At 40.2% G+C, this 144,179-nt stretch overlaps 2 protein-coding genes and 1 pseudogene across 13 annotated transcripts; all 3 read left to right on the forward strand.

Moving 5' to 3' along the window:
* The first annotated feature begins 1,503 nt into the window (after positions 1-1,503).
* RHOG2 (RHOG family member 2) lies at positions 1,504-9,117 on the forward strand. 4 transcript variants are annotated; one of them, XM_005614256.4, is made up of 3 exons: positions 1,504-1,609; positions 5,392-5,492; positions 5,668-9,117. In XM_005614256.4, the coding sequence occupies exon 3, from the start codon at positions 5,683-5,685 to the stop codon at positions 6,256-6,258; it is 576 nt and encodes a 191-aa protein (XP_005614313.1). In that variant the 5' UTR covers positions 1,504-1,609; positions 5,392-5,492; positions 5,668-5,682; the 3' UTR covers positions 6,259-9,117. The 4 variants fall into 4 exon arrangements, 2 of the variants coding, with proteins under 2 accessions (XP_005614313.1, XP_005614312.1); XM_005614255.4 differs by having other exon boundaries at positions 1,505-1,609; positions 5,349-5,492; XR_011435119.1 differs by having other exon boundaries at positions 1,513-2,875; positions 5,349-5,492.
* Positions 9,118-12,880: 3,763 nt separating this feature from the next.
* On the forward strand, positions 12,881-84,598 carry TAF1 (TATA-box binding protein associated factor 1). Of its 9 annotated transcripts, none has more exons than XM_005614257.4 (39): positions 12,881-13,367; positions 14,406-14,520; positions 14,663-14,779; positions 18,849-18,968; positions 20,074-20,315; positions 20,709-20,927; positions 21,317-21,535; positions 21,897-22,104; positions 23,366-23,542; positions 23,918-24,045; positions 24,143-24,250; positions 24,380-24,553; positions 25,016-25,189; positions 25,420-25,524; positions 27,348-27,548; positions 27,709-27,850; positions 28,247-28,377; positions 29,584-29,664; positions 33,545-33,694; positions 33,891-34,010; positions 34,275-34,450; positions 35,062-35,240; positions 36,677-36,890; positions 37,368-37,533; positions 38,678-38,889; positions 41,510-41,618; positions 41,855-41,953; positions 42,258-42,435; positions 47,618-47,685; positions 49,014-49,136; positions 49,856-49,948; positions 50,030-50,114; positions 73,451-73,518; positions 73,850-73,966; positions 77,833-77,958; positions 78,758-78,859; positions 79,127-79,283; positions 79,896-80,073; positions 82,709-84,598. In XM_005614257.4, exons 1-39 carry the CDS (start codon positions 13,188-13,190, stop codon positions 82,929-82,931), a joined length of 5,784 nt encoding a protein of 1,927 aa, XP_005614314.1. In that variant the 5' UTR covers positions 12,881-13,187; the 3' UTR covers positions 82,932-84,598. The 9 variants fall into 9 exon arrangements, with proteins under 9 accessions (XP_005614314.1, XP_070114894.1, XP_003365857.1 ...); XM_070258793.1 differs by having other exon boundaries at positions 13,117-13,367; positions 36,680-36,890; XM_070258794.1 differs by having other exon boundaries at positions 13,144-13,367; positions 20,137-20,315.
* A 48,686-nt stretch (positions 84,599-133,284) lies between these two features.
* LOC100057112 (pleckstrin homology domain-containing family B member 2 pseudogene) lies at positions 133,285-133,883 on the forward strand (annotated as a pseudogene).
* The last annotated feature ends 10,296 nt before the right edge of the window (positions 133,884-144,179 follow it).

Here is a 144,179-nt window from a genome sequence, read left to right on the forward strand (position 1 = left end):
AACAAAAAAACCCTGATAAACTACAAGGAGAAATAGGGCCAATCCACAATTCTACTCAGAGATTTCAATACCCTTCTCTCAATAATTGATAGAACAAGTAGGCATAGAATCAGCAAGGATATAGTAGAAGTGAACAACACTATCAGCCAAAGTGACCTGGCTGACATTTATAAAACACGCCACTCACTAACAGCAAAATACACATTCTTTTCAAGTGCACTTGCAGTATTTACCAGGATGACCATATTCTAGGCCACAAAACAAGTCTCAATGAATTCAAAAGGATTCAAGTCATACAAAATATATTCTTTGCAAACGCGGGAATTAAATTACATATCAATAACAAACATCTCTGAGAAATCCTCAAACTAAGTAATCCGCTTGTAGATAATCTATGGGTCAAAGAAGAAACCAAAAGGGAAATTAGAAAATATTTTGAACTGAATGAAAATGAAACCACGCCGGATAACTTATGGCATTCTGCTAAAGCAGTAGTTGGGAGGTAATTTTTAAAAACACTTATATTTGAACAAAAGAAAGGTCTCAAAACAATGACTTCAGCTTTCACTTCAGTAAAAAGAAGAGCAAATAAAATTCAAAGTATAAGAACAAAAATAGTGAAGATCAAAGTGGAAATCAGTTAAATAGAAAACAAAAACAATAGAGAAAATCAGCAAACCCAGATTCTTGTAGGTCAATGTTCACTGCAGCATTATTCACAATAGTCAAAAGCTGTCAACAACCCAAATGTCCATCAGTAGATGAATGGTAGTTAGAAAGGGCAAATTCATGGAGACAGAATGTAGATTAGACGTTAGTTTCCAGGAAGTGTGGAAAGAGGGGAATGAGGAGTTATTGCTTAATGGGTACAGAGTTTCCGTTTGGGGTGATGAAAAAGTTTTGGAAATAGACAATGGTGATGGTTGCACAAGAGTGTGAATGTACTTAATGCCAATGAATTGTACACTTAAAAATGGTTAAAACGGCAAATTTTGTTATATATACTTACCACAATTTTAAAAATGAATAATGTAACATACCAGAACCCATTAAATTGTACAATTTAAATGAGTGAATTGTATGTGAATTTGTATCTAATAAAGCTGTTAAAAGAGTGCATACTGTATGACTCCATTTATATAAAACTCTAGAGAGTGCAAACTAATACACGGTGACAGAGAGCAACCCTAATTCGCTCACTGCCTCGTTTTCTTTTATCGCCTCCATTTTTCCTAACACTTTTCGGTTCCCTGACTCTCTCTTTATGTTAATATTGGTCTTAAGGAGAAAACAGGGGTCTGGGGAGAAAGGGGTGGCCTCACTTTGCCAAGGGAAAGGGGAGGCTTGGGGACTTCCGAAGCGAGTAACTAAGTAAGCCTCGATTACCCGAAGGTGTGGTTGAGCAGCCTGGGATTCGCAGCCAGCGACGCTGGCCCTAGAAGGACTCCACTTCCCAGGAGGTCTCGCGGCACCGAGCCGAGGCCCGTCCAATGACTGGGGGCCTCGGCCGCTGCCCGGATGTGGCGCCGACCCCGCCGAGCCCAGCGAGAGACGGCCGGGAGCTCCGCCGGCTGCGGTCGAACGGCGCTGGCGACGACCACCGTGCCCGGTAATCCTGACTCGGACCCTCCCGGCGGCCGCCGCCTCCGCTCTTTCTCAGCGAGTGTCCCCATCCCCGGCCGCTTGCCGCTCCTCGGGTGGGAGGGATTTGCGGTCGGCCGAGGTGTCTGTGCTTCGGGCAGGCTGAGCCAGCTCTTCCTCTGTGTGAAGCCGAGCTGGGGCACCTCTCTGTCCCAGGCTCACGTGTCCTTATGGAGCCGCAGAACCGACTACCCCGGCGGGGGGGGGGGGGGGGGGGGGGGTTGGCGGGAGTGAGGGAAGCGCCGAGCGGCCTTGCGGTGGCTGCCGCTGCGTCCCTAGGTGGACTCTCTGGTTGAGTTTCCAGGCGCAGGATAATCGCCGCGGGCTCCGGGTTGGGGAGCGCTCGCCTGGCCTCCTTCACGCCAGAGCACCCTGAAGTCGTCTTTGACTGGCCTTGAGCCAAAGAAGTCAGTCTTCAGTGTGAAAAAGCTTCCGCTTCCCACATGTAGTAAATAACTAACTTGTAGAAAGTAGTATATAAAAATGGGAGTCTTCTGCCGAATTGTTTTGGTTTCAGAAAGTTACGGAATGTTTTCAAGTGGATTAGACTCAGACTTGTGGGAAGAGTGAGACTTTGAGGAGAATGTGCTAGAAACGGTAATACTTGCAGTTGCATTCTGGACTGTTATTAGGCCTTTTATATTGTGTGTCCAACCTAGGAGAAAATCAGCTGCTGTGCAGAGTGTATATTTGTCAGAGGAGGTGGGAAGATTTAGATGAAACTAATTCCGAGGTTGAAAGTGAATGACTAACTGGGAAGGGAGCCTTCTGGGGTGCTGGTCTGTGCAGCTCCGGGCCTGTCCCAATTTCCAACCCTAGAGGCACACCTAAAGATCTCTGGGCTGCTCTGATGGCTGCTTCACGGTGCGACTGTGAGGCTTAAATAAGATGTGTGAAAGTACTTTGCACAATGCCTAGAACAGGCTCTCAGGTTTTGGTTGCCCTTTGCTTCCCCATAGCAACTTTTTTTCCCCTCTGAGCTATGTGTTACTGTGTATTATTGGTTGCCTTTAGTATAAGTCCTGCCTTTACCACAAGACTGTAATCTTCTAGCATTCTTTTTTGGTTTGTTTTTACCCTTTTTGAGTCCCTTCTAGCAGTGCATTGCCCATAGCAGTACCTGGGAGAGTATGGATAGTGGTGATGCTGAGGAGGGGAAAGCTGTGGGTGATCCGTAATGGGACAGCATCCTGCTGGATCCTGGAGCCGAGATAAACCAGCTTTTCTCATCTAGGTGATGAACAGAATATTTACCTTTCTCCTGTAACTCCTAGCCTTCTCTCAGAGCTCCCAACCTTTTGGAAAAGTATGGTTTTTATTTTTAGTATATTTTAACCGTTTTAAGTGTACAGTACAGTAGTGTTAACTATATGTACATTGTTGTGCAACAGACCTTTAGAAGTTTTTCATCTTGCAAAACTGAAACTCTATAACCATTAAACAACTCCCCATTACCCCTCCCCCAGCCCCTGGCAACCACCATTCTTCTTTCTGTTTCTATGAGTTTGACTATTCTAGATACCTCATATAAGTGGAATCATGTAGTATTTGGCTTTTTGTGACTGGCTTATTTCACTTAGCATAATGTCCTCAAGCTTCATCCATATTGTAGCATATGCAAAGATTCCCTTCTTTTTAAGGCTGAAACATATATATGTAATATTTTCTTTATCCATCCATCCATCAATAAACATTTAGATTGCTTCCACCTCTTGGCTGTTGTGAATAATGATGCAATGAACATGGGTGTGCAAATAATCTCTTTGAGATCCTGTTTTCAATTCTTTTGGATTTTTTTTAGTATTATTTTTAAACCTATAAACTATGGAGAATTTCAAACATACACACAAGTATTAAAAATAGTATAATGAACACATGGGCTGAATAAATGAGTCAGTTGTACAAAGCAGCCCCCCCAAAACACCTGGAACTTTTGTTGAACCCTCCCTCTCATGGAGAGTTTGCTACTGTGAGGATGTTTTGGGTTTTGTCTTGGACCTGGGATGTTCTAGCTGCACTTCACCATCTAGGCCCTCAGCCATCAGTGTGACTTCAGTTCCCATCTGCAGGCCATATATACAAGGAGGATTGGTAGATACAAACAAGTAGAAATTAGTGTAGATGCCTTTTCCCAGTTACAGAGATGAGGAGCTGAGCTTGGGGTGCAAAGTGGTCTTTGCGCCTAAGAGTTTTGCTCTGGTTCAGCATCCCCCTCAGATGCACTATTGTCCTGAAAGCAGTCACTTTGAGCAGAGATGTTGGACACTGGGTGATACCTAGAGAAGGCTGGGAACATGAGTCGTACAGGTAGTAATTGCCATAGGTATTCAGAGGAGAAAGAAATTAATCCCGACTGGGAAAGTGAAAGGCTGTTCTCAAGGAATGTCATGGTGAGTCTGCTCCATTTCCATTGGCCTTGTGTGTTTGATCCTTATGCCTATTCCTAATGGAAAAAATACAGAGCTAATGGTTAGTGAATACCCTGGGATGGTTGCCTACTAGAGCTGAATTCTGGTCTTGACTTTTAGCTCTGGGACCTGTGCTAACGAAGGCTTCTAGGTGGAATGCTTTGCTGGTCAGAATTGGCTTTGTGGGGAGAGAGCTACCCCTAGTGGGCCTGCGTGAAGCATTCTTGGAAGGCCAACTTTTCCTTACCCTGCCCCTGAATGAGGTGTTTTGTTTTGGTTTTGTCTGTGACATGGACCTAATGTAAACCTTAGCTAAGAGGACACCAGGATGGGGGATGTATCTATTCCCCTAAATTCCCAAAGTGGGAAACTAATTTATTCTCAATTGTTTTTTTTTTTTTTTTATAATCAAATACACACGACAGTTTATCCCCTTTCCTCCATGTTCTGGCACTTGAAGAAGTTAACGCTATCAGGATTGGGTCTGAATTGAGGGCAGTAGTTACGAAGCTAAAGAAAATGGAGTGCTGTGGGGCACTGATGGGGCAGGGCATTGACAGGGTGGTAATATGGGGTATAAACCTGGGAGCTCGTAGTAAACATGTTTCTGGGAGATCATCCATGTCATACCATTTACTCTCAAATACTTGATTCATGAAGAAATGGACGAGAGTATGGTGGTGTTATGACTGTAGTTTTACTCAGATTAGGTGAGAGGCGATGGGGCCCCTGGTTTGGCTAGCATTGTAATCACATCACAGAACTTTTGCCTTCCCCAGCAGTAGAATAGTAGAAGAAGAATTATTATTATGAAGGCACAGTAGCTTCTAACACTTAGTGAGTGCTTCCCATGTGGCAGGCACTAATAAGTACTACACATGCGTTCTTTCATTTAAGCCGCAGGTTAGAAACTTGCCCGAGTTCACAAAGCTTAGGCAAAGAGAGGACTGATTTTCGACTCCAGGCAGTCTGATTTCAGAGCCTGGACTCTCAACTACTTCTCTTTATGGCTGAGTCTCACTGGCCTGCCTTTCTCTCCAATGTTATGATGTTGCTGTTTTTCAGGAACAGAGGTCCCTTTGCTGAGTCTATAGCCACAGACCTGAAGTGAGAGCCATGTTTCTTTTGTTTCAACCTTGGGAATGTTCTTTCTATACCAATTTTTTTAATATTAGTTACCATTTATTCATGACCTACTCTATTTTAGCACCTTTGATACAGTATATTCAGACCTTATGACCACAATGTAACATAAATAACTATGTATACTGATGTTTTTTAATTTTTCTGTGCTCACAGCCCTTTTTGAAAATCTGATGGCAGCTTTGGATCTTCTTTCTAGAAAAATTCACTTATGCACATACACATAATATTGCACACAACTTCGGAAGTGGCTTCTAGGACCTACTGGAGCCTATCTTCTAGCAGTCCGTGGACTCCACGGTAAGAACTCTTGTCCTATACAACCTTTCCCAGCTGACTCTTCTATGGTGTTAAGGGGATGAGCAGTGGGGGTCTTACCTCCTCTCTTCTCCTCAGAGGGAAATGTTTATAAAGCTTAGGCTCCCTAAATTAACCAAGCATCTGTGAACATTCTTTCTTTCTCTCTTGTACATAGGACTCCAAGGGAAGAATGCAGACGATCAAATGTGTGGTTGTAGGAGATGGGGCTGTAGGTAAGACTTGCCTCCTCATCAGTTACACAACAAATGCCTTTCCTGAGGAGTATATCCCCACTGTCTTTGACAACTATAGCACCCAGACATCTGTGGATGGCCAAATCGTCAGCCTGAACCTGTGGGACACAGCTGGCCAAGAGGAGTATGACCGACTGCGAACGCTCTCCTACCCCCAGACCAATATCTTTGTCATTTGTTTTTCCATTGGCAACCCATCCTCTTACGCCAATGTGAGGCATAAGTGGCACCCAGAGGTCTCCCATCATTGCCCCAATGTTCCTGTTCTGCTGGTAGGCACCAAGAGGGACCTACGGAGTGACCTTGAGACAGTGAAGAAGCTAAAGGAACAGAGCCTAGTGCCCACAACGCCTCAGCAAGGCACTTCCCTGGCTAAGCAGGTGGGGGCTGTGAAGTATCTGGAATGTTCAGCCCTGATGCAGGATGGAGTACATGAGGTATTTTTGGAAGCTGTCCGGGCTGTGCTTTACCCTGCCACAAAGAAAAACACCAAGAAGTGTGTCCTGTTATAGCTTTTGGGGTGCTACTTGGGGACTGCACCTAAGGAGAATAAGGGCAGATTCTTCTGACAGCATTTAACAATGCCAGTATGAGCCATTTGTCTCTTCTCCTGGAAACCTTAGACTCCAGGTTATTCGGCTTTTGGAGGAACAAAAGCAAGCTAGTTTGTACAAGGCTACTTTGAAGTTTGGTCAGAACCTTTTGGAGGAAGTTTGAGTGTGAGGGTGTGGGTGTGGGTGTGCATGTGCGTGTGCAGGCATCTCCCTTGTGAAAGGGGTAAGAGGAGATACCACCAAGTGCTATTCTTTTCTGTCCTGGCCAGGCCACGACTAAACAGAGCAGCCTCGTACTGCTCTTTGTACGCTTTTGCTTGTCTGCTTTTAACTTTAATTTCAGCTTTCCTGGCTGTATCTGCCATTGAGCAAGTGCCTCACAGAAGGACAAGTTTCTCCAGTTTTCAGATCATTGTCTTAAATTTTCTGATATATTAATTTTTGAAAACTATATTATGTGTGATTCCTGGGTGTTCCCAATGTTGACACATTCTTCCCATTCTTGAGATGAGACATTTTTGCAAAAATGGTTAAGCAGTATTTTCCAAAGTTCTTTGAGATGGTAATAGATGTTCCTTAAAAGGGTTCTGTGGTCAAATAAGTCAGGAACCAGTGACTTAAATAAAGTTCAACAGGTTCCTCTACTGCAGGAATTTATAACTTTTAATAAGTATTCAACATTTCCCAAGCTTATTTCACTGAAATTTTTTTGGTCCCATGCCACACCTATTAACATCTCTGGAAACAGTTTCAGAGATGCTGGAATTTCAGAGAACTAGGAATTCCTGTGGAGGAGGCTGTGAAAAAAAAAAGCGTAACATGATCATGTGCTTTCTGATGTTTCCCTCTTCATGCCTTTGAGAGGAATGTTTAGCAGCCATGGCCTTCTTATTTGTTCCTCTTCCATCCTCAGGAGGTGGGTGTGGGACTTAGTCATGATAGTGCATTGGGTATGGGATCTGATGGTCAGATCTGCTATCAGATTCTGACAGCATTATGGGCCTGGTGATGTGGAATTAACAATCCCTCCAAAAAGCTATGTCTCTGAGGCTTCTGTGTGGCCCTTTTTTCTCCCTGTCACCTTTCACTTTAGGGAAAGACCACTGAAGGTTAACCCTCTAGATAAAACCAATCAAACAAAATGTCCTGCCAGTCATTGTCAGGGAGTTCTGTGATTGCCTCTGAGACTTCTCTTTTGCTGTCATTCCTCTGAGTCACTATGAAGGCTACCTTGCTCTCCTCCTGTTCCTCCCTCCTCTGTACATCTCCCTGTGTGTGTGTTCAGCCCTAGGTACCCCTTGAGTCTTTTAGTTGCTCCAAGAGAGCTGGAGTATGTTGGATCTCCAGGCGCTGGGGCTCTTGCCCTTGTGGGGAGTTTGCTGTAGCTGCTCAGCCTGCTCTGGGACACTAGGAGTCAGATTCCATATTCCGGTGTGCCAGCTTCTCCCGCTTCTCCCTAGTTGAGTTTTTTACCTTCTTCATTTAATATGGAAGGAAAACTTACTTCTCCACCTGGCAGACAGTGGTTGACAACTCCACCATGCACATATCCTCTCACCTTGCCAAAACAGCATTGGATTTTCAAGTGTTTGGGAAATGGAACTAAAAGGATCACATACTTCCGCCTGTGGTGGGTGAAGTGTCTGTCCTTTGCTCTGTGACAGTCTTGCTGTTGCTCTTTGACAAGATCTGATGAGAATAGCTTCAGGCTAACTGAACCTCCTGGATAGGGTTGCCAGATAAAATACAATAAGTTTTTACAAATAGTTTTTTAGTATAAGTATGTCCCATGCAATATTTGAGACATACTTATACTAGTAAATTATTTGCTGTTTTGAGGTGTCCTGTAATTTTATTTGCTATATCTGGCAACCCTACTCTTGGAGAATCTGGAACTTGGAAGTCAAGCAGATATCAAGTATTGATAGAAGATAAAAGGTTATATAGACTCTCTATTCTTCCTCCTTTACTTCTTTTTCCCTCACCGTGGAGTAAAGTGTTCTGTTTTTCCTTCATCACTGCACCCTCCACATCACACAGTACTTCGTTGGTATCTATTTCTACACTGTTGATTGTTTAAAGCTGTGGAGGATCCAGGATGGATAGTATGGTCCAGCATATGCCATCTATCTCAATTTCAATGTCTCGTGTCTATTTTCCGACATGTAACCCATGGCCTCCTGAGGGAGGTGGCAGGGATTCTGTATGAGTAGTGTGTTAACCGGAAGAGGGTGAGGGTGGCCCTCCTCAAGTAAGGCCCAGTAGCACTTTGGAAAGTGGGGCTGCTCCTCTGGTAGCATGGTGACTGTAGCAGTCAGCTGGCCTGTGGGCATGCATGCTCACTGCCCTTGTGTGGAGTCACTGAGTTTCCCACAGGCAGCCAAATGAAAGCACGCACTGCCCATGTGGATTCTGGTCTCGGGATGTTCTGATTGATGCTGCCTGGGGTGCTCACAAGGCTTCATGGTTGAAAGGGGCTAGAAACATAGCTGTCACCTGTGTCTCTGGGAATGTTTTGTTTAGCTACTGAAATCTTTTAAATTGGCTTTTAATTTAATAGTGCCTCCTGCTCCCCCCTTGCCTGGCAAATTCCAAAATGTAACTCTGGGTTTGGTTTTGGCAAATTCATGTCCTCTAATAAATGGAGGTGTGATCTACAAGTCTGAGAGAGTGGTTTTGTATTGGACTGATTTGATGGTCCTAGGCATACAGTGACATCTTGATTTTTATACTTAAAAGGAATTTGTATGAAGACTAACATGTTAATATCACTTTTAAATTATTCGTAATGAATGTTAATAAACTTTTCTGATTTTACTGGGTCTATTGCTTTCTAAAAATCAAAGCAATTCCTCACTCCCCCACCCTTTGTTTTGAATAGTTTCTAAACGCTTTTCAACTTGCAAAGGATGAAATAACTGTATTTGTCGTATTGCACATTGCACCTATGTGTAACTGTACTTATTTTCCTACATCAATCAGGGTAGAGAACTGTCTGCCCTGCTAACATTGATTCTCTAGTTCCTGCTCACCTCCCACCTATTCATCTCCAGGATTTAGCTTCATTTCCTGATTTTCACTAATGAGAGACCACTTCCCTGTAGGCGATTTTTTGACTTATTACATTATACTCAGTAAACCTTGATCAAGTTCCTATTGTGTTATAGGCATTACTGCACTAGGAGCTGGGGTTGTAAAGATAAGAAATATGTCATTTAATGTCCTTTGCTTCTTCCAGTTATCTCAGGAAAATATCCTTCCTCTGTTTGTTATAAAACTGAACTAATCCTGGCTGGTAATTGTATATAGTGCTGGTGCACTATTAAGTGCACTATTGAGGAAGCACAAAACCATGTTTGTTTTTTTTTTTAAACAGCTTTATTGAGGTATAATTTACATACCTTAAAATTCACCCACTTCAAGTATACAATTTAATGATTTTCAGTAAATTTACTAAGTCATGCAACCATCACCAAAATCCAGTTTTAAAACATTTCCATCACCCCAAAGAGATCCCTCATGCAGTTAATCCCTGTTCCCACCCCCAGCCCTAGGCAACCACTAATCTACTTTCTGTCTGTTCTGAACATTTCATACAAATGGAATCAAACAATATGTGATCATTTGGAACTTGCTTCCTTCACTTAGCATAATGTTTTCAAGGTTCATCCATTTTGTAGCACATATGGGCACTTTTTGTTGCTGAATAATATTCCATGGTATGGATATGCCATATTTTATCTACTCATAATTGAAGGACAACTGGATTGTTTCTACTTTTTGGCTTATTAATAATGCTGCTGTGAACCTTTGTGTACGAGGTTTTATGTGGACAAGTTTTCACTTTGCTTGGGTATATACCTAGGAGTGGAATTGCTGGGTCATATGACAGATTTATGCAAAACCACATTTTTGAGTCAAGAATGGCATCTTTAATATTTATAGAATCTGAAGTCACCTTCCACATTCTGCAAGCCTCCATCTACTTCTCATTGAACCTGCTTTTCCTCAAGCACAAACATCCAAGAGGCAATATAAGGGACATTAAAAAAACATTCCATTTTGCTTTTTTGTCTTAACTATTAGTATAGCAAGAGCATTCCACTAACTTCTCATTACCAAAGTGCAGCATTTCAGCTACTAAGCAGGTTTTGGCAGACCTTTGTCATCTGGCCTAGAAATGTTTAGCTACTGTTAAAATATTCCATGGGACATCCATGCAATCAAGTACTAAGCAGCCATAAAGAAAGAATGAGGAAGAGCACTATGAAGTGGTACAGTGTGATTTCCAGGCTGTATTATTAAGTGAAAAAAAGCAAGGTGAAAAGAGTACAGTCATGCGCCACATAATGACGTTTCAGTCGACGATGGACCACATATCCGACGGTGGTCCCATAAGATTAGTACTATATAGTTAGGTGTGTAGTAGGCTATGCCATCTAGGTTTGTGCAAGTACACTCTGTGATGCTCGCACAACAATGAAATCACCTAATGATGCGTTTCTCAGAGTGTATCCCCATTGTTAAGTGGCGCACTAATGTATATATGATATGCTACCTTTTATGTAATGAAAAAGGGGAAATAAGAATATATACACTCATTTGCTTATTTGCAAAAAGAAACATAGGAAGTACAAATATCGAATCATTATGTTGTACACCCCAAACTAATATAATGTCAATTATACTTCAATAAAAAAATAATAAACAGGAAGGATAAACTAGAAATTAATGAAAATAGTTACTTATAGGCAATGGGTGGGAATGGTATAGAGGGCATAGGCATAGGAGCAAGACTTCTTTGGGAATAGCTTTTTATATAGTTTGACTTTGAACCATGTAAAGGTTTACATATTTTAAAAATAAAATTATATTTTGAAAAAGGATAATAAAAGCCAATCCTAAAGTTGAATACAAATAGAAAACTCCAGAGGGGGGAAAAATGATTCAAGTAATTTTAAAACACAGTACACTGTATATCTTTAGCAGGATATATTCTAAGGACAGAAAACTGCGAAGAACTTCTGAACATTTCATACATTATTTCATTATTTAATAATAATAATAATAATTAATGAACATTTCATTCATTATTGTTGGTAGTGGTATTGGTCTTGTAATTCTGAAAATGGGTGTTGGCAACCAGAGTTCTTATTGTAAGATAAGCAAAATACAAACAGGAAGTTGGGAAAGGTGAGGAAGAACCCTGTGTTGGACTTAAATTGGAGGTATTAGTAGAAACTCTATTTATTTTAGCTCTCTTCACTGAAAGGGCCTATAAACAAAGATGCCCCGGTTTCTAAACACCATTCCCCAGTAAAAGGAACCAGGACTCCTTGGAGAAATGGCTTATATCAGGTCCGGGACAGGGAATGTACAGAGTAAGCCTAGAACATCTTGTGCCAAAAAAGCAAGGAGGTGCTCAAAAAATGGGATCATGTTGAAAGGACACAGGAGCCAGAGTGAAGTGGTTCTCACTGGACAAATATAGGACAGTTTGAGCATCAAAAAGGATAACGATGGTGCTAGATTATAAGACATTAAGATAAAAAATGCAAAAAAGGTAAGAAAAGGGAAAGTTCTTCTTTAGTAAGTCCAGTTAATAAATGTAGAAGGAATTTAAGAATTAGAAAAATCACTCTTTTGCACTCTCCCAATATAATTGATTCAGGCAAGGATCATCAATGGATGCTAAAACCATTAGGTGCAAGGGCAATGGGGAACAGAACATTCACACAATCTCAAAGTATCACCCCATAAACTATTTACTAATTACAAAAGGGAAAATGTGCCTTTGTGATGGAGAGATCTGGTGGTCACCATTTTTTTTCCCGAAGTGATCACGTTTAGCATCACCAATATTGGGACAATCTGACATTGTGCCTTCTGATGGCCAGTAAAATATCTAACCTGAATCAATTTGAAGAAACAATCAGACGAATTCAGAATATAGACTATTTTCAAGACAACTTGCCCGGATTCTTCCAAAAATGTAGTGTCATGCAACACAAAGAAAAAGGCTGCTGAATTCTGGATTAAAGATTAAAGGGAGGCAACCAAATTACATGAAGCTTGAGTAGATCCTGGATTGAAATGCAAAATGCTCCAATTAGGACAGTGGGGAAATTTAAATATGGGCTGTATGTTAAAGGATATTGAGTTAATGTTAATTTTTAAAAATGTGATAATGGTATTGTGGTTGTGGAGAAAAATGTGTATTTTTAGAGGTGAAGAATCACGCTATCTGCAACCCACTTTCAAATGGTTCAGAAACAAAAAACCTGGCAAAATGTTAACAATTGTGACCTCAGATGAAATGGCAGCTTATTTTACACATCTTTTACATTTCCCGAAATAAAATGGGGGGGGGGTCCATTTCTGTGGGGAAACGTCAATTCTAAACAACTAACTTGCAAAGGTATCTTCGGCACAGCACAGTTTACGGCCAGTCTCTCTTCGGGACCCAGCAGTGAAGCAGCAGATGAGCACAAGACGAGAAGGCCCAGTCCTAACCCTCACTTCCGTGTTACTGTGACGTGAAGACCCGCGGCTACCAGGACGTAGGCCACGTTACCCAGGCAGCTCTTTCTGATTGGAGGGGAAGCCGTCGCTCTTATGTGGCGCAATGAGAATGCTCGCGTGCCGAAAAGCGGAAGGGGGCGGGACCAAACATTTCTTTGACCAACCGCTTTCCGCATATCCAGCTCCCTGGACGCGTATGGTCCAATCAAAAGCCATTAGTAAAGTAGTGACGCCAAGTCTCCTTTCTCGTAGGACGGCCGGCCTTTCCGGTTATTTTTTTCTTTATTCCGCTTCCGGTAGGGGCTGATAGGGTCAAGGAGCTCTGTGAGTCACTTCTGGGCGACGAATGTTTTTATTTCCGGTGTATGGGACCAGACTGGGATTTGCTGCTGCCCACAGCCGCTGCCGGCACCGCAGCCGCCATCATGTCAGATACCGACAGCGATGAAGATTCTGGTGGAGGCGGCTCGTTTTCTTTAACCGGTTTCCTTTTCGGCAACATCAATGGAGCTGGGCAGCTGGAGGGGGAAAGCGTCTTGGATGATGTGAGGGGGTGGGCGTGGGGATAGGGCTGGGGGTGGTGCCGCTAAGGAGAGTAGGTGGAGCGAGGAGAGTAGAGGGTGCCTAGGAAGTGAAAATAGAGGGCGATGTGGCCATCCGTCTGGGAGGGAACAGTTCACGTAAGAGAAGAGGAAGCGAGAAGCGGAGACTGTCCTAGTAGATTGTCCTGTAACGTAGAGTGAGGGGACTCAGTTGTGGGCGAGGCTGGGGAGAAGAGAGGAGAACGGTGGGCAAGCCCCCGTAGGTCAGGGGCGCTGACGTGGGTGGCTTTGGAGGTAACGTTCTTCCTGACCAGGCAGTAGGAAAAATAGCAGCTTAACGTAGTGAAGTTGCTTTCAAACCGTTGCTATGAGAACCTTCTTGGAGATTCTTGAAACTGCCTGCTTGGCTGACCTGACATGGCTCTAGAGCAAGAGAGCTGGACAGAACCCACAACAAATCATGCGGTTTAGGCCCTAATTCCTAGAACAGTGAATGTTCAAACCATGCGGGGCAGACCCCTCTGGTCTCTGCACTTCTTAGGTGATTTTCCAAGTGTTCACTGGAATTCATGAAATTTCCTGTGCCCAACTGATACTCGCTACTTTCGTTTCGGCTTGTTTTTTCAAGGGGAAAATATTGACCAATATCCCTCCTCCCCTGCAGCACACACAAACACACACGAGAGAGCAAAAAAGTTCTGGCCTTGTCTTCTCTAATGTGAATGACCTCAGTTGTCTTAGCCTTTATTCAGAGAACCATTGGTCCGTTCATTTAGTCTTGGTGGTGGTTCTTTGAATAATCATACTACTTTAAAGTATGGTGATGAAATTGGACGTGATGTTAATAAAGATCTGATCATTGTGGAGTTTAGTGGAGCATAGTGCTTTATAGTTCTTGAATGTGATGCCTCTTTTAGGACACTACAGAGTCATTTTTCATATGGATTTATAGCTTTGTCATGGACCAGGGAAATAAGCCTTGTGGTGTGGGAAGCTTCGGTTTAGTTGTTACCTTCGACTCTGGTGCTGTCCCTTTTTCAGGAATGTAAGAAGCACTTGGCAGGCTTGGGGGCTTTGGGGCTGGGCAGCCTGATCACTGAACTCACGGCAAATGAAGAATTGACTGGGATTGACAGTGGCCTGGTAAATGATGAAGGTGAAGTCTGGGTCATGGGGAGTAAGGCGGGGGAGGAGGCTGGCCACTTACTCTACAAGTACTTTTCAGTGACAATTATCTAAGGGAGTGAGAGTTACTTGCTGTTTGTTAAGATCTCCTCCTTCCCCTTTTTTATTTATAGGATGGATCAGGAGTACAGAAGATGCTGTGGACTATTCAGACATCAATGAGGTGGCAGAAGATGAAAGCCGAAGATACCAGCAGACATTGGGGAGCTTGCAGCCCCTTTGCCGTTCAGGTGATTCTTTGGTGTCATTGATAGAGCATTCCAGTGCACTTGCTTGCTTGTAGTCGTTTGTTTCTGTGCACGCTTTTTGCCATTGTTCCTGCTCTCTATGCCTTTGCTCTGCTTCTCTCCCTCTGTCATCTCAGTTCCAAGTAGCTGCTATCCTCTTGTGTTCTGGGGCATGTTACCATACTCAGACTTTTATTCCTCATAGTGGTAGTGCCACATTCTTGGTGAACGCCAAGTAAGGATGATAATGCTTTCCTCTGTATCTTCTGGTATTTGAGTAGCCACAGGGTTCATGACACTGTTTTAGATTCTGTTTAAACTCAATCTTTTCCCTCAAGGAACTGGTTGTTCAAGAAGGATTAAGTATACACTGTCAGGTGTAAAGGAGCACATGTATTTATTGGTTCAGTTTCTGTAAGTCACTCACCACCTGTATGCTGACACAGTGCACTTAATGCTTGCTCACAACATGGGTTTTTCTGCCTGGTGTAAGGTGCTACATTACAGAATCAGAATGTCAGAGCTGGAAGGGATCTTAGTGATTATTTATTTGTAACCTCATCATAGATGAAGAAACTTGAACTTTAGAGAACTTTAATAAAATGTGGAACTTATCAAAAGTTCTACGCTTACCTAGTGGCAGACCTTGACTAATTCAGCTACTCAGTTCATAAGACATTGATTGAGCACCCATTATGTGCTATAAACTGTGATAGACAATATGGTACAAAGATAATAAAATCCATTTTCTGATCTTGAGGAGCTCAGTTCCGTGGTCTGGAACCTAGAGCTACTGGTCGTAGTCTATTCTTTCCACTGCCCTACACTCCGTCTCACTGTTTGAGACTTTTATATGAAGTTGCTCATTGTTTATTCTTTGTCCACCTCTTTGAATTAGATTTCAGGCTGCTGAGAAATGTAGATAAAACCTTGGTAAATAGTTGCACTTAATTTCTTTGGGGACAGTTAATGAATTTGAGTGCTTATAGATAAAGAGAATTAACTGCACCACATACACAAGAAATGACCCAGAAAAATAGAAGATATGGGCCTTACCTTCAGGGATATTGTCATCATTTGGGGAAGATGGGCTAAATGAATGCAAAGCATAATTATTCATAAGAAGAAGACATAAACTAGCTACAAGCTCATGTTTCTGTACAGAGTGTTATATTTAGTTTTGAGGGGCTGCCAGAATAAGTAAGTCAAATAGCGTAACTGTTATTTTTGAGCACCCTGACTTAGGCTAAGGGGGAGGTGGTAGCAGCTCTGAGTTTTAGGGGATGCTGTATTTTTCAGATTTGGGTTTGTTGTCTTGGCTAGGGATGGTAAAGAAGAGGATGGGCGGGGGTTTCCTAGTTGGATTTTATGAGCTGACCTCCTGGAAAGGGAGGACGCCGCATTTGATAGAATCTCAGTACTCTGGCATGCTCATTTCCATGTTTTCTTGTCTTCTGAGGGTGCCTTCATCCATGCCCTTGGCTGCTGCTTCCCTGGCATTGGCCCCTTCACATGACTTGATTTATAAGGGTGCTTCTTTGGAATAATTGGAAGTGGGTGGAGGTCAATTTAGAAAAGGCTTCATGGAGGTGAAATTTGAGCAAAATTTTGAAAGATAAAGTTTGATGGAAAGGAAGCAGCAGGGCATTTTGATTTGGAAACATGGCTTGTATAAAGGTTTGGAGATAGAAATAAACGAGTAGTGTGGGGGGAATTGGCCAGCAGGTTTTCTTGAAAGGTGTAGGAAACATACTGACAAATAGCAAGAACCAAGGCTAGAACAATTTGACAGCGCCGTTATGTATGCATTTCTTGAGATTTGATGCCATTAAAGATTGTAAAGCAACATGGATTGTTGAGTAAGAGGCAGGGTGGTCTGATGAAAATAAAATGGACTTTGGAGTCAGAATGTCATAGGTTCAAATCCCATCTCCATATTTAGTTTGACCCTGGGAAAGTTGCTCAGTCTCTGAGACTTGGATTTCTCATTTGTAGTAATCTCTCTGTTTTCTTGTCTGCAATAAAGTTGATAATACCTACCTCATTAATAGGGCTTTTGTGAGAATTTAAGTTCATTAACATGTGGTGTGAAAGCACCTGTAATTACAGCGTCACGATAGGTGCGACTAAATGTTAGTCACCTTTCCTTCCTAAATAAAAATGAAAAGTGATACTTGTTGCTTTGGAGTTTGATTAGAAAAAGAGTAAAGGGGCAGACTAACTTGGAGACTGTTCTTGCAGGCTAGATATAAAGTTATCAAGCTCTGGAGTAGGGTGACAATTGAGGAACATGATAGGCAGGGTCAAACTTGGGAGTTGCTGATAAAGCATCAGTAGGACTTGGTGACTAAGGAAATGTGTTGGAAAGAGTATGGGCTTTGTTGTTAAACCAGGCTTGAATTCTGACTTTGTCGCTTAAAACTGTATGACCCTGAGTAAGTCACTTAACTTGTGTATCTCAAAAGAATTCCCACTTTGCAGCGTTATTGAGAGGATTATAGGTAAACTAGCTACAAATACCTGGCACACAGTGGGAGCTCAGTAATTGGAAGTTGTCATAATGACTGCTATTAATGATTGATTGGAAAAGATGTGTTGGGGGGCCAGCCTGGTGGCACAGTGGTTAAGTTTGCACGTTCCACTTTGGGAGCCTGGGGTTCGCCAGTTCGGATCCCAGGTGCGGACATGGCACCACTTGTCTAAGCCATGCTGTGGTAGGCATCCCACATAAAATAGAGGAAGATGGGCACGGAGGTTAGCTCAGGGCGAGTCTTCCTCAGCAAAAAAAAGAGGAGGATCGGTGGCAGATGTTAGCTCAGGGCTAATCTTCCTCAAAGAAAAAAATGTCTTGGGGGATGACAGATTGATGAAGACAACAGAAGACTAAAGTCATAAGCTGGGAAAATGAGGATGGAGGTGCTATTGATAGTAACAAGGGAATTTAAAAGTGGTGAAGGATATTTCAGTGTAGTATGAGATGCAGTTGTTGAATATCTAAGTGGAAAGATTCTTCTTCTTCGTTTTTTTTTGCTGAGGAAGATTCACCCTGAGCTAACATCTGTGCCAGTCTTCCTCTGTTTTGTATGTGGGTTGCTGCCACAGCATGGCCGCCAATGAGTGGTGTAGGTCCACGCCCTGGGAACCAAACCTGGGCTGCCAAAGTGGAGTATGCCAAACTTAACTGCTAGGTCAGGGGCTGGTCCCTGAGTGGAGAGATTCTTTAGGTAGTGAACATGCAGTGTGATTACAGAGGGGGTGAGTCAGAGCAAGACATATAGATTTGGGTTTAATCTGGATAAAGGTGATTCTTCAGAAAGAGAATGGAAAGTGCATAGAAGAAGAAAAGCAGAGTGTTCAGAACCAGGTATTGAGTGATGCCAGTGGTTAAAGGGCAGTGAAAAGAATAACAGACTGCAGAAGATAGATAGAAAAAATGTGTCAAAGACTTGGGAGGTGAGAAGAGGGAAAGTCCAGTCTTAAAGGAAACTGACAGAGAAAGAAGAATGTTAAATGCAGTTATGAGATTGAGCAGGGTGAAAATAAAAAACAAAATTTGATCAGGAGAAGGAGCAAAGGCTTTAAATAGTTCTTGGGAGATACCTAAATTCCTGTATGAGGTATGCATGGTGTTGCAGCATTTGGCAATATGATGATGTCGTCTCTTTCTAAAGACAGAAGCTATGTGTTCGTTTTTTTTTTTTAAAGATTGGCACCTGAGCCTACATCTGTTGCTAATCTTCTTTCTTCTTCCTTCTCCCCAAAGCTCCCCAGTACATAGTTGTATATTCTAGTTGTAGCTCCTTCTGGCTCTGCTGTATGGGATGCTGCCTCAGCATGGCTTGATGAGCGGTGCTAGGTTTGTGCCCAGGATCTGAACCAGCCAAACCCTGGGCCTCCAAAGCAGAGCGCGCAAACTTAACCACTCGGCCATGGGGCCGGCCACCTCCTGTGCCTTCTTAAGGGATCTGCATAGTGCTTCATGTGGTGCTTTAAATTCTTGAGTGACAGGGGAGCTCAAGGCTATAGTGTAACATTCTCAATATTGAGGGGATCACCTTCTTGGTTTTATTAGATTATGATGAAGATGACTATGATGCTGATTGTGAAGACATTGATTGCAAGTTGATGCCTCCTCCACCTCCACCCCCAGGACCAATGAAGAAGGATAAGGACCAGGATGCTATTACCGGTGGTAAGTAGAGACTGTCTACTTTTGTCTAAGGAGGAAGGTCCATTCATAAGTCCAGGCTTTTGGCATGCACATAGGGGGCTATTAAAATTAAGCTGCTAGGAAAGGATACAGCTTCCAGAAGTGGTTCACACAATTTTCAAATTTCAATATTAAAGAGAAGTTTTACTTTTAAAACATTTGGCAACAGTATTTTAACATGAGCTCAAGAAAAAGTAGTTTAAGTCAGTGGTTCTCAAATCTGGCTGCCCATCAGAATCACCTTAAGTCTTTTAAAAAAATACAGATTTCCTATGCTTACCCCTAGAGAGTCTTGATTCAGAAGATCTGGGGTAGAGCCCAGGAATTTCAGAGAGTTCCCCCACGTAATTTCTGATGCAACTGATCTGCGTATTGATATTTGGAAACTCCCTGTTTAGATGATTCTCTTTAAAAGAAATGATTAAATGAGGACGGCACCCTGGAATGGATATAAATCATATAGAGCTAACTACCAGGTCCAGAGATTTCAAAGGCAGAGTCTAAAGTGGTCATCTCACCTATTGCTACGTTGGCAACAGTAGTAACCCTGCCCTAGACTAGAAGATTGGGGAAGAGCAGTGTCTTTGATCGCCTGTATTTTGAGGCTTATGTTAACCTAATATTCCTCCTGTTAGAGTTTTAAGCCATTTCCTTTTTAGTCTGCAGGCTAAATAGCATCTGTTAACTTTATGTCGTAGATCTTTTTTTGTGCTAAATAATTTTGTTATTATCCTATGGGCTTAGAAAATTCTCCAGCTTATGGGTCCCCAACTGGTATAAAAATGCTATATAATTTTGCTATTGGTCACATTCCTTTAACCTAATATACTTACAGAAAGTAGTAAATGTAGTAATAGTGTTTGTTTTCTCTCATCACAACCCTAGGGTACCAGGTACAAGGTGAGTTGGGGATGGTGGGAGATACTGTGTTGGAATGAATTTTCTGGGTTGCATATTAGTAATCTGGGTGCTTGGAACTATATCCCCTGCCATTGAGCCATGCGTATAGCCTAGAGTGGGTGTTGGCTGAATTTGAGGAAATATGCTCACAGTTACATGCCAAAGGGGTTTCTCTTCCTTGTTGCAGTGTCTGAGGATGGAGAAGGCATCATCTTGCCCTCCATCATTGCCCCTTCCTCTTTGGCCTCAGAGAAAGTGGACTTCAGTAGTTCCTCTGACTCAGAATCTGAGATGGGACCTCAGGAAGCAACACAGGCAGACTCGGAGGATGGAAAGCTGACCCTACCATTGGCTGGGATTATGCAGCATGATGCCACCAAGCTGTTGCCAAGTGTCACAGAACTTTTCCCAGAATTTCGGCCTGGGAAGGTACTTGCTGTGGAGAATGCCCACGTTGCAAACCACTGACCTCTTCTGAATACTGAGTTCTGTTGTCCAGATGCTGAATATAGATTGGATAAGATCTAAAGGTTTCCTTATTTAGTGACATTGTGTTAGTTTTTTCTTAAGTTGGATGCATTGATAGTACATGTGATTTATATAGTTCTCATTAGAAATTCTTTGTTTTCTTAAAAAAACTAGTCCAAATTATTAAGGGGCACTTCTTTACTTTCTTGGTAGATGTTATAAATACAAGTTTAGCACTCCTTGGTCTGTACCCCATAACTGAGTAGACCCCTCACAGGAGTTTCCAGACCCAGATGCTGCTGTTTTCCTATCTGACATTGAGTCTGTGACATAGTAACATGTTCTGTGTTCTAGGTGTTACGCTTCCTCCGTCTTTTTGGACCAGGGAAGAATGTCCCATCTGTTTGGCGGAGTGCTCGGAGAAAGAGGAAAAAGAAGCACCGTGAGCTGATACAGGAAGAGCAGGCCCAGGAGGTGGAGTGCTCAGTAGAATCAGAAGTCAACCAGAAGTCTTTGTGGAACTACGACTACGCTCCACCACCACCTCCAGAACAGTGTCTCTCTGATGATGAAGTAGGCAAAATAGAGACCTGGGATTAAGACCAAATGAGTTCTCTCTATCTTGTTTCTGAATTGGAAATAACACCTTAGCAGGCAAAGTTCTGTGCTGATTATCAATGAGTAATCTTGAGTTCAGTCCCAGTGGTTGTCCCTTCCCTATTGTAATAGAAAAGTATTAGGGGCAGGCAGATGGTGATACGCACACTGGTGAATAAGAGTTGAACTTGAACATGGCACAGTGTGCCATGATATACCTCCATTGTTTACATTCTAACTCCAGTCCTGGTCAAGAATCATCCTTATTGTTCCTCTAAGTTCTCCTGCCCGTTAACAACCTGTAGTCTTAGGACATCTGGGATCAGGAAGTCCTCCTCCCCTTCTACTTTTTTGTTCTGTTACAGATCACAATGATGGCTCCCATGGAGTCCAAGTTTTCCCAGTCAACTGGAGATATAGATAAAGTAACAGATACCAAACCAAGAGTGGCTGAGTGGCGTTATGGGCCTGCCCAACTGTGGTATGATATGCTGGGTGTCCCTGAAGATGGCAGTGGGTTTGACTATGGCTTCAAACTGAGAAAGATGGAACATGAACCTGTGATAAAATGTAGAATGATAGAGGTAAGCAACACTGGTATGTAAGAAAGGAATCAGTGTGCCCAGGGCCCTATCAATTTTACTTCCTTTTCAATTGGGGAGATATTGGGTAGGGTTTCTTTGGTGCAAGATTTAGGTGTCTAGACCTTTTGCTTGGTATGGCATATCACCCTGGCAACTAGGCCCCATTACAACGATTCTGTTTGTGGAATGAGTGCTGTGCCAGACTAGGAGTGGGAGGAGGCAGATAGTCCTCTCTTAGCAAGTTCTTCTCTTGAGTCAAGGACTGCATTTGATGTATCTGATAGATCTGATATGGGATTTGGAGTGGGAACTTTGACCATTGACCATTCAGGGATTTGTTGTTCCTTCCCTACTTCCACAGGACTTTAGGAAACTTGAAGAAAACATTGGCACTGATCTTCTGGCTGATGAAAACTTTCTGATGGTGACACAGCTGCATTGGGAGGATGATATCATCTGGGATGGGGAGGATGTCAAACACAAAGGGACAAAACCTCAGCGTGCAAGCCTGGCAGGCTGGCTTCCTTCCAGTATGACTAGGAATGCCATGGCTTACAATGTTCAGCAAGGTGTGCTTCCGTGCTAGCTGTGTTCTGCACACTGCCCTTCTCCATCATCCTAAGTGGGCTTAGCTGTAATCTTTTCTGCTGCTAAGGAACAGTGAAATGTTTTGAGTCTGAGCCCTGATTCTAGTCTGTGGTGAATTTTTTTTACGTTCTTAACGAACTAGGATGGACTCTGATTTCTCAGTAGAAAAATGTGAAAACCACTTTGAAGTTAAAGATCTTTCTGAACTATAACAATGCTTTATCTTGATGGTCTATTTTTGTTTCCAAAGCCCCTTTGTATTTATCATTCTAGAATTTGCTCTTTGTCTCCTTAAATATGCAGAAGAGAAAAAAAGGTATGCCATGCTTAATGTAGGAAACTTTGAAAATACAGTACAGTGTCAAAAATCACTCGTAATCCTACTATTCAGAGATTATCAACTATTAACTTTTTGCTGTATTTTGTTTTTGGTTTTCTGTCTTCTGTGTATGTATGTAGTTGAGTTCATTTTTATAGGTACAGTTTTGTATACTGTGCTTTTCACTTAACATAAATATTCTATGTCATTCAAAGTTCATAAAAAATGTTTAATGACACTAGAAACTCATTCTAAATGGAAAAAAACAAGTATAAAGTGGCATATGTGATATCCTGTTTGTGTAAGTGAAAAAAAAACACCATACAAACATAGAAAGCTGACTAAAAGGAAATATACTGTGAGATTCACAGTGGTGATTTCTGGTTTGTAACATCACAAGCAGCTTCAGTTTTCTTCTTTGTACCTTTCTGTATTTTCCAAATTTTCCTCAGGATTTTCTGGATTACTTTTACAATTTGGAGGAAAAACAAAAATGTCTTATTTTTTAAATCTAAGAAATGATTTTTTCCTTTCTCCTTCCATTCTATCTAAACACTTTATTGTTACATAGTATTGTTACATGGATGTTTTCATGATTTACCAATAATTATAGTTTTTTTAATGTATTTTACTACCATTTATTGTTAGCATGTTTTACCATATCATTTATTACCATACTTTATTTAATGAGTCACTTATTAAACATTTGGGCATTTACATTTTCACTATTATAAAAAACATTGAACATTTTTATGTGCAACATTTTTTTAAAGTGAGAAATACACTGTGTCTGCTAGGATCCTTTCCAGTAGCCACATGACTGGCTCTACTGACATTTCCTCCTTTTCCCTTTGCTAGAATCACGATCGAGAGGGGCATAAAGGTTTTGTCTGTTGTTGAGTGTTTCCTCCTGTTTTGACTAGGTTTTGCAGCCACCCTGGATGATGACAAGCCTTGGTACTCCATTTTTCCCATTGACAATGAGGAGCTGGTATATGGACGCTGGGAGGACAATATCATTTGGGATGCTCAGGCCATGCCCCACCTGTTGGAGCCTCCTGTTTTGACACTTGATCCCAATGATGAGAACCTCATTTTGGGTATGGTACTGGCAGAGGCCAGTGTTCCTTCTCCATAATTGACAGTTAGCTTGCTGCTAATGTCAAGGGGCAGGGAAAGCAGAAGGGCTGGGAAGGTTAAGGGTAGAAGCTTCTAGGTAGCAGTTTGAGAGAGCAAAGTTGTGGCTGTCAGTTTCTGCTATTTGTCTATTATTTTGGGAAAACTCACAATGTAGCAGTGTTGGAAAGTTGTACCTTTGAGATGTCAGGAGTGTAATTTGTTTGGTTAGAGTGAATCACAGACTAGAAGTGGTCTGGAGTAGGATGAGAGATCTGGTTAGGAACTGCAAAGGTATCAGTAGGAAAGGTCAATCTTCAAGGATAGCAACTCCAGGGTGACTTTTGTTTGATCCTCAGAAATTCCTGATGAGAAGGAAGAGGCCACTTCTAACTCCCCCTCCAAGGAGAGTAAGAAGGAATCATCTCTGAAGAAGAGTCGAATTCTCTTAGGGAAAACAGGCGTCATTAAGGAGGAACCACAGCAGGTATGTGAAGGGAAAAGGCACTTGGTGTTTAGAAGAACAAAGAAAGGTAATGGAGAAGGGTAGTCTGACTAAGGTTTATTTCATGACTTCTCATTAGAACATGTCTCAGCCAGAAGTGAAAGATCCATGGAATCTCTCCAATGATGAATATTACTACCCCAAACAACAGGGTCTTCGAGGCACCTTTGGAGGAAATATTATCCAGGTAAAAAATAGCATTTTTTTCTGTGGCGGGTGGGAACCACTGCTTTGTTCTGATGGAGGATATGGGTAAATCTTTCCTAGCTAGGCTGGAGTTAGTATTTAATTTGAAGTCTTGTATTTCCTGTCTTAGCACTCAATTCCTGCTGTGGAATTACGGCAGCCCTTCTTTCCCACCCACATGGGGCCCATCAAACTCCGGCAGTTCCATCGCCCACCTCTGAAGAAGTACTCTTTTGGCGCGCTGTCTCAGCCAGGTCCCCACTCAGTCCAACCCTTGCTAAAGCACATCAAAAAGAAGGCTAAGGTATGATTGAATCCTGGTTAGAAAAACAGCTATAAAAGACTTTGGAGTACAAATTGGGGAAATGGACTGGAGATTAGATGATATTAGGGAATTATTTCCTCAGATGTGATAGAATGTTACTGTGGTTGTTTAGGAGAATGTCCTTATTCTTAGGAGATGCTTGGGGAAATACTGAAGGATGAAGTGTCATGATGACTGTAACTTTCAAAACTGGTTCAGCAAAATCTTTAGAGAGATAGTTACAGATAAAGCAAATATGGCAAAATATAAATAGTTCCATCTAGGTGGTGGGATAATAAGTGTTCATAGTTTCAACTTTACTATATGTTTGAACATTTTTGCAATGAAATTAAAAAAGGGAAGGTAAAATCATTTTTGGTGTCATTGTCTCAGATGAACAGCGTTAGAGTGTGTAGTTAATTGTCTTATCAAAGCTGGACTGTATTCTCTTGTTCGAGGCAGATGAGAGAACAAGAGAGGCAAGCTTCGGGTGGTGGAGAGATGTTTTTTATGCGCACACCTCAGGACCTTACAGGCAAAGATGGAGATCTTATTCTTGCAGAATACAGTGAGGAAAATGGACCATTAATGATGCAGGTTGGCATGGCAACAAAGATAAAAAACTACTATAAGCGGGTGAGTCTCTGCTCAGAAAATATTTGTTATTAATAGAGCTATAGTTAGATATCTAGCAATAATCTGTGAACGTGTATTGTCTTTTTTATACCATAAATTTCTTGGAGGAAAGGAATGGTATTTTTTTTCTAGTTGGTAATATTAGTAAAATGCCATATTCGTGGAATATTTTATGTAGCCTTATTGATTATATTTTGTGATAGTAACTGAGTCTGCTGTGTTCATTATAGAAACCTGGAAAAGATCCCGGAGCCCCAGATTGTAAATATGGAGAAACTGTTTACTGCCATACGTCTCCTTTCCTGGGCTCTCTCCATCCTGGCCAATTACTGCAGGTGAGGAAGTCTTTCCTATTCTAACTCTTTCCTAGGGAAGTTGACAGATGAGGAGGTGGTCAGCGCAGAAAGAACCAGTTCTAGTTGACTGAGATACTATTCATAACGTCAAGTATGGGGAACGTCAATATAATCCAAAAAAATTTTGTTTCGTCTTTTTATTAAAACTGGCTCCTGCAGGCTGGCCCTGTGGCGGAGTGGTTAAGTTTGTGCGCTCTGCTTCGGCGGCCCAGGGTTTCACTGGTTCTAATCCTGGGCGCGGATATGGCACTGCTCATCAAGCCATGCTGAGGAGGCTTCCCACATGCCACAACTAGAAGGACCCACAACCAAAAATACACAACTATGTACCAGGGGGCTTTGGGGAGAAAAAGGAAAATAAAATCTTAAAAAAAAAAAAAGCATGGCTCCTAAATATGTTATTTGTAAGCTAAATTTAAAATAGTGTTTTGAAAATACACCCTGGTAAGATGTCCAGAAACATCTGGGTGGCATAGGGAAGTCAACCTAGGATTAATAATATACAGTAGTTAATTTATGAATATTTAATTTGTATGTGTAAAATTGGTATGTTTTGATTATATTAGCCGTGGTCATTTTGAGTATTGAACCACACCTGAACCATGCCATTTACAGTCTCCAGTCATAGCGAAGTGGTTTTTTTCCCCCTCTTTGTTCTGAAGGGTGTAGAGAGGCCCTGTGGTAATCTGGCTTTTACATACTTTGTTAAGGGGAAGAGTAGAGGTCCACGAAGGATGTGAGGAAATCTCTAGCACACTCCTACTTTGTTTTTTCCTTCCACTTCATTTCTCTTGGCAATCTTAACCATTTTCCCTGATCTTGTACCTAGTTTATTCCATTATCACTGTTGCTTACTCTCCTAAAGCATCGGCAAAGTTCATTTTTTTCTTTATCCTTAATGTCTGTAGACCATTTCCCACCAGATTTTGAGTATCATCTTTATGTTGTTCCTGGCATTCTTCTCGTAACTTTCTGTTGAGATTTTTCTACCAATCCAGCTTCTTTTTTTGTGGCTGCTTTTGTTGTCTCTTAAAGATCCTTTTTTATCTGCTCCCGTAATTCTTTCTCTCTCTACATTCCGCATTAGAATTTCTCTCTACATTCTACATTAGAATTTTCTTTCCACACCCTTATATTGAAGATGCTCCCTCTTTCTATCCACTTTTCTGATTTTCTGAGAAGTCTTTCCTTGGAATCACAGGCTTCTTGTGACAGTTGATCCCCATCTGACTGCTGCTTAAACAAGCTCAAATGTTTCTGTCCTGTGGGTTTAGTCTGTCTTCTCCAGCGCACCTCCTACTTCGTTAGTTGTTTTTGTTGTTTAATTTTTTATTAATTTATCTAACAAATGTTTTGGTCTTACCTATATCAGGGGCTATGCTGGGTCCAGGGTAGTAGCATAGTACTTGTTAGTTTATAAAGTGATTTTCATATATAATCTTCATAACAATCCTGTGAGGTATAGGCCTTTTAAGTATCTCCGTTTCATAGATGAGGAAAATTAAGCTCAGTGATATTAAGTAGCTTATCTAACGTCATACAATGGGTAGCAGAGCCAGTGTCATCTGAATCCACATCCTGTAGTTTCTCCACTACTGACTGTTAAAGATAGCCAGTGGGCAAACAATTATCTGTCTAATCCCGTTTGATATTCCATATTATAATTTGTTTCTATTACTGGGTTGATCTTAGATGGCACAATGGGGATGGAGAGCAGACAGGCTCGATTTTCCTTTCTTATTAGTTGTCTAAATTTCCTAGGGCTTCTCTGTATATAATTTTTGTGTTTTTACTTTTGTTAGGCGTTTGAGAACAACCTTTTTCGTGCCCCAATTTATCTTCATAAGATGCCAGAAACCGACTTCCTTATCATTCGAACAAGACAAGGGTACTATATTCGAGAATTAGTGGATATTTTTGTGGTTGGTCAGCAGTGCCCCTTGTTTGAAGTTCCTGGACCCAACTCCAAAAGGGCCAACACACATATTCGAGACTTTCTCCAGGTAAGAATGGGAGAATGGGGAGTGGGAGAGGATACACGTAAAAGGGTATATGGATTTGGGGGCACATCAGGAAAGATCAAACATAGGGGCTTAGCAGGGGAAGGGGCCTGGTGAGGACTTTTTACTTTGCCAAATAAAAAACATTTGATTTGTTGGGCAGGTTTTTATTTACCGCCTCTTCTGGAAGAGCAAAGATCGGCCACGGCGGATCCGAATGGAAGATATAAAAAAAGCCTTTCCCTCCCATTCGGAAAGCAGCATTCGGAAGAGGCTAAAGCTCTGCGCTGACTTCAAACGCACAGGTCGTCAGTTGTGACTGATTATCTGTCCTCTCTGCCTCTTTCCAAGAAAGGAGTTATGGCTTTCAGTTAAAGGATACGCATCCAGCCAATAAAATAAAAATAGAAGTTGATAGTCATCAAAAAGAGGGGGTAGCAGCTCTTCTAATTATGGAGGCTCTGATTGCTTTCTGATTTTGCCTACCAGGAGAACCAGTGTGATTGTGAAATGTCTTATATGAGATGAAGGACACCTAGCAGTAGGGGTTTTCTTGGCAAGACAGTCAGGCTAACTGTGGCCAGGCCTGATACTTTCTAGGACATTGCCTGATTCAGTCTTTGTTTGCTCTCCTTGTTGCTGTCAGTGAAAGGGCCTTTGAAATTCAAAACGATCTCATTCTCTCTGTGTGTCTTTTCTAGGGATGGACTCAAACTGGTGGGTGCTGAAGTCTGATTTTCGTTTACCGACTGAAGAGGAGATCAGAGCTATGGTGTCTCCAGAGCAGTGTTGTGCCTACTATAGCATGATAGCTGCAGAGCAGCGATTGAAGGTGAACACCTTCCTCTTAGGCACTGCTGATGCCTTTGGGGTTTTTTTCAGAGAGACGAGGATAAAGACTGTCTTCACTGGCTTAGAAATGACGGTTACGGCCGGCCCAGTGGTGCAGCAGTTAAATGCGCACGTTCCACTTTGGCGGCCCAGGGTTTGCCGGTTCAGATCCCGGGTGCAGACGTGGCACCGCTTGGCAAGCCACGCTGTGGTAGGCATCGCACATACAGTAGAGGAAGATGGGCACGGATGTTAGCTCAGGCCAGTCTTCCTTAGCAAAAAAGAGGAGGATTGGCAGCAGTTAGCTCAGGGCTAATCTTCCTCAAAAAAAAAAAAAGAAATCATGGTTACTAGATTATTACCAATTATTTAAAAATTCAGGGCTGGCCCCATGGCCGAGTGGTTAAGTTTGCACGCTCTGCTTCGGAGGCCCAGGGTTTCACTGGTTCCGATCCTGGGTGCCGACATGGTACCGGCTCATCAGGCCATGCTGGGGCGGCATCCCACATAGCAGAGCCAGAAAGACCTACAATTAGAATATACAACTACGTACCAGGGGGCTTTGGGGAGAAGAAGATAAAAAAGAAGGTTGGCAACAGATGTAGCTCAAGTGCCAATCTTTAAAAAAAAAAAATTCAAACTATATGAGGTACTCTGTGTACATCAGTTCTGGGTAAAACTGCAGTGTAGCTAAATCTCAGTGGGACGGCTTAATGAGAGACTTAGGCGTATTGGTTTACTTTGAAAATGGTTGCTCGTCCATCTACGTAGTGACTTGAATCTCTGTTCTTTACAAGACAGACATGTAAGCAGGGAAAGTACTTCTCAGTTGTTTTCCATAGTGTTCCAGGTGGTCAGAGATGATGCTGGTGCTGGACATGTGGTTTAGGTAGGGAAGATCTAGCTGGGGTGGGATAGCACAACTCTGTCCCACTGAGGTAGTGAGTCTGAGTTAATGAGCATCTCTATTTAGCTTCCTTATGGGCCTTTGCTACCTCTGTGTCAGCTGGTAAGTTCCTTGAAATGTGGTAATGTATCTTCTGATAGCCTAAGGATATAGAATGGTGATAGATACAGCAAAGATTTTACAGAATCCATTCTCTGTGCAAAATGTGCTTTGATATTCTGTCCTTGGTATTCAGTGAAACTTGGACTTTTTGTTTTCCAACTTATTGATTGATTGATGCATGAATTTGTTCTTTTCCAGGATGCTGGCTATGGTGAGAAGTCCTTTTTTGCTCCAGAAGAAGAAAATGAGGAAGATTTCCAGATGAAGATTGATGATGAGGTAAGGCTTTACGCTAATTTTTATGAGTACATCCCATTTATCCTTTTTTTATAAAAGCTTTATTGAGATATGATTCACATACACTAAATAGCACATATTTAAAGTACACTATGTTTTGATGTATGTTTATACCTGTGAAATCCTCACGACAAGATATTGAGTGTATCTGTCACCCCCAAAAGTTTCTTTGTGTCCCTTTGAAATCTCTTTCTCCTGCCTACTCCCTTTTCTCCACCCTCCTTGTCCCTTGACAACCACTGATCTGGTTTTCTGTCACGATAGATTAGTTTGCATTTTCTAGAATTTTAGATAAATGGAATCATACAGTATATATTCTTTCTTTTTTTTAATTATGGTAAAATATACATAACATAAAATTTACCATCTTAACCTTTAAGTGTACAGTTCAGTAGTATTAAGTACATTCACATCGTTGTACAGCCAATCTCCAGAACTCTTTTCATCTTGCAAAACTGAAATTCTATACCCATTAAATAGTAACTCCCCATTGCCCTCTCCCCCAGCCCCTGGCAACCACCATTCTACTTTCTGTTTCTATGAATTTGACTACTCTAGGTACTTCACCTTAGTGGAATCAAACAGTATTTGTTTTTATGTGACTGGTTTGTTTCATCTAGCATAATATCCTCAAGGTTTATCCATGTTGTAGCATGTGTTAGACTTTCCTTCCTTTTTAAGGCTGAATAATTTGTATGTGTACACCACATTTTGTTTATCCCTTCATCCATTGATGGACATTTGTGTTGCTTCCACCTCCTGGCTATTGTGAGTAGTGCTGTTATGAACTTGGGTGTGCAAATACCTCTTCCAGACCCTGCTTTCAGTTCTTTTGCATGCATATCCAGAAGTGGGATTGCTGGATCATATAGTAGTTCTATTTGTAGTGTTTTCAGGAACTTCCATACTGTTTTCCAAAGCAGGTGTCATTCTATATTCCTATCAACTGTGTAATAAGAGTTCCAGTTTCTCCACGTTCTTGCCAACACTTATTTTTTGATATATGTTATGCAAATATTGTCTCCCATTCCATAGATTGCCTTTTCACTCTGTTGTGTCCTTTGATGCAGAGAAGTTTTTAATTTTGATGTGGTCTAATTTATCTAATTTTACTTTTGTTGCTTGTGCTTTTGGTTCCATATCCAAGAAATTGTTGCCAAATCCAGTGTGATGAAGCTTTTCAACTATGTTTCCTTCTAACGGTTTTATATTTTTAGTTCTTACATTAGGTCTTTGATCTGTTTTGAGTAATTTTTGTATACGATGTAAGGTAAAGGTACAACTGCATTATTTTACATGTGGATATTCTGTTTTCCCAGCACCATTTGTTGAAAATATGTATTCTTTCTTGTCTGTCTTCTTTCACTCTATAATTATGTTCTGATTCATCCAAGTTCTTGTGTGTATTGATAGTTTGTTCTTTTTTATTGCTGCATAGTATTCCATAGTATGGGTACCACAGTTTGTTAACTAATCGCCTGTCAAAGGACATTTTGGTTGTTCCCAATTTGGGGCTATTATGAATAAAGCTGCTATGAACGTTCATGTATAAATCTTTGCATGGACATATGTTTCCTTTTTTTCTTGGGTAAATACCTAGAAATGGAATTCCTGGTCATATGGTAATTCTACATTTAACCTTTGGAGGAACTGCCAGAGTGTTTTCCACAGTGGCTGCACCATTTTACATTCTTACCAGCAATGTGTGAGGGTTCCAGTTTCTCCACATTCTTGTCAACACTTAGTATTTTCCATTTTTTTCTTTTATTTGTTATTATAGCCCTCCTACTGGATGTGAAGTGGTCTCTCATTACAGTTTTAATTTCCGTTTCCCTAGTGGCTAAGGATGTTGAGTGTCTTTTCATGTGCTTATTTATTATCCAGATGTCTTCTTTGGTCAAGTATCTGTTCATCTCTTTTGCTCATTTTTATTTTTAATAAGTTGCTTTTTTTTCTTATTACTGAGTTTTGAGAATTCTTTCTGTGTTCTAGGTCCGAGTACTTTATCAAGTATGTGATTTGCAAAGATTTTCTCCCAGTCTGTGTCTTATCTTTCAGTTGTCTTAACATTGTTTTATGAAGAACAGAAGTCCAACTAGTCAGTCTTCTCTGTTGCTTGTGGTTTTGGTATTGTATCTAAGAAATTTTTATCTAGCTCAAAGTCAGGAAGATTTTCTCTTATGTTTTTTCTAAAACTTTTATTGTTTTAGATCTTACGTTTAGATCCATTTTGAGTTAATGTTTGTATAGGGTACAAGGTATAGATTAGGGTTCCTTTTTTGCATATGAATGTACAGTTCTAGCACCGTTTGTTAAAAAGTTGCATGATCTTTTGAAACAAAAATTTGATCATATCATTCTCTTGCCCAAAGACTTCCTTTTTGGGTCCTCATTTCTTTTAGGAAGAAGTTCTTAATGTGATTTACCAGGCTCTATGTGATTTGGGTCTTGTAAATACCTCTAATCTCCTCTCATCTACTGTCACTGCCCATCTTGTACTCTAAGCTTCAAACATACTAAAGTTCATTCAGTTCACTAAATTGTTTTCTGTTGAAAGAAATCTCAGAGGTTTGCAACTGCTATTCCCTCTGCCTAGAATATTTTCTCTTCACTCCTCTACCATCTGACCTTCATCTACAAGTTATAATCTCTTAGAAGCTTTTTCTGACTCTTGCCCTCACTCCTGCCCTTTATTCAGGTTGGATCATCTTCCTTTCTTTATGTACATATAGCACTTTCTACTTTCCTGTCATGGCACTCATCATGTACTATTGAATTTGGTTGGTTACTTCTCTTTCCCTCGCTGACATGAAATCCATGAGAAAGTAGTGCCTGGCATATGGTAGATACTCAGTAAATATTTGTTAGATGAGTGACTGATTATAAATGAGGTCAGATGGAGTAAGTAAAGAAGCATTGTTGTACTATTCTTTTAAGGTTGAAGTGAAAAATGAGTGGATGTCTAATAATTTCAGAAATTAAGGATTCTGTTGAATGGCCTTCAAGAATGAGTGTTAAATAGAGTATTGGTCACTTTCTAGCTAATCATGTACACTCTTGACTGGTCTGTGTGGACAAGCGCATTCCCTTTGTCTTAATGCCCTGATTATTTTGTGAGGTCTGTAAGCACTATTCAGGGTTCCAGGAGAGGACAGGCCTTTTTGACCAAACCAGTGGCAGGGGTAGAGTGGACTTTGGTTTTGTGTTGCTGGGATTGGGGCCAGTGCTTTATAAAGCATGCTTATCATCTAATTATGAGAATATATAGGCCATTCTAAAGAAGCCATTTGAGCAACTGGACAATCAAATGTCATCAGTCCAACTTACCTCCTTGAGCATCATGAGAGTGGGGGCAACATTGTCTTTGAAAACTCTCAGTGAAGCCCAAGGGACACCACTGTTGCACATATTTTTTTTTTTTTGAGGAAGATTAGCCCTGAGCTAATATCTGCCACCAATCCTCCTCTTTTTGCTGAGGAAGACTGGCCCTGAGCTAACATCCATGCCCATCTTCCTCCACTTTATATGTGGGACGCCTGCCACACCATGGCTTGCCAAGCGGTGCCATGTCCACACCCGGGATCCAAACCAGCGAACCCTGGGCCACCAAAGCGCAACGTGCACACTTAACCGCCGTGCCACCAGGCCGGCCCCTTGACCTCTATTTAATATCATGATTTAAGTACCACAAGAAAGAAGAACATCAAGCTGAGTACTGGGCAACTTTATGTAACTATTGGTCTTTGTGTACAGTTTAATAAAGCATCAAATTTTCCATCATTGTAGTTATTCCAACCTTCTAAGTATGGCTAGATAGAGCAAATGTTTCCCACAGCCCTTAGAATCTTCTCCTCTACCTCAGGTTCGCACTGCTCCTTGGAACACCACAAGGGCTTTCATTGCTGCCATGAAGGGCAAGTGTCTCCTAGAGGTGACTGGGGTGGCAGATCCCACAGGGTGTGGTGAAGGATTCTCCTATGTGAAGATTCCAAACAAACCAACACAGCAGAAGGTAAGACTGTCTGAATTTCTAGAAAGCGAAAATCCAAGGAGGAAGAAATGGAGATTGAGGAGTGATCCGAGATGAATGGGGCAGAGGATCTGGAAAGCAGTTAAGTTGACAGGATGACTTAGATGCCTACTATAAGGAGTTCAACTTGTTAGGTTTCTTACCTGTTTTGTTTTGTTTTGTTTTGTTTTTGAGGTAGGATGATAAGGAGCCTCAGCCAGTGAAGAAGACAGTGACAGGAACAGATGCAGACCTCCGTCGCCTTTCTCTGAAAAATGCCAAGCAGCTTCTGCGTAAATTTGGTGTGCCTGAGGAAGAGGTGGGTGTGACAGAGGAAAACTTCGAGGTTCGAGGAGCTTGTAGTGAGAGGGAAAAGCTAGGAGGCAGACATAAGGAACTATCTAGAGAATTTTGTGGTATAAGTTGTATTAGACTGGATCTCGGAGACTTCTCAGTAGTTAGCTTTCCATTTAACCTGCTTTGAGTGAGTTTTTTTTGTCTGACTCTCTAGCTGTGTGCCTTGGTTTCTCCTGTGAAATCCCTGCATGATTTGTGTATATGTGTGTGTACCTCTCTCTTTCAGATTAAAAAGTTGTCCCGCTGGGAAGTGATCGATGTGGTACGCACAATGTCAACAGAACAGGCCCGTTCTGGAGAGGGCCCCATGAGTAAATTTGCCCGTGGATCAAGGTTTTCTGTGGCTGAGCATCAAGAGCGTTACAAAGAGGAATGTCAGCGCATCTTTGACCTACAGAACAAGTGTGTTGTTTTAGTGCTGCAGAAAGTCTAAGCTAGAAAGGGGAGGGGTTGCAGACACTAGTCTATAATGAAGAGGAGACCACCTAACAATTTAGCTAGATGGTCAGGCATCTGAGATTTCAGGGTGGTATTCATAATGCTGCTAGAGTGCCTTCTCCCTTCAAGAACTTGGCAAAGGTTTTAAATGGCATGAAGTTCTAGGTTTGAGCTCTAGGTTCCCTGGCAACTTTTGTGGCCTTCTTGGGCCTAGCAGCTATCGCAAAGGTGATAGGGGACAGATAGGATTTTTTCTAAAGGCTCAGTGATGAGAGGAAAGTAATGTCCTATTAAAAATGACCAGTGTGCTAATTTGTTTCTCAAGCTTTCTCCAGGAATTCTGAAAGAGTTGCTGTACTATTTCATATTTCAAACTTGCCTTGCTGACTAAATGTCTAGGAAAACTTTGTAAAGCTTTTCTGTCAAGGGCCGCATGTCCTATTGGATTTTGAGTTTTCCTTTTTAAGATTGATTTCCCAATTTCCTACTTTTGCCTAAAACTGTATTTCTTCAGGTCTTTCTACACTTTCCTGTTTCCCCTCATCTTAATTTAACGTGATTTTTTCTCTTTTAAGGGTTTTGTCCTCAACCGAAGTCTTATCAACTGACACAGACAGCAGCTCAGCTGAAGACAGTGACTTTGAAGAAATGGGAAAGAACATTGAGAACATGTTGCAGAATAAGAAAACCAGCTCTCAGCTATCACGTGAACGGGAGGAGCAGGAGCGGAAGGAACTACAGCGGATGCTACTGGGTGAGGGTAGTGGCTTCACAGACAGACAGACAAGAAAGAGGAAGATCGAAAAAGTATAAATAACTGAACACTAATAACTGAGGCAAAGCTGGAGGCAGAAGTAAGGGATGAGTGTAGAAAAGTCTGTAGGTGAGGTAGAGAGATTACTGCAAACTGGACTCTAGGTTTGTCCGTGGGACACAAATTGAAGAGATGCTGCCAATCCATTACAGTCTCTGATGTATCAGGCCTGACTGAGCCAGGGCTCTCAGTGCTGTACATCAAGTGAGCTTTCTGGGCATTTGTCCTACAGGGTAAGAGTGTTTAATACAGAATCCATGGATGAATTTGGGGGGTTGTTCTTGAACCCTCTGAAATCACATGTAAATTCTGTTCAGATGTGCCTTTTCTGAGGAGAAGATCATGGCTTTCAGAAGATTCTCAAGGGTGTCTTAGACCTTAGAAAGTGAAAAATTACCAACCAAAAATTGCAGAAGTTGAGGGTGGGGATGATAAAGGCCTGAACTGGTTTAGGATATGGACATTGAGAATGAAAAGAGGAGAAAAGTCAAGGTGACCTTAAGATTTCGCTCTGGGCTTGCTAGAAAGATGGTGGTACCATTGGTTAAAGTAGTACATGTCAGAGAAAGGAGCAGGTTTAAGAAGGGAAGGTGTAATGTGTGGAGTTCGAGGTCCCCATGATACTTTCCAGCATAGACGTCAGGCAGGCAGTTGGAAACTTGGATGTGGATACTGAAAGAGAGGATAAGGCTGAAGATGAAGATTTAAATGACTATTCTCACTCATAATAGTCTTTCCTTTGTTTTCTCCTCTCTGTGAAAGCTTTGCGTAATTTTCTTGTTCTGACCGTTTTGTAAAGATGTCATAAAGCCTTTCCCCCAGTGTGGTCCTGGACCAGCAGTGTCTGTATCACATGGGAGCTTGTTAGAAATGCAGAATCTCAGACCTCACTCCAAACCTACTGAATTAGAGTCTGTATTTTAACGAGATCCTCAGTTGATTCCTCTTCATTCATATTAAAGTTTGAGAAGCATACTCTAGGCCTTAAGACTGGACGTTTTCTGTGGTGCCATTTTTTCCCTTGGGTGCTTTTTTTTAATGTGATCATCAACTACTTCCTGCTTGCACTTTCCTCTTGCACTGTTGTTCAGAGGAATCAGAATACAGCTATTGCTCTTCTCTCCCCTAGAACAAACATATAGTTCTTTGAGATCCTTTCAGAACTTTTTGTACTTAAAAAATGGGAACATTGGCAGTGGTCAAATGAAGTCAGGAAAGGACAAAGCAGTGTGTTCTTGGGGCTGGTGGTGACTTTGGTGCTTTCTGTAGAACCATAGTTTTGTGGTATGTTGAGCTTCGAGGTCTCCACTCAACCCCAAGAAAATGGCCATTTAGGTGGTAGGGGGAATGTGTGGAAATCTTTTTCTGCCTTGCAGCAGCAGGTTCCGCAGCATCAGGAAACAATCACAGAGATGATGACACAGCTTCTGTGACTAGCCTTAATTCTTCTGCCACTGGCCGTTGTCTCAAGATTTATCGCACATTTCGAGACGAAGAGGGGAAAGAGTATGTTCGCTGTGAGACGGTCCGAAAGCCAGCTGTCATTGATGCCTATGTGCGCATACGGACCACAAAGGATGAGGAATTCATGTGAGTTTGACTCACCACTTAGCCAGTGTGATAAGGAGAATGATGATAATACTGGGGAATAAGAGTGAGGGCAGGTGTTTGAGTTTTAGTGACAGGGTTTTGCACAGTTGGCCCTGGAAGTCTATGTTAATTGGGAACCATCTTGCTTTTAGATCTTTGGGTTTTAACAGAGCCAAATCACAGGGAGAATTCCAAATTTGCGGCAAAATAAAGGCATGTTTTCGGTTCCATCTGGGTCCTTTGTATTTCAGTTGGTTGGTTGGCAAAAATCCCAGGGATAACTCAGGACTTCTCATTCTGAGAGAGACCTCTCTGCAAAGGGGAGGCTAATGAGTGGGGGTGATGGGAATACCAGGTAGCCCCTTTTCTTTCAGTCTGAATGGATTACTTGAGTTCTCAGATGTTTAGCTATTGGGACAGTCTTGGTTTAAGTTTGCTTATGGTCCTATGATATTTTTTTTCCCCTCTGTTATTCAGTCGAAAATTTGCCCTTTTTGATGAACAGCATCGAGAAGAGATGCGAAAAGAACGGCGGAGGATTCAGGAGCAACTGAGGCGGCTTAAACGGAACCAGGAGAAGGAGAAGCTTAAGGGTCCTCCTGAGAAGAAGCCCAAAAAAATGAAGGAGCGTCCTGACCTAAAAGTCAGTATAACAAAGCAAAGGAAGAAAGCATACCTTCTCCCTTAGCTTTTAGCATCCTCCCTTACTGGGAATTAGGGCAGTATTGTGGAAAGCTAGTTTGAAGTGATGTGGCTATTTGGGTGGTATCAGCGCTAGTGTGACTACCGACAACACCCCAGCTAATCTGGTATCACTGGGTATCATTTTATACTTTATTAGAAATATTTTTCTAGGGGTTGAGATAGGTTTGGTGGATTTTTTTACATGTGCATTTATGTACATATATACGTATACACACATACATCTTGCTTTTAAATTCTATATATTAAAAGAAACAACAGAAAAAAACATACTGTACAGGTTGCTTTTTATAACTTAGGTAGGATTGCAGATATTACTGTGCAATATAACTGTAATGTGCACTGTAAAATGAGGCAGCTTTGGAATAGTGGAAAGAGCCATGGACTTGGAAACAAGATCTGGCTTCAGGTTTTGGTTCTGCCATTTAATAGCTCTATGACCTAAACCTCTCCAAACCTGTTTTCTATAAAATGATACCTGTCACACAGTGGTGTTGTCTTAAGTGATAGAATGCATGGGAAGCACTTGATAAACTATAAAGTTCTCAACAAATGTAAACTGCTGTTAACATGTACTGAGGTGGATGTTTTACTGTTCCTTTCTTGTATATGATATTATATACATAAGATACAGTATTGACCCCATTTTACAAATGAATCTGAAGGCAGCTGCAACACTGAGATGTAGACTTGGTATTATTGAGCCTTTTTCTTGGAGCTGGGAATATGTTTGTGCCAGCTGCCTCTGCTGCTGGATGCAGCCTTGGTCTTCCAATGGCCTTTCTCCTGTGTATTTAATATTTTTGTAGTTTACAAGTTAAATTGGGAATGGAAATCCTCTCCCTTTTCTTCCTCACTTGATTTTTAAAGAAATGTTCAGTCTCTGAATTTCATTTTATTTTTCATGTGTAATTTCCATAACGTGCTTCTGTCTAGTGGCTTTTGGTTGAAAGGTGTATAACAATTCTGTTAGAACAAGAGTTCTGAGCTTGCCTTTGTTTCTCTCTTGCCTTGTATGTCTTTCTTAAAGCTAACATCATGCAGCCTGCTTGCTTTTGACATATTGGTACTTTTTCCTTTTGCAGCTGAAATGTGGGGCTTGTGGTGCCATTGGGCACATGAGGACAAACAAATTCTGCCCCCTCTATTATCAAACAAATGCTCCACCTTCCAACCCTGTTGCCATGACAGAAGAGCAGGAGGAGGAGTTGGAAAAGACAGTCATTCATAATGATAATGAAGAACTTATCAAGGTTGAAGGGACCAAGATTGTCTTGGGGAAACAGCTAATTGAGAGGTAAGGGATAACAGACAGAAAGTGCTGCAGGAGAGATCTGTGAGAGGTTGGTGATATTGATAACGTGGTTGGGGTAGATGTGATGTGTTCTCTGAACTGGAACTAAGGGCATAGGAACTTTGATGGATTTTCCTCAGTAATTGTTACAAGGAATGAAAATTACAGTAATGAGTAAAGCACTCATTAAGCTCCACCACTTGCCCTTGGGCATGCTACCTAACTTTTCTTATTTACAACTTAACTAACTTTCCTTATTTACAAAATAAAATCACCCTTACAGGGCAGTTATGAAGAAAAGCTAAAGAGACTAAAGCATGTTGTCCACTGCCTGGCATATGGTAGATATTCTTCCTGTTCTACTTCCAGGCACTGGTAATATTTGTAAGGTCCCTGATCTGAGTGTTCTGATAAGGCACTGTCTGAAAGGATTAAGGAGACACGCAGTGTGCTTATATCTACCTGTCTCTTGCCCTCAGAGAATTTAATAGATAATCAAGTGGAGAAGTTTTTAAATTAAAAAAAAAATTTCCCCTAAGTTTTTAGTTTGAAAACTGCCAACCTACAGAAAAGTTGAAAGAATAATACAATATACTGTTCCTCTGAATTCACCAACTGTTAACATTTGTCACATTTGTTTCATCTTTATATATCTAAAACTTTTTCTTTTCAGCTAACCATCTGGATATAAGTTGCAGGCACCATGACGTTTCGCTCATAAATTCTTTAGCACACATCTCCTAAGAATAAGGATATAACAACATGATACTATTATTGTACCTAAGAAAATTAACATTAATTCAGTAGTATCTAATAATCAATCCTTATTCAAATTTCTCCCGTTGTCTCAATGTTCTTTATTGCCTGCCCCCCCGCCCCCAATTTGGGATTCAATCCCAGTTCAAACGTTAAGTATTTTGAGTGTCTCTTAATCTAGGACTATTCTCCCCACCTTTTTTGTTTTTCATGACATTGAATTTTTTAAAGAGTCCAAGCCAATTGTGTCATAAAATATTCTGCATTCTGGAATAGTCTGATTGTTTTCTCATTGATTATATTCAGATTAAATGTCTTCAGCAAGATTACTACGTAGGTGTTACTGTGTACTAGGTACACCACATCAGGAAGCACATAATGTCAGGCTTTCTCCCTGTTTGGTTATGAAGTGGTGATCCCCAGATCCCTCTATATTAAAAGTGTTTTTCCCTTTGTAATTAATATGTGGATGAGTATCTTGTTCCCTAACAGTCTTTCTCTCAATAGTTTTAGCATCTGTTGATGATAATTGCCTAACTCAGTTATTACGTTAAGGGTTGCAAAACAGTTTCTGATTCTAGCATTCTTTCTACATTAACTGGTATTCTATAAAGAAGAGCTTCCTCTCCCTTTTTGTATGAGTATTACCATGGATTCTTAAATTCTTTCCTTTGTAAAGTTAATGTATTACAGTTCGTTAGCATCATTATTTATTTTGATGCCCGTGTTGTCCCAAATTTGACTCCTTCAGGCCAGAAACTGTGTGCTTTTGAAATGACCCTATAAATCTTTGAGAACTTTTTTGCTTTCTGGCACAGGATGTTTCAGGTTCTCCTGGAAATTTCCCTGTCCCAGACCTAGAATCAGCCATTTCTCCAAGGAACCTGGTTCCTTTTATTGGGGAATGATATTAGAAACCACGATCTAGATGTTAGGTAGACTCATTGCCACTGAGATGTCATTGCTTCTAGGCTCTTAGTGTATAGAACTAGGAAATATACATGCGTTGTAAATCACAACTTCATATCGATACCTCCAATTCAAATTGTATCTACAGGTTCTTCCTCATCTTCCCCCATTTCATATTTGTATCCTTTCTCTGGTTCCCAGCATCAATATATTTTTTCATTTGCTCTGTCCTATGATATGTACAAAATAGTTTGAGAATTACAATAACAATACCACTGCCAACAACAAACCTATGAAGTAGATTCAAAGTGTTTTCTGTAGTTTGTTGTCCTTGGACTACATGCCATTGAAGTTGTACAGTCAGGGTATTATATTTAAAATATATTTGAGTTCTTTTTTGTGTGTAATTTTTAATCAATTTGATATACAGTTATATTCATTTGTTTCTGTTTCTATTAAGTTTTGGGTTCTTTTTTCCATCCTTGTTGATTTAATTTATCAGTATCTATAATAGTCATGCTTTGAAGCACATTAGAAAAGGAAAATGTAGTATGTTGATCTCCTACAGTGGGAGGGAAGAAAGTGGATGGGCTTTTAATGATTGAGGGAAACTCGAACTAGTTTTTCTTTTCAAACCAGTTTTTAATTTCTTCCTTGTTTTCATTCTGAATAAGTTTCCTAGCCCTTTAGCCCTAAGATAGAATGTTGGAGCTAGAACGATTCTTGAAATTCCTTTAGCCTAGTTCCCTTATCTTCCAAATAGGAAACAGGTGAAATTGTGCTTTGCCTAGTTCTTTATTAATTTGGAGATCCTGTGAGGCCTTGCCTGATCTGAGCCTTAGAATGTGGGTGTCTGGCCTTTGGTTTGGCTTTTTCCTCCCCAGGCTCATGCTCAGTTGCTTTTTTTCTGAGGACTAGAAATAGGGACTTCATGCTATGAAACTGTTATTGATTGCAGTGCAGATGAGGTTCGCAGAAAATCTCTGGTTCTCAAGTTCCCTAAACAGCAACTTCCTCCTAAGAAGAAACGACGAGTTGGAACCACTGTTCACTGTGACTATTTGAATGTGAGTATCTGCATTGGTTCTTTCTGACCAGATGGGGTTCTCATTGATTCTCTCCCAGGCCTCTAATCCACAGCTCTGACACGGCCTTAGAGTCTCCCTTTGGCCTTGCCCTGAAAATTGTGTATACTGTTCATTACAAAATTAAATAAGTATATGTTTAATATATTTAGCTAGCTAGAAAGTATTATTTGTTTATTTTATCTAAAGAAGCATTTTGATTTCTTGTTTCTCCTTAGAGACCTCATAAGTCCATCCACCGGCGTCGGACAGACCCCATGGTGACATTGTCATCCATCTTGGAGTCTATCATCAATGACATGAGAGATCTTCCAAATGTGAGTTTATTGCATTCATATCTACAGTAGGGATGGCAAGGCCCTTTGTTCTGTCTGTGATTTCAGAGAGAAGGCAGTAGAGTATAGTCCTAGGTACCTGGAACTCCTAATTCTTTGGGATGTAGTTTTTTGGGTTTTTTTTTTTTAGCAGCTTAGTAGAGGAAACCGTCAGCCCTGTTCCATCTAGAAAGATTCCTTTGAGAGTTGATGGCCAGGTAGAGAGTTAAGATGTAAGAGAGTCTTCAGGAATTGGCTCCGGCAAGTGTTCTTTGCTCATGGATGGTGCTGGCTCTTATTTGCACAGACATACCCTTTCCACACTCCAGTCAATGCGAAGGTTGTAAAGGACTACTACAAAATCATCACTCGACCAATGGACTTACAAACACTCCGTGAAAATGTGCGTAAACGCCTCTACCCATCTCGGGAAGAGTTCAGAGAGCATTTGGAGCTAATTGTGAAGAATAGCGCAACCTACAATGGTAAGAATCACCTGTTCCTTGACTGCAAAGGTCACTTTCAGATCTTTCTTTGTCCTTTACTAGTCGTAAATTCAGATTAGATTGGACTGACTGAAAGGACCTGCAATATATTAGGGCATTTTGGGGTTTTGAAAATCGGGTAGTAAACATTTTAGTCATTTAATAAATATTGCTTCTTTTTATTAGCACTTTTTAATGTATCCTCTAGAGAATTTGGAGTCTGTCTGTTGAAATGAAACAGTTGCATGGGGAGCAGTGGGAGGAAGAAGTGGGTCTAGGGAAATGGAAGGGAGAGGCATTTGATGTGGATGGAACCTGTGTACCGTATGTGCCTGTTATGACCGTATTTGCTGTATGTGAATCTTTGATTTGATCTACAAATCTGTTATATGTCTACTTTGCTCAAAAGCTGCAAAGGCAAGGAGGAAGAAATCTGTTTTCTGAGTCTTGAAGAGGGGGAAACAATACAGCTTCTGCATGTAAAGGATGAAGTTTTCTGGTTTCCCGTTGTATCCTGAGCACATATAAGTGTAGAGCTTAAGAGTACAGACAGAGTATGAATCATGGCTCTGCCACTTATTAATTGCGTTGCCTTAGACAAGTTATTCACCCTCATGTAGCCTCTTTAGTTTTCTCATCTGTAAACGTGGGACAATAGTAGTACCTAGGTTTTAAGACCTTTCATAAACAGGCCTGACCCATTTATCTAGTCTCATCTCCAATGACTGCCTCCCATACCTACTATAGACTTCTGCCACACTCAGCGTTATATTTCACTAACTATCCTATGCTGTTTCTTCATGTCTTTGCACAGTCTTTGCCCTCTGTCTGGAATACCCTTTCTTCCCTTTCAGTGGTGAATTGCCATTCATATTTCCAGACCAACTCATATCATCCCTTCATGAAAACTTATTCAAATTCCCTAAAATATCCATTTTTCGATTCTCTGTGCCCCCCCAGCACAATTAAGTCAAGTTTTATAGCTCTTACTGTGTTTATATATAATTATTTATATATCTGATTCTCCCACCACTTTGTGACCTCCTAGAGAGATTCTCTCTTATTCATCTCTGTATTCCCAGGGCCTAGGAGAGTGCTGGGCACATTCAAGGGAAGAATAAGTTTGTTAGGCCCAACTGTCATTCAAGTTGCAAAGCTAAATACTTAAACAAAAATCAGATTGGAGGGGGAATTGGGAAGATAAGAGTTGACTTTGAAATTATAGAGCTTAAGATACCTGTGGGTCATTTAGGTGGAGATATTAGTAAAAAATTGGAAATTTAAAAGTTGTGACTTTCTCACAGCCTTACATCCCCTTCTACCTCAATCTTCTTTTTCATACCTGACTGCTGATGATAGTACTCATAGTACTACCAGCCAGCCCTGGTGGTCTGGTGTTTAAGATTCGGTGCTCTCACTGCCACAGCACAGATTTATTTCCTGGTCAGGGAACCACCCCACCTGTGTGTTGGTTGTCATACTGTGGCAGCTGTATGTTGCTGTGATGCTGAAAGCTATGCCACCAGTATTTCAAATACCAGCAGGGTCACCCATGCTGGACAGGTTTCAGTGGAGCTTCCAGACTAAGTCAGACTGGGAAAAAGATCTAGCTATCCACTTCCAAAAAAATTCACCGTGAAGACTCTGTGAATAGCAGTGGAGCATCGTCTCATATAGCACCGGAAGGTGAGATGACAGTGCAAAAAAGACCAGGCAGGGTTCTGCTCTGCTGTACACAGGGTCGCTAGGAGTCGAAATCGACTCCACAGCACTAACAACAAAGTAATACTACCAGTGGCACCAAGTGCTTTACTTGCATTAGTTTCTTCATTTCACCATAAGAAATCTCTGAAATGGGTACTATTGTAATCCTCATTTTATAGAGGAACAGACAGGTAAATCACACTGCTAAAGAGTGGCAGAGATGTGAATCCAGGTATAGCTAGCTGCAGAGCTTGTGCTCTTAACCACCATACTCCATATACTCTTCTCCACTTGTTCTCTTCTCCTTCACACCTCTCAGAACCCCACAGTTGCCTTCTGCAGGACCTTTAGCAACCTCCTAATTGCTGGATCATGTGGCCGCATTTCAGAAGTATCTTTTATTTGAACAGCTTTATTGAGATATAATTCTCATACCATACAATTCACTCATTTAAAGTGGTCAGTTTAATGTGTATTATCCATGTTATAACATGTATCAATACTTCATCCTTTTTTATTACCACATAATATTCCATTGTATAAACATACTCCATTTTTAAAATCTGTTCATCAGTTTATGGACATCTGGGTTTTTTGTACTTTTTGGCTAATATAAATAATGCTGCTGTGAACATTTGTATGCAGCCTTTGTGTGGACATTTGTTTTCATTTCTCTTCGATATATACCTGTGAGTGGAATTGCTGGTAACACGTGGTAACTCTGTATTTAACTTTTTGAAGAACTGCCAAACCGTTTTCCAGAGCAACTGCACCATTTTACAATCCCACCAACAATGTGTAAGGGTTCCAATTTCTCCACATCTTTGTCAACACTGTTATTGTCCATCTTTTTTTATTCTAGCCATCCTAGTGAATGTGAAGTGGTATCTTATTCTGCTTTTGATTTGAACTTCCCTAATGACTAATGATGTAGAGCATCTTTTTTCCCTCCAGTTTTATTGATATAATTGACATACATCACTGTAGAAGTTTAAAGCGTACAGTGTAATGGTTTGACTTACATATATTGTGAAATGATGACTGCAGTAAGTTTAGTTAGCATCTGTCATCTCATATGGATACGATGAAAAGAAAAAGCGCAAAATAAAGTTTTTTTCCTCCTTGTTCTCGTGATGAGAACTCTTAGAATTTACTTTCTTAACAACTTTCATGTATACCATACAGCAGTGTTAACTATAGTCCTTGTGTTGTATATTACATCCCTAGTACTTATTTATCCTATCGCTGGAAGTTTGTTCCTTTTGACCACCTTCCTCCATTTCCGCCTTTCCCCACCCTTTGCCTCTGGTAACCACAAATATAATCTCTTTTTCTATGAGATTGATTTTTTCCCCCAGATTCCACATATAAGTGTGATCATACAGTATTTGTCTTTGACGTTGAGCATCTTTGCATGTGCTTAGAAGTGTCTTTCTCGAACTTTAGTGTATTTGGCACTACTGACCACTTGTTTCTCCTCGATGCTCTCATCTCCCTTTTCCAGGAATACTTTCTCTAATCACTTTCTACCTTTTTCATTCTCCTGACTTCAGCTACTATGTATCCATTGATATCACTTTCTCCAACACATACCTCTCTTCTGAGCTCCATACTCATGTTTCCAGTTGCTGTGAAACATGTCCATTTTTCAGTGCCCTACTGGTAACTCTTTACCTGATTGTCTTTTTAGATGATGATATTACCATCCATCTAGTTGTCGACCTAGAAATATTAGTCATCGTTGATTCTCCCCTTTTCCCCCACACTCATGGTTCACTAAGTCCCATAAATTGTATCTTCTAAATTTTGCTGGAACACGTCCCCTTCCTTTCAGTTTCTATTGCTACTATCTTAGTTGAAGCCCTCGTCATCTCTTGTTTGATGTGTTACAACAGCTTCCAGACTTTCCCTCTGCTGTTTGCCTTAATTCTTCACTCTATTGACAGGGTATTTTTTTCTAAAACACAAATTTGAAAAATTACTCTCCAGCATAAAATCTTCGGGGGCTTTCTATTGCCTGTGAGACCTTTGTAACATGGCCCCTCCTGCCTCTCCAAGTTCCATTCATTTCCTTTTTCTCCTCCACACATACCTGTATTCCACTTCTTCCAAACTACTTATGGTTCCTGTTGTGAAGTGTGCTGCTTCATGTTTCTGTGAATTTGCTTACTTCTGTGTCTTTGCATACTTTTTTCTCCCTCTGGAATGTCTTTCTACCCTATTGTCTACCTGATGGACTTCTACTCTTCATTAATGACACTGCTCAAATGTCAGTCACAACAAGCCTTCCCTACTCCTCCCCTGTACACAGATTTAATTGTTGTAAAACAGCTCACAACATATTTCATAAATAACCCCTCCATATTTCGTAGCAACCAGTACATTCCTCTATTGTGCTTTTCTTAACTCAACTTTTAAAATTTTATTATGGAAATTGTTAGGCATATACAGAAGTAGAGAGAAGAGTAAATAAACCTCAGTGCACCTATTCACCCAGTTCAGCAATTACCAGCACATGGCTGATCTTGTTTATAGTTTAGTCTGCATTTCCAGACATCGTATCATTTCGTCCAGGGATACTTGAAGCACTTATGCTCTGTCTTGCAGTGATTTATTTTCATGTCCTTCTCTTTGACAAAACCAAGAACTGTCTAAGATAGGAACTGTGTCTATTTTCCCTTTATTCTCATCATTGAATACAGCACAGGCAGTCATTAAACATTTGTTGAATGAATAAGTGAATGCTAAATTAATTAGTAGTTGAGACTAGAACTGAGGTTTAGACTCTGGGGAACACTTATAGAAAAGAATAGACAGAGGAAGATAATGAAGCAAAGGGTACTGAAGAGAAATAGAATTACTGTCTAGATGAAAATGTTTTAACTATCCCTATGATGAGCTTAAATTAAGGCAGCCATAGCAGAGAGTGTAGGAGAGAGTTCGAGGATTTTCTGGAGCTCTCTTATGGATTTTAGGGAAACTAAAGCGATAGTCTGAGGTGGAATAGAGCTTCTTTTATGACAAAGGCTTTGTATTAGCTGTATGTTGGGAGGACATCACAAACCGTAAGTTCTACAAACAAAATTATAGTCATAAGTTTTATATGCTAAGTATGGAAAGATTATAAATCATGCATTGATCTCCTCAGCCATCCTTAAACAAATTATCGTTCCCCATCCATAGTCTCATTTTCAAGGTATTCAAGGCAGCAGTATAACAGTAGTGTTACCATGTGTAGATATACACAAATAAGGAAGAGAGCTAAAATTAGTTGATTGAACCATATTCTGTATCTGCTATGTGTTAGGCACTGAAAAATGAAGATAAGACTGGTATGTTTGTGTAACCCAGCAGTTAGGCTGGTGCCTGGCACATATTTAGGTGCTTAAGTAAACGTGTTAAAAGTCTGGAGGGGTGTTGGCAGCTCTTGGCTCCCATTTGTAATGGTCCCATCTCTTATTGTTCCTCTGTAATTTAGGGCCAAAGCACTCATTGACCCAGATCTCTCAATCCATGCTGGATCTCTGTGATGAAAAACTCAAAGAGGTAAGACATTTAAAATAAGAGAACAGGGGCTAGCCCCGTGGCGGAGTGGTTAAGTTCGTGCGCTCCGCTACAGGCGGCCCAGTGTTTCGTTGGTTCGAATCCTGGGCGCGGACATGGCACTGCTCATCAAACCACGCTGAGGCAGCGTCCCACAGCTAGAAGGACCCACAACGAAGAATATACAACTATGTACTGGGGGGCTTTGGGGAGAAAAAGGAAAAAAAAATAAAATCTTTAATAAAAAATAAGAGAACAACAGTGGAATTTGAAAGTGGCAGGTAGCAGGGTTGAGAAAGTAGGGAATGTAACAGAAGGAATGTGGGAGTAGCAGATCTTTGGTATGTTAGAGTCTGGAAGGGAGCTTAGGAATCATATAGTCCAGTCCATTCCTTTTGTAGATAGAAAAACTGAGGTCCATGGAAGAAAATGACTTGCTCTGGGCATCATGACTGAATAGTAGAGCTAGGATTAAAATCTAGAACCCACACAACTCTTTAGAAAGGGCCAAGGAAAGTGACTTCCCAAGAAGTCAGCTGGAGCTAAGAGATTGTGTTTTGGCAGGGAGGAATTTTAACTTTTAAAAAGATAATCTATATTCCATCCTCTCACCAAAAAAAAAAAAAAAAAGACACTTTATAAGCTTAGAAAAATACGAGTATGATAATAATGTTAATATTGAGGTAAACAGATCATAAAGGAGGATAACCAGTGACCAGTAAACATGAAAAGATTGTCAACTTGATTGATAATTGGAGAAATGCAGATTTAAACCATGATTAGATACCACTACATAGCCACCAGAAAGGCTAAAATTTAAAAAGACTTAAAAAAAAAAAAAACCCACTGACAACACTAAGTGTTGGTGAGGATATGGAGCAGTTGGAACACAAATTTCTTCCTAGTACAGTCTGAAATGAATTTATTGCATTAGATTTCCCTTACACAAAAGTCGCTAATCAGCAATAATGTGTTCCGTGTTTTTAGCCATAGTTTTACAGCAAAAATAGTGTGTAATATTAAAACCTAACTCGGTGAAGATGTTTTTGTTCTGGGAGCTAAGTTCTTGATGCCCAGGGATGTATATTTTTGGTGATCTACAAGAATAGAAGATAGAATACCTAAAGGAGTGGTTGGTACCTCCCTTTTCATCCTTTTACTGGAATATCATTTCTCTTATCTGACCTTTTTGCCTGGAACTGAATAATTGACAATTCAGTTAGACTTTTTGGGGTGAGGGCAATAGACAACTGAACCTTAAATTATCCTTAATTTTCTTTGGTGATCACACCTCAGGGAAACTTCTACCTTTCCTTTTTGTTTCATGTCAGAAAGAAGACAAATTGGCACGTTTGGAGAAAGCCATCAACCCCTTGCTGGATGATGATGACCAAGTGGCATTTTCTTTCATTCTGGATAACATTGTCACCCAGAAAATGATGGCAGTTCCAGATGTGAGTGATCTCTATGCTAAATCTTGTGAGATGGTGTAGGGGAAATGACAGGATGATAGGCTGCACATGTGTATGTATGTTGGGGAGTCTGGAGGGGTGGTGTTTGTCAAGTCAAACTGGTGTATAATTTTAACAACCGACCTTTTAGCTTTATGAGTGTGTTATCATTGAAATCAAAGAGGCCAGGAATTTGTGGATATAAAAGGGTGTTTTCTTGTTGTTGGCATTCGGTATTTGAATGCTCCTGAACAGCCCGGGACAGAAATTAGGATGCCAGCTAATGGGAAGCTTTAGATTTAGAGGTGCTTCTTGACAAATGACAGTATGATAATTACTCAGTGTTTGTTTTCTTTTGTTTCATTTTTTGTCTTTTGCAACTTTATGGCAGGGCTACCATGTTGATTCTCTGTATCATTTGTTGTATTGATCCTCCCTAGGAATTCTGAACTGAGTTTCCTTTTGTGTTGTAGGCATGTGTTGTGTATGTGTAATGCTATAAAACTTCTGCATGGGACTAGGGAATAAGAAATTTTAATTGTGAATATAGGGCAGGAGTTCTCACCTTATCAGGGCATAGGAACCCTTAAAGGAATCCATGAACCTCTTAAATTATATGTAAAGTTTTGTGTGGTGATGTGTCTTTGTGACCCAATGAAGGTTGAGAATCTCTGGGGTAAAGAATGGTTTCCATTTAATTTCTCATGCTTTCTTTTTACTAGTCTTGGCCATTTCATCACCCAGTTAATAAGAAGTTTGTTCCAGATTATTACAAAGTGATCGTCAGTCCAATGGATTTAGAGACTATACGTAAGGTAAGTGATTTGATCTAAAGTGTCCTTTTGGAATCAAGTAACTTTGTACATGTATCTAAGTCCCTGATTCTTTAATCACAGAATATCTCCAAGCACAAGTATCAGAGTCGAGAGAGCTTTCTAGATGATGTCAACCTCATTCTGGCCAACAGTGTTAAGTACAATGGTGGGTATTTCTCCTTTCTTTTCTCTTTTTCCATCAATCTATCCATCCAACATTAGTTGGCATTGTTAAAATTTAAGTGCGTAAAGCAGCCTTGAGCAGTGATAGCAGAATCAGTCAAGTGACTTGCTCTGCTGCCTTTTTTTTTAAGCAGGCACATATTTTAGTGTGTGTTTTGTAAAGTTTGCTAATAGCTTTTAATGATGAAAAAGCAGTACACATTTATTTTTTAAACTTTGCAAAGCACAGGGAAATGAGATGAAAATAAAAATCAAATGGATATTACTTTAGGCTTTGAGCCATCACTGCTTTCCATGAGATGTGGAAACTCACCTATGACCCAGGCCCTTAGGTGGAGCTTAGGCAAATGTGTGGCTATAGACCACAGTGAGCTTCCTCAGAGCATGGAGTTTTTTCTCAGTGCATGAACTTGTTGAATAATATATGCCAGGTTCTGTACTAGCTACTTAATCTACTGATGGGAAAGACATAGTCACCATCCTCACGTAATTCACAATCCAGTTGTTGGAGAGAGACAGTTAAAATGCAGCTTGACAAGGGCTGTATTAGAAGGATGTACAAAGTGCACTGGAGGAGAAGGAGTACCTTCACGTAAGAGTTAGGGAAGGCTTCACAAACAAGCTAATAAAGTTCAGTTTTGAATGACTCACTTGTTAAGTACCCATTGATTAAGTACCTAACATGTGCTGGTGCTGAGAAATGCTACAAATATAAAATTAGATATGGTCCCTGCTCCTGAATTGGTTGTAGTTTAGTTGGGGGAATGGAAAAGAAAAATTAGGGAACTTAAATATTACAGTAGATACATGCATGGAGTGCCAGAGGAACATGGAAACAGGATGTCTAAATCACAGTGGGATAAGAGGAAGCTTTCTGGAAGAGAGTTTTCTTACCCTGAGTTCTAAAGGGTCAGTGGAGTTTGCTAGGCAAAGAATGTGGAGGAGAAAACGTTCTAGACAGACAGAACAGCAATATGTAAGGACAGTGAGGCCTGAAATTACATTATAGACTTAAGAAAGAAGTTGTTGAGGTTTCAGTTAAGTGTCCACGTTGGTGAATGACTGGTTATGTGTAGAGAGGCAGATAGGAGTCAAATTATAGAGGGCCTTGTGTGCTGTATGCCATAGTTAAGAGTTTGCTTTATCCTAAGTGGGAAGGCATTGAAGGAATTAAGCAGCAAACTGACAATCCCATGTAACTCCTTAAGCAAAAGAGAAGGAGCTAAGGGCATTTGAGAGAATTGCCTAGCATACTGAGGTCTCACCTAAAACTCCACATGATTTTATGACTTTTCTCCCACAATATTCAGCAGCCCAAGTAGTATGGCTGTGAGTTTGCCAGGTAGAAGGGACAGAGAATTGGAGGGAGGAAGTGAAGGAGGAGACAACCAGAAAGACAGATGAGGAAATGGACATTCTGGACAGAGAGAACAGAATGTTCAATATCATGGAGGAATGAAAGAATAGAGCAAGTTCAGGGAACTACACTTGATTAGAACCTATATATTTCATTAAGGGGAATGATAGGAGATGAGTCTCCCGTTTTTATTCTATCTGGGTTGGATTAAAAGAATCTGCTTTCTCCCTTGTGCTCTTCATATTGTTCATGGGAAATTAGAGAGTGGAAATGCTCTTTGTCAGGTTACGTATCTCTCCATTATTATCTCCTGAAAATACCTAAAGCTAATCAGCCAGAATTCTGGTAATAGAAATGTTGGTAGGTTCACAGATACCTAAAAATAATTATAACAAGTGATAAGCAAGAGTGTTACAGAAAGGCTGCTTGACCTGGTGATGGCCAGCTTAAGATGTAGGGGAGATTTATGAGGAGCTTGTGTAAGGCAATAAGAAATACCAGAAGATGCTAATTGAAAAATTAGCACAGGGTAGATGGACAAATCACAGAAGACAAAAATTAAATAGCTAATGAACATGAATATTCAGTTGCACCTAGTAATCAAAGAAATGCAAATTGAAAAACAAAGGTACCATTTTTTCACCTATTAGATGAGCTTAATTTATTTTTTTTTCTCTTGGCTGGGAAAGATTCACCCTGAGCTAATGTGTTGCCAATCTTCCCCTCTCTCTTTTCTTTTTCCCTCCCCAAAGCCCCAGTACATAGTTGGATATTCTAGTTTTAAGTCCTTCTAGATCATCTCTGTGAGCTGCTGCCATAGCATGGCTACTGACAGATGGGTAGTGTGGTTCCATGCCCAGGAACCAAACCCAGGCCACCAAAGTGGAGCATGCTGGACTTTAACCAATAGGCCATCAGGGCTGGCTCTCAATTTTTTTTTTAATAAAAGTATTCAATGCTAGTGAGGCAGGTGCTCTCGCATATTGCTGTTGGCAGTATAAAATTATAAGATATTTCTGGGAAGCTCTTTGGCAGCATTGAGAGACTTAAAAACAGTTAAGCGAACAGACATTACAGTCAGGTAGACTTGAATTTGAATATTGGCCCCACCGTTTAATAGCAATGCGACTTTGGGCGAGTAACCTAGCCTCTGCTTTCCCATCTGTAAAATGGGAATAATAATAGTATCCTCCTCAGAGGGCTTTTGTGAGGATTAAATAAAATAACGCATGTAAGTGCTTAACACATGGTAAGGTAATCTATCCTGAGCAGAGATGTAGACAGAGATGTTCATGATGATGTTATTTATATTAATGAGAAATAATCTGAATGGTTAATGTAAACGGAATGATTAGTTATTGTGCCATCTGTATGATGGATTATTATGCAAAGATTGAAAGCCCTTTTTTTAAAAACTAGTGACGTAAACGTTCACAATGTTAAGTGAAAAGCAGAACAAAAAACTGTTTATTTTAACTTAGTTATACTTATTTTAAAAAGCTGTGTATACATAGAAAAAGACTAGAGAGAAACACATCAACGTGATTTTAGTGGTTATTTCTGAGATGTTGGGTTAGGATTGTGTTCATTTTCATCTTTTGTATGTTTTCCAAGTTTTCTACTGGTATGGAAGGCAGAAAACTCTTCCTACAGGAAGTGACTTTTGAGATGAATTTTGAACGGTGATGATTATAGTATCTAATTCTCTATTGAGCACCGGCTGTGCCAAGCACATAGTTGAGTGGAGAAGAGTGAGGAAGAAGTTCCAGGCAGAGAGCACAAACGCAGAAGTAGATGAGAGTGCCTTGGATAGGGAAGTGCAAATAGCTGATTTTGGCTAGGGTGCAGAGTGAGAAATAGTTTTGGTGCTAAGAGATGAGTTTTGTTTGTTTGTTTGTTTTTTCTTTTTATTAAGATTATGATAGTTTACAACCTTGTGAAATTTTAGTTGTACATTATCGTCAGTCATGTTGTAGGTGCACCACTTCACCCTTTGTGCCCTCCCCCCACTGCCCCTTTCCCCTGGTAACCACCAATCAGTTTTCTTTGTCTATATGTTAACTTTCACCTATGAGTGGAGTCATACAGAGTTCGTCTTTCTCTATCTGGCTTATTTCACATAACGTAATTCCCTCAAGGTCCATCCATGTTGTTGTGAATGGGACAATTTTGTCCTTTTTTATGGCTGAGTAGTATTCCATTGTATATATATACCATGTCTTCTTTATCCAATCATGAGTTGATGGGCACTTAGGTTGCTTCCACATCTTGGCTATTGTAAATAATGCTGCGATGAACATAGGGGTGCATGGGACTTTTGGAATTGCTGATTTCAAGTTCTTAGGATAGATACCCAGTAGTGGGATGGCTGGGTCATAAGAGATGATTTTTTAAAGGTAAATGGGGCCAAATCATGAAAGGCCTAGTATGTAACACTTAAAGGCTTACCTTTAAAAGGAGAGAGGGCCATTTCAGGTATTTTAGTAAGATCATTCTGGAAGCTGTCCGAAGAATAGATAGGAGGGGAATGAGATGTGGAAACCAGTAAAGAAACTTTTGACAACAGTCTCAGTTAAAAATACTGAGGGCTTGAACTAAGGCAAGTAGCAATAAGAATGGAAAGATAGGGACAGATTGTAGAGATATTGAGGAAGTAGAATTGATATCTTCATAAATGGTTGGAAGTTGGGGGTGTGGCTAAAGGACACAGAATTCAAGCTGATGCCAAGTACTTGTATGCTCTTAGTGAAAACATAAATTGGTACATACTTTTTAGAGGACTATGGATGTTTGTTCCCTTTGACTAAGCAATTTCATCTCTAAGGAATACTCCACACAAGTTTGTAAAGGCATAAGTACAAATATACACGTTTGTAATTGCAACATTGTAATCACAGAAACATGGGAACATTCTGAATATCCAACAATAGGAAATTGGTTAAATAAATTATAGTACATCTATATGATGGGATACTATTTAGCTATCAAAATGGTAGATTAGCTAACAAGTAAGGTATATTTGTATATATGCTGATTCAAAATATATCTGAGATATATTGTTGAAAACTAGATTACTCAACAGTATATACAGAAGGGGTTGCAAATTCAGATCCTGTAGAGGCCAGACAGGTAACGTGAATGAGTGAAATGGTCTCAGTTGGGATTGATGAACTGGAGAGCACATACCCCATCGAAAGGGGTCCGTCACTTTTTAGCCCAGTTGTTGCCATAGAGTAGAATTACTAAAGGGAGCGATAGAGGATAATTTTTACTTTATACTTGTTTGTACTTAGGTGTTTGAATTCTTTTTAATTGAGCACACAATACTTTTGTAATTAAAAAAAAGAAATTTTTTTTTTTAAGATTTTATTTTTCATTTTTCTCCCAAAGGCCCCCGGTACATAGTTGTGTATTTTTAGTTGTGGGTCCTTCTAGTTGTGGCATGTGGGATGCCGCCTCAACGTGGCCTGACAAGCAGTGCCATGTTTGCGCCCAGGATTCGAACCAGTGAAACCCTGGGCCGCAGCGGAGCGCACGAACTTAACCACTCGGCCACGGAGACGGCCCAAGAAATTTTTTTTTTATTTGAGTTCATAATAGTTTACAGCATTGTGAAATTTCACTTGTACATTCTTTCTTGTCTGTCACCACAGAGGTGCTCCCCTTCTCCCCCTGTGCCCACCCCCCACCCCCTTCACCTGGTAACCACTGAACTCTTCTTTGTCCCTGTGCTTGTTTATATTCCACGTATGAGTGAAATTATCTGGTGTTTGTCTTTCTCAGTCTGGCTTATTTTGCTAAGCATAATTCCCTCCAGGTCCTTCCATGTTGTTGCAAATGGGGTGAATTTGTCCCTTTTTTCTGGCTGAATAGTATTCCATTGTATGTATATACCACATCTTCTTTATCCAATCATCAGTCGATGGGCACTTGGATAGTTTCCATGTCTTGGCTATTGTGAATAGTGCTGCAGTGAACATAGGAGTGCATATGTTACTTTGGATTGTTGATTTCAAGTTGTTTAGATACCCAGTAGTGGGATATATGAGTCATATGGTATTTCTATTTTTAGTTTTTTGAGGAATCTCCATACTGTTTTCCATAGTGGCTGCACCAGTTTGCATTCCCACCAGCAGTGTTTGAGGGTTCCCTTCTCTCCACACCCTCTCCAACATTTGTTATGTTTAGTCTTAGTGATTATAGCCATTTTAACAGGTGTAAAGTGGTATCTTAGTGTAGTTTTGATTTGCATTTCCCTGATAATTAGTGATGTTGAACATCTTTTCATGTGTTTATTGGCCATCTGTATGTCTTCTTTAGAAAAATGTCTCTTGATATCCTCTGCCAATTTTTTTATCAGGCTGTTTGTTTTTTTTGTTGTTCAGTTATGTGAGTTCCTTATGTGTTAGGGAGATTAACCTCTTATTGGATATATGATTTGCAAAAATTTTCTCCCAATTGGTGGGTTGTCTTTTGGTTTTGATCCTAGTTTCTGTTGCCTTGTAGAAGCTCTTTAGTCTGATGAAGTCCCACTTGTTTATTTTTTCTTTTGTTTCCCTTGTCTAAGACATGGTATTGGAAAAGATCCTTTTAAGTTTGATGTCAAAGAGTGTACTACCTATATTATCTTCCAGAAGTTTTATGGTTTCAGGACTTATCTTCAAGTCTTTGATCCATTTTGAGTGTGAGATAATGATCTACTTTCATTCCTTTGCATGTGGCTGTCCAGTTTTCCCAGCACCATTTATTGAAGAGACTGTCTTTTCTCCATTGTATGTTCTTGGCACCTTTGTTGAAAATTAGCTGTCCATATATGTGCAGTTTTATTTCTGGGCTTTCAGTTCTCTTCCATTGATCTGTGTGTCTGTTTTTGTACCAGTACCATACTGTTTTGATTACTATGGCTTGGTAGTACATTTTGAAGTCAGGGATTGTGGTGCCTCCAGCTTTGTTCTTCTTTCTCAGGATTGCTTTAGCAATTCGGGGTCTTTGGTTGCCCCATATGAATTTTAGGATTCTTTGCTCTGTTTCCGTGAAGAATGTCATTGGGATTCTGATTGGGATTGCATTGAATCTGTAGAATGCTTTGGGTAGTATGGACATTTTAACTACATTTATTCTTCCAATCCATGTGCATGGAATCTCTTTCCATTTCTTTATGTCGTCATCTATTTCTTTCAATAATGTCTTACAGTTTTCATTGTATAAGTCCTTCACCTCCTTGGTTAAATTTATTCCTAGGTACTTTATTCTTTTAGTTGTGATTGTAAATGGAATTGTATTCTTGAGTTCCCTTTCTGTGAGTTTGTTATTAGAGTATAGAAAAGCAACTGATTTTTGTAAGTTGATTTTGCACCCCGCAACTTTACCATAGTTGTTAATTATTTCTAACAGTTTTCTGATGGATTCTTTAGGGTTTTCTATATATAAGATCATGTCGTCTGCAGACAGTGAGAGTTTCACTTCTTCACTCCCTATTTGGATTCTTTTTATTCCTTTCTCTTGCCTAAGTGCTCTGGCCAAAACCTCCAGTACTATGGTGAATAAGAGTGGCGATAGTGGGCCTCCTTGTCTTGTTCCTGTTATCACAGGGATGCCATTCAGATTTTCCCCATTGAGTATGATGTTGGCTGTGGGTTTGTCATATATGGCCTTTATTATGTTGAGGTAATTTCCTTCTATCCCCGTTTTGTTAAGAGTTTTTATCATAAATGCTGTTGGATCATGTCAAATGCTTTCTCTGCATCTGTTGAGATGATCATGTGGTTTTTAGTCCTCGCTCTGTTAATGTAATGTAATCACACTGATTGATTTGCAGGTGTTGAACCATCCCTGTGTCCCTGGTTTAAATCCCACTTGAGCATGATGTGTGATCCTTTTGATGTATTACTGTATTTGGGTTGCCAATATTTTGTTGAGGATTTTTGCATCTATGTTCATCAGCGATATTGGCCTGTAGTTATCCTTTTGTGTGTTGTCCTTGTCAGGCTTTGGTATCAGTGTGATGTTAGCCTCATAGAATGTGTTAGGAAGTGCTCCATCTTCCCTAAATTTTTGGAATAGCTTGAGAAGGATAGGTATTAAATCCTCTCCGAAAGTTTGGTAGAATTCCCCAGGGAAGCCATCTGGTCCTGACTTTTATTCTTTGGGAGGCTTTTGATTACTGTAAGAAATTTTCGTTTTTGGAAGGATGGATAAATCAGATGACATCCAGAATTCTGACTTGGGCAACTGGTGGTACCATTGACTGATATAGAAGTAGTTTGGAGAAAAAGTGGTAGGGTTCACTTGGGTGTGTTGTGCTGGGGTAGAACATCCAAGTGAAGGCTTTTAGTAGATAGTTAGCTATATACAGGTCCAAAGCTCAGAAGAGAAGTCTATACTGTAAATATGGATATTTTTTTCAAATCATTGTATAAAAATATAAGTAGATGAGCTCAAATAGGGAGTAGGGTACATTCCTTGAACCCCCTGATGCTGTATGTACAATACAGTTGTATGTTTTTCTGGGTAGAAAGATCATAGCTTTATCAGATTATCAAAGTTGTATATGACCCAAAAAAGTTAGGAACCACTGTTTCATTAAGAGAGAATGTAGAATGAGAATAAACAGCGAATTCCAACATCTAAGGGATCAGATGGAGTATACTGAGGAGGGACTAGAATGGAAGAAGGAAAACCGGAAGAGAGTAATATCCTGGAAACCAAGAGAAGAGGAAAGTGGCCAGCAGGTCAAGTACTACAGAGAAGACTAAAGAATGGTTATTAGAAGAGCTTCTTTCAGTGAAGTGGTAGAATCAAAAGCCCGACTCCCGAGGATATGAATGGGAAGTAAGAAAGCGGAGACTGACATTTGCCTGTGAAGGGAAGAAGGAAGACTAACCAATATGTTGAAGGTGATGAGGGCAGTTGGACAGAGGAGACCCTTGTATAGGTGAAGGAGAAGAAAGTTAAGGACATGAGATGAGGTCCCTATGGAGGCGGGAAAATAGACATTGAGACAGAGTTTCTGCCCGGTTGCCTCTTATTTTCTTTGTAAAGTAGGAAATTGGTCTTTTGCTAAGAGTGGGTGAGGTGGTAGGACAGGGAATTTTAAGAGAAAGAAATGTAGATAAGAGTTTGAATTATCTGTTGTAGGAAATTTGAAAAGGAACTTACTAGGGACATTTCAAAACTGTTGAGCTGCCTCTGAGGGTCCAACTGAAGTTGGAGACCATTAGTTTTTATAGCAGCATCCATTAGCACAGTTGTATAATGTTATTTGTCACTGCTCATCAAACCAAGTTAGGGAATTGAGAAGGCAGATAATAGAATTGATTCAGGACTGGGATTTTGTTTTCTGGATGTGTTGGAAGGATCAGGATTGAAGGTGTTAGCAAGAAAAAAAAGGTTGAAGTTTGAGCTTCTCAACCTTTGTCACCAAAGGACCCTTTATAGCAGAAAACTGTTGACTACGTAGTCTCTAGTTTTGGGGGGTATCCCAAAGCAGCTGTACAAAAAGCTTGACATTTGTTTGGCAATTTGTGTTTTATCTTTAAAATTTACACTAATTTTGCATTAGGCTTATGTTTGTACTTTAACATAATTTAAATTTCTTACCGAATTACTTTATATGCCCCCCAACCTCCATCTTCAAGTAAAATTGCTGATGAAGGGAGATATAACACAATAATCCTATAGCTCACTTTAGTATACTGCTACACATTACCTTAGTTTCCAAAGCATGGGGGCTGATGAAGGAAGAAACTAAAGCCAGGGGAGGCTTGATAGGTTGGAAGACCGGAATTAATGGGCCTGTTAGTTTCCTTGAGGTCAGAGAGAGAATGAAGAAACTGGACAGATACAAGACTGATAAGAAAGTAGGATGTTGGAATTGAAACTTTCAGAGGTGAAGCAGTTTTCAGTCAAGACAACATGTTGGATATAAGCATGCATATGTTTGGCTGGAGTGGAGGTGCAAACCATTGGCATGAAGATTTGCAAAGGTTTTGGATGGTTAGTTCATGTGAACACTAGGGTAACCCACCATGGTAGGGAGGGATTTGGAGCCAAGAGGAAGATTGTGCCAGGTGTGTAAGTCCTTGGAGAATGTGAATGGGTTAATGATGGTGAGAAAAGGTGAAGAGCAGAGATCTCAAACTCCAGTGGCCTACAGGGACCAGGCAAGTAATGTAAATGAGTGAAGTGGGCTAGATGTGGATTGTGGTAAACTGGAAGAATATATATTCCATCTAAAGGGATATGTACTTTATTTCATCTGCTCGTTGTCCTAAGGAAATGAGTATCCAGTATTGCTAGATATCTTAATTTTTCAAGAGAAGCTGAAAATCTGGATTTTTTGTGTGTGACATTTCCCAATTTTTACATATTTGTAAATAGTTTTAAAAAATTATTTTAACTCTGTGAGGCAAATAAAAACATCTATCTGCAGGCCAAATCTGGCTCCGAGACAGCTGGATTTCGACCTCTAGCATAGTAGAGAACAAGCCTCAAAGTAGGGGAGGGATTTTTTTTCCCAAGGGGAAGTAAATAATTTGGTAGCAGCGGTGGACAGCCTAGAAGGCTGACGCCCCCCTGCCCATTAACCAGTGGATGAGAGTATAAGAAGCTTGTGAATTGGGCTGTAAGGATTAGTGGTGTCATGTGGTTTGAAGTGTGACATCTTTTGTACTAAAAGGACATCTGTCATGGAGGTGAAGGCACATAAGAGATGTTTCCTGCTATCGGGTACTATACACAGAGTAACTTGTTTAAATGGCCAGATACGAACCTGCCTATTTTTACTTAACAGTGACAAAATCCATGTGGAATCTATTCCCTACTTTAAATTTTTGTTTCAAAGAATTTTACTAACCAAAATTAGTAGAATGGTATCTCTAGTTAACATTATTTTGACTCTTTCCATTCAAATCCTTCACACATAATGTCACACTGCATGTAAGCACATTTCCATAGCATTTTATATACCTTCATTGACTTATCCTGTATTATCACATATGGAGCCCATGAGCTATATTGTATATAGCTAGAGTGCTTAGCACTGAGGTTAGGGTCATTAGGCAACCAGTGGAAGACCAGTAGCATTCCATGTGAAACTGCACCCGGAAGGATGCAGTACATATCAGGACTCAAGTCTTGTGTTTACATGGTAGTGACAATAAAGTTCAAGTCCTTATGCCTTCCAGCTATCACATAGGTACTGAATCTGTCTCAGAGCCTCTGATCACATTCAAATAACATTCGAAAAGAACATTAATAATCAGGGAAACCCAAAACTTGGGATTGGCGCTATTTGCATTTGTCTCAAAAGGCACACAACATTCCATGTCAGTGAGAGAGTCATACAGATAAAGAAATCCTTTCTGAAAAACAACACACACTTTTTGCCAGTCTTAACAAAGCCACACGGTCATGAGTAGTTGGCAGAGGCCTTAATACTTAATGTTTGATTAGATTTGAAATGAATTGCATAGTCTGTACCAATAGGTGATGCCGAACATTTATTAATGCTGAGCATTTATGCGAGCATTTATTCATGCTGAGATCTCTCTTCCCCAAGAATTTCCTAGCAAGTTCCTCCTCCATTGCTCTTCAAACCAAAAATTAACTCTAAGAAGAAGCCATCTTCAGGATGGACCTGGCACAGGTAGATCATGTGTCATAACACCTGAGAGCCTGAAGTTTTAGAATGCTCAGTGGAACCCTACAATCTAGATTAGATATAAAATAAATTTACCAAAAAAAGAGTCTCCTGGAAAGAAGGTTTTTCCCACTTTTAACTCCCAACCCTGTGTGAGCTCTGATAGTTGTTCTGCTTATATGGGACCCTTTGTGGAGTCTCATCCTATACATGTGCAGCTTAGTATTCAGCCAGAGACTCAAGGGAATCTCTGCACGTTTTCAGTTATTTTTCTGTGGAGCTCCCTCGTTTCCAGTTCTGCCCTGCAATTTCTAGCTCTTAGCCTCCTCAAACTCCAATGCCTGACTCTATAGCTTAGTGAGACTGCAGTGCTTTGCTTGGCTTCAGCAGAAAGCCAAGGACAATTGTAGGGCTCAGTTCCTTTATTTCCAACTGAAGTTGGTCAGTGTTTGAAAACAGTTGTTTCATAGGTTTTTTCCAGTTTTCTGGTTACACTGGGAAGACTAGTTCAATAGCAGTTACTCCATCATGCCCAGAAGGTCTTCTAATTTATAGTGTTTTCTGACAGAGAAACTTCCTTTTTGTGTAGTTATGTTTACCAGTCTTTTCCTTCATGGTTTCTGTCTCTGGTATAATTCTTTAAAAGGCCCTCTCTACCCCCAAGATTCTAACTTGTCCCCAAATACATAAATAAGTAGTATTGAAATCTTATTTAATTTGTTTGGAGGAGTGTATATCTTTATAATATTACATTTCTCCATCTAGGAGCTTATGTTTCTTCATTTATTTACATTTTCTTTTATGTCCCTCAATAAGACTTCTAGTGTTCATCGTATAATTTCTAGGCATCTTTTGTTCACTTTATTCCTATATATTTTATGATTTTTGTTGCTATTGGGCATCTGTTTTTTTGTTGTTGAGTTTATTCCTAGGTAACTTAAAAATTTTGCTGCTATTGTACATGTGCTCTTTTTTTCCCCTAACTAGTTATTAATTCTAAAGGTTTCAGTCAGTTTGAAGAATGTGAATAGGTGATTCACTATTGTTCATAGGTTAATATAATGCTTAAAGTATTTCCATATACTAGTTTCCAAGTCTGTCCTATGAGACTACTCTGTAAGTTTGTCCATTAATAAATAATAAGGTCCTTTTTTTTCTGTTAATTATTCTTCTTAGATTGAAGCCAAGATGTAAATATTCCCATATAAAGGTTAAGTCTCTCACATCATTGAAGAGAATAAAATCTCCCTCAGTCCTGCTTCAGCCTCTTGTTGCCATCCTTTCTCTTTCTCTTCACAGCCAGACTTTGTTGTTTGTGTGTTTTTATTGTGGTAAAATAGACACAATATAAAAATTTGCCTTTTTAACCATTTTTAAGTGTACAATTCATTGGCATTAAGTACGTTCACAATGTCGTGCCACCATCGCCACTATCCATTTCCAGAACTTTTTCATTGTTCCAAACAGAAACACTGACATTCTCCCATTCTCCCAGCCCCTAGTAACCTCTGCTCTACTTTCTGTCTATGAATTTGCCTCTTGTAGGTACTTCGTATAAGTGGAATCATACAGTACATAGTATATTTGTCCTTTTGTATCTGGCTTATTTCACTTAGCATAATGTTTTCAAGGTTCATCCATATTGTGGCATGGATAAGAATTTCTTTATGAGTATGTAACACCTCTCTCCTATTCTTTGCCTGCCATTTATGCCTCACTTAGCTTTAATCTGGCTTCTACCCTCATAGGCAAGTGAACAGGATCACATAATTGCCAGATATACTGGGCACTTTTCAGTCCTTATCTTGACCTCACCCCAGTATTTGATGTCATTGACCATCTCTTCCTTGAAACTGTATTATGTTTGGCTTCATAACAACTTTCAGTTCTTATTTTCCTCCTACCGCTTAGACCATTCCTTTTCAATTTCCTTTACTCTTTACGGGGTTCTTCTGCCTATTCCTATAACTTCAACTGCTACCTCTTTCCTGATGACTCTCAACTCTATTCTGGGCAAAGATCTATATCCCCAACCACCTGTTGAACGTTTTCTCTTGGATGTCCCAGTGGAACTTCAAACATGCCTCAAATGGAACGTTCTTATATCCTTCTCTATTCCAACTTTCTTCCTCTGTCCTTTACTCCACTCACTCCTTTACTATTTCCAATCTGGGTTTAATGGGGCACTGACATCACCCATTAGCTACATCTAGAAACCTCAGAGTTATTTTTGATTCTTTCCCTTAAATAAATCCCCAACTTCCAGTATATCCTAGGGGCCAGCCCCGTGGCTGAGTGTTTAAGTTAGCGCGCTCCACTTCGGCAGCCTGGGGTTTCGCCAGTTCGGATCCTGGGCGCGGACATGGCACCGCTCATCAGGCCACATTGAGGTGGCGTCCCACACAGCACAACCAGAGGCACTCACAACTAGAATATACAACTATGTACTGGGGGGCTTTGGGGAGAAAAATTTAAAAAAAAAGAAGATTGGCAATAGTTGTTAGCTAAGGTGCCAATCTTTAAAAAAAAAAAAATCTTCCAATATATCACTAAAGCCCTCATATTTTGCCTAGATTATTACAATAAATAGTCACCTGGCCAATATCCCAGCCTCTAGACTTACCTCTCTCTCTCTCTCTTTTTTTTTAAGAAGATTGGCACCTGAGCTAAGAACTGTTGCCAATCTTTTTTTTTTCCTTTCTGCTTTTTCTCCCCAAATTCCCCAAGTACATAGTTGTATATTTTAGTGTGGGTCCTTCTAGTTGTGGCACGTGGGACGCCGCCTCACCGTGGCCTGATGAGTGGTGCCATGTCCGTGCCCAGGATCCAAACCAGCGAGACCCCGGGCTGCCGAAGTGGAGCACGTGAACTTAACCACTCAGCCACGGGGCCGGCCCCTAGACTTACCTCTTTTCAACCTGTCATTCACATTCCTGTCAGATAGATCTCTTTTTTAAAAAATAAAAAAATAATTCATACTTCTTATAGAAAGGTCACAAGGTCAAGTTAGAAATATATAAACTCAAAAATTAAAGCTTCTACCTACCTTCCCACCCCTATCTCCCATAGTTTCATTCCCCAGAGGTAACAGTTTGGTGTTACTTCCATACTTTTTTCTCTACTTGCACAAAACATGTTTAATAATTATACATAAATAGTTTTTAAAATTTTTTCTTTTTTAACAAAAATTGCCATTTTTATAGATAATTATTCTGTAATTTTCTCTCTTTGCTCTTGAATATATCCTGATCCTCTTTTTAAAACTTGTGCTTTGAAATTATTACAGACTCAAGAAATTACAAAAATAGTACAGAATCCTGTATACCCTTCACCAGCTTCCTTCAATGGTGACATCTTACATAACTGTGGTTCAATATCAAAACCAGGAAATTGAGGGCTGGCCCTGTGGCATAGTGGTTAAGTTTGTGCACTCTGCTTCAGCGGCCCAGGGTTTGCTGGTTCGGGTCCCAGGCACGGACCTGCACACCACTCATCAAGCCATGCTGTGGCAGGCGTCCCACATATAAAGTAGAGGAAGATGGGCAGGGATGTTAGTTCAGGGCTAGTCTTCCCCAGCAAAAAAAAAAGGAGGCTTGGTGGCAGATGTTAGCTCAGGGCTAATCTTCCTCAAAAAAAAAAAAAAGAAATTGATGTTGATACATTACCATTAACTGGATTACAGACCTTACTCAGTTTGCACCTTTTAAAAAAAATCTATATTCATTTGTGTGTGTGTCCATGTATAGTTTTATGCAGTTTTATGCCATCATGTAACCACCACCACAATCAAGATGTAGAACTGCTCTATCACCACAGAACTCCCTCATGCTCCTTCTTTGTATCCGCATCCCCCCCCCACATGCACCCACCACTATCCTTGTTCCCTGGCAACCACTTATCTGTTCTCCATGCCTGTAGTTTTGACATTTGAGCGTGTTATATATAGAATAATACAGTATTTTTGAGATTGACTTCTTTCACTGAGCATAATTCTCTTGAGATCCATCCAAATTGTTAAAAGTATCAATTAATAATTAATAATTAATTTTTTTAAAGATTGGCACCTTAGCTAACAACTGTTGCCAATCTTCTTTTTTTTTATTCTTCTCCCCAAAACCCCCCAGTACATAGTTGAGTAGTGTTCCATTGTACCAGAGTTTGCGCAACCATTCACTCATCGAAGAACATTCAGGTTTTCAGTATTTTGCTATTATGAATAAAGCTGCTGTGAACATTTGTGTACGTGGTTTTGTGTGAATATAAATTTTCATTTCTCTGGGCTAATGCCCAAGAGTATGATGGTAAACATATGTTTAGTTTTATAAAAAACTACCATAGTCTTTTCCAGAGTGCCTGTACCATTCTATATTCCCACCAACAGTGTGTAAAATTGTAGCTGTTCTTTATTGGATTGTTGATTTACTTTGCATTTGTCTAATGGCTATTGATGTTAAACATCTTTCCACGTGCTTATTTGCCCTCCATATATTTTCTTTGGTGAAGTGTCTCTTTCTTTGCCCCAGTTTTAATTGCATTGTTTTCTTATTATTAATGAGTTTTGAGGGTTCTTTATATTCTAGGTGTGCATCCTTTATTAGATATATGATTTACAAAGATGTTCTCCCAGTCTGTATCTTGACTTTTCAGTCTCTTGATGGTATCTTTGGAAGAGCAGAAATGTTTAATTTTGATGAAGTCCAACTTGTCAATTTTCGCTTTTATGGATTGTGCTTCTGGTATATCTCTACAAAGTATTTGTTTTCTCTTATATTTTCTTCTAAAAGTTTATAGTTTTAGTGTTTTATGTTTAAATCTATGATCCATTTTGAGTTCATTTTTGTACAGTGTGAGGTTTGTGTTGAGGCTCTTTTTTTGCCTAGGATGTCCAGTGTTCCGTTATCATTTGTTGAGAAGACTATCCCTACTCCATTGAATTGCTTTGAGCACCTTTGTCAAAAATCAGTTGATTGTGTGGGTCTATTTCTCGGTTTATTTTGGTCCATGAATCTATGTATCTATCCCTCTGCACACTACTGTGATTACTGTAGCTCTGTAGTAAGTCTTATCAGGTAGAGTGATTCCCCTCACTTTATTCTTTTTCTAAATTGTTTTCTTATTCTTTTGCCTTTCCACATAAATTTTAGAGGAATCGTGTTTATGTCTACAAAACAGTGTTGTCAGTATTTTGATAAGAATTGAGTTAAAAGTAAGTTTGGGGAGAATTAACGTCTTACTGATCCTGTTCTGTTGTTAGTACATATAGATCTCTGTCATTCTTTTAAATGTATTCCATAGCATAGATATGTGTACCATAATTTATTTAACCATTCCCCTCTTGGGCATTTAAAGTATTTCTATAATGTTGGCTTGCAAGCAGCTTTTCACTGTTTTTGTATTTCATTGATATCATTGCACATTTGTGGGAATATTTGCATAGGAAGTTTTGATAGATGTTCTGAAATTGTATTCCGAAAGGTTGTATCTGTTTATAGTAAAAATAACAGTGAGGGAGAATGCCTGTTTTCCTACAGTGTCTCCAACACTGGGAATTATCAGTGCTTAAAACTCCTTGCCGATTGGGCTGGCCCCGTGGCCAAGTAAAGTTCGCGCTCTGCTTCGGCAGCCCAGGATTTCACCGGTTCAGATCCTGGGCGCGGACATGGTACCACTCATCAGGCCATCCTGAGGCGGGTCCCACATGCCACAACTAGAAAGACCCACAACTAAAAAATGTACAACTATGTACTGGGGGGATTTGGGGAGAAAAAGCAGAAGAAAACAAAACCTTTGCCAATCAAATTATTTCTGTAAAATTCAAGTGTATAACTTAAACCAGAATTTTCCATCATAAAAAATTATGTGCGCACTTAAGAAAATCAAACCATACAGAATTGTATAAAGTGAAAAGGAAAAATCTCTGTGTCCTTCCCCTCCTCCCATCCCATTCTCTCGAGCAGCCAGTGTCAGGTTTGGTGTGAAGCATTCTGGACCTTTTTCTATACATACCGTATACTTTTTCTTTTTGGACAAATGATATCATATATTTACATTCTGTTCTACACTTTTTTTTTTTACTTGACAATATGTTATGGACAATTTTTCATTCTTATAAGTATGTGATCTTTAAGTAAAATCTGTTCATATATGACTGAAAAGGGCAGGAGAGTTAAAAGTCATTATGAATGTTTCTGAAAAAATGTCTAGGTTAGATTTCCACTTTGTTTTTAAAAATACTGTGGCTGAAGTAGAGGGAGATTGCCCAGTGGTAATTGTCATTTGACATTTCATTTCTATGAGAATACTGCTTTGTTGTTCAAGAATTCAATTTCTGCTTAAATTTGATAGAGAATAAACATATGATGTCCATAACCCTACTAGCCCTCTTCTCTTATGTACTGTATTGAGCTAGTAGCCAGTGATATAGCAATCTGGTATAAGGCAGCATCTCACCAAAAGTCCCATGCTTGTGGTGAGTGAGATAGTATAATATGCCAGTAAACAAATATGCACCAGAAAATATTAAGGGTATGACAAAGTCCACATTTAAAAAAATATCATTTGGGAAAATAAAGATTTTTATTTATTAAAAGAAAAAGGAGATACAGAACCTAAGTGCCCATCAACTGATGATTGGATAAAGAAGATATGGTGTGTATGTATACAATGGAATACTACTCAGCTGTGAAAAAGGACAAAATAGTCCCATTTACAACAACATGGATGGACCTTGAGGGTATTATGTTAAGTGAAATAAACCAGATGGAGAAAGACGAACTCTGTATGACTCCACTTACAGGTGAAGTTAAACATGTAGACAAAGAGAACTGATTGGTCGTTACCAGGGGAAAGGGGGCGTGGGGGGTGGGCACAAAGGGTGAAGTGGTGCACCTACAACATGACTGACAATAATGTACAACTGAAATTTCACGAGGTTGTAAACTATCATAATCTGAATAAAAAGTAAAAGAAAAAAAAGAGATACAGAAAAATAGGCTTGCTTTCAGCCCTAGAATTTCTGTAATGTATTTTCAAGGCAACTTGGTGGTGCCAGGAGAAACAAAAGAAAACCCTACCATGAGGGATATAAATCTGTTAACTTCTCTCATGTTTATTCTATATAAGCTATTGTAGTTGGTATCATGTAGAGTGGCCTAAGAGTATAGAAAGAAAAATGGGCACAGGGAGACTTAGTGGCCTGAATCAAATAAGTGATTGCTGTAAGCTCCATGAAGGCGGGAACCATGTCTATATTATATTCCTAGTGCTTATGATAGTAGACACTCAGTAAATGTCTGTTGAATGAACTAATGGCCAAAGATAAAGGTGCAATACCAGGAAAGAGGGGAGAGTGGTGCTGTGGAAGCCACAGGATTAGAGAATTTCAAGGAAGAAAAAGTGAATGTCTGTTGCAAATATAAAATAGGGCTTCTAAGGGGCCGGCCTGGTGGCGCAGTGGTTAAGTTCAGGCACGTTCTGCTTCGGCGGCCTGGGGTTCACTGGTTCGGATCCTGGGTGCAGACCTACGCACTACTTGTCAAGCCACGCTCTGGCAGGTGTCCCACATATAAAGTAGAGGAAGATGGGCACGGATGTTAGCTCAGGGCCAGTCTTCCTCAGCAAAAAGAAGAGGATTGGTGGCAGATGTTAGCTCGGCTAATCTCCTTCAAAAAAACAAACGAAACAGGGCTTCTAATATCAAGTCTGAAAGCTGCTCACTGGATTTGGCAGTTAGCGTATCACTGTTGACTTGATGAGAACATTTTCAGTGAAGTTCTTTAACACTGCCTCACTCTCAGAGACAGCTGATACTTTCTCTACAGTCCCCTGGTACTTTGTGCATTATTGAAGTTATGAGTTTGTGTGTCTGTGACCATGAAGGGCATCAAGGACAAGGACCTGTCTCTTGTTTTCTTTTTTGTTTGTTCTGCTTTGTTTTTTATTTTTTATCTTTGTATTACCAGAGCCTGGCACTGTACCTGGCTTATAGTAAGTGCTTAAAAATGAAGAGTCAAGCCCAATTATAAATTTTATTCTATGAAAAAGGTGTTTTGAAGTGTCTATATTGTTATTTTTCTAATTGTTGTACAGATATGAGATGAGTGTATTTAGCCAAGGCTATGTATATATATTTTTTTAAGTTGCTAAATGGAATGTTTTCATTTGGGAAAAAAAGAAGCATTTTCAGGTTCTTTGGGGCTTTGCATCAGGTGAGTCCTGAATGTAAATCCTCCCCTTGCCCAGTGAGATTTGTTACCCCATTTCCCTCTGGATAGTTTCTGTCTGCTTGAGTTTCTAGTCCAGATTCTGAATGAGGTTCTGTTACTCTGGTTTGAGAGATCAAACCTCTTATCTTGGAAACTCAGCATCTTAATTTGCATTTGATCTGCATTCTACATAATGTAAAGAACCTAGCTACAGTCTGAAAGATTAGATTCACTTCTCTTTTTACCCTTTCTGGACGAGTTTGAGATAAATATCTAAAAATTGGGAAAGCCCAAGCTCATCTCTTTGGGATCTGTGGATTATGCATAGTTGAATCTAATAATTCTAATTTCTTTAGGAATTAGCTGTGCAGATTTTTTCCTTTCTTTTTTTTCTCTTTTTAAATCTGGCACTGATTTTTTAAAAAAACTTTCTACTGCTACTGAGATTCTATTTTATTTTTTAATTTTAATGGTTCACATTAACACATGCACATCCCCCTACACAGTTCGCTGTCAAGATAATAATTTATGCTTGTTTTGGCGGAGCACTCATTTTTTTAGGAGGAAGGTTATTTTTAGTATTTGTGGAAAGGTTCTCAAAGGAAATGTGATCTTAGAATAAGTGATCACAAACCTCCTCCTCTCCTTGGTTGTTTAAGGACTGCTCACCAACGTGAGTGATATTTTCCTCTGAAACTTTTTAGATAGCAGTAATACTTATTTTCCCTAAATTAACTTAGAAATGACAAAAAGAAGTTTCCTAATTTGGGTGGAATATCAACTTTCCAAAGCTGTCATTGAAATTACCACTATTTAAGGACATCTGGATTTGAATTAGATGTGATATTCTGTAGTCTGCTGCCAGTCCTTTTTTAGAATGAGGCAAAGTATAAATAAATATATTTCTTTGACAAGATATTTGCAGTTGCTTTGCCATGATTTTATGAGGAGAGAGAGAAAAAGCAAAATATATTCAGAAAAACATTCTTTTTTGTAAGTGGGTAGCTTATTCTCCCATAGGGCCCAGTGATAATTCACAGATGGCTTTATCTTTCATATTCATTAATGTGTCATTCTGGAAATTACTTTATAAATTAATTCTGACTTTCTGTATAGTAATCCTTTAGGGACTGGGAAATTGGACTTCAGTTTCTCCTTACTCTTTTTTCCCACACAATAGCCCCAGCACCTTAATTATTCCCACAGAGGCCCTGTCATCTTTGTATGTCTCTTCACCGGACTCCTCTTTGCTTCCTAAGCTGTGAAACCTGAAGCTGATCTTCTTAACTTCTAGTAAGCTCCTGATTGCTGCAAAATATAGAGCAATATTTTTAGCTTTATGGAGGTGGTTATGGACCCTTTTGAGAGTCTGATGAAAAACCACGGATCTTTTACCCCCCAAAAATGTATATTACATGCAGAGTTTTGTTTGAAGTTTCAGGAGGTTCGTGGATCTCTCATTACCACTCCATTCAAGAATCCCTGGGATAGGTAGGGATAAGAAAACATCTGGGTATTTTGTTCCTTTTTTGGTGGTGTTAACAGTGGTTTTACAGCTCCACCACCATCTTGCATCAAAAATACTTTAATACTACTTTGCATATAGTAGAGTAATAAATAGCTGAAACCCTTGTAACTCTTGAGAGCATGGACTGTCAAACCTGAAAAGAGACACAAAGAGACACAGCTAGGAATCAAAATACATAGACAAGTGTGTCAGCTATGTAAATAATTGTATTTTTTTATGTTCTGGGGGTATTATTAGTGGGAAGTATAATTATCTCCTTAGTTGTGTGTTGCAAAGAAAATGGGAAGGGAAGAGGTCCCATCTTCAAAATAGTTTAAGGTAAGAGAGAAACTCCGCAAATGTATAAAACTCATTTTTCCCTGTATTATAAATGAGAGCATTGAGATGTTGAAGGGTTGGTTTGTGTTTAGGTTTCAAAACCGAAGTAAAGTAAGGGCTGAATTTTTAATCTGTAGGCTGGAATTGTAACCGTGAGGCAGGTCCCTGTAGCTAGAAGAGCCAGTATTCTGTAAGACACTAATGTCATACCAGCTCGGAGAAGGAAGCCTATAACCTGTATGCAGCCTGTTTTCTCCAGCTTCATGCAGTCTGTCTCCATCAGTATTTTGAGGACCAACCTACTGGTGGCCCTAGGAGATCAGAACTCTAGAAACTTGAGCTGCAGTCTTCTTATTACTCAAGCTATCCTTGATTGTGAGCCAGCTCTAGCTGTCTTTGTATGTGTCCTGAATATCTTGATGGTTGACTTAGTTTTCTTTCTGGCTTATTTGTGTTTGGCACAGTCAGTTTGTGAGAGGACACAGCTTTATTTTATATCTTTTAAAAAAAATAGATGGCCTATACTTGTGAGAGGTTTTAACTGGAAGAGATTTCTTTGTTCATGTAACAGCTTGTGTTATTACAAGCTAGGAGAGTAGGTATGGCATAAAAGCTTCACGTGCACATTTGGTGTATTTTTATCCTTTACATCCTGATAAACAGTAGCTTTAATTGAGGGATCACCTCCTCTGTGAAGCCTTTCCTTATTCCTCTTTTCCTCTTACCTCCCAGAATTGGCCACTTGCCCCTCTGTGCCTCTGCTTCACCCTGTCTGTATTTTTTTCATTGCATTGTATTACCCTATTTGTTTATAGTCTATCTCACTGTACTAGACTATAAGCTTCTTGAGGATATGGTGTATATCTTACTCATTTCAGCATATAATGCCTAGCACATAGAAGGTACTCAAGAATGTTTTATGAATGAATGGTTGAATGAACAGCATATTAAAGAATATCATAAAGCACTTAAGGCAAGGATTAAAAACTCAGATGCCTTCAAAGTACAGGCATAAATGAGTTAAGCAAATCTGCCAGGGACTATGGTAACCTGGAGAACACATGCCTTATCTAAAAGGGACCCCTGCTACTCAGCTCCAGCTATTGGTACCTTCGGGGAATGCTGACCCTGTGTTGCCACATCTTTTAATTTTTTAAGAGAAGCCAGACATTTGGGGTTCTATATAAAATACCTCGGTTGTTAAATGTCAACTAATTAATATATTTTTTAAACTTTTTATTGAGGTATAATTCACATACAAAAAAGTGTATATATTATGGGTGTACAGCTCATCCATTCTTGTAAACTGAACTGATTTTTATGTGGGCCAAACAAAACTGGATTGACCTGCAAGTCACCAGTTTGCAGCTGGTGACAAAGGCCATATAGGGAACTGTATGGTTAAGAATCATCTAGTAGTAAAAGTATCTTAAAGAGACACATCAGCCAAATGCAATATGTGGACTTTATTTGGATTATGATTCAAATAAATCAAATGTAAGAGAACATGTATGAAACAGTTGGGGAAATTTGAATGTTGACTGGCTATTTAATAATATTAAAGGATTATTGCTAATTATTTTAGATGTAATATAGTTGGTTGGTTTGGTTGTTTTTTTTATAGACTTTATTTTTTAGAGCAGTTTAGAGCAAAATTGAGTGGAAGTTACAGAGAGTTTCCATATACCATGTGCCCGTATGCATGCATAGCCTCCCCCATTATCAATATCCCTCACCAGAGTGGTAAATTTGTTAGAATTGATGAACCTGAATTGACACATCATTATTACCCAAAGCACATAGTTTACCGCAGGGTAACAACTCTTGGTGTTGTGTTGTACATTCTATGAGTTTAGACAAATGTATAATGACATGTATCCATCATTATAGTATCATACATAGTTATTTTTTAAAAGAGTCTTTAAAGATACATACTGGACAATTTATGGATGAAATGAAATGAAGCTGGAGTTTGCTTCAAAATAATTACGGAGGAGTGTAAAAGTTGAGGTTTAAATGAAACAAGATTGACCGTGTGTTGGTAATCGTTGAAGCTGGGTAATGGATATATGGGAGTTCATTATATTAATATGTGTCTATTTTTGTATATGTTTGAAAATTTTCACCTCTAAAAGTAGAGCAAGAGTCCAAGTTAAAGCTGAAGCATGATTTTGTGGGTCTAGGAAAATGCAACACCCCTGCTGGTGACAGAATGTAAATTTCTGGAACTGACGTTTGCAAAGGTAATGGTATTTTCTTTTTTCATTTATAGGGCCTGAGAGTCAGTATACTAAGACTGCCCAGGAGATTGTGAATGTCTGTTACCAGACGTTGACTGAGGTAGGTGGTAAAGAGGAGGTCCCCTTGGGATCTAGCTTTCTGAAATCCCTTTGTTTTGGGTGAGAAGGCCTTCCCTGCCTCTCCTGTTTTAAAATGTACCATCTCACCCTCCACCCTCAGCCCGCATCCCTTATTTCCTTTCCTGCTTTATTTCCTACCTAGCACTAAATGTTTCTAACAAACTATTAATTATTTATTTCAATTATTATATGTGTCCTGCCACTAGAATAGAAGCTTCGTGAAGACAGGCATTTTTATCGTTGTTTACTTTTGTATCCCCAGTGCTTAAAACACATGTTGAATGACTTCACTAATTTTCTTTATTTCTCAGTATGATGAGCATTTGACTCAACTTGAGAAGGATATTTGTACAGCTAAGGAAGCAGCTTTGGAGGAAGCAGAATTAGAAAGCTTGGACCCAATGACCCCAGGGCCTTACACACCTCAGGTAAGTCTGAGGACTAGGAACCTCTTTTTACAGTTTTCTTATTGGTTTGGGAAATTGGGAGCATGTTAACAGATGTATTTACTGAGATACCCTTCTTCTCTGTCCTTCCTCTTTATATGCTTTTCGTGTGCTTTCTTGTCTTCTCAAAGGCTAAGGTGAGTGAGGGCCATGGGTCTTGGTGGCCTTGTTGAATCCAGAAGAGGCAGGTGTGGGATGAATGAGTGGGGTGGGGTGTTAGTTGTTTAGGCAGTATTTAGGAATACCAGGTTTTTGACTGATAGGGCCAGAGGCATCCTCTTGAGGCCTTGGAGCTCCCTTACCCATGAATTGGGGCTCTAGGAATCCCTGGAGTATAGACTTCTCCATTATAGACATGGGCCACATTGTTCCTGTGCCCTGTAGATGGCCTGACTCCTCGTCTCAGAGGTATCTCAGTGTAGCTCAGGTGTCACCCATTTTCCTCGATTGATTCCCCCTCCTCGTAAATGAAGACAGGTAATATTTATAATGTTCTTAAATTCACATGTCAAAAGACTAGAGAGCAGGATTAATAAGAAATTTTTAGTCTTTCTGACCCTCGAATATACTAAGAGGATATTTCATCTATGCTAAACTCTTAGAGGGCTGGCATATTTGAAGAATAGGACTTACCAGTCTGTGTTGGAGGCACAATGGTAAAGTGGAAAGTACGTGACGTTGGCATAAAACAGGCAATAGGCCCGGGTTTGAATCTTAGCTCTGCCTCTCTTGCTTTGTGAACTTGGGAAGTAACTTAACCTCTCTAACTCAGTTTCTTTTTCTCTAAAATGAACTTGTCAAGATTGTTGTAAACATTAAATGAGTTCATTTGCCTGGCACATAGTAGACATTTAGTAAGTGTTTGTTTCCTTATTTGTATGAAAGTTGTCTACAAAGTCCTCAGGGGCCCTTTCAAATTTAACCAAATATTTTGGTGTAAAATTCTCCCAATTCCAACTGGAAAACGTTTTCATTCTACTCAGGTGTCACTCTGAACTAAATGCAGCCTCTGTGATCTCTGTTGGCCTGTTGCCGTCTGTCTTGTTCATGCCCTCTCCCTATCTATCTTTTACTCTCTTTCACCCCAGAACCTAGGTTACTGAGGGGCCAAGTATAAAGAACCCTAAGATACTTCTTCCAGGCCCAGAACAAGGAAAGGCTCTTGGAGTATGTGGGCAGATTGGGTCAAGGGGGCTTGGGTGAATGATGTTGCCCAGGAAGGCCCTATTTGCTAATAGGCCCACAGCTTCCACAAGGCCCTTTCTGGTAAGTTAAAACCTAGGTTTTAGCCATCCTACACCAGGAGAATCTAGCCACTGAGTGGCACGTGGTTTGCTCTAGTCTATGACAGCCTAAGCGTGGTGCAATGGTGAGTCAAAGCCTTAGACCCAAAAGTCATCTTCCTTTCTTCCCTACCCCTCCGACACCATCTCAAAGGGCTGAGGAAAACCTGGCAACTGTGCTCCCTCTTGAGCAGTAGCTGTTTGGTGCAGTTAGAGGGTTTCCTAGACATTTCCAGAAGAGCAAGATGTAGAGTAGTGCCTCTTCGTTATTCCACTTCACCCTCTCATTGTTGTCTTCCCTCACATATACGCATTTTAAAATAGTAAGCCCAATTCATTACCTCTTAACTTGCGGAAGATGCACATGAGTGATTGTCCTTACTCATTACTACTCTTAAGCTCATTGTTATTAAAGAGTGTTTGCGTAAGTTTAACTTGTCATAATATGGTTCTGGTTGTATAGAAACACAGCAGTAATCACACTTTACTTCCAACTCTAAATGGTGCTGCAGTAGTCCCCGCTTATCTGCAGGGGATACGTTCCAAGACCCCTGGTGGGTGCCTGGAACTGCAGATAGTACTGAACCCTATATATACTATGCTTTTTCCTATACTAAGCTTTTATCACACAGAGTGGCCATAACTTTTGCAGTTTGAGGTGCAACAGCAAAATTAGCACAAATTTCTTTTTCATCGTCCCAATTTCACAGATAGAAGATTTCTTCTTACTGTAGATCTCTTAGCAACCTCAGCCTACGATTTTTTTCTTTCCTTATTAAGTCGAGAACTTTCACATTTTCACTTAAAGGAGGCACCATAAGGCTTCTCTTTGGCATATCTGAATTGCCAGCATCACTACTCTTGCACTTTGGGGCCACTGTTAAGTAAAATAAGGGTTACTTGAACACAAACTCTGTGATACCGTGACAGTTGATCTGATAACCAAGATGGCTACTAAGTGACTAATGAGCGGATAGTGTACACACTGTGGATCCGCTGGACAAAGGGATGATCCATGTCCCAGGTGGGAGGGAGCGGGACAGCAGGAGATTTCATCACGCTACTCAGAATGGCATACAATTTAAAACTTATGAATTGTTTATTTCTGGAGTTTTCCTTTTAGTATTTTCAGACTACGATTGACCATGAGTAACTGAAACTGCAGAAAACGAAACTGCGGATAAGTGGGGACTACTGTCCTCAATGTATTTTCACTTAACAATTTCCACCTAGCTTATATTGCATCATACATTCAGCTTATCACTTTAGCCAAAACTGCTCACTTTCCAGTTTCCCACATGGCCTTTTATTCCCTGATTTTCACTTCTCTAGTTTCAAAACTAGTTTATCTGCTCAGTAAAGCTTTGATTTGTTTTGCCTCTCTTTCTCCAAAACCCTCTTCTTAATTAGCCTTGCTTGTTTGTTTTAAAAAAAAATAAAAAGTAACACGTGGATTTTTTGTTGGTGAAAGTAACATGTTCATTGTGAAAAATTGGAAAATATAAAGAAGAAATAAGTTACTTAAAATCAAGTCCACCACTCAGAAAGAACCAACCGCTGTGAACATTTTGGTGTTTCTTTCAAATCTGTGAGATTTGTGTGTGTGTATGCGTGCATTTATAGATGCACTTTTAAAGTGAAATTGGTCAGTATGATTTTGTCGTTTTCACTTCACATTATGAACATTTCATTTCATTAAAGAGTCTGAAAAACATGATTTTTTAATAGTTACATCATAATTCTGCCCTTAGCCGGCTTTTTAGAGAACTCTTTCCTCCTTCTCCAGCATGTTCTTTATTAGTCCCTCCTGCCCTCCTGTCACTGAACAGTCCATTTGCTAAATCCTTACTCTCTTTAGGAGAGGGAAGAGGGAAGGGATCTATAATTTATTGACTACCAGGCATTGAGTAAGGAGCTTACACATATCTCTTAATTCTCCCAACAACCTTGTGAGGTGGACATTATCATCCATGTTTTACAGTTGAGGAAACCAAGGCTTAGAGAGACTAAGTAATTTGTTAAAGTTACTCAACTAGCAAGTGGTGGAGCTAGGACTCAAACCCAGGGCAGTTTACTCCAAAGCCCATGGTTTTTCACCACACCATTTTGCCTCATAGCATCCTCTGATGAGTTCATAAGCTGTTAAGCCATTCCATGCTCTTGTTGGAATTGAAATTCTTTTATTCCATTTCCTATTAGATGTCTCTAAACCAAATAATCAAAATAGCACTGCTGTGAAGCCCTGGGCCTAAACACAATAAGACAAGGCTTAGAAGAGTTAGGTTATTGACCAGAAAAGCTGTTAGGACGTAGAGTTGTCCCATAGCTTTGATACTTTTCTGCTTCAGGCTTCTGATCATATGCATCAGATGCCTCTCTGCTAGAATAAACAACATTTATAAGATACTGAAAAACCTGTCCGTAAAGCTGTGTCAAACTGTGTTTTCTCTTTAAATGGATTGCTCTGCATGACCTTTTTCTGCAGTGAATGCGCTAAAAGGGAGTTCTCTGTATTTCTTACTCCCTTTCCTAAATAGAAGCTAAGTTATGTGATTTGTGCCACAGCCTCCTGATTTGTATGATACCAACACATCCCTCAGTATGTCTCGAGATGCCTCTGTATTTCAAGATGAGAGCAATATGTCTGTCCTGGATATTCCCACTGCCACTCCAGAAAAGCAGGTGGCACAGGTAGGAGGGTTTGTTTTCTCTTTGTGAGATTGGTGGCATGCTTTGAGGTGGGAAGTGGGGAAGTGGTGGTGTGATATAGGACATGTGTCAAGGATAATTGGACCCCGTGGCCCTGGGAATGAAGGCTTAGAAATATGATTTCAAGGTGGGATGGTGACAGGTCACATGACTGGCATTGTCTTGTGTCTGTCCCCATGGGCAGAGTCAGGCTCAGCAGAACTTCAGGGAAGGCACAGTGTGCAAAGTGTATGAGGCCATCAGAGCAACCTGACAGGTGACTAGAAAGACCAACTGCATTCAGAGACAGAGTTCAAAAAAATTGCCCTGCTGCTTTGCTGTATGTATGTTAGACTCTAAATTAAAATTATTTATAAAATAAAAGTTTTTAATTAGCCTTTTTTAGAGGTATCAGAAGGTACTCCTGATTTGAAGCCAGAAATCCTATCAGCTGACCTCAGTCGGGGTTCCACTGGAAAGTGCAAAACTCAGGAGGGTTTTTCTATCCTAAAGAGTCGAACACAAGCTAAGGAAAGCTTGGGTTAGAAAGGAAGAGTCTCCTTGTGATGCTACAGGAAGAGTAGACCAAGGACCTTCCTGTTCTTTGTTTTTTCCCCTACCCATGATTTCCAAAGAATGAATGGGGAAAAATGCACATGCTTTGAGCTGTGTAAACAGCGCCCACCAGCTGTGGAGTTGGCTGGGCTATCAGGGAGGAGCATCCGTCCTGGGTAAGAGCCTTTGGTTAACTCCTCCTACAGGCACGTCCCTCAATGATGTGCTATTTGTGTTCCTTACTCAGATGCGGCAGGGCCGAGGTAGGCTGGGCGAGGAAGACTCTGATGTAGATATTGAAGGGTATGATGATGAGGAGGAGGATGGGAAACCTAAGACTCCAGCCCCAGTGAGTATGCTTACAGAAAGCTTATGGTTACATTATACCCTTATGTGATAGGAGCCCGAGCAGTACAGGGCAGACCAAATCCCAAGGCAATATCAGAGGGCCTCCATAGTGAGGCCCAATCTGACTTTAATCATTAAACCAGCAAAATGACTCTATCTACCAAAATTACTTAACTTCTTGTGAGGCAGCAAGTGGGGGGCTAGTGGTGGCTTCTGATCTCTTACTTGATCTACTGATGGGATTTTGACCCCAACTGGTCTTATTTAGGAAGGTGAAGATGCAGATGGTGATCTTGCAGACGAAGAGGAAGGAACTGTGCAACAGCCTCAAGCAAGTGTCCTGTATGAGGATTTGCTTATGTCTGAAGGAGAAGATGATGAGGAAGATGCTGGGAGTGATGAAGAAGGAGATAATCCTTTCTCTGGTAAGCCTTGCTTCTTTGCTTCTGTTCCTATGTAACTCACCATAGCACCCTCAGGACTAGATAGGAAGCTCTTGGCTGTGTATGCTGTTACCAGAAGCTCCTGTTTTATTGGAGTCCCATTAACCAACCTCAGAGTACTGAGCACTCACTCATAGGATGATCAAATTCAGTAGCCTTAGAGGAAGTGAAGAAATAGAACACAGGAGGTGCAAAAGATAACAGTGGAAAAGGTAATGCCCAGGTAGCAGCTGTGATTTGAATACTTGAGAAAGATGAGAAAGAAGTATTATATGTGGCAATAGGAAAGGAAAATTAACAAAAAAGATCCTCCTTTGGGATGTTCTGTAGATTGATGGCAGTGACAGGGAAAAAGTACAGGAGGAGATGATAGGAAAAAAAGCAAATAGATTGGACTGAGATGGAAAAAGGAAGTAGTTATTGTATTCAGTTTCCATACTACAGCTCTCACCAGTGTTGACCCAAGGCACCCCTCTGAGGTGAGGAGTCCAGGCAAGGTGCCTGTGTAGATGTGTGAGAGTAACTAGCTTTGGAAGACCCAGCCGAAGATGTTAACTCTGTCAAGCTTATCACAGGATTTGTCTCTTTTCACAGCTATCCAGCTGAGTGAAAGCGGAAGTGACTCTGATGTGGGATCTGGTGGGATAAGACCCAAACAGCCCCGCATGCTTCAGGAGAACACAAGGATGGGCATGGAAAATGAAGAAAGCATGATGTCCTATGAGGGAGACGGTGGGGAGGCTTCTCATGGTTTGGAGGATAGCAACATCAGGTAATCGGCAGCAACATGCTACAGGGCTGTGGCATCAGTGCCCAGCTATGATGTCAGAGGGCCCAGCATCAGATTACTTTCATCCATCAAACATTTCCTGAGCACCTACTAGGGCCAGGCACTGTGCTAGGCCCTTGGGGGTACAGAGGAGCAAGACATATCCTGCCTTTGAGGAGCTCACAGTCTAGTGGAAGAGACTGATACAAATAAAGTCATTACAAATACAGTGTGATAAGTGCTATAGCATAAGTTAAGTACAAAGTGCCAAGTCACCACTGAGGAGGGAGTGTCTCTCACTCTGCTTGGAGTAATCAGGGAAAGTTTCACAGACAAGGGAACATTTGAACTGGGCCTTACAGGATGAATAGGAGTCTACTAAGTGTATAAGTGGCAGCAGGTGAGGAGATCCTTAGAGATGGAATAATATGTTCAAAGGCACACAAATATAACAAAGTATGTTCCAGAGCAAAGGGGGCTTGTTGGGAGTTGTGGCTCCAGAAGTAGCAAGGGATTATATTGTATAGGACCTTAAATGGCATGTGAAAACATTTGGATTTCGGGTAATGGGAATCATCACTTTTAAGGAAAAGGAAGTAACATCAGATTTGCATGTTAAATAATTCTAGGGCAATGATAAGGGTCTCAACTGAGACCTGTTAGGACTGGGGGAAAAGGAAGGGACATACTCAAGAGCTATTTAGACAGTAGATCAATTGGATTTAGGGGGTAAGGAGATCAGATACATAATGAGTGGGAACACCAGGATAGAAAAGAAGAAGAACAGGTGTTAGATGGAATAGGAAAGGAGGAAAAAAAAACGAATTTGTCTTTGGACATGTTGGATTTAAGGTACATATGTTACATCTAGCCAAAGGTATCCAGTAAGCAGTTAGACTCTTTATTTATTCATTCAGCAAATATTTATCACAAGTACAAAAGCAACTAAGGTATGGTCCCTTCCTTCAAGGAGTTCAGTCTAGTGGAAACCTAAAACAGGTATACAGATGATCATGAAAAGTGCTGTGATGGGCAGGCACTAGATTTTTCTGGGAGTTGGGTAGGAGTGGGGTAGGGGAGCTGGTTAGAGAAGGAAACTGAGCTGAGTCATAATAGGAATTAGCTAGATGAAGAAGAAGGCAAAGGCACTCGAGAGAGCAGGAACAATGTGTATGAAATCACAGAGGCATGAAACGCTTCTCGAGAATGCAAGTTCAGTGTGGCTGGAGCTTTTGATCCGTGATCCATGTGATAGAGACAATTTAAAGAGGTAGGTAAGGACCAAATCATGAAGGGCCTGAAAGTTTGGGCAGACATTGAATGAGAGTAGTGTGATCAGATTGACAGTTTGGAAAGGTTGTCCTGTGCCCCAAAAGAAAAATGGGCAAAAGACATGAGTTAACAATTCACAAAAGAAATGCAAATGGCCAATAAATATATGGAAAAATAACTTCCCTAAGAATCAAACAAATGCCATTTTTTACCTATAAGATCAACACAGATGAAAATGAGTGATAATGCCCAGTGTTCGAAAAGGTGATTCTCAAACAACTGGTGGTAATGTAAATTGATAAAATGGGGTGGGTGAGAGAGGTATAGCAACTTATTATCATAAATCGAAAACTTAAAAATGTGCATTCCCCTTGGCCCCAAAATTCCATGTCTAGGAAATTATTCTATGGGAAAAATAAAACACCTTCATCAAGATGTTTGTACAAGGATGTTTATCACAGCATTGTTTCTAATAGTGGGAAAATCGGAGATAGTTTAAATGTCCTAGTGAGAGACTGTTAAATAAATCATGTTACAGCCGTACAATGGAATACCATGCAGCTATTAAAATGATGCTATAGATGTATGTTTATTGACATGGAAAGTTGTTATAATCATTAGTGAAAAAAGCAGATTCCTGAAAGAGTATGTAGAGTATTCCAATTTTGTAAATAAAAAATGTTTAAGCATCTAAGTGAAGTGCATAGAAAAAAATTTGGAAGGTCATATATCAAGATTATCTCTGGGTGGTGGAGTTATTGGTGATTTTTTTCTTTTTTTCTGATGTATACTTTTTTTTTTACCAGTGAACGTGCATTACTTGTGTGATTTTTTTTAAAGTAAAATTAAGAATAAACAAACAAACAAAAAATAAAGAGCACTCTGGCAGAAGTGTGAAGAATTAATTGGAGGAGAGCAAGACTGGAGGCATGAAGACTGATTTCGGTGGTGCAGGCCTGAGATAACAAAGGACTGAGCCAAGGCAGGCAGAGTAGGGATGGAAAGGAAGGGAGAGAGACAAGATATATTGAAGAGGATCTTCAGGACTGTTGACTAATTGGCTGTGTAGACGAGTGATGCTGTAAGTGGTAGCTGAAACCATGAGGCTGTCAGAGCATTTATGGTCTGTGTGTTGTTCAGGTATAGGAGAGTTTCTTTTCATTCAGGTTCTTGTGTATATGAAGTTGGCAAGTTGACGTTTTCGAACAGGATCATTTTTCTCTCAGGGATGTGTAGAACAGTCCAGAACCAGTCATTAGTGTCCAGGGGAGGTGAGATGGGCTGATCCCTTGGTGGTACCGAGAATGGGACTGGTCAGCTAGAGGATGGTGCCCGAGCTTGAGAGATGACATATTTCTCTTCTCAGTTATGGGAGCTATGAGGAGCCTGATCCCAAGTCGAACACCCAAGACACAAGCTTCAGCAGCATCGGTGGGTATGAGGTATCAGAGGAGGAAGAAGATGAGGAGGAGGAAGAGCAGCGCTCTGGGCCGAGCGTACTAAGCCAGGTCCACCTGTCAGAGGACGAGGAGGACAGTGAGGATTTCCACTCGATTGGTGGGGACAGTGACTTGGACTCTGATGAATGAGGCTTCCTTTGGGCCTGCTTGGTCAGCCTTCCCTGTTCTCCAGCCTAGGTGGTTCACCTTTCCCCAATTTGTTTATATTTGTACAGTGTCTGATCTTTAAGTCACCAGATTAATTAACACCTTAGCCTTTAAAAAATAGCAAGTAAATGACAAATCGCCTCTCCTGATCTTCCTGGGGCAGTGTCACCCTTTGATTTAAAACCAAGCAACCCCCTTCCCCCTACCACTAACAAAAAGAGCAGTCTCCTCCTTCTCCAGTACCTTCCTTTAACTCTATTTATTGCTCTTAGTATCATTTTTCCCTGGGGCAGGAGGAGAAATTATGAAAGGACTAATAACTTTATGTCCTCTTGATGTATTAGAAATTTTCCAAGCATGGTATCATCTCAGTTTTCTAATTTGCAGGCTGGAACAGGTGACAGCCCCCATGCTGGGACAGAGAATTGAGTTCTGGTGGACTCTGTGCCATGCTAAAAACAAACGTATTGGACAAACTGCCCGTTATTTATTATTTATTTAATTATACAATGCCTTGTTCCTAAATGGATTTGAGGCAAATGACTATAAATCTTTGAAACAGCCTATATATCAGAAATGATATGTTGCCATGTAAATGTGTTCTGTCCCTGCCCCCCAGGGGAAATGGTAGGAAAATGGTAAGTTCCTTAGGGCAAAGACTGTGTCTTCCGTTTCTTTTCATGCTTAGGATATGGTTCTGTGCGTAATAGGTACTCGAGAAATGTTCCTAGAATCATAAAATCCTCAACAGATTTGTTATTGAGCATCTGCTCCATGATAAGCACTCTATCAAATCCTTGGGATGCAAAGGTAAATGAGACACATTACTTTTACCCAAAGAGCTCACCATCAAGTTGGGGGAGGGGAAGTGGAATTCAAAACATGTTAATGAATTATTACAGTACTGTGAGATAAGTGCAATTAAGAAGCTAGAAATAAAGTATAGGGGGAAATAGAGGAGTGATCATGTCTGAAAAAGTCAGGAAAGTCTTCCTAGAGGTAATTTTTAAGCTGATTGTTGAAGAATTAGTAGGAGCTTGCCAGATGGAAAAGTCCAGGCAGAGTATAACATGAAGCGAAAGGCCAAAGTCTAGCAATGGCAGAGTGTGTTCCTAGTTTGTTTGTTTGTTTGTTTGTACCTGCCTTGTTCCAGAAAGGATTTAAGGTGGTTTATGTTCCAGTCCTTTAATGCTGGAATGACTAGAGATGAGACTGAAAGATGGGCAGGAGGCATATTATCAAGAGCTCTGAGTTTGATGCTAATGAATGTGTGTTTCATATTACGGGAAATGAGGAGCTCTGGTGGGGTGGTAGAATCTGATTTGTGTTTTAGAAATTTTCTGTATATTGAGTGAAGAAAGAAATTGAAGAATCATATGTAACAGACAAGTGTGATCCCATTTTTGTAAAAGACGAAACTGTGTGTGTATATTTATACATGTTTATATATACTTGTATATGCAAAGGAGAAGGTGTAAGAGGATATACGCTAAACTGTTCCCAGTGACAACCTCCGGGGATTGGGATTGGAGGGGAGGGGGCTGTATGGCTATATGTATACTGGGTGGGTTATTGTGCTTTTATTTCTGTATTGTTTGAATTTTTTTACATGTATTATTTTTGTAATAAAAACTTTTTTAAAAATCCCAGCAGTAGTGTGGAGAATGGTTTGTTTGGAGGGGAGCAAATCTAGTTCAAGTAAGGGGGTAAAGGAGCCCAAACTAGGGCTATGGCATTAAGATGGGGAGGAAGGAGATGAATTTGAGTGATCTTTAGGGCGTAGAATCAACGGGACTTGATGACCAGTTGGCCTTTGGGGGTGGAGAAGGAGGAACAGAAAGTGGCTTCCAGAATTTTGTTTTGGGAGATTGAGTGTACATGGTACTCATTCATTCATTCAACATTTATCAAGCCACCTATTTTTATCAAGCAGTCTGTCTGCTAGATGCTGATACAGAAGTAAGATAAGAGTTTCTGATTGCAGGGAACTTAAGGTCGAGAATGGGAGATAGACATGTAAACAAATAAGTTCAATAAAAAATCATTGCAGTAAATATCTACAAGGTTCTGTGGTGAGAGGAGGGAATTACCAACTCTGCTTATGGAGTACGGATGGAAAGGCTTCACAGAGGAGACCTTTCAGATAGATCATGAAGAGTAGGGGGTAGTTTGCCAGACAGTCACGGGGAGGCAAGGGGAGGAGAGCATTCTAGGCAGAGGAAACAGAATGCTTAGAAACATGAAACTACTTGGTCTGTTCATGGAACAAGTAGTTCTGGATGGGCAGAATATAGAAAACTTAGGTATTATAGGGATTACAAGGCTCAGTATCAAATGCTCATTTTAGAGAGATGTCTGGCGAAATGTGAAAATGGATGGACTGGGGAGGGGGTGATGCCAGATGAGAGATGATGGAAACTTAAACTGACTGAGGCATTGGCAGTAGGGATGGAAGGAGAATTACATCTTGGTGACTGATTGGATAGTGGAAGGTGAGAAAAAGAGTGGAACCTAGGTTTCTGACTTAGGTGACTGGGTAAATGGAGATGCCATTCATTGAACAGGTTGACAGTGGAAGGTAGGAGAAATAGCTAAGTTCTGTTGGAAGCATGTTAAGTTTAAAATATGATAGGTAGAAAGCTGAGGATTTGTACAACCATGGGAGTAGGTGAGATCACCCAGGAAGCAGGGGTAGAGTCAGAAGAACATGGAGGACAGATTCCTGGTGAAGAACAATATTTAGGGGTGGTCAGAAATAGAAGGAAAACCTGAAGAGTGATATTTCTCAAACCAAGTAAGGAGTTTTAAGGGGGGGCCGGGGGAGAGACAACGTATATACCATATAGAGGTAACGTAAAATGAAGCCTGAGCAAGAGCCTTGGGTTTGGTAACTAGGAGGTCGCTGGTGACCTTAGCTGGCAAAAGCAGTTTTAGAGGAGTGAGATTGAAAGCTAACCATCAACAGGGTGAGGAACAGAAGATGAGGAAGTGACAATAGAGATCATAGACTACTCAAGAAGTTGGGCTGTGAGGAACGAAAGAAGGAGAGTCTGAAGATGGAAGACAGTAAGAGTGCTTATATAGGCTTAGGGGAGAAAGCAGTAGAGAAGGAGGAGTTGGAAAAAAGCGAGGAATAGTTGTTAGAAAGACCTCTGTCTTTCCAGGAGGGAATGTTCGTTAGCGTTGCTCACATTCCTTCCTGGAGAAGAAGAGATCTTTTCCCCTGAGATAGAGAAAAGGATGAATGTAGTTGCAGATCGGCATGTAGATAAGGGAGGGAGGCAGTCGGAGGAGTTCACACTTCATAGCTTCCGTTTCCTCAGTGAAATCGGTAAGATCGTCCTTGTGAGAAAAGTGAAAATGAGATAGGAGCTTGAATAACAGTGTTGAACTCCTGAGGGAGATAAAAGAAAAACTGGAAACCAGTAGCAATGTCCATCAGTAGCAGAGAGAGGGTGAATTATGGTACAGTGAAAGAAATACGCAACTGTTAAGAATGAGGAAAATTGGTGTGTGCTAAAATGGAAGATATTCTTGAAAAACAAGTCAGAATAGTAGGCAGTGTTTGATTTTGTTTGAGGAGGAGATGCAGGGGATATAAATCCGTGTTGCATACTCACAGAAAAGATTTGGCAAGATGCACTTCGAACCGTTAACACCTCTAGGAGTGAGATAGAGTAGGGGAGGGCTCATTCTTTTCACTGTAAACCATTCTATTAATGTTTAAGTGTTTGTTTTCTTTTCTTTTTAATGGTCACTGAGGGAACTGGGAGCTGCAGCTGACTAGGGATCCATAAAAGGATTGCTGGGTGTTGAATATATAAATGAGGTTAAAGACTGTTAATTTGAAATGGTACCAATTTATTGTGTGATTTTTCTCCAAACATACTTAGCAACACAGTTGTCAGGATGTAGAAGCAGAAAAGGTCAAGCAGTTTGGGGTGAAGACCTGGATTTGAGAGAGAGATTGGTGGATCTCCTTTCAATAACCATTTCTTGACTACTGTGCACCAAGCACTGTGCTGGGTGCTGTGAATACAGTGTTGGAGATGGACAAGTCCACACCAGAGTGTGATAAATGAAATGATAAAAACAATGTCTTATGAAGGTTCAGAGGAGAACATGTAACCCCAAATCTGGAACTAGGGGAGACAGCTCTTCCAGAGATGACTAGTATGAGTGAGCCAGGCAAAGAAGGCTTTGGGAGTAGGGAATGGGCATCATGCCAGGCAGAGAAAACAGCTTGTGCAAAGAGCATGTGACTGTAAATAGGGATGATTAGAGCATGGTGTACACTAAGGGGCTGGCAAGAGCTGAAACTAGAATTAGCCAGAGTCCAGATCATGAAGAGCTTTGTATGCTTTGCTAAAGAATTTGGACTTAATCCTAAAGGCAATTGGGATCTATTGAAGGACTTAGATTACTTTAGCAGCAGTTTCGAATATGGATTGTAGAACAGGACTGGACATGGTTATGGGAGTCATTTAGGCAAGATATGAGTCAGTTGTAAGGCAAGAACACTGAGCAGAAATTTGAGAGAAATTAGGAAGTAGAATCTACAAGTGACTGATTAAATGTGGGGGATATTTCAGTCAATTAGTCAATAAATATTGATTGAACCTAATGGGTGCCAGGCGTTATTCTAGGTACTCTGAATACAGCAGTGAACAAAACATCACCCTGTCCCTCAAAGAGCTTAGAATTTGGTGGGAGAAGCAGATAATAAACCAGTCAATAAGAGTGAGAAGTAGAGATTCTTGGGAAGATGGTGGTGTAGGAGGACTCTGAACTCATCCTCCCATGGGCACAACAAATTTATAACTATCCTTGGCATGTTTACCCCTGAGAGAGAACTGGAAACTGGATAAAAAGAACCCCCACAACAAGGGACAGTGCCGACTGAGGTGGAAGAGGCAGAAATTCCTTTCTGGAGAGGAAAAAGCCACATCCTAGCCACAGCGCTTCACAGCCAGGAGCAATCTTAAGGTATGAAGCTTTCCCTGGAGATGTGGGGGATCTGAGCAGGAGATCTTTGCCACAATAAGCAGCTTTGGAATTCAGCATGACCAAGACGACTGTCATAATATCTGACTTTATTGGCTATTAACAACAATAGGGAATACACCCAGAAAAAGCTATGGAACCTAAGAGAAAGAAAACCCTGCTCTTAAAGGGCCCACAGGCAAATTCACCCTTTTCAGAAAGCAACCTAAAATCACCAGAAAGAAATGTTCATACTCCTTTGGTGAAAAGAGACTCACCTGATAGGCTCTGGGCACATCTCAGCAAGGCAGGAGATGGCTGAGACCACCTCCCCAGGGACTGAGACATTGGTGGCAGCCATCCTTGTGACCTAGTGCAGGCATGCTGGCACAGATGCTGGCAGATGCCATTAGAAGTCTTCCCTTGGCCTGTTAGTGCAGGGGTCTGCCCCACCCACTAGAGCACCAATTTAATCCAGCTCAGCCAGGGCAAGCAGCCCAGCCTAGGGACTGGCCACACCCAACAGCCAGCCCTCAGGCAACTTGTGGGCCTGCATAGGCAGGGTGTGTGTTGAGGGGCAGGCCTGCATTGGCAGAGTGGGTGGGGCCTCTGCAGCAGGGCCAGTGGGCTTCAGTGAGTTGGGGCATGCGCACAGGGCAGGACTGCATTCATGGAGTGTGTGGGCATGCAGATGGTGGGGCTTGTCAGCTGCAGCAGACTTGTGCTTCTCAAACAGTCACATAGGGGGTCAGCCACATCTTCCAATGCCTGAAAAAATTGGGTGCTCCCATGCCTGGGCCAGCCCCACTCAGCTACAATCCTGAGAAAGCTAACAACAGCCTTGTAGGCCAGAGGCCTACAGCTAGGCCTGAGCCTAGCAACCAGCCACACTGGAGGTCTACTCACTTAAAAGAAAAATTGCAGCAGGAATAGGCTATTAGAGCTTGCAGCCAACTGTGCTGGGGCTCTCCAATGCCTAATAAAGTGACTGAAGGGACCATAGCAACCGTACACAGCTGAGCATTATAACCAGCTAACCAGGAGGACAGCCTAGCCTCCCTGTGCACCTGCAGCAAGAGCAGCCCTGACACAACAGAAGGACATACATAGCCCACACGGGACACTCCTGGAACATTTGGAACTGATGATGGGAGGGAGGCACACTGCTGGACCTCATAGGCATCTCTTACATAAGGCCACCTCTCCCAGATCAGGAGATGTAATTGATCTACCTAATACATAGATATAAACACAGAAAGAGGCAAAATGAGGAGACAAAGGAATATGTTCCAAATAAGGGAACAGGACAAATCCTCAGAAAAAGAACTAAATGAAACAGAGATAAACAATCTACCTGATAAAGAGTACAAGCTAATAGTCATAAGCATGCTCACTGATCTTGGGAGAAGAATGGATGAATTCAGTGAGAACGTTGGCAAAGAATTGGAAAATATGAAAAAAAAAAAAAGTCAGAACTGAAGAATACAATAATGGAAATGAAAAATTCACTAGAGGGAATCAATATCGGAGTAGATGATACAGAAGAACAGATCAGTAAGCTGAATGGAAGACTAGAGGAAATCACCCACACTGAACAGAAAACAAGAAAAAAGAATTTAAAAGAATGAGGACAGTCTAGGGGACCTCTGGGACAACATTGAGCACACTAACATCTGTATTATAGGTAGTCCAGAAAGAGAAGAGAGAGACAAGGGGGCATAGAATCTATTCAAAAAAATAATAGCTGAAATCTTTCCTAACCTAAGGAAGTTAACAGATAACCAGGTACAGGAAGCACAGAGAGCACAAAACAAGATGAACCCAAAGAGGCCCACACCAAGACACATTATAATGAAAATGTCAAGAATTAAACACAAAGAGAGAATCCTAAAAGCTGCAAGAGAAAGGCAGCAAGTTACATACAAAGGAAACTCCATAAGGCTATCAGCTGACTTCTCAGCAGAAACCTTATAGGCTAGATGGGAGTAGCACAATATATTTAAAGTGCTGAAAGGAAAACACCTACAGCCAAAAATACTCTACCCAGCAAGGTTATCATTCACAATGGAAGGAAAGATAAAGAGTTTTCCAGACAAGCAAAAACTAAATGAGTTTATCTCCAAGAAACCAGCCTTACCAGAAATGCTAAAGGAACTTATTTAAGTGAAAAACAAAAGACCACGAATAGGAATAACAAAATTATCAAAAAAAAAAAAAAAACCCACAAAATAATAAAATCACTGGTAAAGGCAGATATACTGTAAAGGTAGCATATCAACCACCTATGAAGGTAATATGAAGGTCAAAAGACAAAAGTACTAAAATTATCTATTTCCATGATAAGACAGTAATGGATACACATGCACAAAAAAGAGGTTACATATGATATCAAAAACATAGAATGTGAGAGAAGGGGAGTAAAAGTGTAGAGCTTCTAGCAAGAGGTCAAACTTAAGAGACCATCAACTGAATATAGATTACTATGTATGTAGGTTATTATATATGAACCTCATGGTAATCACAAACCAGAAACCTATAATAAATACACAAAAAATTAAGAGAAAGGAGCCCAAATGTAATACTAAAGAAAGCCATCAAACCACAAGGGAAGAGAGCAAGAGAGGAAGAAAGGAACAGCGATGAACTAGTAAAACACCTAGAAAAAAAGTAACAAAATAGCAATAAGTACTACTTATCAATAGCTACTTTAAATGTCAATGAACTAAAAGGCATAGGGGTGGCCGATTGGATAAAAAAACAAGACCCATATATATGCTGCATACAAGAGACACACGTCAGACTTGGAAACTGGAAAAAGAAGAACAAAGTCCAAAATCAGTCAAAGGTAGGAAATAATAAAAATCAAAGCAGAAATAAAAGAAATATAGACTAAAAAAGAAAAAATTGCTGAAACGTGGAGCTGGTTCTTTGAAAAGATAAAACAAAATTGACAAACCTTTAGCTAGAATTACCAAGGAAAAAAGAGAAAAAGCTCAAATAAATAAAATCAGAAACAATAGAGAAATTACAACAGACACCTCAGAAATAGGAAAGGTTATAAGAAAATACTATGAAAAGCTATACACCAACAAATTGGATAATCTGGAAGACATGGATAAATTCTTAGAATCATACAACCTTCCAAACTGAATCAAGAAGAAATAGAGAATTTGAATAGACCAATCACCAGTAAAGAGATAGAAACGGTAATCGAAACCTCCCAAAAAATAAAAGTCTAAGACCAGATGGCTTCCCTGGTGAATTATACCATTCAAAGAATACTTAGTACCTATCCTCAAACTCTTCCAGAAAATTGAAGAGGAGGGGAAACTTCCTAACTCATTCTCTGACCCTAACATTACCCTGATACCAAAACCAGACAAAGACAACACAAAAAAAGAAAATTACAGGCCAATATCACTGATGAACATCAATGGAAAAATCCTCAACAAAATACTAGCAAATCAAATACAATGATACATTGAAATGATCATACACCATGATGAAGTGGGATTTATTCCAGGGATGCAGGGCTGGTTCAACAGCTGCAAATCAATCAACATGATACAGCACATTAAAAAAATTAAGAATAAAAATCACATGATCATCTCAATAGATGCAGAGAAAGCATTTGACAAGATACAGCATCCATTTATAATAAGAACTCTCACTAAAATGGGTATAGCAGGAAAATACCTCAGCATAATAAAGGGCATATATGACGAACCTGCAGCTAATATCATACTCAATGGAGAAAAACTGAAAGCTATCCCTCTAAGAACAGGAACCAGACAAGGATGCTCACTTTCATCACTCTCATTTAACATGGTATTGGGAGTCCTAGCCAGAGCAATTAGGCAAGAAAAAGAAATAAAAGGGATCCAAATTGGAAAGGAAGAGGTGAAACTGTCACTATTGCAGATGACATGATTTTATATGTAGAAAACCCTAAAGAATCCACCAAAAAAACTTTTAGAAGTAATCAGTGAATACAGTAAAGTTGCAGGATACAAAATCAACATAAAAAACTTGTTGCAATTCTAACAATGAAGTAGCAGAAAGAGAAATTAAGAATACAATCTCATTTACAATCGCAAGAAAAAGAATAAAATACCTAGGAATAAATTTAACCAAAGAAGTGAAAGACCTGTACACTAAAAACTATAAAACATTATTGAAAGAAATTGAAGAAGGCACAAAGAAATGGAAAGATATTTCATGCTCTTGGAATGGAAGAATTAATGTAGTTAAAATGTCCATACTTCTAAAGCAATCTACAGATTCAATGCAATCCCTATCAAAGTTCCAAGGACATGTTTCACAGAAATAGAACAAAGGATCCTAAAACTTATATGGAACAACAAAAGATGCCAAATAGCAAAAGGAACCCTGAGAAAAAAGAACAAAGCTGGAGGTATCACACTCCCTGATTTCAAAATATACTGCAAATCTATAGTAATCAAAACAGCATGATACTGGCACAAAAACAGACACACAGATCAATGGAACAGGATTGACAGCCCAGAAATAAACCCACACATCTATGGACAGCTAATTTTCGACAAGGGAGCCAAGAACATACAATGGAGAAAGGAAAGTCAAAAAATGGTGTTGGGACAACTGGACAGCCACATGCAAAAGAATGAAAGTAGACCATTATCTTACACCATTTGCAGAAATTAACTCGAAACGGATTAAAGACTTGAATGTAAGACCTGAAACCATAAAAATTCTAGAAGAAAACATAGGCAGTACGCTCTTCAACATTAGTCTTATCAGCATATTTTTTTCAATTATTTTATTGAGGTTATTATGGTTTATAACATTGTGAAATTTCAAGTGTACATTTCTGTTTATCAGTTTCTGTATAGGCTGCATCGTGCTCACCACCAGTAGTCTAAGTTTTATCCATCACCATGTATATGTGCCCCTTTACCCCTTTGCCCACTCCCCAACACCCCCTTCCCCTTCAGTAACCACTAATCTTTATCCTTTTGTTTGTTTATCTTCCACATGTGAGTGAAATCATGCAGTGTTTGTCTTTCTCTGCCTGGCTTATTTCGCTTAACATTATACCCTCAAGTTCCATCCATGTTGTTGCAAATGGGATGATGTTGTCTTTTTTATGGCTGAGTAGTATTCCATTGTATATATATATATACACGACATCTTCTTTATCCATTCATCAGTTGATGGGAACTTACGTTGCTTCCAGGCCTTGGCTATTGTGAATAATGCTGCAGTGAACATAGGGGTGCATAAGTCTCTTTGAATTGTTCATTTGAAGTTCTTTGGATAAATATCCAGTAGTGGGATAGCTGGATTGCATGGTATTTTGATTTTTAATTTTTAAAGAAATCTCCATACTGTTTTCCATAGTGGCTGCATCAGTTTACATTCCCACCAGCAGTGCATGAGGGTTCCCTTTTCTCCACATCCTCTCCAACATCTGTTATTTTTTGTCTTGGTAATTATAGCCAATCTGACAGGTGTAAGATGACAGCTCATTATAGTTTTGATCTGCATTTCCCTAATAATTAGAGATATTAAACATCTTTTCATGTGTCTGTTTGCCATCTGTATATCTTCTTTGGAAAAACAGCTATTCATATCCTCTGCCCATGTTTTGATCCAGTTGTTTGTTTTTTGTTGTTGAGTTGTATGAGTTCTTTATATATTCTGGAGATTAGCCCATTGTCGAATATGATTTGAAAATATTTTCTGCCAGTTGATGGGTTGTCTTTTCATTTTGTTCATGGTTTCCTTTGCCTTGAAGAAGCTCTTTACTCTGGTGTAGTCCCATTTGTTTATTTTTTCTTTTATTTCCCATGCCTGGGTAGACATGGTATTCAAAAAGATGCTGCTAAGACCAATGTCAAAGAGTGTACTGCCTATATTTTCTTCTAGGATTTTTATGGTTTCAGGTCTTACATTCAAATCTTTAATCCATTTTGAGTTAATTTTTGTGTAGGGTACAAGATAATGGTACTTTCATTCTTTTGCATACAGCTGTCCAATTTTCTCAACACCATTTATTGAAGAGACTCTCCTTTCTCCTTTTTATGTTCTTGGCTCCTTTGTCGAAGATTAGCTGTCCACAGACGTGTGGTTTTATTTCTAGGCTGTCAATCCTGTTACATTGATCTGTGTGTCTGTTTTTGTGCCAGTACCATGTTGTTTTGATTACTATAGCTTTGCAGTATATTTTGAAATCAGGGATTATGATGCCTCCAACTTTGTTCTTTTTTCTCAGGATTGCTTTAGCTGTTTGGGGTCTTTCATTGTTCCATAAAAATTTTAGGATTCTTTGTTCTATTTCCGTGCAGAATGTCACTGGGACTCTGATTGGGGTTTCATTAAATCTGTAGATTGATTTAGGTAATATGGACATTGTAACTATGTTTATTCTTCCAATCTGTGGGCGTGGAATATCTTTCCATTTCTTTGTCATCTTCGATTTCTTGCAATAATGTCATAATTTTCAGTGTATAGGCCTTTCACCTGCTTGGTTAAATTTATCCCTAGATATTTTATTCTTTTTGTTGCAATTGTAAATTGGATTGTATTCTTGAGTTCTCTTTCTGCTAGTTCGTTACTAGTGTATCAAAATGCAATTGAGTTTTATAAGTTGATTTTGTACCCTGCCACTTTGTTGTAGTTGTTGATTATTTCTAATAGTTTTCTGATGAATTCTTTAGGGTTTTCTATATATAAAATTGTGTCATCTGCAAACAGCAAGAGTTTCACTTCTTCCTTGCCAATTTGGATACCTTTTATTTCTTTTTCTTGCCTAATTGCTCTGACCAAACCTCCAGTACTATGTTGATTAATAGTAGTGAGAGTGGGCACCCTTGTCTTGTTCCTGTTCTCAGAGGGATGGCTATCTGTTTTTCCCGATTGAGTGTGATGTTGGCTGTGGGTTTGTCATATATGGCCTTTATTATGTTGAAGTACTTTCCTTCTATCCCCATTTTATTGAGAGTTTTTATCATAAATGGATGTTGGATCTTGTCAAATGCTTTCTCTGCATCTATTGAGATGATCATGTGGTTTTTATTCCTCGTTTTGTTAATGTGGTATCACATTGATTGATTTGCAGATGTTGAACCATCCCTGCGCCCATGGTATAAATCCCACTTGATCATGGTGTATGATCCTTTCTGTATTGCTGTATTCAGTTTGCCAATATTTTGTTGAGGATTTTTGCATCTATGTTCATCAATGATATTGGCCTGTAGTTTTCCTTCTTTGTTTTGTCCTTGTCTGGCTTTGGGATCAAGGTGATGTTGGCCTCATAGAATGAGTTAGGAAGCATTCTGTCTTCTTGAATTTTTTGGAATAGTTTGAGAAGGATAGGTATTAAATCTTCTTTGAATGTTTGGTAGAATTCTCCAGAGAAGCCATCTGGTCCTGGACTTTTGTTCTGGGGGAGGTTTTTGATTACTGTTTCAATCTCTTTACTGAAGATTGGTTTATTCAGATTCTCTATTTCTTCTTGATTCAGTTTCAGGAGGTTGTATGAGTCTAAGAATTTATCTGTTATCTTCTAGGTTATCCAATATAGTCTTTCATAGTATTCTCTTATAATCCTTTCTATGTCTCTGGTATCTGTTGTAATTTCTGCTCTTTCATTTCTAATGTTATTTATTTGAGCCTTCTCTCTTTTTCTTAGTGAGTCTGGCTAAGGGTGTGTCGATTTTGTTTGTCTTCTCAAAGAAATAGCTCTTAGTGTCATTCATCCTTTCTACTGTTTTTTTTCAGTCTCTGTTTCATTTATTTCTGCTTTAGTTTTTATTATTTCCCTCCTCCTACCTACTTTGGGCTTCATTTGTTCTTCTTTTTCTAGTTCTGTTAGGTGTAGTTTAATATTACTTTTTGATATTTTTCTTATTTGTTGAGGTGGGCCTTTATTGCTATGAATTTTGCTCTTAGAAACTCTTTTGGTGCATCCCATAAGAGTTGGTATGATGTATTTTCATTTTCATTTGTCTCCAGGTAGTTTTTGATTTCTCCTTTGATTTCTTCATTGATCCAATGGTTATTCCATAGCATGTCATTTAGTGTCCACATATTTGTGACTTTCCCAGCTTTTTTCTTGTAGTGGATTTCTAGTCTCATAGCTTTATGATTGGAAAAGATGCTTGATATGATTTCAATCTTCTTAAATTTATTGAGGCTTGCCTTGTTTTCTAGCATATGGTCTATCTTTGAGAATATTCCATGTTCACTGGAGAAGAATGTGTATTATGCTGTTTTTGGATGGAATGTTTTATATATATCTGTTAAGTCCATCTGGTCTAGTTTTTCGTTTAATTCCACTATTTCCTTGTTGACTTTCTGTCTGGATGATCTATCCACTGATGAAAGTGGGGTGTTGAGGTCCCCTACTATTGTTGTGTCGCTGTTAATTTCTCTCTTTAGGTCTGTTAATAGTTGCTTTATGTATTTGGGTGCTCCTGTGTTAGGTGCATATATATTTATAAGTGTTATGTCTTCTTGGTGGAATCTCCCTTTTATCGTTATATACTCCCCCCCTTTGTCTCTCATTGCCTTTTTTATCTTGAAGTCTGCTTTGTCTGATATAAGTATGGCAACACTTTCTTTCTCTTGCTTGCTATTTGCTTGGAGTATCATCTTCCAGCCCTTCACTCTGAGCCTGTGTTTGTCTTTAGAGCTGAGATGTGTTTCCTGGAGGCAGCATATTGTTGCCTCTTGTTTTTTAATCCATCCAGCCACTCTGTGTCTTTCGATTGAAGAATTCAATCCATTGAATTTAGTGCGATTATTGATATATGATGGCTTCATACTGCCATTTTATCTCTTGTTTTCCTGTTGTTCTATATTTCCATGGTTTCCCTTCCCTTGTATTTCTGACTGCCATTTCAGTTTGGTGCTTTACTGTGATGGTTTTCTCTATTTTCTCTTTATGTATGATTTGTGTCTCTGCTCTGATTTTTTGTTTAGTGGTTGCCGTGAGGTTTGTATAAAAGATCTCATAGATGAGATAGTCCATTTTCTGATAGCCTCTTATCTCCATTAGCCTAAGCAGGTTCCATCCTTTTCCTCTTCCTTATCAAAGTTATTGTTGTTACAAGTTATCATGTTTTGTGTTGCAAATTTGTGATTAAAATGAATTGTTTATAGGGGCTGGCCCCGTGGCTGAGTGGTTAAGTTCGCGCGCTCCGCTGCAGGTGGCCCAGTGTTTCGTTAGTTCGAATCCTGGGCGCGGACATGGCACTGCTCATCAGACCACACTGAGGCAGCGTCCCACATGCCACAACTAGAAGAACCCACAATGAAGAATACACAACTATGTACCGGGGGGCTTTGGGGAGAAAAAGGAAAAAATAAAATCTTTTAAAAAAAAAAATGAAGTGTTTATAGTTATTTTTGATGCTTTCCTTCCTTTTGACTTTTATGTTATAATTAGTGTTTGCTGACCTGTCCTGATAGAGTGCTTCAATTTTCTGATTTTGTCTGTCTATTTATCTCCTTTCTCACGGCTTTGTAAACCTTTGCCTTTTTGTTTCAGGTATGAGGGCATCCTTGATCATTTCTTGTAAGGGAAGTCTAGTTGCAATGAACTCCCTCAGCTTTTGTTTATCTGGAAAAGCTCTTATTTCTCTGTCACATCTGAAGGATAGTTTTGTTGGATAGAGTATTCTTGGCTGGAATTTTTTGTCTTATAGTATTTTGAATATATCATTCAAATCTCTCCTAGCTTGTTAGGTTTCTGCTGAGAAATCTGCTGAAAGCCTGCTAGGGTCTCCTTGTAGATTATTCTCTTCTGCCTTGCTGCCCTTAATATTTTTTCTTTGTTGTTGACTTTTGCTGGTTTTACTATTATGTACCTTTGAGAAGATCTTTTTGCATCGATGTAATTAGGAGTTCTGTTTGCTTCATATACTTGTAAGTCCAGTTTCTTCCTCAGGTTTGGGAAGTTCTCAGCTATTCTTTCTTTCAACATGTTCTCTGTTCCTTTCTCCCTCTGGAATACCTATAATTCTTATGTTGCATTTCATAATTGAGTTGGCTATTTCTTGAAGAATTTCTTCATTTTTTTAAGTCTTAGTTCTCTCTCCTCCTCCACCTGAAGTATTTCTCTATTTCTGTATTCTAAATCACTAATTCTGTCCTCCGTAATGTCAAAGCTCTGTTTTTTTAAAGTTTCTAGATTGTTTTCTTATCTCATTCATTGTGTTCTTCATCTCCAGAATTTCTGTTTGGTTTTTCTTTAGAGTTTCAATCTCTTTGGTGAAGAATTCCTTCTGCTCATTAGTTTTATTCCTGCATTCACTGAACTGTCTTTCCAAGTTTTCTTGTAACTTGTTGAGTTTCTTTATGACAACCAATTTGAATTCTCTGTCATTTAGATTGTAAATTTCTGTGAGTTCAGGATTAGTTTCTTGAGGCTTGTCATTTTTCTTCTATTCTAGAGTATTAGCATAGTTCTTGTTTGATGAAGTGATCCTTACCAGTGCATAGTGGTACTATCAGGTCGCAGGTTCCACCTGCCACTACTGAGGGGGAGCTGGAACTGTGTTTTCTGAACCTCCCGCATCTGCTGAAAGTTGTGCCGATAGGGCTTGTCTGTGTTTGCCCCCTGGCCGCATCTGCTTGGTGGGTCACACAGACATGCGCAGGTACTCAGGTGCAGAACCACTGCCTTGTCTTGGTACTGGCTGAGCTGGTGCACTTGGTGGTGGTGGGCTACTTTCTTTCATGCCCACGGGCCAGCTCTCTGCTCACAGATTGTTCACCTGAGCTGCTGTGCTTGATTGGGGTGCCCACACGGTGGCTGAGCTGCACCACTTGGTGTGGAGCATTCCCCTGGCTGGGCTGAAACTCTGAAAGCAAAAGTGTTTGCACACAGGCCTGCCTGCTCCCCCACCTCCTCTTACAGTTGCACACTGGCTGCTACATGGGGACCCGTGAGCTAGATCTCTGCCACTTGGGAGGGGGAGGGGATCTGCTCACTGCCTTCTGCTGCTTCCTGGGGGTCCAGTAACCCCACCTTCAAATGTATGGCTATGTGGATCTCTCAGATATCCTATTGTGCTTTGTAGGGAATCCTCTATTGATTAATGAATGTCTGTTTGGTTGTAACTTAGGTGGGGAAAGACTAAGGGAACAGTTCACTCTGCCATGATGCTGACATCACTCAGCATATTTTCAAGCACCATGTCTGACCAGGGAAGGGGAACAATAGAAAAAGTAAACAAATGGGACTACATAAAACTAAAAAGCTTCTGCACAGCAAAGGAAACCATCAACAAAATGAAAAGGCAACCTAACAATTGAGAGAAGATATTTGCAAACCATATATCTGATAAGGGGTTACTATCCAAAATATATAAAGAACTCACACATCTCAACAACAAAAAAACAAACAACCCAATTTTTTAAATGAGCAAAATATCTGAATAGACATTTTTCCAAAGAAGACATACAGTTGACCAGCAGGCACATGAAAAGATGTTCATCATCACTAATTAGTAGGGAAATGCAAATCAAAACTACAATGAGATATCACCTCATGCCTGTGAGAATGGCTCTGATTAACAAGGCAAGAAATAATAAGTGTTGGAGAGGATGTGGAGAGAAGGGAACTCTCATACACTGCTGGTGGGAATGCAAACTCACGCAGCCAACTCTGGAAAACAGTATGGAGATTCCTCAAAAAATTAATAGAACTAGCACATGATCCAGCTATTCCACTGCTGGATATTTATCCAAAGAACATGAAAACATGAATGTGTAAAGATGCATGCACCTCTATATTCATCATATTATTATTCACAATAGCCAAGACTTGGAAACAACCTAATTGCCCATCAAGGGATGAATGGATAAAAAAGATGTGGCATATATACACAATGGAGTACTACTCAGCCATAAAAAATGATGAAATCTTGCCATTTGCAACAACTTGGATGGACCTTGAGTGTATTATGCTCAGCAAAATAGTCAGAGGGAGAAAGTCAAATACTGTATGACCTCACTCATAAATAGAAGAGAAAAACAACAGCAATAACAAACAAACATATAGATACAGAGATTAGATTGGTGGTTACCAGAGGGAAAGGGGGAAAGGAGGAGGGCAAAGGGATGATTGGGCACATGTGTATGGTGATGGATTGTAATTGGTCTTTGAGTGATTAACATGATGTAATCTACACGGAAATAGAAATATAATGATGTACACCTGAAATTTATATAATGTTAGAAACCAATGTTATCTCAATTTAAAAAAAAGAGTTAAAAGTACTAAGAAGAAAAAGCAAAGTGATGTGAGAGGGTATGAGGTGATGGTGCTAATTTAATGGTCAAGGAAGACCTTGCTGAGTAGCTGTCATTGACATACAAATATGCATGTATTTGATAAAATTAAATCATTTTTTAAAAGTTTGGAAAGGTAAGCAATGAAGTAACCATGAAGGATACTTCAAAAGACTAGTCAGGGAAGTATGAGGAAACCAGGGTACACTGTTTTTAGGGAAGCCAAAGGAGGGAGATTTCACAGGATAGAATGGTCAGCAACATCCAGTCCTTGCAGAAATGTCAGTCACATAAGAACTGAAATTTGTCATGTGGACTTGGCAGTTGGTGAGCCTCCTGAAAACAGTTTCTTTGGAATAGTGGGTGTAGAAACCAGATGGCAAGTGTGTTGAAGAATTGAATTGAATGTGAGGAAGTAGAAATGGAGCTTAATTTGATTAAATAATAGCTATCATTCGCTGCGCCTGCCTCTGTGTAGAGATCTTCTTACCTGGCCTCATTTAATCCTGAACCATCTATGAGATAGGTATTATTATTCCCATTTTACAAATAAGAAGACTTGTTCAGGGGCACAAAGCATAGAGGGCTTATCCTTGGACTGGAAAAGGACCACTTTTAAATTAAGACCAGAAAGATCGGATATATATAAGCAGTAGGAAGGGGGCAAACCATGCCTCTGGTCACTGTAGCCCCTAATGCGGAGTTTTGCCTTTATACTAAAAATAATGGGAAACTTTTCTTTTCTTTTCTTTTTGCTGAGGAAGATTTGCCCTGAGCTAACATCCATTGCCAATTTTCCCCTATTTTGTAAATGGGATGCCACCACAGCATGGTTTGATGAGCACTGTGTAGGTCCACACCCAGGATCCAAACCTGTGAGCTTGAACCCCTGAAGTAGAGTGCACTGAACTTAACCACTATGCCACAAGGCTGGCCCCAGCAGGAAATTTTTCAGTGGGAGTGGGGTAGAACCTGAGGACGTAACCTCAGCTTTGTGTTTGTAAAACATCAGTTCCATATCAGTGTAAAAATGGCCAATTTTTTCCTATTGATAGTTTAAGCTTCTTTTGCAATTCCAGGGTCTTAGGTGTTAGAGTACAATATTTACCTAAATATAATAATCTATCTTGTTTCCCCCCAGCTTTGAAGATAAACACTGGTGTGCTTGTCAAAAAACACTGATTTCTAGGCCTCAGTTCAGCCCTCTTGAGTCAAAATGTCTGGGGAAGAAGACCAGTGGTCTGTATATTTTACAGGTGGCCCAAGTGATTCTTATCTGAGAAGTTTGGGAAACTGATCCAGCAACATTCTCAAATTAATGCTATCCTCTGTTTCAGCTGTTCGTAAACTAATATACATCAAAATGGGAGTAGGGCTTGCTCACTGTAAATTTAAATTCCTGGGCTTGGAATGTGCATTTTTAATATGCACTCTTGTAATTCTGATGCAGATAGTCCTTAAAATAGTAATAGCAACAATATTAATAATAATCCTTTGGTAAACACAAATGCTTTAGAAGAAATATACAATCACAAGTTTTTAATTATCAGGTATATAATATTGCGAATTTATCCCTTGCTTTTTGGTTCATAATAATTTAGTAGTCAAGGTTTTTAAAATAATAAGTTACTCTTAATATTAGCTTTCTCCCCTATTATTTACAAATATCATGCATAAACTGGAACAATTTAAATTACATATAAATTACAAATTTTACAAGTTGGTTTAAATAGCTATAAGACTTTCAAAATCATTTCTTATAAATTTTGCCTGTATAGGTTTGGATTTTCCACATTTTGGGAACTTGGAATCCAGTGTTTTCAAGCAACTCCATGTTACAGCTTTTTAACTTTTAAAAATGTCCAGTCATCCTGATTTATAATAAAACAAAAATGTGCACTTATATCCTGTGTTTGTGACTCTCTCACATATATATAGTACAATTAGACCTTCTAGTATAAGACCTCCTATCAACCAAAAATTTGACTCAGTTATCTACAATATATGTAAGGAGGAGTCAAATAACAGAGTAAGCAGAATTAAATTCCATTTTAGTAGGTGAAGGGTATGTCATATCAATGATCACAAAATTATTCACTCTTCCTGTGTTTCCTTCTTTTGAAATCAGCAATACTTTAAGGGGAAGAAAAGGCTATATTGGAAAACTGGGAGCAAATAAATGCTCAAAACTAGACAAGTAGTTAAATACTTAGGAAAGAAAAAGAATTTATAAATGAGAAATTAAGATTGCTAGTCTGCCAGATTGTATTTTGCTTCAATTTCCCCAAGTGTCAGTACATCAGAAGAAACTATATCAGTAGTAAATGTATGTAGAAGCTATTTATTTTAGACAACTCACTTCCTAAATTTCTTGATCCTAAATTTTGACATTCTGCCTATCTTTTAAAATAATATGAGCATAATGCTGGGCATATATTATGACCATGAAAGCAAGAGTTTAAACCAGTCTTCTTATTTGTTTCTTTCTACCCCTTTACTCTGGGGGCGTAAGATAAGCTTTCATTAGTAAACACAGGTTCTAGATTCTCAAGGGGAGGATAGCTCTTAGATATGTGGTGGTGGGGAAGCTCATCAGAGTCTGAGAGGAGGATTTTTTTTAGCCTCCTAAGTGATAGGGAGGCCTGCTCCCCCTCTTTCTCAATCCCTGATTTAGACAATTTGGTGGTTTCTCTAATACTGCAAAAATTCTTAGTCTCAATACTTAAATTCAAAACCAATTAATTCCTTATCAGTAAGGAATTTTCAGCCTTTTACCTTTGTCCTGCTCTGTCAAAAACAGCTCTCAGTCTATCAGAGATTAAAATAATGGATCTTAAACCACATGGAAAATTTTGAAAATATAGTGAAAGCTGTGAACTCTCGCTCCAGAAAAAATATAAATACACATGAGGTTTATATATAATATCAGATGTTTCTTGGACTCCTCATTAAGAAAATAATTTTAAAAGAGGGGTAGCCTGTGGTTTAAAGTAATTTTCTAAGAGTGTCTAAATCTCAAAACAATAGAGCATAATTTAAGTACTCCTAAATCTTAAGGAAAAATCATAAGCAAGTTACAGGCTGGATTGCCAATTTATAATAGAAAGGTTAAGGCAACACATTTTCATTCTCTTGAGGTAAATTTACAAGTCATTCCACTTCCTCCAACCTTCTAAATGCCAGCTGTAACTCCAGATTCCAGTAGAATCTCTTTGTGGACTTTGAGGGGAAAAAACAACATTTCAACAGAAATCCACATTTCAGATCCAAGTGTCTTAGAAACAGTGTCCTGTGGTGGCTTAAATACAGGCTTGAGTGTCGTACTGTGGCTTCCACAACTTCCTAGCTATGTGACCTTGAGCAATTAACCAAGGTTCGGTTTCCTCAGCTACCTTACAGGGCAGTAGTGAGAATTACAAGGGATCATGCCTATGAAGTGCTCAGCACCATGCCTGGCCCGCGGTACACACCCAGTAAACGTTAGTTCTGGTTGTTGTCTGTTCTGAATAAACAATAGTTCATACACTTAGACCAATTTAAGTTATTCTAACTCCTTAAAGTGAAATCTTAATCTTAATGTTAAATTCCAAACACCAGTTAGTCTTATTGTGTTCCAGACTAAGTAGAAATCCTCAAGAGAGGAGAGTTTGTCAGAATCACCTGAGAGACTTTTTCAAACCCCCATTCCCTGTTAATCTTCTTCCCCACGTTCAGATTGGCTTGCCCTATCACTCAGAGTTGTATTATCCCCTGGGCTGAAAATCAGTGCCTTCGTGAGCCACTGTTACGGGTGAAAATGGGTCAAGGTAGGGGAAAAGCTTCAGAACCAAGTATTGACTCCATCCCCCGTTCTGGCACGGCCAGAAAACAGAATTTTTCAATTTACTTGACTCTCCTTTATTTAAAATAAACTCCTCTTTATGACACAGTCGAATAAAAGTAAAACACAAATGTTTGAGGCCTCTAGACCTAAGCTCCAAGGGCTATAATACCGCCAGGCTGTATTGCAGATTTGAAAAAGGCGTGAAGAATTTGTTCACAACTAACTTTTGTAATTTAGAAATTATTTTAGCTTTTCTTCCAAGTTTCTTGATGTGTTTCCAAAATTCAAGTTTACAATAAAAATTGGGGTTTTAAAAAGTTTACTTCTCATTTCATTTTCTCTTGTGATTTCTTTTTTACTTTAGAATAAAATTGTAAGTTACCAGATTTAACTCTCAGATCACCAAGTAAGTATGGCTTCTCCTAACTTTGAGCAGTAAATATCAGACTAGGCAGAATTTGTTTACCAGAAAATGTAATATAAATTCTTAAAAAGATAAGACAAAGAAATTTCTTACAATTAAACCAGAAGTTGTTCCCTTTTAACTCCATCCTAGCATGACGATTTTTTAAAAGCATTATTTAGAAATAAGGCATTACATTAGTAATACATCCATTCAATTAATACACATTTTACATCCCAGTTTAGTCAATTGACTTCTAGTTTCAAGGGCTCCTCATTTTATAACATATAAATTCTAGATTTTTCCGTGCAAACCTCTAATTATTAAAATTTCCAGCACTTAAACTGCTTTCATTGTCAGTGGGAGCTGGGTTAAGAGGACTGCCTGGGGCTCTCCCTCGGTGTCAGGACTTGCCATAGACGGTGCTCTCAGTACATGGGTGCAAGGGGCTAGGCTGCCCTGGGCCCTCCCCCAGGACTCATTACAAAATAATAACTCAATTTCCATGATCTCTTCTGTTCTCCAACGTATGCCATCCCATGCATTTTGCCAGGGACGTATTTACTTGCCCAGTCTGTAATATGCTGCTTCAGAGCCTAGAGGCAGCTCAGGGACGCACATGTGCATGATTTACAAAATAATTAAACTAGATGACTTCTGACATTTTCTCTTTTTTTTTTTAAGATTTTTTTTCCTCCGTTTTCTCCCCAAAGCCCCCGGTACACAGTTGTATATTCTTCGTTGTGGGTTCTTCTAGTTGTGGCATGTGGGGACGCCGCCTCAGCGTGGTTTGATGAGCAGTGCCATGTCCGCGCCCAGGATTCGAACCAACGAAACACTGGGCCGCCTGCAGTGGAGCGCGCGAACTTAACCACTCAGCCATGGGGCCAGCCCCTGACATTGTTTTCTAATTAAGATAATATGTCATAGTGCCTAAGAACATGGCTTTGAAGTCAAACTTCTGTGCTCAAACTCTGGCTCTTTAGGCAAGTCCCCTGGGCCTTAGTTTCCTCATCTGTAAATGTGGGATAGTTAAGATCATCGTAAAGATTAAATGAAATAACATATTGTGAAGTATGTTAACTATTATTTTATTATTACAAGAATAATGATGAGCAGAAGGTAGGTGGAGCTTCCCTTGTTCTAATTGCACAGCTCATCAGTTCCTCAATCACAATCTACCGGTGTTGCAGCTCAAGTAGAAAAGCAAGGCACGCTGGGCCAACAGGGAGTGCAAACTGTTGGGAGGTGGTTCGTCCACTAGGGGGAGACCAGCCGACCGCCCAGTTAGGTGACCCCTGGTAGCATTCCTCCCAGCCCGTGGTCTCAGTCTCATTAATCAGAAGTGGTGTCCAAACCTTAAATAAAATTGATATATAAACATTTACTAATTTATTAATCAGCAGTGAGAACTGTAACAAATAGGCAAGTACTCCTATTTGCTCATTAGTACATTCTCTGCCAGTTGACAAATCTACACGAAGATGACGTTGTAAACAGAAGGTTGCTCAGTGAGGAGAAAATCAGAACCAGGATAGTAAGTTGGATTTTGCTTTTAACTTTTACTATGGAAAATTTCAAACATACTTAACAGTAGAAAGAAAAGTAGAGTATAATGAACCCTCCCGCACCCCTCCCCTAGCTTTAACAATTATCAACAGTTTCCCATCTTCTTTCATCCATCCTTCCTCCCTTTCTTAGAGGGGTGAATAGTATTTTAAAACAAGTCCAAGACATCATATTTTGCCGGGAAATTCTTTGGTATGTATCTTATGAATAAACGCTCAAAAAATAAATAACTCCTTTACCTTTACCACACATCAAAAAAATAATCCCCTGATACTATCTAATACCCAATCTATGTTCACATTTCCCCATTGTTTCAAAAAAGTGTATTTATACATTTGGCTTTCGAAGCCAGGATCCAAACATTGTATTTGGTTCTTATGTCTTTTAAGTCCTTTCTGATCTTTAATAGTTCCACCTCTCTCAGTTTTAAAAAATGGCATAATTATTTTTTGAGGAAATCAGGTCACTTTGACTTTCTCACAGTATGGCTGATTATGTCCCCAATATTCTTCTATCCCCTGTATACCCTATAAACAGGCAGTTAGACAAGGAGGCTTGATTAGATTCAAGTTCAAAATGTTCTTATTTGTGAGGGAGAAAGAGGAACAAGATGGTTTGTAAGTGATGGCATGTGCTTCCTGTGGCATCACGTCAAGAGGCACATGATGGTGCAGCCACTATGGAGAGCAGAATGGAGTCTCAAAAAATTAAAAATAGAAATACCGTACAATCCAGCTCTCCCACTACTGGGTATTTACCCAAAGAACTTGAAATCAATGATCCAGGGAGATTTATGCACCCCTATGTTCACTGCAGCACAATTCACAATAGCCAGGATGTGCAAACAACCCAAGTGCCCTTCTACAGATGATTGGATAAAGAAGATGTGGTGTATATATATACAGTGGAATACTACTCAGCCATGAAAAAGGACAAAATTGTCCCATTTGCAACAACATGGATGGGCCTGGAGGGTGTGATGTTAAGCGAAATAAGCCAGAGACAGAAAGACAAACACTGCATGATTTCACTCATGTGGAAGAGAAACAAATACATGGATAAAGAGATCAGATTAGTGGTTACCAGAGGGGAAGGGGTTGGGAGTGGGTGAAAGGGACAAAGGGCCACATATGTATGGTGATAGATAAAAATTAGATTACTGGGGGTGAGCACGATGAAGTGTATTCAGGAACTGATAAACAATAATGTACACCCGAAATTACACAGTGTTATAAACCAATATAATCCCAATAAAATTACTTAAAAGAAAAGAAAATGAATAAGAAGCCCACAAACTGGGAGAGAGTATTTGCAAAACTGTATCTGACAAACGACAAGTAAACAAAATATATATTAAAAAAAAAAGACGTGATACCTGGTTGTTACATTGGTCGATTTTAATGGCTGGTATCATCAAGCTGTGGTAACCTCAGGTACCCAGCTTCACTATAGGGATGGATTTGATACCAGGATGTCCCCCTAGACAGTGCTGGTGACAGTTGAATTTGGCCCCCACTCTGGACTCTTCTATCTGATGACTTGCAGACTATCCTTATTCAGTTAGTACATCATTTCATCGGATAGAGCTCAGTGTAATTGCTGAAACAGAAGCGTCTTACCTGCTGGGACAATCCATTCTGTGCTTATCCCAAATCAACCTAATTGAACTTGGAGTATTAAAAATTTCAGATTCCTTCCACAGATAGTTTATTTTAGACCCAATTACATTTTTTCCTTCATTGTTTTTTAAATTATGAAATAGTTCATGTGTATAAAAGAATATAATGGATATACTAGATATAAAGAATAATAAAACCATTAAATGTGTACTTACCACCTAACTTAAGAAATTACATTTTTTTCTTCAATAGTTTTATTTTGAAATAATTTTGGATTTACAGGAGAGCTCCAAATATAGTACAGAAATTTCACGTATACACTTACCTGCTTCCCCCTAATGTTGACGTCTCACCCTGGTACATTTATCAAAACTAAGAAATTAGCATTGGTACAGTTCTATTATCCAAACTACAGACTTTATTCAAATTTTACTACTTTTTTCACTTATGTCCTTTTTCTGTTCCAGGATCCAATCCAGGTTACCACATTGTGTTTAGTCATTATGTCTCTTTAGTCTCCTCTGATCTATGAAAGTTTCTCGGTCTTTCCTTGTCTTTCACGACCTTGATGCTTTGGAAGAGTTCTGGTTGGGTGTTTTGTAGAAGGCCCCTCAATTTGAGTTTGTCTGATACTTTTGGCTTAGACTGGTGTTACGCGTTTCGGGGAAGAATCCGGCGGAGGTGAAGTGCCTTTCTCATCGCATCATATCAGGTGGTACACACAACATCAACACGACTCCTTACTGGTGATGTTAACCTTCAGCACTTGGTTAAGGAGCTGTCCGCCGGATTTCTCCACTATAAAATTGCTATTTTTCCTTTTCCATATCCTGTTCTTTGGAAGCGAGTCACTGAATCTAGTCTGCACTCAAGGTGAGGGGAAATGAAGTTCCACCTCCTAGAGGGAGGCGTAGCAAAGGGGTTGTGGACGTAGGTTAAAACCACCAGACTAATTAAAAATTTTTGATAGACCTCTCACATTTTGACTCCTCCTCATTTCATTATCATTACCAATATTGCCTGCACCAGCCATCAGCCTCTTCGTATTTCTTCATCCGTGAGGTTATTATTAACTTGCCATTGCCTTCTTGAAAGCTGTAGGTATTTGTACAGCAGTTTCCCAGGCTCGTCTGATGATCATGATCGCCTGGGGTACTTGTGTAACTGTAGGTCTCCAAGCCCCTCCTCCACAGTGTGATTCAGTTTGTCTGGGGTGTGGACCTGGAAGTAAGCCTTAAAGCGTCCTGGTGATTCTTATTATGAGAATAAATTTGAGAAACACTGGCTTATAGCATTTCTCTATTCTCCCTATTTTCCAATAGCTAAACATAGACACAAAACTTACTATTCTATAGTTTATGTTTATAGTTTCCTTGTTTCCTTTTTTGAAGTTCAGGAAATTTGGACTTCCCCATCTTCCACAAACTAAGGATATTTGAAAGTAAACTAAAAGACATATTTCCAGGCGGGAAAGGGCAGGTGGTCTCCCGACTCTTTCCCTCGAGTTTTGGTCTCTTCCTCTCCTTTTCCCTTTAGAGTTGAAGCCTTTATTGCTTTCCTGAAAAGGCCAGAAGTTTTTCCTCAGGAGTTTATCTCTGCTTATTTGTTCTAAATTTTGGGGGTTTTGGTAAGGATGCCATTCATTTCTGTTATCCTGCTTCCATAATAATAATTTCGGTAGCTACGATTTATTGACCATGTGATATGCCAGATATCATGCTTTATATATTAAGTTGAAATTAGGTTTCAAAAATGAAAAACATTTTTGTAGGTCAAAATGACTGACTGTTGGCAATTTCGTATGGTTCAACCTAATATATTATCTTCTTTAATCCTCGCAATAACCCTGAGTGTAGGTGGTAGTACTCCCATTTTAACAGATGAGAAAACTGAAGGTCAGAATAGTTAGGTGACTTTCCTAAAGTCACATATTTATAAATGGTAGAGCCAGGATTTGGATACAGGGCTATCTGCTCCTAAAACCCATGTTTTTAAACACAATACTGCTTTAAAGAGAATGTTATGACAAGGCTGTGATAAAGCGGGCACTAACACTGTGTGGGAGTGTAACTTAGGACAACTTTGCTGAAAGCTATTTGACACTGTGCATCAAGAGCCTCCAGAATTCTCATACCTTTGCATCTAGTCACTCGATTTCTAAAGAATTATCCTAAGGGAATAAGCAGAGATGAACAGGAAGATTTGTGTAAAATATGCTCATCAAAGCATTATATTTTAATATTAAAAATTGGAAACAATGAGTGTTTAATAATAAGGGATTAAACTAAGGTACAGCCACAGATGGACATGGGCCATGGGAAAATGCTCATGATACAATGTCAAGTGAGACAAGCAGTATACCCAATTCAGTGTTATCACATTTTAAAAAAATAAGCATAGAAAAAATCTGGAAGGACATACAGGAAAATTATAACAGTGGTTATATCTGTACGGTGAGATGAAGCATGGTTTTCATTTTATTTTAAAAAATTTTCTATAGAGAATTTTCTATAACAAACATTACTTGCATCATTAAAATATTGAAAATAAAATTTGGTAAAAGAAAAAAGTCACCTATGGGGGCCAGCCTGGTGGTGCAGTGGTTAAGTTCTCGTGCTCAGCTTTGGTGGCCCAGGGTCAGCTGGTTCGGATCCTGGGTGCAGACATGGCACCGCTTATCAAGCCATGCTGTGGCAGGTGTCCCACATATAAAGTAGAGGAAAATGGGCACGATGTTAGCTCAGGGCTAATCTTCCTCAAAAAAAAAGTCGGGCCGGCCCAGTGGCCAAGTGGTTAACTTCGCGCACTCCACTTCGGCAGCCCAGGGCTTTGCCAGTTCAGATCCTGGGCGCAGACATGGCGCTGCTCATCAAGCCATGCTAAGGTGGCGTCCCGCATAGCACAACCAGAGGCACTCACAACTAGAATATACAACTATGTGCTGGGGGGACTTTGGGAAGAAGAAGAAGGGAAAAAAAAAGATTGGCACCAGATGTTAACTCAGGTGCCAATCTTTAAAAACAAAAAATGTCACCTGTGATCCCACTGCTCTAACACAATAACCGTTTTCATTTTTGCATATCACCTCTCGGTCTTTGTTCCCACAATTGCACAATTTTACCTGATAGCAGCCATGGTGTACAAAGTATGTTGTTTTGGAACTTTTAAAAATTACTATTGTGCAAGTATTATTGTTCATGTAGAAAATTAAACAATATAAATAAGCAAAAAAGGAGATATAAACCTGTAATCTCACCACCAGAGAAAATCACTATTAACTTGTTTTGTGCATAGTTAGCTCCCAGGCTTTTTCTTACCTGCTTGTGTACCTATAATGTATATCAAAATTAGATCACACTTGTACATACCATTTTTTTTATTAAGCTTTTTAAACTTTATATTGTAAACCCTTTTCCATGTTTCTAAATAGTTTATAAAATGGTCACTTTTTTTTTTCTGAGGAAGATTTGCCCTACGCTAACATCTGTTGCCAATCTTCCTCTTTTTGCCTGAGGAAGATTTGCCCTGAGCCAACATCTGTACCAATCTTCCTCTATTTTGTACGTAGGTCACCACCACAGCATGGCTGCTGACAAATTGTGTAGTTCCACGCCCGGGAACCAAACCTGGGCCACTGAAGCAGAACATGCTGAACTTCACCACTAGGCCACGGTACTGGCCCTTAAAAGCATCACTTTTAATGGCTGCATAATAGTTTATTGAGTTAACTTATCCTTACTTACTTAACCATTTCCCTATTATTGTGTTATTAGACTGTCTCCGAGATTTCTCAATTTTAGATGATACAACAATTAACATTTCATGCGTATAGCTTTTACTTCTATTGGATTGTTTCTCTAGCATCAGTTCCTGAGTGTGAAGTTATTAGGCCAACAGTCAAAAACAATTATTTCAAATTGCTCTCTGTGTAATACACAGTTCAAAAATCAGAAGAGCTCATAATGAATAGCAAGTTCCCTGCCCCACCCCTTCCCTTTTCCTCTCCACTCACTTTCCCCAGAGGCAGCCACTTCTGTCTGTTACAAAGATACTTATGGGCTTTGCTATGCAATGTCATATTGCTCTCCCAAAGTTTGTGCCTGTTTATCTTGCCAGCAGTCCTTTGTGAACATACTAACTTCACTACAACTTTGTCAACTTTAAATGTTCTTTAAAAGTTGTTTTTGCCTATTTTCATTCGTTCGGTAAACATTCTAGCACCTACTGCATGAGACAACTAAAGGCTACAAAGAAGAATGAGATACAGAATCCGCCCTCAGGTGTCACAGGTAGCCAGATCGACAGAAGCAGCAGAAACCTAGGAGTGCAGTGTGATCAGCGTGTAAAAGGAAGCGGGAAGGATGAGAGGAAAAAGTAATCAACTTGGCAGGTTCCAGGCAGGTGGTGAGGGTGAGGAGAAGCTTTATAAGGCAAAAGACCTTTGAGGGGAATCTGGATGGATGTTGGGGGGTTGGCAGGTGAGGTGAGTGAGGACGCTCCAGGCAGATAGCACATATCCAAAAGCCACAGTGATGCCTCAACACGGACTGTTTGGAGAACTGCAAGTAGTCCAGTGCACTTAGAGCGTGGGGTATGTGCGGAGGGAAAATGAGGCTAAGGGGAAGGTGGGGAAGGCAGAGCAATCAGGAGACAGGTCCCTAAAGGGTTTGTGGACCATGGTGAGGAGTTTGGACTTCATCTTGCCAGACAAAGAATTTTAAACAAATGAAGGATGTGATTAGATTTGGTTTGGTTTTAGAGAGACTAAGTCTGGCTTCAATGTAGTGAAAGTATTAGAGAAGAGGCCAGGCTTGAGGAAAGGGCACCTGTTACAAGGCTATTGCATTAGTTCAGGCGAGAAGTGATGAGGGCTTCGGCTACAGCAATGGTACTTGGATTGGAGAGATGGGACAGATTTAGGAGATGTCCGGGAGGTGGACTCAACCACGCTTGGCGACTAATTGTTATCGGAGGCAAGAAATAAGGCATATAGGATTCGGTCATCCGGTTAGTAAATATTTATAGTGTGCCCACCATGTGCCAGGCACTGTTCTAAGCTCTGGGGATATAGCAGTGAAAAACGTGGGTATAAATCTTTGTTCTCTTGGAGTTTATATCCTCGTGGAAAAGAGACAGACAGTAAACAAGTAAACACAAACTATGTTATAAATAAAATAAGGCGATATATTAGTAATTGTGGCTGGGTTGGGATGGGAGTGGTCCTACTTTAGAAAGGACAGACAGGGAAGGTCTACAAAGAGGAGGTGACATTTTAGCTAAGGCCTGAAGATGAGAAAGAGCCAGCCTTGCATTGAACCAGAAGAAGGTCATTCTAGGCAGAGGGAATAGCAAGAACGGAGGCTCTGAGGCAGAAAAGAGATTGGTTTATTGCAGGAACTGAATTGTTGCTAGAGTAGCTCAGAGTGTAATGACCAAAGGAGAGAGTGGAATTCTTTCAGGTTTTTGTCTTGGGCAACTAGATATGGGGGTGGGGATAATAGAGGAATAACTTAAAAGAAGGAATAGGCTTTGGGTTGGGGAAGATAATGAGTCAAGTGTCATATCTGGTGAGATGTCTGTGAGACACCCGAGTCGAGATGTTCAGTAGGTGGTTGGAAATAGGGGAGCTTAGGAGAGAGGTTGTGTTGTTGTGTCGTTAGCCTGTGGATGGCAGATAAAGTTAAGGACATGAGGTCAGGGCCAAGGGCAGAACTCTGTGGAAAAGGCCCAACATTTAATGGGTGGGCAAAGGTAGGGGAATCAGCAAGGTGATTGCAAAACAACAGTCAGAAAATGTGTAATTCAGAAACTAGAAGGGGAAGAGGATGTGAGGAATGAAGGAATAATCAGTATTTAAAATGCAACAGAGAAGTCAAGTAAGAACTCAAAAGTATCCATTGAATTTGGCAATTAGGACAGTGGAGTGGTAGGGTAAGAAACAGATCTGCACTGACTTGAAGAATTATTGGACAAACAGAATTATTGGACAAGCAGAAGATGTAATTTTAAAAATATATATACCACTTAAAAATAATGAGATACCTAGGAATAAATTTTTTTTATTGAGTTATTGGTAGGTTACAATCTTGTGAAATTTCAGTTGTACATTAATGTTTGTCAGTCATGTTGTAGGTGCACCACTTCACCCTTTGTGCCCAACCCCCACCCAACCTTTCCCCTGGTGAGATACCTAGGAATAAATTTTAATAAAAGATTTTTAAGACCTTTATGAAGAAAATAATGAAATTTTATTGAAAGATATTAAAGACCTAAAGAATGGAGAGATATTCCAGATTCATGAATAGGAAGATTCAATATTGTAAACCTGTAAAGATGTCCTAAATTGATCTATGGATTCCAATGTATTTCCATCAAAATTCCAATAGGGTTTTTCATAGAACTTGACAAAACAAGTCTAAACTTGATACGGAAGAGGAGTGGACCAAAAATAGCCAAGAAGACAAACAAGGTGAGAGACTTGGAGCTTCCCCTTTCAGATATCAAGACTTATATTATAAAGCAGTAATTGAGAGAGGTTAGACTTGGCACAAGAGTAGGCAGATGTGACAATGGAACAGAACAGAGAGCCTAGAACATAGAAGTGGCGTTGCAGATGGCGGGGGAAAGGATGGGCTATTCAATGAACAGTGCCGTTACAGTTAGTTATCCAGATAGGAAAAAAATAGAATGAGATTGCTACCTCCTACCTCGCACAAAAATCAATTCTGGATGGATTAAGGACTTAATGTACAGTGCAAAAGTTTTTAACTTTTTAGAAGAAAATATAAGAGAATATTTCTATAACCTCGGTATAGGGAAAGATTTCTTAGACAAAACATATAAATCACAAACCATTATTGTATGTATGTATGTAAGTTTGACGTATTTGACTATGTTAAAAACCAAACTTCTGGGGCTGGCCTGATGGCGCAGCGGTTAAATGCGCACGTTCCGCTTTGGCGGCCTGGGGTTCGCCAGTTCAGATCCCCGGTTTGGACCTACGCACCACTCATCAAGCCATGCTGTGGAAGGTGTCCCACACATAAAGTAGAGGAAGATGGGCACGGATGTTAGCTCAGGGCCAGTCTTCCTCAGTAAAAAGAGGAGGATTGGCAGCAGATGTTAGCTCAGGGCTAATCTTCCTAAAAAAACAAACCAACCACCCAAAAAAACAAAAGCCAAACTTCTGTTCATCAAAAGACATCATTTCAAAAGGCTACACGGTCTGGCAAAAGATATTTGCAATTCATATAACTGACAAAGGATAACTATCCTAAATATATATATATATATTTAAAACTACCATATATCAATAAGAAAAAGGCAAGCCACCCAAAAGACAGGCTTTTCACAGAAGAGGAAATAGGAATAACCAATAAACATTGTTACCGAAGCCGAAGTGGGTTCCCTCCTGGCGAGTTAAATCAGACTCTCCACCAAAAGTAATTGGCTCACAAAGTAAGGTATATTTGTAGCAAATAGGAGACCATGAGGAATCATTTCCAGAGTTGTGGCATCCCCGAACAAAGGGAAGCAGGGACATTTATTTCGGATAGTGAATGAATATACAAAAGGGAGAGGTGGGGATTCTCTTGTGCAGGCTCAGTGGGAAAACATGCTTCCACGTACGCTGCAGGTTACAGTAATAAGGCCTAAGCTCCTCCTGGAGAGATCTGGGCATTAAAAATAAGACAAAGGTCATAGGCGTAGCTCTCATGGTGAGGCTTGATCTGGTTCAGGGTGGTTGGTGATTGCATCTCCTTAACATAACAAAAGGGAAAAGAACAATTTGGAAAAACAGTTAAACTATCCAAACCCACCCTTGAGTTCCCTGGGGCAACTCAGTGAGAAGATGAGCTACCACACCGATAATCAGAGAAACGCAGAGTAGACCGCGGTGAGATTCGTCTTAGCCCATCAGACTGACAGATATGACAAAGTCTGATAATCCCAGTGTTGTCAAGGAGGTTGTGCATTGGAAATCCTGCTCTGAGAAGTGTAAATTGGTACAATCACTTTTGATACATTTTTGACATTTAGTAAATCTGAACATGGTTATACTGTATGACTCAGCAATTCTATCCCTAGCTATATACACTAGAAAAATTCCTGCACAAATGTACCAGAAGATATGTACAAGCATTCAAGAGTGTTCATATCAGCATTGATCTTAATAGCAAAAAGCTGGAAACAGCTCAAATGTCCTTCAGCAGGACGTTTGACTTAATAAATTGTGGTATAATCATAAAACGATGTTAAAGAGAAAACCACAAGCCCAAAATGGCATCACTCGTGCTACAGTCTGTAACAACAAACCTAGATTTAATATCTAACCTAATTGTAATTTCAACCTCTCCCAGAAATGTAAGTCTTAATCAACCAGTCTGGAATTTTCCGGTCAGCACCAATGAGGTAATCTGTCACATAGGCCTTCTCCATCCCTCAGAGGAAGAAGAGGCAAGCTACAAGATAAAACCCTTGCCTTCCTTCCCTCTAAAAAAGATGTCCTGGTCTAAAAATAATCCTTTCTTTTCTTTTGCTAGTAGCTCCCTTGCCCCACCCTTCTTCCTGTAAAAACCTTCCATTTTGTACAACCCCTTCTAGCTCCCTTCTACTTGCTAGGTGGGGTGCTGCCTGATTCATAAATCGTTTAATAAAGCCAATTAGATCTTCAAATTTACTCAGTTGAATTTTGTTGTTCAATGCTGGGAAACTACACATTGGTGAAAATGGATACCTAGAGCTCCAAATATCAACATGGATGAATCCCACACACATAATGTAGAGAGAGCAAGTTCAGGAAATTTCACACGGTATGATTCTATGTATGTTAAGTTCAAAAACACAGGTGAGAAAGCAATAACGAAAAGCAAAATTCCTGATAGCACTTCTATGTTGTAGAGAAGGAAAGGAACGCAATTCAGAAGGGTGTACAGATGGCTTCAGAGGCTTTGGTAACATTCTGTTTCTCAAGTTGATTGATTTATGGTACATAGATGTTCATTTTATTATTCTTTAAATAACACACAGACATATGTGATTCTATTATTCTTTATATATTTATGATTTAGAGAATTAAATCATAAGAGTATGTATGTATATACTTTTTTGTATTTGTGATACATTTCATAAAAGTTTTTAAGCCAAAAAAAAAATAATTGAAAGGTGAGGAAGGTAGGCTGTGAAGGGAAGGAGAATAATAGTAATAACTAGAGGGAGAAAAGGGGTCATCAGAAGATTTAAACAGATTTATGAGATAGGAACATGTTTGTAGGATTCATTCATTCATTCAACAAACATTTATTTAATACCAACCATGTCCCTGATACTATGCTGGGCCCTGTTCTACAGAGACATATTTATTCAATTATGTGGTTTTTCACTGTTCTAAGAGCTAGAAATAATTAATTAATTCATTCGTTCAACAAATATTTATTGAGTGAGTGAATACTATGTGCCAGGCAGTGATCTAAGTGCTGGGAATGCAGCCTGAAGCAGAATAAAATCCCTCCTTTCATGGGGGGAGAGAAACAATAAATAAACATGTGTAAGGTGGTGATCAGCACTGTGAAGAAAACTAAAGTAAGGTCAGGGTATAGAGAGGGCCTGTGGGAGGGGAGTTGCTATTTTAGCCAGAACGTTCAGGGAAGGCCTTTCTGAGAGGGTGACATTTCAGCAGAGAACTTAAAGAAGTGAGGGGATAAATCATGTGGCTATCTGGGAGGGATCATTCTAGGCAGAAAGAACAGCAGGTCCAAGGACTCTGAGACAGCAGAGGTGCTTGGTGTGTTGAGGAACAGCAAGGAGGCCATCATGTCTGGTGCACCATAAACAAGGGGAGAGTGGTAGAAGATGAGGTCATAGAGGTTTCTAGGGCCAGATTATGTAATTCCTTGTGGCATGGAAAGCCTTTAAAAGGTTTTAAGCATGGAGTGACATTGATGTGGGCTCGGTGAGTTGAGGAGTCAAAAGAAAGATTTCTTGGACTCTCAAGGTCTGGCAGTAGTGCTCTTTTATTCAAAGAATAGTACGGAATAGCATGGGGACAGGAGCCATGGGCAGTAAGAGCTGCAAACATGGGTTGAGGGTAGGGCTAAATTTAAGGCATAGGTATGTGAGTTATCTCTTTACAAGACAAAGGAAAGATTACGTAAAAAAAAAAGTCATTAAAATGTTATCAGTGCAGGTGGGGTCTGGTTATTGGGTGGTCCTATAAATTTAGATAAGAATCAGATCAAATTAAGTCAGGATGTCCTATGCTTCCCAGAGGATGATATAGATGGGTATGTAGGGCAGGTCACCTTGGGCTTCTCTCCCTGAGGCAGGCTTTGTCTTCATCACAGCCAATGAAATTTTATCCCGTCCAAGTTGCCAAACTGTAGGGGAGGAAGACATTTCCTCTACCTTCTCTGGGTTCTGCTGGCTGGAGAACAAATTAAATTCACACGAGACAGAATAACAGGAGAAAATTAAACAAAGCTTTTTAACATGTATACATGGGAGAGGCTCAGGCAACCTGAGCAACTCACCAAAATGGCTGAAGCCACCACCTTAAATATCATCTTCAACTAAAGACAAAGGAGGATGTTGGGGGTTGGAGGAGTCAGTTATGGGAGGTTACCAGACAAATACAGTAAACAAGAGTATTATTATGCAGATTTAAGTCCTTGCCTTCCGCATTGTTGAGAATTTCTAGAGATAAGGCCATCCCACCTTCTTCCTGGTTCAGAGAGGGAGACACCCTCACAGATGGAGATTTCCTTTACAAATGTAAATGTCTCTTAAGAAAGGGTAGGTAAATTCTACTTTTCAGAGTTTCTTTCCTGTCTGCAGTTTTTAAAAGTAACCAGTCCAAAATAATCCTCATCAACATGATTTTATTTATGTTTTAAAAAGGATCACTTAGGCTTTGTGGTAAATACTAGGGAGCAGTAGTGGAAGCAGGGAGACTAGTTAGTAGGCTATTGTAGTAATCAGGCAAGAAACAGTGGTGGCTTGAATGAGGTTGGTAGTAATGGAGATGAGGAGAAGTGGTTAGAGTCAAGATATATTCTGAAGGTAAAGCCAACATAATTTGCTGGTGGATTGGATGTGAGGCATGACACAAAGAGAGGAGTCAGGAATGACTCCCAGGCCTGAGAGACTGGAAGGCTGGAGATGCTATTTAATGAAATGGAGAACATTGAGGGAAAAGAAGGTTTGGAGGGGAAAATAAAGAGTTCCGTTTTGACATATTAAATGGAGGTGCCATTTAGACATCCAAGTGGAGATGTTGAATAAGTAATTGGCTATGTGAGTCTGGAGTTGAGGGGAGTAGTTGGGGCTATAGATATGAAATTGGGAATCATCATCATGTAGATGGTGTTGAAAGCCATGGAATTAGGTGAGATCACCCAAGAACTGAGTGCAAAGAAGAGAAGTTAAAGGACTGAGTCCTGGGGTACTCCAACCATTATAGAGACCAAGAAGATACAGAGAACTCATTAAAGGAGGCTGAGAAGGAACAGACTGCGAAATAAGAAGAAAATCAGGGGATGGAAGTACATTCCCAGAGGCCAAGTAAAAAGAATTTCAAAAAGGCGGTCATAATCGACTATATAAAATGCTGCTGAGAGGTCCAGTAGGATGATGCCTGAGAACTCAGGGAAAATCGATTTGGCAAAATGAAGGCAATTGTGTTATTGACAAGAACAGTTTCAGTGGGGCTGTGTAGTGAAAGCCCAGGTAAAGCTGGTTTAAGAGAGAATGAGAGGTGAGAAGTGGAGACAGTGAGTAGAGACACTTGAGGAGCCTTACTATTAAGGGGGCAGAGACAGGAGACAGTATCTCAAGGGGGATGTGAGGGTCTAGAGATTGTATGTGCACGTGCACGTGCGCGTGTGTGTTAGATGGGAGATATACTTTAGATGCCGACATTTAAGACAAAATTCTTATGTTCAAGTAGTCCTCCGCCTAGGAAATGGAGAGAGATGAGTAAATAAAATCTACAACCTAATAGGTTAATCTAGTGAAATGGATAAAATAGATCCTGGGGTAGCAGAGAGGGATCACCCAACACTGCCTGGGAAAGTTAGAAAGACTTCGAACAGCAGGTAACATTGAACTGATATTCGAAAGAGAAAAAGAAAAAGGGGAGGCATTCCAGAGAAGACCGCATATCCATAGGCATGAATGCCTAAGCACATAACTTATCGTGGATTTGCAGGTGATTTGGAATACGGGAGATAATGATGGAAAATGCATCTGGAAAGGAGAGAAGAGCCAAATCTTCATGGACACCATATGCCATTCCATGAAGAATGGACTCTATCCTGAAATTGATGGGTTTTAAGTAGGAAAGTGACATGATGACACTTGTGTGACTATAAATAACAGAAAACTTGATTTAAACAAAATAATTTTGTTATTCCCATGTAAGAAGTGCAGGGATAGGGAGTTGCTGATACTGGTTCAGTGGCTTAGCAATGTCATCGAGAATTCAATCTTGGGGCCGCCTGGGTGGGCCAGCAGCTAAGTTCGCACTTTCTGATTCAGTGGCCCAGGGTTCGCCGGTTTGGATCCTGGGTGCACACCTATGCACCACTTGTCAAGCCATGCTGTGGCAGGCGTTCCACACATAAAGCAGAGGAAGATGGGTATGGATGTTAGCTCAGGGCTAGTCTTCCTCAGCAAAAAGAGGAGGATTGGCAGCAGACGCTAGCTCAGCGCTAATCTTCCTCAAAAAAAATAAAAAGAATTCAATCTCTATCTTTATGTTCAACCCTCCTTAGCATGTTGGCTTTCTGTGCTCATGCTTGTTGCCTATGGTCACAGGATGGCTGCTTCAGCTCCAGTAATCATATTCATGTTTGGGGAAGGAAAAAGGAAGAAAGTAGTGACAGCAGTTATGGCTGTCCCTTATGTCATGAAAGCAGAAGCTTTCTTCCATTATCAACATACTTCCCTTTATCTCCTGGCCAATACTGGATTAAATGGCAACTTGCAGCTTGAGGAAGGCTGCATGGGTGTGACTCTGACAAGAGGAAACAGATTTAGACCCAGTGTGATTCATTGACTCTGGCTGGGCATATTTGTTTCCTGCAATATCTGAGTTCCCTTAGCAAATAAGTCAGGGAAATCAGTTAGTTAGAAAATTGTTGTAGGGGCCGGCCCTGTGGCCGAGTGGTTAAGTTCGCACACTGCGCTGCGGCGGCCCAGGATTCGGATCCTGGGCGTGGACATGGCACCGCTCGTCAGGTCACGTTGAGGCGGCGTCCCACACGCCACAACTAGAAGGACCCACAACTAAGATATACAACTATGTATGGGGGGGTTTGGGGAGATAAAGCAGGGGAAAAAAAAGAAAATTGTTGTAATAATTCAGAAGAGAAACAATGAATGAAGATAAAAGACAAAGGGAACAGTTTTGCTACATCTTTAGGAATATTGGTAACCAAATGAAGAAGGGGAATGAGGAGAAAGGAGAAAAAGACCAGTATCTATGTCTTAGGAGACGATTCTGCCATTAACCAAGACAGGAAACTCCAAGAGCAAGAGAGATTTGTTGGGTGTGGTAGAGGGATATAATAAGGTATTTTTCTTTTACTTTACGAAATGAAAGTTTGTTTTACTTAGTTTTAACACATTTTATTATAATTTTTTTGTAATAGATAACACATTTTATCAAAAAGGAGGTCCTACTATACATACTATTCTGCAACTTTCTTTTTACACTTAATATATTATAAACATCTCTCTCTCTCCACACACACACCCCTCATTCTCTTTTCTTCTCCCCAAAGCCCCAGTACATCGCTGTATATTCTAGTTGTCAGTCCTTCTACTTCTCCTATGTGAGCCACCACAGTGTGGCTACTGACAGACAAGTGATGTGGTTCCGCACCCAGGAACCGAACCCTGGCTTCCGAAGCAGAGTGCGCCCGACTTTAACCATGAGGCCATCAGGGCTGGCTCACCTCATTCTTTTCTTTTCTTTTCTTTTCTTTTCTTTTTTGAGGAAGATTAGCCCTGAGCTAACATCTGCTGCCAATCCTCCTCTTTTTGCTGAGGAAGACTGGCCCTGAGCTAACATCCGTACCCATCTTCCTCTACTTTATATGTGGGACGCCTGCCACAGCATGGCTTGCCAAGCGGTGCCATGTCGGCACCCAGGATCCAAACCAGCGAAGTCCGGGCCCCCAAAGCAGAACATGCGCACTTAACTGCTGTGCCACCAGGCCAGCCCCCTCTTTGTGTTCTTATGGCTGGACTAATAATAAAATTGACACAGGACCAGATTAAAAACCCAGTTGAATACATATATACTAGAGATCATAGAGAAATAATGTTTGGAGAGTGAACAAAGTAGGCAGTATATATATCTTTTGCACAAAGAAAGAATAAATTTGTGAGGAATGACAGGACAAAGAAACTTAGGTTTGGGGTGCATAATAAGAGAGGAATTTAAACAAAGTTTAGGCTTGAGGTAGTAAATTTGCAAGGTTTGCTTACACAGGCTTCTTGGCCTGGAGTCCCCTCACTCTGGTGATGAGGATGCAAGGAGAGCACCTTTCACATGGGGGATTTATTTCCTGCTCTCAGCAGTACAGAGAGAGGAGGATCACAATGCCTTTTTTTTTTCCTGAGGAAGATTCACTCTGAGCTAACATCTGTTGCCAATCTCTCTCTTTTTTTTTTTTTTTTGCTTAAGGAAGATTGGCCCTGAGCTAACATCTGTGCCAATCTTCCTCTATTTTGTATATGGGTCGCCACCACAGCATGGCTGACAAGTGGTGTAGGTCCATGCCTGGGATCCAAACCTGCAAACCTGGACTGCTGAAGCAGAGCATGCCGAACTTAACCACCAGACCATGGGGCTAGCCCCCAAAATGCCTTTTTCTTTTCCTTTGGCTACTTCTCAAGTAACTTTAATTCAAAATAATCAATATGCCATTGCAGGATATTTTGGGGTGGCCTGCCCTGGGCGCCAACAGTTACTATGATAGACAGTTGGCTTCCAATGGTCCCCACCTCCTGGTGTTCATTCCTTTGTATAACCCCCTCCTCCTGAATGTGGGCCGGACCTAGTGACCTAACAAATAGAATACAGCAAAGGTGATGGGATGTTGCTTCCAAGACTGAGTTACAAAAGACCATGACTTCCATCTTGCTGGCATTCTCTTGTTTGCTCACTCTGAGGAAACCATCTGCCATGTTGTGAGCTGCCCTGTGGAGAGGCCAAAATGGCAAGTAACTGAGACCTTCAGTCCAGCAGTCCACAAGGAGGTGAATCCTGCTAACAACCACAGAGTGAACGTGAGAGCAGATCTTGCTCCAGTTGAACCTTGAGTTGATTGCAGTCCTGGCGGATACTTTGCAGCCTTGTGAGAGACTCTGAGCTGTGAAACTTAGGGAAGCGGTGCCCAGTTTCCTGACCCATAGAAGAGTGAGATAATATGTGTACGGTTTTGTTTTAACTTTTTATTTTGAGAAAATTGTAGATTCACAGTTGTTAAAAAATTAATACAGAGATCCCAATACCCTTCACCCAGTTGCCCCCAATGGTAACAACTGACCTAACTGCAGTACACTCTACAACCAGGATTTGACATGGATGCAATCCACAGACCTTATTCAGATTTCATCAGCTTTACATACTCTCATTTGTGGCAGGGAGGTGGGAGGTGGCCTGGTGGTGCAGCGGTTAAGTATGCACATCCCACTTTGGCAGCCCGGGGTTTGCCGGTTCGGATCCTGGGTGCGGACATGGCACCGCTTGGCAAGCCATGCTGTGGTAGGCGTCCCATATATAAAGTAGAGGAAGATGGGCACAGATGTTAGCTCAGGGCCAGTCTTCCTCAGCAAAAAGAGGAGGATTGGCAGCAGATGTTAGCTCAGGGCTAATCTTCCTCAAAAAAAAAAAAATGTGTATGTTTGTGTTTAGTTCTATGCAATTTTATCACGTATGTAGATTTGTGTAACCACTGCCACCGTCAAAATACAGAGCAGTTCCATCACAGGATGGCTTGTACTACCCTTTCATAGCTACTGAGCATAGAATTCTAGGTTGGCAGGGTTTTTTTTTCTTTCAGTACCTGTACTTTAAAGATGTTGCTCCCTGACTTCTGGTTTGCACTGTTTCTGACAAGAAATCTGTTGTCGTTCTTATCTTTATTCCTCTGAACATAACATATCTTTTTTCTCTGGCTACTTTTAAGATTTTCTCTTTATCGGGCTGGCCTGGTGGTGCAACAAGCAGTTAAGTGCGCACGTTCCGCTTCTCAGCGGCCCGGGGTTTGCCAGTTGGGATCCCAGGTGCAGACATGGCACCGGTTGGCAAGCCATGCTGTGGTAGGCGTTCCACATATAAAGTAGAAGAAGATGGGCTCGGATGTTAGCTCAGGGCCAGTCTTCCTCAGCAAAAAGAGGAGGATTGGCAGATGTTAGCTCAGGGCTAGTCTTCCTCAAAAAAAAAAAAGAAAAGATTTTCTCTTTATCAATGGTTGTAAGCAATGTGATTAAGATGTACTATGGTGTGTGTGTGTGTGTGTTTAATTGTGGTAAATATACATACATAAAATTTGCCATTTTAACCCTTTTTAAGTGTACAATTCACTGGCATTACTTACATTCAAAATGTTGTGCAACCATCATCACTATCTATTTCTAATACCGTTTATTACCCCAAACAGAAACTCTGTACCCATTAAGCAATAACTACTCATTCCCTATACCTCCACATCCTAGTAACTCCCATTCTACTTTTTGTCTTCATGAATTTGACTACTCTAAGTACCTCATATGAGTGGAATCATACAGTATTTGTCCATTTGTGACTGGCTTGTTTCACTTAGCATAATGTCTTCAAGTTTCATCCATATTGTAGCATGTATCAGACTTTCATTCTTTTTTATGTATAAAAACATTTTATGTATATGCTACATATCATTTACCCATTCATCTGTTGATGGACACTTGCTTTGTTTCTACCTTTTGACTATGTGAATAACGCTGCTGTGATTTTCATGTACAAGTATCTATTTGGGTCTCTGTTTTCAATTCATTTGGGTGTATACCTAGGTGTGGCATTGCTGGATCATATAATAATTCTGTGTTTAACTTTTTGAGGAACTGCTAAACTGTTTTCCAGAGCAGCTGCATCCTTTTACATTCCCACCAGCAATGCACGAGTGTTCTAATTTCTCTACATTCTCACCATCTGTTATTTTCCATTTTTTGTTTTGTTTTGTTTGTTTATTTGTTTTATAATAGCCTTCCTAATGGATGTGACGTGGTATCTCATTGTGGTTTAGATTTACATTTCTCTCATTGGTAACGATGTTGAGCATCATTTCATGTGCTTTTAGCCATTTCTATATCTTCTTTGGAGAAATGTCTATTCAAGTCCTCTACTCATTTTGAATTTCCTTTGTTATTGTTGAATGGTGGGAGTTCTTTATATATTCTGGATATTAATCCTTTTTCAGGTCTATGATTTGCAAATATTTTCTCCCATTCTGTGGGTTGTCTTTTCACTCTCTTGATAGTGTCCTTTGATGCACAAAAGTTTTTAATTTTTATGAAGTCCAATTTATCTATTTTTCTTTTGTTATCTGTGCTTTTGGTGTCATATCCAAGAAATCATTGCCAAAGCCAATATCATGAAGATTTTCCCCTGTTTTCCTTTAAGAGTTTTACAGTTTTAGCTCTTACATTTAGGTCTTTGATCCATTTTGAGTTAGTTTTTGTATATGGTGTAATGTAAGGGTCTAACTTCATCATTTTGCATGTGGGTATCCAGTGATTCCAACACCATTTCTTAAAGAGACTGTCCTTTCGCAATGAATGGTCTTGGCATCCTTGTCAAAAGTCAACTGACCATATCTGCGAGGGTTTATTTCTGGACTCTCTATTCTGTTCCATTGGTCTATGTCTGTCCTTATGCCAATACCATGCTGTTCTGATTACTGGAGCTTTGTAGTAAATTTTGAAATCAGGAAGGGTGAGACCTCCAGCTTCATTCTTCTTTTTCAAGATTGTTTTGGCTCTTTGGGGTCCCTTGAAATTCCAAATGAATTTTAGGGTGGATTTTTCTATTTCTGTAAAATGTCATTTTGATAGAGTTGGCATTTTGATAGAGATTAAATTGAATCTATAGATGCTTTGGGGAGTATTGTCATCTTAATAATATTAAGTCTTCTAATCCATGAACATAAGATGTTTTTCCGTTTATTTAGGTCTTCTTGAATTTCTTCCAGCAATGTTTTGTAGTGTTCAGTGTACAAGTCTCGCTCCTCCTTGGTTAAGTCTATTCCTAAGTAATTTATTCTTTTTGATGCTATTGTCAATGAAATTATTTTCTTTATTTCCTTTTCAGATTGGTCATTGTTAGTGTATAGAAATACAACTAATTTTCATGTGTTGATTTTGTATCCTGCAACTTTGCTGAACTTATTTATTAGACTTTTATTATTTAGTTTATTAGAACTTGTTTACTAGATGTTTTGGAGTGGATTCTTTAGGGTTTTCTATGTATGAAATCATGTTATCTGTGAATGGAGATATTTGTATTTCTTCCTTTCCACTTAGAATACTGTTGACTTCTTCTTCTTGTGTAATTGGTTTGGCTAGAACTTCAAATACTATGTTAATACAATTGATGAGAGTGGACGTCCTTGCCTTGTTCCTGATATTAGGGGAAAAGCTTTTAGTCTTTCACCATTGAGTGTGATGTTAGTGGTGGGTTTTTCATATATTGCCTTTATCGTGTTGAGGAAATTCCCTTCTATTTCTAGATTTTTCCTTTCATTCTGTTACTGCAGTGTTTTACATTGATTGATTTTCATATGTTGAACCACTCTTTCATTCCTGAGATAAATCTCACTTAGTCACGGTGTACGACCTTTTTAATATGCTGCTGTATTTGGTTTGCTAGTATTTTGTTGAGTTTTCTGCATTTATATTCATAAGGGATATTAGTCTATTTTTCTTGTAATGTCTTTGTCTGGCTTTGGTATCAGAGTAATGCTGGCTTTGTAGATTGAGTTAGGAAGCATTCCCTACTCTTCAATTTTTGGGAGAGTTTGAGAAAGGTTGGTCTTAATTCTTTTTCTTTGGTGAGCTAACATCTGTGCCAGTCTTCATCTATTTTATATGTGGGATGCCACCACAGCATGGCTTAATGAGTAGTGTGTAGGTCCATGCCTGGGATCTGAACCCAGGAACCCTGGAGCACATGAACTTAAACACTATGCCACTGGGACAGCCCCCTGTTAATTATTCTTTAAATGTTTGGTAGAATTCACCAGTGAAGCCATATGGCCCTGGACTTCTCTTTTTTTTTTTTTTTTTTTTTTTTTAAAGATTGGCACCTGAGCTAACAACTATTGCCAATCTTCTTCTTCTTTTTTTTTTTTTTTGCTTTTTCTCCCCAAATCCCCCCAGTACATAGCTGTGTATTTTAGTTGTAGGCCCTTCTAGTTGTGGCATGTGGGATGCCACCTCAATGTGGCCTGATGAGTGGTGCCATGTCCACGCCCAGGATCCGAACCGATGAAACCCTGGACTGCCGAAGTGGAGCTCGTGAACTTAACCACTCGGCCACAGGGCCGGCCCCTGGACTTCTCTTTGTTGGCAAGTTTTTGATTACTGATTCAATCTCCTTACTTGTTTAGTCAGATTTTCTATTTTATGTTGACCCAGTTTTGGTAGTTTCTGTGTTTCTAGGAATTTGTCTATTTCATCCAATTTGTTGACATACAGTTGTTCATAATAGTCTCTTATAATCCTTTTTATTTCTGTAAAGTCTGTAGTGATGTCCCTCCTTTCATTTCTGATTTTAGTAATTTGAATCTTCTCTTTTTTCCAGTCAGTCTAGCTAAGGGTTTGTCAATTTTTCTTGATCTTTTCAAAAAACCAACTTTTGGTTTCATTGAATCTCTGTATTATTTTTCTGTTCTCTGTTTTATTGATCTCTTCTCTGATCTTTGTTATTTCCTTCCTTCTACTATCTTTGGGTTTAGTTTGTGCTTCTTTGTAATGTAGTTTTCTTCATGCTTCTTGTGCTTGGAGTGGAGTTCATTGGGATTCTTGGATCTGTGGGTTTATAGTTTTCATGAAATTTAGAAACTTTTGGGCCATTATTTTATCAAACGTTTTTTCTGTTCACCTTCAGGGACTCCAGTTACATGTATAGAAGGCTGCTTGGAGTTGCCCCACAGCACACTGATGCTCCATTCATTTTTCTAGTCTTTTTTTTTTTCTCTCATTCAGTTTCTATTATTATGTCTTCAAGTTCACTAATCTTTTTCTTCTGCAGTATCTAATCTGATGTTAATCCCATCTAGTGTATTTTCATTTTAAACAATATTTTTTCATTTCCAGAAGTTTGATTTGTACTTTTTCATATCTTTTACATCTATAAACCTGCTCAACTTTTTCTCTACCATCTTGAACATATGGAATATAGTTACAATAACTTTTATTTTCCTTGCCTAATAACTTTATCACCTGTATCATTTCTGAGTCTGTTTCTATTGATTGATTTTTCTTCTCATTATGGATCATATTTTCCTGCTTCTTTGCATGCCTTTTAACTTTTTATTAGATGCCAGATAGTGTGAATTTTACCTTGTTGAGTGCTGGATATTTTTGTACTGCCATAAATGTGCTAAAGCTTTGTTCTAGGAAGGTAAGTTATTTGGAAACAATTTGATCTTTTTGAGCCTTGCTTTTGTTTTTTATTGAGTTAATGATAGGTCACAATCTTGTGAAATTTCAGTTGTACATTGTTGTCTGTCAGTCGTGTTGTAGGTGCAACCCTTCACCCTTTGTGCCCACCCCCACCCCACCTTTCCCCTGGTAGCCACTAATCTGTTCTCTTTGTCTACATTTTTAAATTCCTCGTATGAGTGGAGTCATACAGAGATTGTCCTTCTCTATCTGGTTTATTTCACTTAACATAATTCTTGAGGCTTGCTTTTAAGTTTTTTTTTTAAGAAAAAAACTGGAATCAAAACAGTGTTTTAGTCTTGGGATAATTTTGCTCCACTACTGAGGCAAACCCTTCTCAGTATTCTACCCAGTGTCTTGTGAATTATGAAGTTTTCCCACTCGGGCTGGTGGGAATACAAACTATCTGGTCTCTGTGTGAGTTTTGAGTATTTTTCCTTCTAATCCTCTCAGGTTGTTCTTTCTCCAGCTTTAGGTGGTTTCTTTACATGGATTCACTAACTGGTACTCAGCTGAAGACTCAAGGGGGATCCTCTGCAGATCTCCAGAGCTTTCTCTCTGTACACCCCTCTTCTCTCCAGTGCTCTGTCCTGTAAACTTTAGCTTCCTTGGCCTCCCCGGACTCCCAACTCTATCTTTTCAACTCAGAGAGACTGCTAGGCTCTGCCTGGGTTCTACCTCTCTGCACTGTGGCCTAGAAGCTCTCTGCAGACAGTACACTAAAGCAATCGTAAGACTCATCTCACTTGTTTCTCCTCTTTCTGTGATCGTTATCATGTGCTGCCTGATGTCCAGTCTGAAAACTGTTGTTTCATATAGTTTGTCCATTTGTTGTTGTTGTTTCAGGCATGAAGGTAAATTATTCAGTCTTAGCCACAAGTGGAAGTCCCCTCTGGGTTTTTGTGAAACTGGAGTTTAAGATTTCAGAAGTCATATTTTTTCTGGGCAATGAAGAAGTCCAGGATATGGCTCTGAGAGTGGAAGCTGAAATGGGGTGGAGAACAGAGTTCCTGCACTGAAGGCAGAATAGGAAATGAAAGGTTAGATTATTAAATGAATCATTCATATGGATGCTGAACAGGCAAACTAGGTGGAGGTGGAACTGACATTACAGACAGAGAGATGAGGATGAAAAAGGGCCTGGAGAAGTAAATTAACAGTGGCTGTGGAAAACTGTAAAGTATTTCTTATAGCTGGAATATAAAGTACCTAAGAAGCCACATCAGGAAATAAAGTAGACTGGTGACTGTATTCGAAAGATGCTATCATACGAAGGAATTTGGATATTTTCTTGAAGGCCATTGAGAAAGTCAAGAAATTGGGAAGGCGGGGAGTCGGATGGTCATCCAGATTAATTCTGGAGTCTTCTAGCTGATGACAGGACATGGGGTAGAAAGGAAAACTGAAAGCTAGATTCAAAAATTATTACTGAATAAGGAGGCTGGGAGGATGGTTTTAAGGTTGTATAGATGTTATAAAGCCAGATGCCATGAGACTCAAAAGAACAGAAATTGTTTATCCATGAGAGATGGACTTGGCAACAGGGAGCAAAGAGAAAGCTTCATTTATTCCCCCCTCCCTCCTCGTCTTTGTGGTAGACAGAGCGTGAAAAAAGAAGCAATGCCCTTCTGGAGAGGTCTGCAGGAAGGCAGGAGCCTCAGGAGAGAGGCCCAGTTCAGTTGAGGCAAGGGCTGGAAGGGAAAGTTTAGCGAAGAAAGCCAGGGTGTAGGGTAGTTTGTTTCTCATGAAACAGGAGGTACAGAGGGGAGAGAGGAAAGGGTTCTGTGAAAAGCAAGCAGTGGGCTAAACAGATTGGGGGGTGTATGTGAAGGAAACAGAGCATCTGCAGCTCTGGTATTGGTTTGCACCTCCTTTCTAGTCTTGTGAAGGTGGCAACACCTCCACTATTGTCATTTTTTAAAATGCCTTTCTTAATGTGCTCCATTACAACCAATTTTAGTTTCACTGGAACATATTTCTAACGCTTACTTGGCTCTCTGTTTAAAATCCATATGATCAGATTGGCATGTCTCCAAGTAAATGCTCACTCTAGCCCTTATAAAATGTGCTCTCTCTACAACTAAAACCCTGCCATTCTAATATGTTAAGTCATGGTCCAAAAGGCCAAATTGTTTTCTCTGACACTGTCAAATAGCTGTGCATTCACCACTGCTCATGTCCTCCCTGCTCTTCTCAAACCTCTGCTTTCGGTTGGGTGAAGGGATGGAAATGCCCCTGACGCTCCCAAGGTCTCCAGATTTTGCCCAGGCATCATTCTGTAGAAGGGCTTTGCAGCTGACTTGTGGAAGTGCTATTCAACCCTGGGTGAGGCACCAGGAGCAGACAGAGGCCAGAAAGTTTGATCGATGCTATGACGTCCTCCCGATTTACAGTCTGGGAAGACGGCGCCTCATCGCCTTTCAACAGTACTTTAGATCCCGGATTTAATTTTTGCATACATAATGTATAGTACAAAAATGAAAATCTATGAAAAAGTACATGGTAAAGAGTAAGTTTCCCTACCTCTCTATCCCCCAATTCACTTTCCCTCCCTAGAGGCAGCCACAGTTATCAGTTTCTTGCATATTCTTTCGGAAATATTCTATACATTTATCAACGTGCATCTATATATTCCTTTTAAAAAAACACAAATTGTGACATTATATGCCCACTGTTTTGCACCTTGCCTTTTCACTTAACAGTATGTCCTGGAGATCTTTCCAGGTCAGTCTGTATAGAGCTGCTCATTGTTTTGGTGGCTGCATAATATTACACTGCTGGCTGCACCACAGTTTATCTAACCAGTTTCCTGCTGGTGGACTTTTAGGTTACTTCTCATTTTTGGCTCTTGCAAACAATGTTTCAGTGAACATTTTTGTATATGTGTCACTTCAAATATTTATTTATAGAATATATGTAGAATACATATATAGACTGTATATATAATAAATAAATATAGAATACATCCCTCGAAGTGGAATTTCTAGATCAAAGACTATGGCACTATCATTTTTGTTTGGCCATGAAGGCTCTATCCAGTAATCTCTTGAACACCATGGCAGCAGGCCACCCACCTCCACAGTCTCTGCTACTGCTGCCGAGGGCAACTGTTTCCACTTCTTTTTGTTTCCACTTACAGAATCCTCCCTCTTCTTCTGTGGAGTATGTGATAAAACGTGTTGTCTAGTGGGCCTATATAAATCCTTCATGGAGGATGCTTTGTATCTCTGGTGTAATATGGCTGGTTCAACTTGTTTTTCTTTTCACATTCTTCTACTTATCATCATAACCTTGGTTATGGAAACCCTCTGCTGACCTCCTGGCATCTTCCCTCCCCTTTTCCTCTTTCCCCTCCTCCTCCCCCTTCTCCTCCTTCTTCTCCTTTCCCTTCTGTTTCTTCCCCTCTTCTCCCTCTTCCTCCTTCTTCTTTGTAATGGTCTTTTGATGTGTTAATTTAGCTAGGCTACAGTCCCCAGTTATTGAATCAAACTAATCTTGGTGTTGCTGTGAAGGTATTTTGTAGATCTGATCAAAGTCCATAACCAATTGATTTTAAGTAAGGGAGATTCTCCCCGATAATCTGGGTGGGCCTGATTCAATCAGTTGAAAGGCCGTAAGAGCAGAGCCAAGGCTTCTCTGATGAAGAAGAAATTCTTCCTGTGAGTAACGGCTTCAGCCTGAGCCCAAGAGCTCCAGCTTACCCTTCTTGACAGACTGCCCTATGGATTTTGGACTCGCCTAGCCAGCCTCCACAACTATGTGAGCCTATTTCTTGCAATAAATCTCTTAATAAACATCTTCTACAGGTTCTGTTTCTCTGGTTGAACTCTGACTGATACATCCTTCAAAGTATTTTCTCTTTCCAGGCTGGGAAGTCTTCATTTCATTGACAAGTGTAAGGAGGCACTCCCCAAACCCTTTTATCTGTACCTCAAGGGGAAGATCAACTTCAGTAAATACTTACGGAGAGCTGTCATTGCCTCTGATAAGAGGGAAAACATTCTGCAGGGCCCTGGAAAGGCTCCCCAGTGTCAGGAACAATGTGCTAGAGCTGTCAAGTGAGGCACCCTGTGATCCGTGGGTTGGTTGGTTGATGCCAGACTGCTGTTAATTGCATAAAAAAGAAAGTGAAAGTGGTTGAGCATAAAAATGGGAGTGGGCAAAGTATAAAGTAAATATCTATGGGTCTATATTGACATGAATAAGTGATTGAATAAATAGATAAATAAAGAGGAAGAGACAAATCTCCCATGCAGAAGAATTCCAAATAATTTGTGTGGATACCTTGCCCTCGAGGAGGAGGAGCATGCTGCCGCACTCCTTAGGCGTGGGCTGCACGTAGTAACATCTTTCCAAAGAGGACAGTATGGAAAGGGGAGCAAAGAGGAACTTTGTAGCAGAGAAATCTGACAAACACGACCTCAGTCAGGTGATCAAGATCAACACCGACAGTGAAAAGTCATGTTGCTAGTGTGTGTCATGGTTGTAATGTCACGAAAATAGCACTTTACCTCTGTGGGCTTCCTCCCCAAAGCCCATAACCCCAGTGTAACCGTGAGAAAAACGTCAGAAAAATCCCAGTTGAAGGACGTTCTACAAAATACTTGACCAGCACTCCTCAAAACTGTAAAGGTCATCAAAAACAAGAGAAGTCTGAGAAATCATCTCAGCCAAGAAGAGCCTAAGAAGGCGTGACGACTGGGGGCTGTGACGTGGGCGGCGGCCAGGACACTGGCATGAGGCGGTCGGAGTCTGGGACCCCAGTGGCGTCCTTGCGCTCCCCCCTGCTCTGGTGTTCGCAGGTGAAAAGATGGCATTGTGAAGAGTGGGTGGTTGCTGCGACAGAGCAGTATTTGGAAGCGCTGGAAGAAATAGTTTGGCCTGTGGTCAGATGGTCACCTGATCTATTAGGATGACCAAACTCGGCAGAGTGTCGAGGATAAGGTCCACATGCTGGTGGACTGCATCAATATCTGCACAGGGCGTGAATGCCAGGATGTGCAGCCTCCAGATGGGAAGCCGAAAGACTGTATGCTGCAGATTCTTCGCCGAGATGGGCGAACTATCAGTCTTTGTTCAGAAAGCACAGAAGATTGTTTGGCCCAGAAATTTATGCTTCAGGATTCCAGGATAAATACGGCTTATGTTGGCTTAGAAGTCAGGTATGATGAGATGGCTGTCGCTTCTTCCCCACCTCCTTACACAGCCTATGCTGCACCGACCCCTGAGCAGACATATGGCTATGGTCCATACGGTGGTGCATAGCCGCCAGGAACTCAAGTTGTCCATGCTGCGAATAGGCAGGCTTATGCTGCACCCTACCAGTACCCACATGCAGGACTTTATGGACACCAGCCTGCCAACCAGGTCATCATTTGTGAGCGATATGGAGACAATGACAGTGATCTGACACTGGGCATGCTGGCTGGAGCAGCCACAGGCATGGCCTTAGGGTCTCTGTTCTGGGTCTTCTGGAGTCCTTGAAATCTGGATATGCATAGCTTCTGATACCCTGTGTGCAATAATATAATTTGCAGGACATTTCTGTTTGTGATGTTTTGAATGATGGTTTTAATAGTTCTTTTCAAAGTAGTGACATCATAGCTATAACTAATCCATATAAGTACCACAGAGAAGGCTTTGGACTGCTGTTTTGCTAAAACATGGACTCTTGGGGACACTGGCTCATTTCAAATTTCCTTATGGAACTCTCAGAATCCCTTATTTGAACATACCTGTTAGGAAATGCATTTTCTTTTTAGAGGTAGGCATAGTGCTTAAGGGATAATTTAGTGTTATGCTGGTTGATAATATGGTGACTGTAGGGGAGGAAGACATTTCCTCTACCCGCCCTGGGTCCTTCTGGCTGGACAATGAATTAAATTCACATGAGACAGAATAACAGGAGAAAATTAAACAAAGCTTTATTACATGTATACATGGGAGAGGCTCAGGCAACCTGAGCAGCTCAGCCAACTGGCCGAGGCTGCCTGTTTGAGTATCTCCAGCTACAGACAAGGGGGACATTTAGGGTAGTGGTTTGGGGCTTCACAGGGGAGGAAGGCAACCCACATGGCAATGGAAAAGCAAATGTTTGGTAAATAGAACTTTGATAAGAGTGGGCTTAGCAAGGATCCTCCCAGTCTACCGGAACCCAAAGTTATCTATGGTGATGGCCTGTCCTGGGGACAGGCCTTTGTTTTAAATTTCTTTTAGGCAGTTGGGGGGAAAGGTCTAATGTTCTTGCTGAGTCTGAGCCCTTATTGTCTTCAGCTCGAAATAATCCACATACCAGAGTGGCGCATCTTGGGGCGGCCTGCCCTGAACCCCCTCAGTGACCTATGAGTGAGTAAGTTAGTGTGGCAAGAGAAACTGCAGCTTCTTTTGCTTTAACATCAAACCTTGAAAACTCAGACAGAACTGACTGCATGTTACTTCAGGAGTTCTAGGCTGGTGAGCTGCCTGGGAACCTCCCCGAGGCAGTGGTGTGATGTCCCCACGGCCTGTGGGGCTGTGCAGGCCTCCAGCCAGGCTGACTGCTCAGGATGACGGGGGCAGTTCCGCCTGGGGTGGGGGGCAGTTCCACCTTTAACAATGATGCTTCTTCGTTTTCTTCTTGTTTGTTTTTGGTAGTGATCTTTGGAAAACACTCCAAGTTAGGAACTGGCTTGAGCCACAGAGTGTTAGGGCTTTATCCCTTAAAACTTGAAGAAGGCAAAACAATGACAAACAAGTATGCAGAGGTAGATTTGTTTTATTCAGAGACATTATGTTTTTAGTATCTGCTTTGAGTATTTTTATTGCCAACTCAGCCTACTTATAGCTTCTTTTTCTACTTGTTGAGAAAGTCATATTAAGAGAGCAGTGGGGAGAATGGAATGAGAGCCACAGTTCCAGTGCTCCCGGCTCAGGCCTTCCAGAGAGTGCACTGCACAGAGCATGCTCCTTTCCATCCTTCCGAAGGCTGTTAAAGAGCAGACTTCCTGTCCTGTGCAGGACCGGGGCACTGTGGCTGTCCCCCAGCTCTGGGCTGTGTGTGGAGCCCCGGTGGTGGCACGGTGCGTGGCCGTGGGGGAGACTCAGGTTACAGACGGGAAATAAGGCCTAAGGACGTGAATGACCTCAAGATATCACTCACTGGACCAGGGCACCAGCCTTGTTTTTATTTCTGACTCAAATGTCATGGAGAAGCTTAAACCATTTAATTTTGAGCCCAACTATGTGTGAAGCTTGGGAAAATCCACAGTCCTGCGTTTCTGTTATTTCTTTATCTATGTGATTTTCTTTTTTTTCAGGAAGGTTAGCCCTGAGCTAACGTCTGCTGCCAATCCTCCTCTTTTTGCTGAGGAAGACTGGCCCTGAGGTCACATCCGTGCCCACCTTCCTCTGCTTTATATGTGGGACGCTTACCACAGCATGGCTTGCCAAGTGGTGCCATGTCCGCACCCAGGATCCGAACCAGCGAACCCTGGGCCGCCAAAGTGGAACATGCGAGCTTAACCGCTGTGCCACCTGGCCGGCCCCTATGTGAATTTTTAAAGCTCCTCATTATTCCAGTTTTCTGTCCTGCATGCTTTGAAAAATTCACTTTTATGAAGGCAGATTAGCACAGGGAGGGTCCCTGCTCCTACACTCCATGCAGCCCTATTTTCCATAGAATGTACTCCTAGTAGCACCAATTCTGTTTTTTGTTCTGTGTGGCCAGTTACATACACATATGCTCTTTCGTTTTACTGGCCAACCGACTCCATCTCTGAGGCAGACTTAAGCAGATCTGCGTGTGAAGCCAGATGCCAAGTGAACTTGGTGATGACTGCAGGTCTGTTTGCCTAGCCGATTCTAGCAGACTTGTTGACACTGGAGAGTCAGTTTCCAGCAAAAAGGAAGTGTAATTGTCATCTCTTTGCATGTTTGACATGGTGGAAAATTGCCAGATATGATGTATGTGGTTTTGATGGGTAAAAATGTTACTTTTATGATTTTATATCCTATGTAATAAGAATGGCTTTGTTTGGATGGTAATCATTATTAAAGCTGTACGCTTTGCTTACAAAATATTAAACTCAGTTTTTAATGTTGCATTTGGGTATTAACTTTGAACTTGGAGTTACTGGAACCACACAGTATTGAGTTACGTCACTGAAATGCCCTTGAAGCAAACAGTCTCCCGGTTTTCCCCTGGCTGCCCTCTGACTGAAGGAGGAGAGCTGTAGACTGAAGCTTGGGCACACATGTGTGTGCCCCCATCCTCAGTCCCTGTCCACAGTAGGGCCAGCCCCATTGAGCAGCCATAGTTGAGACTGGAAGTTCACTGTCACGAGTGACTAGATCCTGATGTGAAATGCATACCAAGTGTAAAGATGGGCTGAGACATCATTTCCCTGGCCTACCTCCCGTAGATGCCAATCGTTTGATTGCTTCACTTAGGTAATCCTAAATCAAGAAGTTCAGTGAGCCGGAGGGAACTCGTTCATGTTTGAGTAAGCATTTTATTTCCACGTGCACTTTTATTTCTTTTTGTTGTTGTTGTTGTTGAGGAAGTTTCGCTCTGAGCTAACATCTGTGGCCAATCTTCCTCTTTTTATTGGCTTGAGGAAGATTGGCCCTGAGCTAACATCTGTGCTGATTTTCCTCTATTTTGTATGTGGGATGCTGCCACAGCATGACTTGGTGAGTGGTGTGGGTCCACTCCTGGGATCTGAACCCATGAACCTGGGCCACCAAAGCGGAGCATGCAGGACTTAACCACTACAGCACGGGGCTGGCCCTGCATGTGTACTTTTAAATAATGTACCTGGAAGTTGGCCGTTGACATTGTACACATGCCGATCTGATTGCTTTTTAGCTCTGTGCTTTTAATTCCTGGAGTTAACTTTGGGTCTTAGCTGGTAAAGAGAAGGGAGAGACCAGAGGCTGTGTTTCAGATCACCATCCGTGAAAGAGGGCAGACCAGGACCCAAGATCGATCATAAGGAGAAGTTCTTGCAGGTGAGACAGAATGACCTAAGTTTATTTTCCACATCAGTTGTGATCTTTCTTTCTCCTTCTCAAGTTTATGTAGACACAGGCATGGAATGCAGTTCCATTTTTTCCCACTAGAGTTGATCTTTTTTCTGATTGCTTCCCTGTCTCTTGTATTCCGTGTCCACAGAACCTATTTTTCCCTGTGTCTGCAAATTGTATGTTTATAAGTGAAAACGTTAATTCAATAAGTGATTGTTGACCTTAAAAAAAAAAGAAAAGAAGACGATGACTAAATGTAATGTGGTGTCCTGGATGGGATTCTGGAACAGAAAAGGGACATATTAGGCAAAAATTAAGGAAGTCTGAATAAAGTATGGACTTTTTTTAATAATGACGTATCAATATTGGTTCATTAATTATAACAAACATATCATATCAGTGTAAAATGTTAACAATATGGTAAACCGGATGTTTGGTATAGGGGAACTCTCTGTACTGTCTTCTCAGTTTTTCTGCAAATATAAAACTGCTCTAAAAAATAAAGTTTATCTATGGAGACAATAAAAAGATCAGTGGGTGCCAGAAGTTCGAGGAGAGGAAGGAGGGCGAAGGTGGAATATGTGGAACACATAGGGTTTTTAGGACAGTGAAACTATACTGTATGATACTTTAATGGTGGATAAACAATAATTTGTCAAGGCCCATGGAATGTGCAACACAAAGAGTGAAATCTAATGTAAACCATAGACTGTTAGACTGTACCAATGTATCAATATTGGTTCCCTCGTTGTAACAAATGCACCACACTACTGAAAGATGTTCATAATTGGGAAAACTGGATGCAGGGGTGGGAGTGGGTGGGGGTGGAGAGGGCAGGTTGAGTATACGTGATATCTGCTCAGTTATTCTGTAAAGCTAAAACTGTACTAAAAAATTAAGTCTACTAAAATAAATGGACAAGTAGCTTTGATACCGGCTCAACACAAGGCTGACATAAGGGAAGCCACATTGTAGAAAAGAAACCATATTGTAACTTTGAATGACCTCTGACTAACTAACCTGGCTGGATATGTACCCTCCTGGAGATCCACCTGCTCTGTAGATTTTATGGCCCCTGCTTGCGCAGGTACTTCCCAGCTGCGATAAGATGGTCTTTGTTCTTTTGAGTTCCTTAGGAATGTGATGACTCCCGGACGGTCTATCTGGTGTGGCCGCTCCTAGTCTGTAACACCAGAGGGTCAACATTGCTAAGCCTTCCTCTGTAACCCACTGGCCTATATAACTGCTTCAAGATTCTGTGCCCCCCTTAAGATGGTTCTTTTGGACATTATTCTGCCATCTTCCCTCTTGCTAGCAAGCTATAATAAAATGCCCTTTCTCTGCCACCATCTTGCCTCTTGATGATTGGCTTTTGTCTCACGGCAAGCAGACCGTGCCCTTTGTGCAGTAACAACTTGAATAGACATTTCTCCAAAGAAGATATACAAATAGCCAACAAACACATAAAAGGATGTTCAACATCACTAGTCTTTAGGGAAATGCAAGTAAAACCAAAATGAGATACAGCTTTACACCCACTAGGATGGCTATAATTTAAAAAAAAAAAATTTATTTTTTAAAGATTGGCGCCTGAGCTAACATCTGTTGCCAATCTTCTTTTTTTTCTTCTTATTCTCTCCAAAGTCCCCCAGTCCATAGTTGTATATTCTACTTGTGAGTGCCTGTGGTTGTGTTATGTGGGACGCCGCCTCAGCATGGCTTGATGAGCCATGCCATGTCCACGCCCAGGATCTGAACCAGTGAAACCCTGGGCTGCCGAAGCAGAGAACATGAACTTAATCACTCAGCCATGAGGCTGGCCCCTATATTTTTTTTAAAAAGGAAAATAATAGGTATTGGCAAGAATGTAGACAAATTAGAACCCTCATGCATTGCTGGTAGGAATGTAAAATGGTGCAACCGCTGTAGAAAACAGTTTGATAGTTCCTCAAAAAGTTTTTGAAAAAATGGAATTACTATATGATCCAGAAATTCCACTCCTAAGTATATACCCCAAAGAATTGAAAACAAGCATTCAAATCAAAACTTATACACAAATGTTCATAGCAGCACTATTCACAATAGCCAAAAAGTGAAAACAACCCAAATGTCCATCAATGGGTGAATGGATAAATAAAATGTGGCATATCCATACAATGAAATTTTTCTCAACCATAAAAAGGAATTAACTAGTGATACATGGTACAATATGGATGAACCTCAAAAACACTATGCTATGTGAAAAAAAGACACAAACATCACATATTGTATGATTCTATTTTTATTAAATATCCAGAATAGGTAAATGCATAGAGACAGAAAGCAGACGAGTGGTTGCCAGGGGCTAGGGGGAGGGAGGAATGGGAAGTGACTGCTTAATGTGTGTGGGGGTTTCCATTGGGGTGATGAAAATGTTTTGGAACTAGATAGAGGTGATGTGAATATACACTGTTGAATATACCATATGCCAATGAATTGTGCACTTTAAAATGGTTAATTTTATGTTATGTGAATTTTACTTTAATTTAAAAAAGGGGGGGCCGGCCCCATGGCTGAGTGGTTGGGTTCGCACGCTCCACTTAGGTGGCCCAGGGTTTCGCCGGTTCGGATCCTGAGTGTGGACCCACACACCGCTCATCAAGCCATGCTGAGGCAGCGTCCCACATAGCAGAACTAGAAGGACCTAAAACTAGAGTATAAAACTATGTACTGAGGGGCTTTGAGAAGAAGAAGAAGAAAAAAAGATTGGCAACAGATGTTAGCTCAGGGCCAATCTTAAAAAAAAAAAAAAAGGAAAGAAAGAGGAATGTACAAAGTGCATAGAGGAACCACTAGCTGCTTTAGGAGAGGTCCAGAAGATAGGAGGATGGGAAGACCTAAAGAAATTTTCATACAAGTGATGTTTGAATTGAGTCGAGTCAATCAATTTATGAATCAATTATCAAACATTTATTGTGTGCATACTAAACACCAGGCACTGAGGCAGGCATTGAGGAGATTATATATATATGAATTCAGATCTCATTTGCCCCTCAGAGAGCTCACAATCTAGGTGGGGGAGGCAGATACTGTAATAGGCAATTGCAGTGCCTTGTGGAAGCTCAGTGATAGATGTACGCACAAGGTCTTGTGGAAATAAAGGAGGAGAGTCACCCATCACAGTCTGGGGGGTTTGAAAGAATGAGCAGAAAGTGGCTAAGTGAAGAGGGGGAAGAAAGGTCATTTTAGTAAGAGGGAACAGCACAAGCAAAGGCATGGAGCCAAGAGATAGAAGATGTATGTGTGTGTGTGTGTGTGTGTGTATGTGCACATGCATAGGGAATAATTATGAGTGGTTTCATGTTGTAATAGGAAAAATTTTCCAAATAAGAAGTGGCAAGTAGTGAGGTTTAAACCAAGTGAATGACAGTCAGGCATATGTTTTAGATAAATCGCTCTATTAGCAGTGTGGAGGCCAGGATTGGAAAGGGACAAGACTGGAGGCAGGGGGACTAATTAGGAGGCTGTTGCAGAAGTCCAGATGAAAAATTATCAGGGCCTGAACCGGGGAAGTGGTAACTGGGATAAAGAGGAAGGGTCAGAATCAAGAAATGCTTAGCAGATAAAATTAACAGGACCCGAGGATTGATTGGCTGTTGGTGGTGAGGAAGAGTCAAGGATGACTTCAGGTTCCTGTTTCGTGTGATGGGGTGTGTATTTGTCAGAGATGTTAAATGAGAGCAACAGCGGCTGACTCTAGTTGACTAAGCTGAGAAGGCATTTTTTAAAAAGGATATTGAGGAGCTCCCACAATTGTTGGAAGGGCTAAAGAATGAGGTTGGAAGTGTGGGGGATCAGAATTGGCCACCCCAAAATGTGTCTGTTTGGTTTGCTTATTATTGTTTTTTCTATTTGGTTAAAACTTTATCTAGTGAGAATGAATGAACCACAGCTGCAAGAAACAACATGGATAAATCTTAGAATAAAATATCCTGTTTGAAAAGCAAGGTCCTTTACATTACAGACAATGTGGTGTCACACAGGAAAAATGTCGCTTAGGGAGACATACATACTTGATAAAACTGTGAAAGAAAAAGCTGAGAAACAAGCACAAAATTGAGAATGTGCTCCCCTTGGTGTGGGGTGGTGGGGGAAAGGAGTCCGGAGTCAATGGTATTAAGTAATATTTGGGGGTTTAAGTTGGGTGCTGGGTTGACAGGTTTTTGATTTAGTGTTATGTTTATAACATATTTTACATATCAGTTTTTATATGAGTCAAATATTACAGGGGTCAGCAAACTACAGTCCACGATGTAGGCCAATGGCTTATTTTTAAGAGCAAAAGACCCTGAAAGAAACTTTGACCTCCCCCTCAACTGCCTAAAAGAACTTAAAATAGAAGGGCGTGTTCCAGGAAGGAGCTAACACCATAAGATAGCTGTAATGTGATGTAAAATGTGTCTTTCAGGTCACATTGTCTGTAGTTGGCCCATTTACATTTCCATCTCCATGTAAATTGCCTTCCACTCCCTTGAAGTCCCAAACCACTAGCCTCAACATCCTCCTTCCTTTAGCTGAAGATCGTATTTAAGATGAGAGCCTCTGCCATTTTGGCAAGTTACTCAGTTTGCCTGAGTCTCTCTCATGTATACATGTTATAAAGCTTTGTTTGATTTTCTTCTGTTATTCCATCTCATGTGAATTTAATTCGTAGCCCAGCCAGAAAGACCGAGAGGGTAGAGGACATGTCTTCCTCTCCTGCAGAAGCTAAGCTTCCAGGAGCAATGCCCCAAACCATTGCAGAAGTGGCTGGATGATCCAGGTGCCCCCACCCAGAGCACAAGAAGAAGCTGCTACTGCTGCTGCTGCTGCTGCAAGAAGTCAACTTTGAAAACACTGGAAATTCCCTGATAGTAAAAAAAATGGAAGCTCCACTTAGAGCCAGGTTCCTCATGTTGCTCAGTTCCAAAAGAGAGTCTCATATAGGTGCTTCTGATTAGAGGAGCCTACGTCCCGTGACCGTGTCCTAGTTACGAGGGAGGCTGGCAAATGCTTTTGACTCTTACACGAGGGAGGCAGAGCTCATAATGTGGACGTTCTTCCATATATAGAAAGGCTATTCAAATAATGAGAGCAGCCACATGTATGACACAGATGGTGCTGCTATCAACTAATGCAGTGAATACATGAATTTGGGGGCGGGGGTGAGGAGTTCCATTCTGAACATGTGGAGTTTGAGGTGTCTGAACATTCAGATATAGATGTCTAGCAGGTGGTAGGATATTTGAAGCTCTTAGCATACAGGTAGCAGTTAAACCAAGAGTGGGTGGGATGGCCCAGGGAGAGCATGTAGAGTGAGATGAGAAGACAGAAGACAGAAACAAAACATCCCTGGATTTCTCAGTGCCCCCGTGAAAAGCCCTGGCCACCTGAGATACAGGGCTATATACAATATAAAGCTAGAGAATGTTTGCCTAGACACGTTTCACTTTTCACGTACCATGAGGGTGAGATCTCTAGCCATTTGTCTAGCTAAATACTGGGATCGAAATGGATAATAAACTTCTCTTTATCTCTCCAAGAGATCTGAATGGTTACAGCCAGGACTAGGTCCCCAGATGAAGCTCTCAAGGTGCCAGGAAGACTGAAGCACTATTTCCCTAGGCTTAATGAAGTGTTAATCACTTCAAAAGGGGTGAAGCCCAGACCTGGAAGACACCTCTAAGCTGTAAAAGCTGGAGACACAGGGCTGGCTTATCTGGTCCTTGGAAAGACTTGTTAACATTACAAAAGGTTAGTGTAAGAATCAGGAGTCTGGGGTCGGCCTGTGGGGCAGCGGTTAAGTTCGCACATTCCGCTTCTCGGTGGCCCGGGGTTCGCAGGTTCGGATCTTGGTGCAGACAAGGCACCTCTTGGCAAAAAGCCACGCTGTGGTAGGCGTCCCACGTCTAAAGTAGAGGAAGATGGGCACGGATGTTAGCTCAGGGCCAGTCTTCCTCAGCAAAAAGAGGAGGATTGGCAGTAGTTAGCTCAGGGCTAATCTTCCTCAAAAAATAAAAAAAAAAAGAAAAGGAAAAAAGAATCAGGAGTCTTTCCATCCTGTCTCCAAGGAGCAAAGGGTTTTCTCTCTCCTTTCAGAAGGGAGCAGGATGGCTGTCTCTCCCCTATACATAAATGGAGAAAATCCATTGTTCTCCATCCCTCATCTATGGGGTGGAACCTGCCATTCACATGGAAAGTTTCCATCAGTTCTCATCCTGTCACCTTGGGTCTGGGTGTGCAGGACCGACATGGCAATGTTACTCTGGTTGTTGATCTGGCTGTGCTAATAAAAAATTCTTTTCCCTGATCCAGGTGCCTCCTGTTTCTTTAGCATTCATACATATAAAGTACCTAACTGCAAGTGGGGTAGCATCTCAGACCCTTCACAATTCTTGACAAAACATTGAGGAACATTAACATTTAAGTGATGGAAGGAGGAAGAGATTAAAAAAGAGAACAAACAGGAATGGTCAGAGAAGTACACAATAACCAGGAAACTGAATTAATTCAATGTGATGGAAACCTAGGAACAAGAACATTTCAAGTAAGAGGCAATTGTCAGCAGTGTCAAAAGCATAGAGAAGTCCAGGAACATCAAGGCTGAAAAGTAGCTATTGGCTTTGGCAGTTTGGAGATCACTGGTGACTTTTGCCAAAATAAATTTCAATGGAAACATGTTTTCAGTAGGATGAAGCATGAAGAGATTTGAGGAAGTAGAGACAGCAAATGTAGACTGCTATTATTTGCAGAAGCTTAAGCTGAGAAGGTAAGGAGAGAAATTGGCACCTGATGAAGATTCAGGGTCAAGGGAGAGTTTTTTG

Source organism: Equus caballus, chromosome X (genome assembly GCF_041296265.1).
Source record: "Equus caballus isolate H_3958 breed thoroughbred chromosome X, TB-T2T, whole genome shotgun sequence".
NCBI lineage: Eukaryota > Metazoa > Chordata > Mammalia > Perissodactyla > Equidae > Equus > Equus caballus.

Bases quoted from the DNA above. Each gene is read 5' to 3' on its own strand.
- RHOG2 (XM_005614256.4), top strand. From the start codon at position 5,683: ATGCAGACGATCAAATGTGTGGTTGTAGGAGATGGGGCTGTAGGTAAG.
- TAF1 (XM_005614257.4), top strand. From the start codon at position 13,188: ATGGGACCAGACTGGGATTTGCTGCTGCCCACAGCCGCTGCCGGCACC. The intron at 14,521-14,662 runs GTGAAGTCTGGG...TTTTATTTATAG, and splicing joins TGGCCTGGTAAATGATGAAG to GATGGATCAGGAGTACAGAA. The intron at 42,436-47,617 runs GTAAGAATCACC...TCTGTAATTTAG, and splicing joins GAATAGCGCAACCTACAATG to GGCCAAAGCACTCATTGACC.